The sequence below is a fragment of the Trachinotus anak genome, unplaced genomic scaffold, assembly GCF_046630095.1.
Source record: "Trachinotus anak isolate AG129_WGS33_773 ecotype Australia unplaced genomic scaffold, CSIRO_AGI_Tana_v1 ptg000021l, whole genome shotgun sequence".
NCBI classification, from domain to species: Eukaryota; Metazoa; Chordata; class Actinopteri; order Carangiformes; family Carangidae; genus Trachinotus; species Trachinotus anak.
The window spans coordinates 18532449-18676627 of record NW_027273872.1 but is presented as its reverse complement, the minus strand read 5'-3'; the positions used below and the strand labels follow the sequence as shown (position 1 = coordinate 18676627).

The following is a 144179-nucleotide window of genomic DNA, read 5'->3' as shown; positions in this document are numbered from 1 at the left end:
GTAGTTGGGACAAATTATTTATCAGAGGTGGAATATAATCTAATTTATAATAAGAGACATGAAAAGGATTGTTGAAAGAGGTATATTGTTTGAGTGTTTTTTGAAGTCCTTTTCCTATGTGTACAGTGTCTGCTGCCGTTAAAAAGGTTAATTACATTTTTGTTTTAAAAAAAGTGGTATCTATCATTTACCAAAACAGAGTCCTGCTTGGGGTTTTGGTGGCACTGGAAGAAATATTAAAGTTTTTACTATATAAACATTTGTTTTAACAAGACCAAAAGGTGTGTTCAGGCAGGAGATTTTCACTTTGTGTCATTCACACCAGTAATTCCAGTTCTTTCTCTCCAGTCTCTCTCCTGTCGTCACTGTACGTTCATGAGGTAGAGTCATAAAATCCTGGTATGAGGACTTTATACTCACTGAATTGGTGATATAATGTAGCTGATATGTTTAGGTGACTATATATATATATATATATATATATATATATATATATATATATATATATATATGTTTGTGTGTGTGTACATATATATAAATAAGGATTCACTGTTTTGCTGAGCAGGCATGTGTTTGGTTCTCTCAGTGTATTTTGTCTTTGAATGAGATGAAAGAAGAGTTCAGGAAACATCCATGCAGATTGGATTATGCCAGAAGAGACAGAAATCTATAGAGTGATAGAGGAGTGAGGCATTGTTTTCGTTTCTTGCTTTCATTGGTGACTGTGAAATTAACTGTCTTTGGATCCCTTCCCTCAAAGAATCCAAATGGTCATGCACGCAGAAGGTTGCTTTTAGCGCACACTCCATCAAATGCGATCAATCACAGTCTTCAAACATTCTGAGCAGGCAGGAAGGATGGAGTTTCAAAATGATGGGGTTGTGGCTGATCCACAGCAGATAAAAAATCCAATAGATTGGGATTTTAGGCTTCTAGCAGCTCAGTGTCCAGGCTTGTGTCACAGATTCTTTATCTGGCTACTGGCTATTGTGACTTTAGTATATGGCTTTTGTGCATCATACTGAAATGTCAGTCATGCATTTCAGCCCCTGGACTTGCCTGGATGTGCTTTTCAAGCTTATGTGGCAGGTAAGCATACCACTGCCAAGATGTTGCCTCTATAGCAACACCATGGCAATGGCATGTGGCCCTTATGCCAGAAGAAATGTTATAATTAGGGCATCCAGAAAAAAATGTGGATTCAGTAGCACCTGACATATGCCTAGCAGTGTTACCTGTTAGAGCGCTATAGAGCCTCGATAATGGACTCCCATCACTCCTGAAGCTGCCCTGCAAGCTGTCCCCTTCCTTTATTGGACTTTCTCCGGGCCAGTTTTTGTCATGCTAAAGCTTCTAAAATAGCACACGTCACTGGCTAAAATGCATACAGCACACATCATTGCAGCTTCGTACTCATTTGCAGTCAATCGTTAGAATATCCTTCCCGCTAATATGTAATATTACTAAGGCAAGTTTAGTCATTTAGATAGTACTAAATTTGAAAAATAAGGTCCTGGAGTGAATAGACAATGTGCGAAACGATGCCCTGTCAACCTGAGATGATCATTATCCTGCATTGTTTGATTGGTCCCTTAAAAATGGTATGTGAGAAAAAATATATATGGTCACAGCTGAGTTTTAGAGGCGCCTTAATAATCTGGTGTATGGGGCCCTGAGGATAACCCTTCTTCCTTAATGGTGTTGTTAGCAGTCTGTTGAAATCCACGGCCAATACTGGAGGTTGCAAGAGGCTAAGGTATGTGTAATTTAATGTAGGACATTTCTATTCTGATGCATGTGCAGCACCTTTACATAAGGTCTCTGGACATCCAGATTGACAGTCACAGCCTGCAACATCGCTCATGGGAATCATTGATTCTTTAAACCAGCCCAAAGATAACTGAAAATTAACATATCTAGTTAATTACCTTAATCATTCAGCACTCATTTATCAACCTAACGTCTAAATTACTTTTTGTCAAGGTAAATTAATTTTAATTGCACTTTGACCTTTAATGCTGCACAGTTTTCTTTCCAAGTCCCTAGTGCTCCACCTGAATTTAGCACAACATCTTATTTTGTTGTAAATGTATTCCATTTTGAGGCTGATTTAGCCGAAGTCTTACATTATGGGTATGGTTTCCTGTATTATACGTTCTCCTCGATCTAGGTTCTTCTTATACTTTTATACTCTGGGTTTATATGAGAGGATAATTACTTTTTAACAATGTGCTTTCAGTGTGTGTCTCCCCACATGCCCAGCGGCAGTCTTGCCCGGCTGTTTCTGGCTGCTTCTCCTCTGAGCTCTCATGCGCCAAACTCTGAAGATGGTCTGGAAGAAGACTAATTAGTCCATGAGTGGCACTGGTGGTCCAAGTGGATTTTAGTGTTTGGAAGAAATATTTACCCAATTTTAGATTGATTAGCCATGTATTGTCAATATTATATTAAAAACCATTAAAAACATTAGAGGTCTAACAGAATGAAATTATGTTCCCCAACCTTATTACCAGATAAAATGATTTCATCAGTCTTTTGAATCTATTGAATGATTTTTAGCTGAGGAACTGGACGAAGATCAATGTAACATGAAACACTGATGAGCTTTTCATGAGCAGATACATGCCAGTCACTCGACCAGAATGGCTCACAGCTATGAAATGCATATTGTGTGACCCACAGTACATCTGCTGTTCCAGGCCGGGCAAGAAATAAAGCTGTTATCTGACCATGAGAGTCGCTTCTCACAGGCATTAACACTTCCATGACACTTTTTCTCTTTTACATTCAAGGAACTGACTGAGATAGTACAAAAGAGAGTTATCTTTACACTCTTATGTGAGTACGTATGTGAAGAGGAATCATCTGATAAATAAATGTTTCCTTTCAGCTGATAGCTGCTGTTTAATATCTAACTTGCCCACTTGATTTATTCCAAAAATAAATCAACTGAAGTTGCCTTTTGCATGAGAACAGAACTTTGAGATAATTCAAGAATGAACATGGTCTTTTCTGCATTTGTTATTCTCACGAAGCCTTAATGGACGGTGCACAGGGTTATCACCAGAATTCAATGGGATCTATGCAGCTCAACAGATGAAAGATTTGGATTGTTGTTGAAAATGAACAGAATAATTCTATAAGTAATAAAAGATGAACTGTGAAGCAATTTGATTTAAAGGTCCCATTGTGAAAATGGGTTTTGATTGTGTTTTTTTTTTTTTTTTTTTTTAACTCAGAGGTGTAAAATAAAAGCTGTGAAAATATGAAGTCATTTACTACTGTCAACCCTGTAGCTCCCCCACAACAAGATCCCCCCCTAGCTTTACAAGGCAGTAAGAATTTGATCTGGTTTATACATCAAAACCTGACAACCATCAGTCTTTGAGCTGCGGCCGGCAGCTGAGTTGTCTGCGTGAGGGTAAGACAGTGTAAACAAACATTTGTTAGTAACTGAAAGCTAAGGACAGAAAGTCATGTTAGCAGTTGTATTGTAGAGGAAGGCCCATTTGAGTGGCCTGAACAGTTTTAGGTACAACTAGTATTTAAGCTGCAGCATACAGGCTAGTGAAATGAGTCACTGGGCAAATGACAGTGAGGGAGCAGAGGGGTGGCTGTTGTCAGGTGTGAACAGAGCTTTGCCGATTGGTGCACAGCTGGGTGAGCCGTATAAACTGTGAATGTAGCTGTGCATGTATATTATGATCCACATTTTGTGAGTAAAAATAAGTCATGCACTCCTTTGAGGAAAGCAGGATTCCTTAATTTTGTGTTGGTACATTTTGCTGGTAAGATCTTACAGATCCTGCAGCCATATTTACTGTAGTCCTCTGCCAAATCTGATCCCAGGCTGCCTTATGAGCAGATCTGTGCTCAGCCAATCAGAGCATTTGCTGATGAATAGTGGGTGGTTATTTTCACAAGTGGCAAAATCTGACCAGGAAAAAATGAGCCCCTCAGGAAAGCAACATTATTTTGTGACACAAATGAACAGTACAGATATAACTATACTGTAGATGTTAAAATATGGGACCTTTACATAGTACAGACTTGCATGTTATTAATTATTTGATATATAATTTCTATATTATTTAACATTAAGAAATTATTAACAGTACTATGTTTGACAGACACATATAGGCTGAACATAATACAACACATCACATGTTAAACTTTCATTATAAAATCATATATTATTGAGGAATCCCATAATAGCTGATACATGTGGATATTAGAACAGTGAAAACGAGGCCTTCCAAAGATGGACGTATGGGAAAAATCACCTGTCTAAATTTCATTTGATGGGAAATTGATTTTAAAAAGCTTTTCATGTTTAAACAATATCAGTTTTGACAAGCTTGTTCCCATCTAGGTTCTGCCCATGCAGGTTTAAATAATGAATGTGTTGTTCTCTGATGATGACAGCCTCATCAATGAAATGATTCAGTTCAGCAACATTTTGTTTTTGTCTTTAGAGTAGATATGCCAAAGTGTCACTACTCGGTGCAGACTTTAAGGTCGGGGAGATGTCTGAGTGCAGTGTAGAGGTGTTGGCACAAAGAGGGCAGAATCTTCCCTATTGACAAGGATTATTTCTGTCAAGAGCAGCACTCATGGGCATATCTAAAAGCTGTGCTAATAAATGTCCGTCACTGTGGCTATCCATCACCACTTCCCAGTAACAAAGTGCTTACTGCGCCATTGTTGAATTAAAGTAAACAGGCTTGCATGCATGTAAATGAGAGGCAATAGATAGGCAGGCAATAGTCTGTGCATAAAAAGGGATCTATTAGAAAAGGTGTTTGGAAACTCTAAGTGCCCTTCTCTCATACACACATAAAAAATACACACACAAAAATGTCTGTGCATGTCTGTGCGTGCACGATCATAGACTTTCATGTAAATTTGTAGAACTCACACAGTTATCATTACAGCTATTTTCTGTGAGCACTTTGATTGCGTTAATTATAGTTAATTGGCTGCCTCGCTCAGTCGATCCGTCATTACCGGTTATTTGTTTGTAACCAGACTCAAAGAGCTTTCTGAAGTTACTGTAGCTTGCCAGGGATTGTGCTCTCTCAGCAGGTTGTCTGAAAAGGCTTTGGAAAGTTTCAGCATTGTTCAGGGAGCAGAGTGGTTCCATGTAATCACAAATGGCTAGGTTATTGTTTTACTGACAGAAACGCTCAGATTTCCAGATTTGTGCATTAAACATGCAGCCTAATAAAATATTAAGGTGCACTGCAAATGGCATACTGTCTATCCTTGCTGTTTGCCTCAACACTGGCGTGAGCAATAAAAGTACCTTGTGGTTGGTTTTGTTTTCTTTTTATGTGGCTGAAATTTGTTAATATTTGTGAATATGTGGCCAGTGTCAGCTGTGCAAAATCTGACTGATGGTAGGTACTGCAATTGCTCTAACTGAGTACCATTCTTCCTCTGAGATATGTTAAGAGATAGACAGCTGGATACATTAGCAGAATGTACCCTCGAGTGACATCCCAGACAGAGTACCTTGCCCTATTTCACTCAATCAGTCAGCTAATACATTCCCTTGGCAGATCAGTGTACCTAACTATAAATCTGAACTCTAGCTTGCAGATTTGCACACATTTTGAAGCTACACAAGCACACAAGCGTCTATTTAAAAATCAACAGTTTGTGGTAGCAGCTTTGGGTTGCCTGTTCTGAGGAGGTGTGAATTTTTTTCTACAGTGGCAGTCACATTTTTGACACTAAGACAAAATGCAACACACATGCAACTCATCATGGGTTTTTCTTTGTATTGAGAATTCAGTTGCTGATTTCATAGGGGAGAATTGAACTTATTTTTGTCCACAGTGAGGTCAAGCATGAGTGCTGCGTTCTGTCCACCCAGATGAGCGTCAACGTGTACATTTATACCAGGTTTTCAGGAGCTCCTCTGCTGTTGTTGAAGGAGCAGATCTCCACCCGGTACAAGCCCCTCATTCTGGATGAATGATCTACGCTCCCCAACTGCCTGGCTCCCTCCATCAAACCTGGCCAACACTCATAATAAATGATAGTGGGGGACAATGCCCTATTTTCACAGCAGAGTCATCCGTCATGCCAGGCCAGACAAAGCCCCCAGAGTTTCATCATTTTCAACTATTGCTCATACCAAACAGAAAAGAAACTTTCATCTGCTCAGTAATGGCCGTGGGATACCTTGAAAACCTGCTTAAATGTATTTACTAAATCGAACACATTTTGTCTTTTGGGGTTTACCTCGAGTTAGATATATGTTCTGCTTTCATTATCAATCTCACAAAATGATTTTGATGCAACCGTAGGTACCTCTATTTATTCTAATGTGAGGCGCCACTTCTCTCTCTTCCTGGTCAACATCCCATTACACGGGTTCTACATTCAATTTCATGTGTTAAGTGCTTAATTAACCCCTAGATTATATTAGGTGGCAAGCCAAGGCCGACTCCTGATGCTTAATGTCAATTTGCAGGTTAATCAGGTCACCTTCTATCATCTGCCAAAGCAGCAGAGGCCCTGTGGTCTCGTCGTAATGGTTCACCAGAGACACCCTGAGATTGCTGCTCAAACCTATCTCAGCTCCAGCCATACAGCCTGAGTTATAGCTATATTCTTCTGATGGGATGTTAATAATGGATTGGACCAGAAAAAGTGGCAGCTCATCAAACTTCTTTTTCCCCCTCCAAATTTTTCCTAATATTCCAGTCAAAATCTGGTCCCGTATCATAAGGAAGATGTTTTGATTTTTAACATGAATGTATCTTTTTGAACCTGAGCAGTCTTATACTGAAGAATATCTTGCCTACTGAGACAAAGACACGTTCTCCAGTCTACTCCAAAATGCATTTTTTTAATTTGATGTCATCCCTTATGTTGATGTTATATGACTGTGATCATGCTGTCATTGTAAAAGAGCGCTTGTTCTCCATGGCTCAACCCTTTTAAGTGTTTTAGAGTCAGACCTTAAAATGCCATTAATCAGGGGATATATCTGGACCAACTTTTCACCTGCAGTGATTTCTAACTATCACCTGACATGCTGAAAATATCATTTACAGGTTTTGCAGGTTTATGTTTAAATGTTTTATTTTTATTTGGCTGAACAGAGCTGGGCGCAAAATCTGCAAACGTAAATTACACATGGTTCGCCGAGTAGCCTAATTAGGTATTGCAATGCTCCATCCTGAATGAGAGGAGTGATTGCAGAGTGGGATTTAATAGATGGATCACCTAGTGCAGAAGATGACCCTAACTTTACAACTTAATGTTCAAGAACAACACCTCCATTCCTTAAAATGGAAAAAAAGAAAAACAAGCCGAAACAGCAGCATGCGATGGATATTCCTTTTCAACCTCCAGTCAGCACTGTCAGCACATTTGGTAGAACTGGTGGGAGCACAAGTTGAAAAACAGGATCAAATGATTTTGTATAGTTTGCATTGTATTTTTCCCCATAACAAAGGTAGGGCGCTTTTTAGAAATAATGAAATTAAAGGAATTTTATGATGATTTATCTGCCTTTTTGTGTTGAAAATTGGCATCTATGGCAATAAATTCCACAAATGCCCGTAAATTAATGATATATTGCAGTTGTGGTCAGACAAGATGACTGAAAAGGCCTGTGGCAGCAGATATTGGATGTATTTAGCAAGCTGTTTTCCTTCTTGAGAAAATAAAGGATTTAATGGCTGACCAGTGTGGGGAGTGACAGAGGCTTAATGCATTTCACGGTCCATTTCGCCTGCATGAGTACATCCATTGACAACAGCAAAGCATTTTTTTTTTATCAATATGATATTTCACAATGAGTGTGACATTTGATCTCAGACAGAGGCGCCCCCACTCACACAGACACACACAAAGACACACACACACACACACACACACGTATTCTTTAAAAATAATTTTCACACTGCGTAATGCAAAACATGAATAATCACATCAGCTAACATTTGACAAACGTGTTTGTGCAAGCTTTATGTGCAATCTGACAGAAGTCTGGTGCTCCCCCTCTTTCAGCCCCATTCTCCCCCCACTCCACGCTTCAACCTGTTCTCCAGGTGATAGATACTATTTACATGGCAGAGGAAGCGCTGTGAATGCTATGAGTAAGGCACCTGGGCACTGGCAGGCAAAGACAGAGTGCCTTGAGATAGGAATGTAACAGCACTATCTATCTGGGTTATTAGAGTCCCCCCTCAGGATCCTTTTCAACAGAACACTGGCCATTATGTAGGCCACAGAGAAACAATGCAAGAAAAAAAGTCTGGCTGTGGGTAACACAGCAGAGGAATTAACTCTGGAGCCCTAAACCTTCTGCATCCCAACACCCCCGCCCTCACCAGATAGGGTAATGAGAGAACGTGCAAAGAGTAAGAGTGTTTGTTAGGGAGCAGGGCAAGAAGTGACAAATCACTGTATCAGCACCTTTTATACAGCTACACTGCAAGTCATTATCACACTGTCTTTCCCTGGTTAGATAAAGCAAGTAAAAATGATTGGGCTTAGTTTTCTGGAAAACCAAGGTAAACTTTGAATCTGTAGAGTTATTTATTCCTTGAGAAATAACACAAGGTTTGCAAGGTATGTTGCTGGCAAGCTAAGCAGGTAAAAGTTTTTCATGAAAAAGTATTCTAAGTGGTGCAGAATTATAACATGCTCAGAAAGCGTTTGGCACAAATTGAAAAGAGACAGCAGGAAAAAATTAGAAAAGCAGCATCAACAAAATGAATGTGTTTGTACCGATGTTTGTGTGACATAGTAGACTGAGACAGCAGCGGAAAGTCTGTAATTGATCATGTTGCAGCCTTGCTGGCTCTTGCTTTGAATGTTCAAAAGGATTAGTCTTCAGGTTGATGGATTAAAGCAAGGTGGGAGGGAAAGGAGGGGCCTGTGAGGAAAAGAAAGAAATGAAACATGGGCGCAGTAATCCTCAATTGGTTTGGTGGTGGTGCAGAATAATGGCACATAGCTAATGTAAGAGTGATTGTGTGCATGTACCCATGCTAGCCGATTTCGCCCCCAGCGTTTTTCTCTTTCCCCAGCTCCTTACTGTTTACTTTTGACTATTGAATTAGTGGGCTAAAAATCTCATTAAGTAGCCTCCCTCCACCCCACACTCCCAGGTTTGCACACCACCTTTTAATCAGATGGTTTTGGTAGTTCATATAAAGAGTCTCCACAGTGACTTCAGCAGCCTTAACTCATCTGCAATGCAATTACAACACATGCAGGTTAATGAAATAAGTGTAGAACAAGGAAGTCTGTGTGGCTGGGATTTTCACACACAAACTGATATAAATTGGCAAAGCACATAATCACACATCATAGTGTCATCATGCTGTAAATACACAGAACGCATTACATCTACCCAACTCCCACATGCACGCACACGCTCGTGCCCATAAAGCCTGTACCACTCCAAAGTTTGGTGTGGAGGCACAGGTGCACTCTCATGTATGTGCATGCACCAACAAGTCAGCAAAGCTGTGCTTAGACAGGAAAGTCATTAAGGGAGCATTTAATTAAGGCCAGGAATAAGGTCAATGTTGGAAGGACAAACATATTCTAATAAAGTGTGGGTGTGTGTTTCTTGAGGATCCCACAGCACTCTCATACATCAGGCCGGGCTGAGAATACCACAGCTCAATTTCGTAACCTGGCTATTTCTATGCAGATTAAAAGCTCATTCATCAATTCCCCTGCACTCTCCTTTTGATTATGTGTGTCTTCTCTTCTCTTCTCTTCTCTTCTCTTCTCTTCTCTTCTCTTCTCTTCTCTTCTCTTCTGTTATTTCCCCTCTCCTGCTCATATTCCTTTTGGGCTTTATGATACCACAGTAACAAATGTGCACCCATATCCTTAATTAAATCAATCTGTAGGGGGCCAGCAGGTGCATCCTCTCATCTTTGCAACGACTCACTCAGGTCAACGTACTCATACTGACCTTGATCATGCTAATCTGCTGCACCATACCTGCTGGACCGACAGACAGACACGTACGTGACTGGAGTCAGGTGTCAAGTTATGACAAAGAGGGTCACAGAAGATCCTCAATTTTTATTATGTTCACATGCTGTTTCAGTTTTTGGTAGAGGTGGACAAAGTACACAGCTCCATTATTGAATCAAGGTATAGATTCTCCTGCTCAAATATTACTCCAATACAAGAGGAAGTTCCATCCATCCAGCCATCCATTTTCTATACCGCTCACACACCTAGAGGCAATTTAGAGTCACCAATCAACCTAATGTGCATGTCTTTGGACTGTGGGAGGAAGCCAGAGTACCCACATACAGACTCCACACAGAAAGGCCCCAGGCCCAGGGTTTGAGCTCAGAACGGTCTTACAAGGGGACGATGTTAAATCAAATATTTTACTTGAGATAAAGTACATAAGTATTTGCTTTTAAAAATACTTAGGTATTCAAAAGTACATTTTTGTCAGTGCATTGTTGTAATGTTTAACAGTGCATTTGCAGCATCTGAAACACACATCTGAATGCACTAAATTACCTCATAGCACCTGTAGAATAAAAAGGTTGTAGAATATGCCACAAAGCCTATGGATATAGCTATAACAAAAGTACGGCCTTTGTTGTTTTCGTATTTCTTTTTTTAGGCAGTGATGAAGTTTGGTTGTGGTAAACACAGCAAACATTTAAAATGATTATTTCTGAAATTTCAATCATGGAATTAATATAAGGCCATGAGTGCTCTGGTAAAGAATCTTCTGCCTCATCTTTATCTAATGTTACCGTCATTAGGCCTCTGCCAAGTTCAAACTGAGCTGTTAATAATGCAGGAAGCACAACGTGACTGACAGCATAGGAGTTGGCTGTGAATGTTTTTTCTCCTGTGATGAACACAGTGCATGGTCAATTACACTTTAGAAAATAAGAGAAAATTCATTCCACCGACGAAAAGCTCTGCTTCAAAGTAACAAGTGCTTCATAATAATGTAGCAGATTCAAAAGTACAATATTTGTCTTTTAAGTGAGGTGGAGTAAAAGTTATATATTTAAAAAAATGCACAAATCCAAGTAAATTAGTACAGTACTCAAGAAAATGTACTTTGTTAGTGTCCAACCCTGGTTTTTGGTGACTTTTTTTTTGCCAGGACAGTTTACCACTTACCTTTGTGCCATTTAAGGTTATGCATTGAACTTGAACTGCTTCAATTTCAATAAAAAGTGTTGATGGTGGTGAAAACAAATAATTTGTCACTTGATATGAGCTCAGTCAGGTTTTGACTTTCTTGCATTGGTTAACTAGCAAGTTCTATACTTTAACAAAGCACCATAGCAATACTCCACCCAACATTTCCCCCCTTCAAAGGTGCAAAATGTTTAATTGTACAACAGTTAAATTTGTTAAGAAAAGTAAATTACAGTATAATATCTTTCTAAAAAGCCTCTAAGAGTTGAATTGAGGGCACTTGGACTTGGTTGTAGTTACCTGAAAATGTTTTCACCTTCTCTCATCCAAGAAGCTTCTTAAGTTCTGACTGACTGGTGAGGAGTACCAGGTATTCATCCTCTGTGGGGTCATTGTCAAGGTCATTGATGTCACTTTGGGTTGATAGTGCTCCTGGCTGTTGTAGGAGGGTCGTTGGAGTCACACGAGGCCAAGTGTGAATGGTTTTTAAATCTCCTTGGGAGGGATGAAAGAACAACATTGTAGATAGGCCTTCTCCACTCTGAAAGGAGTGTCCTTCATGCTTCAGGTTTTTTGAGTTTTTGAGTCTTGACCTGAGGTGTTGCCCTCCTGTGCTGAGCTATGCATTTATCCAATGTTTAGTTTCATCTCCATCACTGCGTTTGACTGCATAGACTAGATTGTTTTTCTTGTGTTTGGGTATGTGATATTTTGGATGGATGAGTTTTTGTCTTCGTCTGTTGCTGGGTTTGAAAAACACAGGGATGTAGTACTTTTTGAGTTAAGTTTCCCAGATACTCCAAACATACATGGGATGATGATGTTGTTGTGTTTATTATTCTTTTCTTCACCACTCGCACAGTCGGTGTTCCTCCTGTATCTTGTGTTTTCAGGTCCAGTTAGGGTGTCCACAAGCTGTAAGTACATCATCAGGTTTCTTTTGTCCCACCCCACAAGTTGATGGGATTGGTTTCTTAGGTTCATGACATATGAAACCCTGGCTGTCTCAATCCATGTTTTTGAGACTGTCATTGGTACACTCCAGTTCCAAGGTGAGAATAATGAGCCATGGTGTTGACTGCTTATTTCACTAATGATATGCCTGGTATCATATAAAACACCATATGGACATGTTAACAAGCTTAAAAACTGGATTTTTCATTGGAGAAGGTCTTTAATGATAGTTTAATGATGGGATCTTGCCTCAGTTTTTCATATGTAGTCTGCTGTGTTTAGGACCACTGTGCATCTTCTCTTATCTGCTGGTGGGATGGTGATATTTTGGTCCTATTTTCGGTCTTATGGCTTATTCTGTTGATCTTATGAAGTCAGCTATTGGTAACTGCTGTGGTGTGATGGCAAAGTTTAACCCTTTGTTTAGGACATCTTTCTCTGGTTTCCACCCTTTGTGCACTTATCTGTCTTTTGCCTCCAGCTACGTCCTTCTGTTTTCCTGGTGTTGCTGGCTTGTGACTATAAGGTTTGGAATTTCTGTGTCTGCCTTTTCTTACTCTTGGTGTGCTGAGATAGTTGCACCCTCTCTATGACCTCTGACATTCTCCAAGACTGAATTGGGCAAATACGATGCCTTTTCATTCAAACCATCAATGGTGAAATGGCGCTGTCTCACTCTCTCATTCAACAGCTGGATCTGCACCTTCTTCAGGATGATTTCATCTTTGTGGCCTTTCACTGTGGAACCTAGGTGCAGGCTGTTTGGTACGACTCTGTGTTGTCAGCATCTCAGGTTGAATCATAGGTGGTTTCTATAATCTGCAATTTTCCTGGCTGTCCTCACACTCTACAATACCATTCAGAGGGTGTCCATCCCACATGCTCAATAAGATGTCTGTCAAGATACTCAGTCATCTAGGTCATGGTTATCCAATGAGAACAGTTGAATGGGGGGCAACTAGACACCTACAAGTATCAACAACCAGGTCTAGCTGCCCTCAGTTCATCTCTTCTTGGATAACCATGACCTGGATGAATGAGAATCCTCAGACAATATACAAACATTTTCACAGTGGTCAAAAAACAAAACAAAACAAAATGTCTCAAGAATGTTGTACATTTTTTTTTAAATACAAAAAGCAAATTTGAGTAATACATACACAAGTTCTAAGGCTTATCAGATGGGAAAACAAATTTGAAAGCAGATTTTTTAATATTAAACTAAATTGCTGTTAAGTTGGACACTCTTTAATGGAGTCTTTGCTAAATGCAAGACAATGTCAAAAGTTACTAATACTTACTTATACTTTATAAGACACTTACCAATACTGCCACAGTTACCTCAAGCTGAAACTAAATAAATCATAGCCATGATGATTTGTCCTTGTGAACACGTACAGCTACATCTGACACCTTAGAGAAATGATACAGATTGAATTTTGCCAGTAAAATTTCACCACTATCTGTCACATTGTCTTTGTTTTACCTGAGTGTTCCCTGAATTTTACACTTCTCTGCTCATAAATAAGTGAAGAATCGCAATGAAACAAGGACCAAATTAGGTTTCAGTTTCTGTTCAGTTTCAATTTCCCATTCACCCATTTTATTTCTCTCTCTCTCCCCCTCTCTCTCATTCATCTCTTTTAAATGGAAAAATGCTCACTTGTGGGGGTTGGATGGATAGATGGAGAGAAAGAGAGATTACACCTGAACCAAAACATGCATGATTTTTTAAACATGTGCACTACTTTGCCTGCAAAACAAAGTGAATAATGTAATGTGCTATCCTGTGACATTACTGATGAGTTAATGTCATGACACTTCTCCTGCTATGAAATCAACATTTAAAGTGGCATTTGGCATTTGTCCATCCTTTAGTCCCTGGTTGGCAAGCATGGGACAGAAAAATGTACATTTTTACAGTGCGGATCTCTCCACTGTAAAGGCTCTTTCAAATCTATGGTTGATTACTGTGGTATTCTGTCTTTATATGCAGATTATCTGACCATGAGTTTATCATCATCTGTAGAAAACCGGCAGGCTATAGCATAAGAGACACTAGTGTATTGGCTAGTACATACTGTAAGTTGAACAGACAGATCCAATTCATACAGTATGAGTTCTGTGTGTAGTCTTGAAGGACTGCTTTCACAGAGAATCTCAAAGTAGGATGAATCTATCTTCGGGTCTTTTCTTTAAAGACCCACACAGCTACCATGAGAGATATTATGAAACAGGTGTTATGAAACCTCATTTTTTGTTTGTTAATGTTTTAGTTTTGCACACAAAACACATGCATTTACATTTACTCATTTATCAAACACTATCATCCAAAGTGACTCACAAGTGAGGGACAGCACTAAAGCTTCAGTGCTATTGGAGACCTTGAAGTAAGTACGATTTACTAAATCTGTTCAATAAGGTGAAGTGCAAGTGAAGTGCAACACAGCTACTCAGTAATGCTACCATTTCTTAAGGTCTCTAGTACTGCACTTGTATTGATTTGGTTCTTTGGTCCATAGAGTTTAGTTGATCTGGCTCTCAACAGCACCCTCACGTAGAAAAACAACTGCAAGCTCAGACAGAGCAGGGCAAGCAGACGTGTGATTGGCTGTGACACCTGTCTGTTACACAAGCATCACTCTCTTTAAGCCTCCATAACTGTGTAATGCACCAAGGATTCTCAAAGTCACTACCAAAATACACAAAGGTGAAGTGAAATAAACTTCTGACATTCTAATTCATTAGAAATAAGAAACTGGAGGATTTGTCCAGTCAGTTCGATTCAGCAGAATTTTAATGGAGTGTGAGATGAAGAGATAAGAAAGGAAGTAAACCTAAGTCAAAACAACAAGTCCCCTGTGCTGTGTTAATATTGTTTTTAGATAGCTGACACATTGTTCCTTCAGTGCATACAGTGTAGGCCTAATAATTAAATCTTGAAGGTGTGGCTATGCGACGTCTGTCACTGTCTTATTCACTTTTTATTTTTTTCTGAATTTTGTCAGGTCAAACCTTCAGACTTCTTATTGAGAGTGCTTTAGCTTCCGGTTATTGTGTCAAGTCTCAAAGCAGTCAGCTCCATCCATATCAAACTCAAGCCCTCTTTTTTGTGACTCAAAATACGTTTGACTCAAGTGCAAATCTCAACACACCAGTCTAGAGCTCTCGAGATATTTAACTCAAAACCAGGGGGATGGAGAGGGAATAAATATCAATCCATGACTTTTGACTTGGGCTGGCCCACCAAAACCCCTGTAGAGAGGCATGGTCACATACGATCTGTGTCACACTTTACAGGAACCATGTTGTAAAACAAAGGATAAATTCATTATGATGACTTGTAGAACAATACATGAAACAGAGCAACCAAACTGTAGTTCTTTTTCACTTTCCTCTATAAGTTAGCAGACTATGGAGAGTGTGTGATTAGAATTCAGACTGGACAGGACAGTAGTAAATACAACACCAGACATTTTAATCTTTTCTCCCTTCATTGGATCTTTCTGTAATAAAAGATCTGAGCTAATCAGACTGAGTACATTAATTAGCGTATTAGATTTTCTGATGAAACCAGGGCAGAAAATGAAGCTATAGAGCAGTATTAAACGACTAGATAAACTCAGACTAGATTGCCTGTTGTCTTATATGTAAAACTGGACCTACTGGGGACTGTACTGGGAGCTGTGGTCCTGAGCTCACTCCGCTGCTCTGCTTTCTGGATTTTAACTTCTTATGTAAGGCAAGTAAGCAACAGTCGACTGCTGCCACCCTGTTTTTTTTGTTTTTGTTTTTTTAACAATGTCTTTATTGAATTTTCATTGCATAGACATTAGCATTGTTATGCAATATTACATAGTATATACCTCACAAAAAAACAAAAATACAAACTTGTTCTCTCTCTTCCTTGTGTTTAAGACCAAAATCAGCACATTAGTCATGCAGTTCAATGGTACCTCTAACAAAGTAAACATAAACATAAACATAAACATCCACAATACATGCCTTCTGCCTTTTCTGGGGTTTACCATTATTTGAAAAGTATCTCAAATTTAATTCTCCTCACGCAGAAGCTCTTCTATATCCTCATTCTATATAAAGTCATTAAATGGTTTCCACTTTTTCTCATAAGCATCAAATTAGTTTTTCAATATATATGTTATTCTCTCCATTGACATCCACTGCACCATATTCTTAATCCAAGCGCCAATTGTAGGTGCAACTGTTTTCTTCCAGTTTAAGGCTGTCACTCGTTTTGCCTGCAATATACCAAAATCAAGAACTGCCTCCCTGTTTAAACAATGATTAATGATACAAACACATAAACAGTACACAGGTGGATGGAGCCGCAGGACAGAACCAAACATAGTTTGCTTGAGAGCCACAAGAGGGGGAGATGACAGAACTGCAGTGGGCCGTACAGCCTGCTCCGCTGGACTGATCACCACAACACTGCATGATCGATCTCTCTTCTTCTTGCTCTCTCTCGCTCTCTTTCTTTCTTTCTTTCTTTCTTTCTTTTTTTCACATTAAGCCACCAATAGCCAATAGCCTACTGCTAAAAGCTGTCGTGTAAAGCTGATGTTGAATTAAAGTCATAAACTTACTTGCAGTAGTCATCAGAGTTTATTTAAATTACCTAATGTGATAGCCCTGCGGCCCAACAACCAGCCCAGCACACCAGGCATCTTCCCATGCCTCCCAATTAACCACTCCGTGCCACTCAAACCATAAAGGTTAACCTGATGGTGGTCCCAGAAGAAAAGTCAGGGAATCACAATAGCCATTGGGATACGTTATCCAGGGATCTTTAATATATGTACTAAATTTTATGGCAATCATGTTGTTGAGACATTTCAATCTGGATTAAGGTCAACCAACTGACCAACATTGCCATCCCTAAAACAATGTGGTTAAAAACTGTTACTAGTAAATGCAGTTTGTCATATTGCTAAAAAGTTACAGACCATTTATCTTACATGACATAAGTAGAGGAGCTTCCAGACGCAACACATCATGCACAGACACACACTAAAATCTGATGTTAAATGATGTCAACTGTTAATATGAAAATACATTTTCCTCTGCTAGTTTGGTTCAGTTATTGAAAGACTGTACTGTCTGATTTCGGGGGAAAAAAAACCTTTAGAAAGTCAGTCTCTTTTTTAAGTCTGACTTTAAAATTTTGTTAAAGTTCAAAAGTTCAACATTTTAATGAAATAAGTACACAAGGTGAATGCCATGCCATTTTCATTACAGTAAAAAGTATCTGAACATCCAATCTGGAGTAAAATTAAAACTGGATGCTCAAAATATTTAAATGAACTCCTGCTGTATTTGGGTTCTGTACTTTTTTTCCCCCCTATCTTCTTATAATACTACATAACCCCGCTGCCTTTATGTGACTGCAGTGATGTTTTTTGAAAAGCCTGTGAATGTCCCTGACAAATACAACCGCTATTCCACAACCACTGTCTCTCTAAGAAAATTCTCCGAACAATGATGAGAAGCCGAGCTGTAGAGAGAACTCATAACACATTTTAAAAAAAGCACACTCCAGGCTTCTTAAGAAAGTGATCTTTTCATATTAGTAACAACATGCTTTTGGTTTCCCATCACAGTTTTTTCTTACTTGCTGCTCAAATCAACCAAATATGTGACAGCCAACTGGAAAATATTATAAGCAACCTGTCCAATTACTGGATATAATCTTGAATCAGTGCAGATCTTGCACAGTTTAACAACCTGTTTTTGAATTTCAGAATTTCTGGGAGAACACTGATCACAACGTACAGTGCAGGATTGGATTTGTTCATCCCATAAGTTCTAGTGTGTTTACAGTACAGCGAAATCACATTATTACAACCATGGCGGGCTGCACATACAGTATGTGTTGTTTGATTTGTTTCTGGCCTGTTAGTGTTTACTACTGAGTGTCTTATACTCCCTGTGATGTTTCTCTGATAAGAAATTCCCCAGACTGGAATTAATCACGTTCTACTTACTAATCAAATAAATCCTTGAATACACATGAAGTGTATCTGCACATCCCTCGAGCATACATTACACAAACACTCATGAGTCAGTGTGTCTGCCTGGCACACTACAGATTCTAACCTATACAAGGATTTCATTAGAATTTCACTTGGGTATGTGGCTCTGCTTATTTATCTGATGCAGGGTTTTATGTGGCTCACGTTTCTACAGTTCCACATCCACAGGTTGAGCTCTCAGCCAGCTGGATTTCAAGGTTATCATTGCATAAGGACTTTCAGATGAGCTACTTAATGTAGGCTAGGGACGCTACATCTGGACAGTTTATCCAATGAAAGGGTTTGCACTTACAAGGATCACATATGACACCAGTGGTGGGAGTCATGAAACCCCTCTCTTTAATAAATGAATAAATCGAAGCCTTCCTGATCTGTGGTGCTCATAAAGCATTCAGCATCAACGATCTCTCTGTCTCTATTCCTTATTCTTCTCACTTCCTGTTCGAAAATCATAGCAAAATTTCCCACAGCCCACTCCCTGAAAATAATTTAAAAAAAAGAAATCTTGTTGTTCAAAAACAAATAGAATCTGTTTGTAGTGCTGGTGAGACTTCACGGCTTGGTTGAGTGTGTGGTGGTGTTCGCCTGCAGAGAGTGTGCGGGATGTGAATGGCCTAGCAGGAGCCTGGACAAAAGACACACCATTACAGTTAATATGCACCCTCCACCGCCGCCGCCGCCGCTTGAAAAGAGACATTTGGAAAACTGCAGACCGCTGTGATAAGGGTGGATATGACAGTTCTTTCTCTCTTGCCTTCCTTTCCTCCTTTGCTTCAATCCCTCCAGCTCGCTCAGTGTCTGTTAGTTCTCTCTCTCTGTGTCTCTTTCAACACCCCTCCTCTGTTTTTTCACTTCTTCTATCCCCCACCCCTCTCACCCGCTCTGCCTCCTCTCCTGGTGATGGCTGTCCTCGACACCCCTGTTCAGTCAGCCAAATGTCACATAACAGAAACTGAAATATCAACTTGAAATGATGGGGAGGGGGAAGGTGCTCCTGTCTTGTTGTCCTCAAAGGTGCTGTGAGTGTTACCGAGTATTGGACTCAGTGGCAACTGGTGACAGGAAACCAGCTGGGGGAAACAGGCAAATAGAGCCCCTTTAACTAATCATTGTAGTGTAGCTTTTTAGTGGTGAGTCTCTTGCTTTGTTTTGGTGTAATAGAGCAACATGTACCAGCTACTAACTGACGATAATGTTCTGATCTCCAGGTTGAGTCCTAAGGGACTGTACAAAATGATTACAGGGGAAGGGGAGGTCAGAAAAGGGGGAGAGTTACGTTGAAAGGAGGGAAGTCTGAATTTTTTGGTGGAACAAGAGAAAAAAAGGACAGACAGTCTCTGTTTGCTTCTGAGATTATTTTTTCCATCCCAGTCAACTGATAGAACCTACTGTATGTGCAACCAAATACCAATAGCAATCTACATTATGTTGATAGGCACAGGTAACATGCTGTGAACATCTGAAAATTTTCAGTAATAATTTGGTGTAATCCAGGACCTTTCATGATGCAGGTGTACCAAAATGCAAACAAATAGGCTACAGGTTAAAAATACAGAGATGTACTTAGGTTAAATATTCAAATATTCTGCAATGCTCATCCTCAATAAGTTTTAGTCAGTTTCCATTATTTGTTGTTTAGTGTGGAATAAAACGTGATGTTTTTTGTTTTTTTTTCAACAATTTCCTCACTTTTTACATGATAGATACCTCAGACAAAGTTTACTGTCATCTGGGTCTCCAACCATCCAGGTGTTAAAGAAAATCTGGAAATATTACCAATAAAGTTACTTCCTCTAACCTCCCTTCTACTTTCTCTATTAACCTCCACCCACATCATTAACAGCTTTGAGGCTCAGTTTAGACTTTGAAGGTGAGAAATTATGCTTTATTATTTAATCAATTCAGGTACATAGTTTAAAGTGAAGTGCATTCACAAGCTATTCAGACACCTTCATTTTTTCCACATTTCATTATGTTGCAGCCTTATGCTAAAACTGTTTCAAATTTTTTTCCCCTCATCAATAGACACTCAGCACCACATGATGACAAAGTCAAAAGCAGTTTAGAAATGTTTGCGAATTTATTTAAAAAGAAAAACTCACACATGCATGTATATGTATGAAGAGTGTAAATGGAAGTAGAACACAAGTTAATGCAGAACATTAAACTGATAAGTGAATTTCCAACCATTTTGGTGTATGCCATAACCACTGCTGGTATTATCTAAATACAGATACATATACAGATACATTTGTAACATACACCAGTACAGGTATAGCTGCTAGCTTTGTGTTTCAACTGTAATAAAACCAAACTGTAAGAAATGAAACAAACAAATACATTAACTCATGCTGATATTGTTATTAGCATCATCTCTGCCATCTCCATCTCCATCTAAGTGTTTCCTCCATCACTTTGGCTATTAATGTTGGACCAACTGTTTTGAGATATTACTGTGGGGAAAGGATGTTGCAGATTTTTTCCAAGAAAAGTAGAGGGTCCAAAGACAATATCAATAACAATGAGAAGGATCTTGCTTTTTCAAAAAGTGAATTTCTATGCTTCGACTGCAATAATTTTTGTAAATTATTAATCACTGTGTGACTAATCAGCTCCACGACATCCATACTTTACATCATTAATATTAATCTAAAAGTAGATCCCATCATATTTTCTCAGAGTGTACAAATGTTTAATATTAAGTGATGGAAAATGAATTATTTCCTACCCTCCCAGGAATTGAGGAACATCCTACTGTCATTCAAAGTGTAGTGTTGTGGTTTTAATTTTCGCATACGACTCATCCTCGTTTTTCCATACTTTCTAGTTCAGAAAAATTATGCCCGCCAGTATTATATGCAATACTGTTACAGATTTATATAATAAAAAATAAAAAAAAGAAGAAACATAAAAATCCTTGGCTTCTGCAGAATACTTCACACTTATAGTTTGACGGTGGGAGCTCACCCAAGAGCTTGACAACAAGACAGGGCCAAATCAATACTGAGAAAAATCATTAATAATAATCAGAGCATTTATTGGCATCCTTACGTGAGCTATTAAGAAGTCCTGCTTTTTTTCACACCATCTTCATTTGAGGATCCAATTTGCTCTGACCTTTAATGACACAGCATGTAACTGCTCACTCTGGAGAGAGACATTAATAGACATGAAAAAACTATTACCAGCCTGCTCTACCTAACTGTTAATAGCGGCGAACACAGAAAAACTCCCTGGCACCATGTCAGACTGTAGCAGCTCCTTTCCTTCTGTTACACTGTCACTCCTGTGCTTATTATCTACATATTTCGGTTTTGCTGTATCTGAAATGCTTTTACTGTCATTTTATGAAGCTTTATGAAGAGACTGTGGACATCTAAGATCTTTCCATGCAGGAAATTGGAAGCAGCCTTCTCATAGTAGTAATTTAGACTGGGTTGTGTTACAGGATGAATTATTGCAACCATACCTAGTCCATTATGAGACATTATGAGACATTATGAATATCCTTGTAAATATCAAATGGTCACGAGAAATGCACAGAGTCCATTTATAGTTGAAGCATTCATCAACCTGTATGGATTTAGAGCCAGTGTAATCTGATGTGAAGAGTTTCGATTGTAAGAATTAAACACAGCGCTTTGATTTCATGCCAGACTAAAGGTTTGTTTGTCCTGACTTCTATCAGAGGCTTTGTCCACCACAAGATCCCCTACATGCTAATTATGGCCAAGTTGTTTGTCGTGGAGCAGCTCTTTCTCTTGTTTACTAATGAATACCATTTGTGTTGCTGCTGTAGCCTTGATTAGAATGGATTAGGTGACCTCTGCTTGCATCCATGAGGAGAGGCCCAAATGCTCATCCATTCTAGCTATCAGGCGGTCACACCTTTACAGTGTATCTCTGCCACATCCAATGGGATCTGGCTTTTTCATCTGCTGTACACAGTGGCTCTTTTTACCTGCCGAGATGCATCTGTAATCACTGGGAGCCTGCAGGTCTGATCAGGGACAAACCTGCCTCCTAAAAATTACATTCCTATAAAACAAAACTGCAAGTACATTTTATAGGAAACATAATTGTAACCAGATTACATTTTCTAAATGAGGAAATATGACTGCAATCTTGTAGTATAATATCTGCTTGTAGTGACTCCAGCATTGTTAAACTTTTTTATGGTTATGTTTAGACACTAACAGCACTTGGTTACAATTAGAGAAAGATCGAGATCTGGTTTAATACAGAAAAAATTCACAGTGTTATCAGACACAACATGTTTATTTAGATTTAACCAAAACAATCATCTTTCCCTGACCTTAACCCTAAGTGTTTTTCTTGCCTGAAACTAACCACGGGCAGGAATGAGGATGAAAACCTGAACCTCTCCTGTGACAGTTCTGCACTTAATACGGCCACCCTCCTGATGCTTCTGCGGCTGTTAATAGATGTCACTTAATTCATTTAAATAAGATGTTACCTCTAAACATTATCCAGCCAGCGAATTCATTTCCTACAAAATATATTTGTTGTTGCAGTTTACTTGTATAGAAACTTAATTTCTAGGAGACGGTGTTGTCAGGGAGGTGGAGAGTGGCCAAAGAGGATCAAGCCTCTGTAAAGTGCCCCTCAGTGGGATACCTAAAGGGAGTATGTGACCTCCAGGGTCCTCCAATCCATGCACTATTGTTTTGTTCTGCTAATTAAGAAGCAGCGTTCAGGCTGATTGGTTTCCAGTGTGTAATTACTAAACCGTCTGCTGAGAGTGCTTTCCATCTGAGTGCCAGCCTCTCTCCCTCGACCATGAGGAAACGGTGTGAGAGCTTGGTGATGCAGAAAGCCAGGGTCATGAACCTCATTTATCCAAAACAGACCCAAGGAATCTAAACAAAGATGAAGGACAAGGAGAGGCAATGGCTACTTGCAAGGTGAGACAGTGGTGCAAGAGCCCTTGCATCTTCTGTTGCTCGTTGCCTCAAACAGCCCTTTTTTTTTTTTTATATGAGGGAGAAATATGACAACAACAGTGCTCCCTCTAAAGGAGGCTTTGACCACTGAATCCAGCACACCCAAGGGGTGTAAAAATATGGAATAAGGCTTTATCTGCTGCTATCTGGAAGTTATTCAAAACTCAGAAGAAACCAAGACAGAATGACTCAGCAGTCAGGCCCAGAATATCATATTAGAGGATGCCAAAGAAACAAGAAGAACTGCTGGGGAGACTCTTATAATAGTAGCACATTTACAGTGATGACAGATTAAATAAAGAAGTTCTCTTTCACATCCAAATGTAAATGTGAACATAACTATTACAAAATGTCTAACTACAGTAAATAGCTCATGGCAGATTTTCATTTCAATAAACATTTACCCCGACTATCACTGCATAGTAATAATGACACAATTGCAGGTGTCAAAGTGTCAACCACACTCTCCACCACGCACGCATGAACCCCACGTTTGCTCTGTTTGATCTTTGCAGTGCCGTTCAGTATTCATGAACCTGCTAAGCGGAGCAGAATATCTTTTCTGAGGATGCTTGCCTTGAGCTCCTTCCACAATATCACTGCTCAGAGGGACAAGCCAGCAAAGTCTGCCTTCCAAATGAACAGCGAACAAAGGAATGCTTCATTTCCAACTCTGGGTTTTAAACCCACACAAGAGACAGAAAAAGGGAAAAGTGAAAGATGCATTTATCAGTCCTCAGGAATAATGAACATAATAAATGATAAAGCTGCAATGAAGAGCAACCTATAAGAATAACTGTTATGCGGTGAAGAAAATGAACAATTCAAGACAGATGAATTGGTGTTTAATCTTCAAAGGACATATGCTCTAATTTACAGTTTCAAAATCATGGAATAGCAGTGTCTGAACAGCTCTTACATCATTAGCAAAAAGAAAGAAAAACTATGTTTGTTATCCAAAACTAATTGATTTTTTTTCTCCAGCATTTTTAGAAAGGTTATATTAAAGAAACACCCATTTTAAAAGAGACTAAGTCCTTAGAGAGAGGTTTGCAATCCTAAAAAACAAAACTAATTGCAAGCTATTGTTTTGAGAAAATATCCTTTGGAAGAAACTTGCCATTGAATTCAAAACAGACCAACACAATGAGATGTAAAAACAGGGGTAAGGTACCAATGTCTTTCTCACAGCTGGTTGTTCAAATGTGTACACCTCTGAGATTGAAAACGCTTTGTACAGTTCAAATATAAAATGACACAGCTGAGCATAATGTTTATCCTCCAGCACTGTTATATCATTGCCCATGGAGGAAAAATGATATAGGTCTGACCAAAAGAAAAGCTTTGAAATCGAGAAAATTATATCTGCCGAATAACATCTTCAAGTCTGAATTGCTGTCTGTAAATGAAAGTCTCCGGCACTTTCAGTAAGAGTTGGGAAGGAGCCCCAACCAGATCCTCCACTCACATGCTTGAATGATTATGTCATCACCTGCCATCATCAGCTGTGGTGTGAACCATCTTGAAAATGAGGTGGAAATATGGATGGCCTGCAGTACTGGCTATACAGTACATGCTGGGATGCATGGAGTATATCAGCAAGCAGTGCCAGATGCAAAATGAGTCAACATGAGGCTGTTAGAGATATGTCTCGCACAACAGTGCAGCCTATGAGTTTGTGTGTGTGTGTGTGTCTGTGTGTGTGTGTGAAGGAGAAAGTGTGAGAGGATGGTGATGTTGTCAAAATGAATTTGTCATCCACTGCGACAGAAATGAACAGAACTGTTTGGACTTAGATGTGAGTTATATTCTACATAAATGTCGCACAAACCTGTGCTAAGTGATATTCAAAGAGCTCCTGACACATTAGTTTATTTTCTTATTTATGAGATGACGACTTCAAAGTTTGTCTCAAGCTATGACCAAGTCAACTTTTCAAGAGGCTTTTTGTATTGTAGGACAGCAACCACAAATGTGCCCCATAATTCCAGCTACACTGCAGCCACTGCAGCAGATGGCCACTCACCGTATATTGTCTCATGCTGGAAATGGATGATGGTGATAATTGACCGAAGCAAGGCCTATATGACAGGTTTATCTAATGATGAATGCGAGAGAAGGCAGCAGGTGGACAGCATAGTTTGATATCTCGTTTCTCCCCTTTTATCACAGCGTGAGTCCCCAGCACAACATCCCTCCAGTGCTCAAGGGAATGGAAAAGAAGGAAATCTTCTCTGTCTGTCACCGCAGTCTCTTCCCCTCTATCCTCCCTTTGAGTGTGCGTGTTTGTGTGTGTGTGTAAAATCAACACGACTGTTCCATTTCATCAGGTTTTAGTCCCTGCTACCCATTAAAAAAAAAAAAAAAAAAAAAAAAAAAAAAGCTCAAAACAGGATTTTGGCTACCATTGTCCAGGAGACACACTGTGTTGACAGCAGACATTTTTCATGCGAGCTGCTCAAAAGCTTGGGATGCAATCTACAGTGCAACAGGAGAAGAGCAGACAAATCAGTCTGCTATGAAAACAACAAGAGTAAGAGCATTCAGAAATGAAATAAGCAGCTCCAATTTCAGGATGTGTTGCAGCACTAATGCGCGCAGCATTGTGTGTCATCTACATTTCACCAATTACTCTCACTTCAGTCATGCCACAATGCTCCCAGAGCCATCTGTAATTCAAATGAAACATTTTCAACACTATCACCCTAAACATGAAAATCTCACTATTTACTCCCAAGATTCCCAAGCCAGTATATCATGCCTAATTCAGACCTCAGTGCTTGAGGAAATCCCCTCAGGCAAAGTCTAGAGAGTTTAAAGAGGCAGTAAAATGTAAATATGAAGCAGGATTATTATTACACATTGCTGGGAAAAATTTGTGTATCTAACGATCTGTAATTGCCATTCATTCCATGAAAGTGACTGGGATCTAAATTATGGCAGACTATAAATCCCGGTGTCCCTGAGCTGATCTATAGAATTGGATCAATATTAGTCTGCATCAAACCAACTAACAGTGACAGCGCAGAAATGTGAAGGAGCTGGGACAAGAGAGATTTAAATTTGATTTGGACAGAAAGAAAAGAGAGAGTAAGGGAGTTAAAAAAAAAAAAAGCTTTACCCACCCAGTCCTTCTTAATGTACATGTCTTATTGATGTCTAAATGACAGGACAATAGTTATCTATCATGTTTTGCAAAAAAATGTAAATGTTATTTTCAAAATTATGTTGATATTTTTTTATTTAAAGGAAGTAAAAAAAAGTGTTTTGGGTGAGGTGACCAGATTTCTGGAGCAGAGACATTTCAGTGCTCATGACCACTCAACTGGAAATGACAATAGCCTATGTTTAATCTATGAAATAAAAAAGTGGGACAGTGCTGGTGTCATGTATTTTGACCATGGTAACTGTTGTACTGTAATAACAGCATTGTAAACCAGCAACTCCCTACCTTTGAAGTGGTTGTGAAGTTTGATTGTCCGACTATTCAATGATTATTGATATTCCTTTAGTCTGTAAGTGTCCACATATCAAATGAATCAAAAGGGTATTTCAGTATTCCAAATTGTCACACAACTTCTTCTTCACTTCTTCCAATAAGAAAACTATTTTTTCAAGTTCCGGCTGTGGAGCAATGGTTATGTTTGTTTTTTGTTAGATTACTGCCTGCTCATGAACTCCTAACAAATGAGTGACCCAGCTAATCTTTTTGCTGCCTAGAGACCACAGCAACAACAAAATAGAAAATTCTAGTTGGATAATTCCACTTTGATACTTCAGCTTCTTTTCTGAAGCTACTATAGCCAGCAGCCGGCCCACTGTGTTGACCAACACAAATGCAACGCTAGACGTCTGCCTGCCTGCTCTGCTGCCCTGCTTCCTGTCTTGTCTCCAGTCTGTTTCTCAGTCACAGTTAAAAATTAGGTTTTTTCCAGACACAGCTTCAGCCAAAGACAGGCAACCAAAAATGGGGAATGTCGCTGGAAAACAGGAACATCTGGTCACCCTAGTTTGGGGATTCATCAGGAATGCTCATTTAGCCTGCTTTATCATTCACACACTCTTTCGTTAGCAGTGGTATTGAAGAATAACTACGACAGCATTTAACATCTTAACTATCCAATGTTGACATTGGCAGGTATGTTTTAACACTTGTGCATCCTTTTAAAAACTTTCAATGAGATCTTTCAAGGACAAAATGTCAGGATCAAAAAACTGCAAAAGAATGCATTCCACTTTCACGGAATACATTTTTTTTATACATACACCACTGTTGTTTGAATCATTTTCCTTACACTAAATGCTGGGATTTTTTTTTTGTTTTGAAAAAATATATACATGAAAAATATAAAAAATGAAAAGGAAAGAAATGTCCCTAAACATGCACAAAAGTTAAACTACTTAATGTGCTGCAGCTAACTAGCATATAGCCTAAAAATGCGTGCTAGCAGTGTAGTTTTCCTTGGTGGATGTTTCTTTGGTGATAACCTTTTCTCTGGCAGCTCATTCAGACCTATGTCTTTATAGGTACAAAATTTACCTACGTTAGCTGGACAGCTAATGGAAGTTGTGGCTCAAAGTATGTTTTTGTGTTGTGTTTAAGGCTGTGCCTGGTTTTTATAGTGAGATTATTGCCTTTGCAAATATGGTTTGAAAGGAAATTCAAAGACTTTCTTTATCTACAGAGAACCACCAGCATTTTTGACTGGCTAATGTAGTTATTGCAGGAGGTGCCATGAAAAAAAAAATTAATATAGTTCTCCATTTACTGATTTATTCCTTTAGGGAGCTGTTAAGAAAACACTGCAGATCAGTTTGGTGCAGAAAGAAAAAATGATTTGAGTTGGATTTTCAGCTGAACAGAAAATAAAAAGGTAGAGACATAATGTACAGAATGATTGAGTAATGGAGAGAGAGGGATAGAGGGCAAGGCAGACATAAAAAAAAGAGAAAAGGACAGAGAGAGAAGCCAACTGGTTGCTCCCTGACTTTTTCAGATGTAGCTGCAGTAGCTGTCATTTTTCCATCAGGAGGGAACAAAGTCACCTTGGCCTGTGTGAGGACAGGTGACAGGAGGAGTGGGAAGCTGCGGCGCTCGGGCCAGCCCCTGCTGACGAGGGCCAGTGTTAGCAGAGGTGACAGGAGCAAGGAGCTGCTCACCGGGGGCCCCTGACACCACACAGCACCTGCCCCGGGAGATGCAGCGTCAGCACATCTTTCCACAGGAAGTAGGAATGGAAAAACAGGGAGAGTAAGAAGTTATCTGCCTTCTTCCTCTCTCACTGTTCTGTTACCTTAGTTTGTTATTTCACTAACCCCCATGTGGAAGACGGACAGTGGCATAAAATATTGATACGACCCAGTGTGTTTCGTATTGCATTTTGCTGTAAGGAGTGATGGAGTGTAAGTGCCAGGGAGCTTTCATCGATAGCCTTTGGAGATACAAGATAGAAGTTCTGGACTTGTAGAGGTGTACTTTTGATCTCTTGTAGAAAGTGATCTTATCACTGTGTGTGTGTGTATGTGCGTGTGTGTGTGTGCATGTGCGTGTGTGTTGGTGTGAGTGTGTGTGCGTGTGTGTATATTATTCAAAAACTACGCCCAAAAATCTGATGTCTACCGTTGGTTCTTGCTCATTTCCTGTGTCCTCTCCTCTCCTCTCCTCTCTCCTTCCCATTCTCTTCTTCCTCCCAGGTCGGCATCCATCACCATGCGGGAGGCCACCTCTCCTCTGACAGCTTTGTCAATGTAAATTACTGCAGTCTGTCTGGAGTGGTCTCAGCCCAGGGAGAACAGTACCTGCAGGGCTGCCCATTGCCTGCTCAGGAGAACCCAGAATAACCGACCTGTAGGTCTGCTCTGTTTGGACTCCCCCATCTCTCCTCGATCTCCACTCTTGAATCTCTCTCACCCTTACTTCTCGGATACTCCTGGTCTCTTCGTTTCTTCCAAACATGCAAGCTTAACTCTTTCTTCTCGTACCTAGACTGATCTCCACTAAGGAGTATGTTGTTATTTTATCGATCTTAATCTCCCCTTTTAACTCCGCAAAAAAACAGTGTTACATGTGTTTCGAAGACAAGGGGGAGAGTTGTTGCCTGGTTAACTCTCTGTCTAACCAAAAATTGCGAGCGCTCATCCTCTGAGTAAACAAGGTTGTGTGGTGCTTTGATTTCCTCCATTACATGACTGATTTGGTTACACATTTCCCCTATGGAACTTTGTTCACATGGTGGTTTCTCCACTTAGAAATGTGGCCTATTTCCTGCTTCAAATGAGCTCCCTTGGGATTTATTTACTAAATTGCAAAGGACGAGAGATAATTCATATCTCAGTAATTAGGCATGCAAGAAATACATCACAGAACCCAATACGCCTTGTTATTGAAAAAGAAAAAGCTACGGTTTGATATTATGTAGATTTAAAAGCCCTCCCTGAGGGTTTTTATTCATTAATTATTTCAGCATTTTTTTATTCTTTATTTTATCTGTGAAAAGAACACTAGTGTGAGCTGGTTTACACCTACAATGCTCAGTAAATTAAGAACAAAGATGACAGAGGAAAGAGGTGAATCCACTGTTCCTCTCATCCATGTTCCTTTGAAGAAATACAATGCTCAAGGACTCATTTGTACAGTATTAGCACATATCAAAAGGAGAATGGGTACGTGCCTGTTAACAGCCTGAGATGACCTGGTAAGGAGGATGATAGTGATGAAACATTTCACATGTAGTGTGCTTTATTCCTCCTTGGGGGCTGGATCTCCCCGAGAGTCTGGAAAAACCTCAGCAACCTGGATGCAGAGTCAGACTCCTGTTCCTGTCTGACTGGCTGGAAAAAATATGAGAGTCACTGTTTAAGCTGTGTGTGTATGTGTGTGTGTGTGTGTGTGTGTTTATGTTTGTGTGTGGCTGTAGGTATGTGGTTGTCTCTGTCTGTGAGTTTGCCTTAATACACACCGGTGTGCATTCGTATCTGTGATGTTTCAGTGATGTGCAGCTCCATAGAGATGAATTCCAAACGATGGAAAACATGTCTGTGACAGTTTTCAGAATAATTTTCCTGGGAACGGAGCACATTTTCTGCTTTGAAAGTTATAGCACTATCAATATAAAACTCACTTAGATGTGAAACTTCAGGCAAACATTGTATGAGTACACAATGTCAGTCTCCTATTCATGGTCAATGAAGCAGCTCCAAGCTGTATATCAGCATGTCATCACAGATTAGAGTCTCACTTCTTTGGTTTTCGAGCTTTGGAGGAGAATTGCTCATGACTACACTGTGGAAGACTTTCCATATTACAACTTGTATGTGCTTTCATATATTAGCAAGTAGTGCTGATCAAATTTCAGAGGCTCCACAGGAACAGACACATCATGTAATTACAAAAAAGAAATAAACACATAAATAAACAAAATGCCCGGAAGTGCAGCATCAGTGTCACTTATACTTGAATGAAAAACTGTCCTGAGTTTACATGGCACATATGATTGCATTTTTATTAAATCAAGTTTGCAAATTAGAACACTCACATGCATATATTGAAACATCTCAAATGTCCAGTGAGATTGAAATATAGCCCTTCATATCTGGCTATAAATAAGTGATGATGTTGTGAGATGTTTCCAGATCATAGCGGAGGAAGGGGGCACGCAAGAGAATGGTAGGAGTCGGGGACTGGATTGAGCAGACTGGCTCTCCTTCAGGCTTGGGAGCACAGCCACCTGTCACTCCTCTTCAGCTCCAGCAAGAAATCATCCAATTTCATCCGCACACTAGCAGAAGGTCAGTGGGATGGTGGTCCATACTTTGAGAGAGCAGAGAGAATCGCTCTTACTTAGAGCTCCATCTCCCGGGACCCTTGTTCCTCTCAATCACTTCCCAGACACACTGAGCCACTTGGCTGAGACTCTGGCCATTACATGTCCTCAGTGCATCAGTCGTTGACAAAAACCCAGTCTGAACCCTGATCTGATTTTACACCTTAGACTTTCTTTTAAGTTCTTTTGAAGTTAAAGATGGCCCACTGTATCTTTAGAGGCAGTTTTCCTGAAATTTGTTTTTTTTTTTCACATCCTCTGAGGCAGAAAGCTTCACTCCAGTAGCACTTACACCAAACTTTTCAGTTTCATTCCCAGCTATATTCTGAAGGTTTTTACAGAGGTGTTTGTTCATGTATGATTCATAGCCAGATTTATATAACATAGTAGTCGTTAAAAAGCATAGCTTTTATGACTGTTGACTGTATTTTCTGGTGACCAAAAATAAAGATCCTAAAAGTACCTCTTTGAAGCCTGTGACTCTAACAAACTCAACAAAATGAAACAAGATTTTTGAACCTATATCCAAAGTTCAGATTTCTGTTCAGGAAATGTATGCAAATTGGTGCATATTTAATTAGATCGTGCATAATTTGCATATTACACCAAACTGTCTTAATGAAAGTAATCAACTGAGGATATTTTACTGTGATATCGATCTGTTAAAATTTGTACCCTACTCACCTGTGGTGTGTTGCCTTGAAACCAGTTTTCCAATCATAAGCATGTAAAGTCCCTTCTGTTGACACATTTACAATATCAACATAATCAAGCACAGAAATAATGGATGACAAACAGTGGTGTACAAACTAGCAGAAGCAAGCCATAACATTTGAAAATTTTATTAATTTGAGCACCCTGAAAGGTTTGGATATAACCGATCGACCAACAGACATCCCTGGAGCCATGCCGCTAGCGTGGCTAAAAGCCAAATAAATTACACTTAAATTAAAGGACTTCAGTGTTTAGTACAGCAAAATCAACTGGTTGATTTGGGAAAGAAAATATCTTTCCTCCAAATACCCGTACATTCTCATGGCAGCACTAACACATACAGACACACTAATGACAAATATTTCTCCGATATAACTCTACATACAGAAACTACTTAAATCACTCAGTTTTGTTTCACTTTGTCTACTTTGCGTTGTACATTTTATTGTGTCCATGTTTGTTCAATTTGTGCCACTTCTTTTGCTGTAACATTGCACTCAAATAAATAAATAAATAAATTTGGTGGGTTGCGTTCCATTGGGGAAACTTGGCTACAACCATGTACAACAGCTTTTGCACAGGCAACAATGGATTTGTCACAGTCCAAATATGAGCATGAGCACTGTTAAATTTGATTTATACATTTACTGCGCACAAAACATCTGCGGGGTTTATCTTTAATCCCAATACAGACATCAGTAAATCTATTTTTACTTGTTTCAAAACATGAAATTTTAGAACCGAACACCTTTTTAGTCATTTGTCAGCGCTGCAGACAAATGTATAAACCCTGTTTGAAAGTCTTTTCTCTTGCAAATAAAAAATGCAAACTATTTTATGTTCAAAGAGTTATTTTCGCAGCTCTGCTGTCACTTAAATCCTCCTGTCTGACTCTCAGTCTGACAAAACAGCTTTGTGAGAACAGCTTGCCTTACAATGCATGGCTTAATTTGCCTGTGTGGAATCCCTCATGTCTGTTGGTCCGTTGACTGGTGTTGCAAATCAGAGTTTGTGTCCCAGTGTCAGCATGAGAGCACTGGCTGGTCCCTCTTCAGAGTGACACACAGCACGAGGCACGCTTATAAATACATTAATGGCATCCACGCAGCACCTTGAATTTTAAGGAGTCATCATACAGATAAGCAGAACAAGGTGAATCTAAGTTCTGGAGAAAACTCTGGTTTGAAACACATGTTGCTGTGTGCTTTGATCTAACCTGACAGAGGAGGAGAGCTGCAGAAGGCAGGCAAGGCCGACAGTGATCAAAGTCAACACCAACATACCTCTGCTTTTAATATTTCATCGAGCAGCACTGGATTACTAAAACATGTCATCATAAAATATCTGAGTTCTTTTGATTGATATTTGTTGAATAGGTGTCATCCAAAGCTCCTGTGTGCTTTTGAATCTTTGAAACCACATCTACACAAAATGGGTTTTTTTTTTTCAGTGCTCATCTCGCAGAAAAACTGAAGAGAGGGTGATGAGAAATCATGTTTGCTCTCACTGCAAAGTGATGCAATGAACTCCATGATCAGTATTTTACAGCAGAGTGAACACTCCACCTCAGTGTTTTATTTATCGCTGCTGTTTCACCTGCCAGACAAAGCAGCAGTGACAGATGCACAGAACAAAATGCCGAATGCCCGAATCACAGAGAATCCGACACAATGACACAAGGGCGCAAAAGACAAGACACTTTTCCCTTTGCAGTGTTTTACAATGAATTGTCATTGCTTCATACAAACCCAGAACCAGCAGTATCACAACCATGATATCGCAGAAATCCAAATTAATTAAAAACTCTGAAAATTAGCATATTAATGATATTAAAACACATGCACAGAATCACAATTTTTACCTAAAATATCTCCAAATCTATTGGAGGCATTACCATACGTTTTTGTACAGACACTGATGGTGCCCAGGGGATGAATCCCTCTTATCTTGCTGATCCCCTGATCTTGTCCCTGGCATCACCATGAGCTTGACAGTGTGAAAGCAGCAGTGTACCAGAACCAGAACATTAAGCTAATTTCATGGCAGATGTACTATACTGTATATGTACTGTAGATGTACTTTTCCAACTAGTAAATTAGAAAAGAAAACATTGGCTGCCAAGTAATTTCCCTCCTCTCTGTCTATCTGCTCAACTTTTGTGCTTTAGCTGTGGTGCATTTATTAAGTAATACCTGCACTGTAAAGATTCCACCTGGCCGGGCAAACTTGTGTCTGAATTATCATTATTATTATTATTTTTTTTTTACCTGACAGGACCTGTTTTCATCTAACTTTCCCAGTCATGATACAGATGAAGGAGGATTTAATAAATTCATCCAATAGAGACTTTCACTTTCCACTGGACTTCATCTGTTTATTTCAAACACTATTGCTGTGTCAGTCAGTACATGTAGTAGTTACACAGTATAGACAGGGTAGTGTTGTCCCAAATGAAACACTACTGTTGTGCGCTCACCTGAAATGAGGATCGCAGCATTTGACCATGATTGTAGCCCGCCTACCATCAGCTGCTTTGCTCTTTTGACTTAAAAATGAATGTTTTGCCCTGTGCGTGCCTCCTGCGTCATGCAACATCGAAATTGGGCTGGCATCAGCACCAACAGCGTGTCCTCCTTCCTTGGTCGCTGTTTTCACAAGTTTGATAATACATCCGTCGTCCTGTCCCTTCCACTACGGAGTCAAGATGGCGACTGTTGAGGGTAAGAAGTGTCCATTGTTTTACACTCAATTTTTTGCCAGTTTTTCGTGCACCATCTGGGTACTTATATATTCAAGACACAGACACAGAAAAGACTTGTGCTTTGTTTTCTAAATGTAATGTTTGTATGTGTGTGAATCCAAACTCCAGATACCATATTTTTGGTGCTTTTTACTGCAATCTGTTGTAATTCATACCAAATATTGAATTTGATTGTAAATACAGCGAGACTAAACACCACAACCATTTCTCAGATCATGAATATCACAAATTTACACCTTGTTTTACAGGAATTCAATGCACTTTATTGATAGTTATTTGCAGTTTTTTTTTTTTTCATCCGTGAAATGGTTGCATAATGTGATCCCATTAAAATAAAAGTAGATGATAAGCAAAAACAGCCAGCAAAACATTTTTGCAGTCTATGCAATACCACAGGGCATTAGTTGTTAAAAGTTCCTCTAATTAACAGCAAAACAAAAGGTCATACTCTTCTTTCAGAGCACAACAGTTGTAGTCATTTACTAACAAATGATTTAGATTCACATCACAATTTCTCCAAATTAACTTTCTTCTATTTACCCATCTGAGATTTAACTTTGGTACTGTACAGACAATCAGCGAGGCGGTGAAATCTAATTTTACAACATCCACAATCTGTATTAGATTCAAATATAATAATTTTTATAGGTTTTAAATGCCAATCTCAGACTTGATTCACAATGTCACAAACACCTAAATTATCCTCCACATGTCTGGTACAACAGCAATACGCCATAAAAAATCTCATAATGTGAGACAATGGTGTCCTGTTGTCATCATAACCACCCCAAGTATCTTCTCATCACTCACCTTCCATCTTGATTTACGGAGTCATGATGACGCTCACCAAAGGTCAAGTGAGGAACATGGCAGAGTCCACATCGGCAGTTTGTCACATGTAACCGCTATAATCTGCCCATTATCTTAATGACACTGTCAGTGGCCCCTAATGACCTGGCTCAGACATCGCCTGCTGCACTGTATTAATTTGAGCAGGCCCCACACTGGGAAGGTTATTTTTTATTGTGTCTGTCAGAGTCTGATAAACCCCCTGCACGTCATCCATCCTTCGGAGAGAGAGAGAGAGAGAGGGAGGACGGAGAGACAGAAGCATGTTTCGGTTCTCCTCTTCCCACTGTGATTTCTTCCTTCTCTCTGTCTCGTGCCCTGTATTTAATCTCTTTGTCTTCATTCCTTATTTCTCTGCCTGCCTGTCATCAGCTTACCTCCCTTTTCACCCACCTCACACGAACACCCATCGCATTTTCTTTTTTTTCTCTGCTCCACATGGAGGCCCTAATATTTTCCCGCGGGGCGCCCACTTCTCTCAAACGGTGATGAATGGCTCTGGCTCCAATATCGATTTCCAAACTGAAACAATTTAGGGACAAAACAAGTAGCAGTTTATCATATTGATTTTCTTCTGAATTCAGTTTCTCCCTTTAAGGTGACACTGTGCATCTGAATGAATACATGAGTAAAAGCGTAGATGAATGCTTAACACTTCCTCGCTGAGCAGTGTCACACACGCCTGCATGACTGAGTCTTCTTAAAGGGCTTTTTAAGTGAGAAGTCAATGTGGCAGCAGGAATATGTATGAAGACAGGTTGCCAAATCAGGAGTGAAGCCTCCCTTGAAGATGTATCGTTGACTGAGGCATTTATATTGTTCAATACGAAGGGGAGGTGTTGGCATGTGCTGAGTTTTATTAATTTTATTATTATTCATTTTATTCACACTCAAACAACAGTGGAAATCAGACAACAACACAGAGCATGCTCACTGCACTGGGGTGCAGAGGATCATTATTGACTCCATTAAAAAAGGCTAAATTTAGTTTTATAAGGTGACCACAGGCAGGAAGACTTGTCTACAATCACATTATATACACTAACTTTCCCTGTTTTCTTTTTGATGGAGTCAAGTGTCAAGATCGTCTTTTAATACCAGATTGGATTTGATTACAATCTGCTGACGCCGCAGCCGAGGACACACCTGAAAAAGCATGTAGCTCTGCCCTGAATGCATTAGTGCTGACAGTGGAGACACCGGCGGGAGGACGTGCCCTTGGCCACTGCGATCTTAGCCTCGCTCCGACCAGTGACCAGCAGCGACAGCACCACTGAGCTCGGAAATTGCCCGGGAATGAAAAGGCCCATTAGAAAACTTAGAACAAACAAAGCAAACAACGATGAGACACAACGAATGACAGCTTGGTATTGCAAGCACATCATCTGTTTAACCTTATGTCCTTTCCTCATGCTGGTTCTTCCTCTCCAGCTGCTTAAATTAGCTTGACTCCTAGGATGCCTGAAATAGAAATGGCTTTTACATGGAACATCTGCAGGATGGCGACAACAGCAGGGAGCATGCACGTTCAGTTGGACATGTAGCTAATGAAAATCTATTTTTTCAAGAAACAGAACTAATGGCAAAGCACATTACCGCCCTTATGATAGAAATCACTGTGAAATCAATATCAAGGAAATGGGAAGAGGATATTGCTAAAATAGGAACTCTCACTGTGGTATGTAATTCCCAATAGAATATGCATTTTGTCCACAATGATTCATATATTGTACAATGGGATAAATTAAAAATACACCCACACCCATTTAAAAATATATAATGTGATATGTACTGACTGGAAAAAATAAGAGCAAAATAACTTACAGCATTTTAAGTTCTACCAAGTTTAATCTCTGTTCTTTTTTTCCCTTTTTACTTCTAGCAAATGTGCTAAAAGGATGTTTGTTTGACCTTTAACACACAAATGAATCTCAAGCAGGTATAATGGCAGTAATCCTTTGCCCAGAGATGCTCTCTTAATAATTAAAAATAGTAAACCCATTTCTTTTATCAATAGGAGCATCATTTTCTCAGTGCAGCCTTCCAAAAGTTCAGCAGTGGGTGATAAAACAGGAATGGAGCCACTGCACTTAAACAGAGTTCCGTGTTATAACAGACCAGTAGACCAGTAGACATTCACTTCCCTGTACTTACTAATATTGTTCATGTTTATTTGTGCAATATTTTGATGCAGAACAAAAATGTTCCAATATCAGACTGAAAAGTAATTCTGTACAGATATTCATAGTTTCCACAGGATGATCCCTGGCTGTCTTTGGCATTTAATCTAGTTCAGTCTGGATTGTCATTAAATTTACTGTGGAAAGTCAGGGAACCCAGTTGAGTAGGACTATAGCTGCTAACGTCAGTATGTTACCTGTTATATCAAACACATTCATAATGTGCCAACAGTGCCGCCTCAAATTGTCAGTAATAAAGCTGTACACTTTTAGTCTATTAGACACAACAAATATAAATCTGGAAAAAAAAAGTGCATTTGTACAGTGTCTCAGCTGTGCCCACCCTTACCTATGCATTGAAAGGCGTGGCTCCTGCCACCCAAAAACCTTGATAACGTAGTTTTTTTTCACAAACCCGTGAAGTTTTAAGACCAGTGGTTCTAACAGTTGTACCGTTAGCTAGGTTAACTAACCTGAAACCCTACATTTAAAAATGCAGTCCTCAGACTTTCCATATTATTTTCATTACCACTGCGTCTTGGGATAGAAAAAGGTCCCTTACCCTGTGAATGTATCTCTTCATTGCCCCACATTATAAATAGAAGTCACGATGAAGATTTTCTCCTCTTTGTCTGCAAACCGTCTTCACCTTGAGTTCTGGTGGGTGTTTGCCGTGTGTCTTTTGATTTATCTTCAATGTATGTAGTATTTTCTTTATCTGTCTTAGTTGGGATTTGGAAGTTGATTGATATAATTTAATCTATTTTCTGTTCTATTTGTTAATTATTAAATGGGGATAGTTAATATTTGAAATATTTATGATATTATGTAATTATGACTTAAAGGCCAGATTGACATCGTTGGGTGAATATTATAATGCCTTTTTCTTGGTCTAGAATCATGGCAAGGATCCCGGGAACCAACACACCCACTGAATAAACTGAATAAATGGAAAGATTAATCGCGGCCCTTGTTTCCTGGTAGTTTGTGGCTCCAGTTAGAACCTGAAGTACCCAACAGCCACTTTTCTTGGCCACATTTGAAGGAGCCTTCGAAATGGGAAGCTTTTTTGTGCTGCTGTGAGGCAATCAGTCTTCAAATTCAGCCTCCGAAGGATGCGTCCCCCAATATGGACACAGCTATGGTCTGATCTGTCGGGGGTATTGTTACTACTACAACAGGTGTTCTTTGCTGTTGAAGACAGTAATTTATGAGCATTTCATTTATTGTGCACCATCAGCATTAAATCAACCGTACAGGCACAGAGTGAAGCATCATTTCCTCAGAAGGTCTGCATATCTTGTGGTCCATTAGAAATGTCATGCAGGCATTACGCTACAGTATGTCATAGTTAGAGCTGTGCCCTATAGGTGGAAAGCTCATTCGCAAAGGACCCTGTGCTCCTTTTACAGCACTGGACATTATTAATCTGTAATGTTCACAGCTTTACAGTGGTTGTAATTTACTTTTTTGTTGTCACTTTTTTCTCCCAACATGACATCTGCATTAACTACAGGTAACCTTGGTATATTTCTCAGAATGCATTGTGGCAACTCCCGGTGTCCTTGCTGTATGTCTGTATGCAGCTGAGAGAGGAACAGGAATAGCTGAGTGGGTTAGGGAGAAAGAATAAAGCTAAAATGTTGAGCCCTGTTGGAGTAGAAAAAAAACAAACAAAGATGGAAGCAGTAGCTGCAATGTATTCTGATGTGGCTACTGATGGAGGTAAAATTGATATCTCCTACAGTGGAGTTCTGGATCTCTCCCTGTGTGATTGTTGAACACAACTGCGAGAGTGAATGCTGAAAAAAACCCTTGGCTTAAGAGTGACGTCAAAACTGGAAATATAGAGAGTTTAGAAAAGAAAAACATAGAATAGAATAAAATGCAACCCTTGAAAACCAACTGCAGCAGCACTGAAAATATGTGGCCTCACTGGTTTGGTTTGATATTGATGGAAGTAACAAAAAATACAGCAGCAAAGCAAGTTTTGAAGTAAAAAATGACATGAATGGAGAATCATGACGGGGATGGTAATAACAATATAGGTGGCTTTAAAGCAAAAAGCAAAAAAAAAGGGCAACATCATGCGTCAGTTTATGGGCACAGTGCTGGAGTCTGATGGGTGCGCGGTCAGGCCGTGGTGACCTTTAGAGCAGTGCCTGCAGCTGTGCCCACAGGCAGTTGTCAGGCTGCTGCTGTTGGCCTGGTGTGACCTCTCAGCGCTCAGTGGCACCTTCCCACACCAATATCTCTGGGCCGTCATACCTTTGCAAGTCAAAGACCCGAACTAGATATTACTGTCATCGAGAGATCGAACAGCACAGCATGCATGAGGCATGCAAGGGAAGTAAAATGGACCAGCCAGTGCACTTACAGGTGTACTTTGAATGGTGAATAGTGCCTTTTGAACAGGAGCTCAATTAAGTGCTTCTTTCCAGGCGAATGCTTCTTATTTTTTCAAAGCTGCTGAATGTCGCTGAGGTAGCCTGTCATTGTCTCTGGCTCAGCATTTTCAATCATTACACAAAAACTGGAAATGAGTGAATGAACAGGCAGGTGGGAAGACTACCTGTTTTAAAGTGAAAAAGTAAAAAAAAAAAAAACTTTTGGTACAAAAGGACAAATAATACACTGCAAATGAAAGCTGTACTGATTGATTGATCAAAGACTGTTATTATGTTCAAATGAGACTGCCTGATTATAAAAAGATTGAAATTTGCCGAACAGATGAAGAATCAGCATGCAAATCAGGCCAAAGAGGCTCCCAACTGCTTCCAGAGAACAATTGCGTTGGGTTGGTGGGTTCAAATTTGGTGTAGCCCTCCTGCCTCTCTGAAAACATACAACATACAGCGCGTAACATGTCTGTTACTGGTCTGACAAACTTGTTTTGATCAACCTGTTGTGTTTCAAGTGCTTTATGAAGCCATTTGACTCTGCCCTTTCCTCTGTTTATGGCTTAAGTTTGATGTTGTAAAGTGACAGCAGAACAAAAATGAACCTCAGAAGTTGATATTTAAATAAAAAAACATGCTGTATGTCTTCAAGAGTATAAACAAGACAAGTCCAGTGTGTGGCTGGTGCAGCTAGAGGTATAATGATCTCAGGCTATGCTTCGTTGTCTAACTAGCTGCTCCACTGGTTTACTTAATGTCGGTCCATGGAGCAGCTGGAATCGATCTGGAGTGTAACCCAGCTAGAAACAGACTTTTGTTTTTCTTTTCTTGGGTTTTCTCGCATGCCCACCTCTCGACTATTAACACAGACGTCCGTCATGGGTCCTAAACTACTATGAACTTTCTGAAATAGGCAATCAATAGTCATTCATACACACAACCCAACCACACTGGCAGCAAAGGTTCACATGATTGAAATGTATTTGCTGTGATTTGATTAGATGGATTCCCTCACAAAACATGTGCATGAAGCAAAACAGACTTCTTCAGACCATCTTCAGACATGTTTCCATAAAATACCAGACTTTAATTATAGAGTGTTTCCAGCGTAATATTTCTTGAAACTTAACAGTTTTTCTCCAGTGTACTGCCAGGCTTTGTTGAATTTTTAATAACTATAACATGTTGTTGTATGTTTGGCACGTGAGTTTAGTCCTGGGGAACCTTCTGATACACCAACATGCAAAAATAAAATTCTCATCCAACCAAACAAGATACCTGAGGGAACATTTAAAGCTACAATCATGAAAAACAAAACACTGCAGCAGACGGAGAAATGATGCATTTAAATGCTTCTGTTAAACAGTTTTCAATTTCGATCCACACTCCAACATCCCCAGACAGCATGGAGGAGAGAATTACTTTGCATTTAACTCTTAATACATTTATCTGAGGATTTACTGACCGAATTTGTCCCTCTTCACCTGTTTGTCTGAAGTGCAGGTAGCTCATATTCTGCGGTTTCTTCAAAATTTATGATACAGCATATATATACCTCACAAAGACAAAGATGGATTCCCTGTGTTGCAGAGCTCAACCCTTGTGTGTCAGCCACTGCTCAGCACCCCCCTCCCCCCGCACACTCCCCGCAGGCAGCACATACATCCTGCTGGCCTCTGTGGCCATGGGTCTGAGGTGCGGCACCGAGCTTTAAACTGAAACAATAGATTATTGTCACCTCCGCCATGTTAGAGCCAACAGTGAAGAGAGCCTTCTGAAAAGGACAATAGGGTATGAATTGATTTACGAGGGTTCAGGGGGCCATAATGTGCAGTAGTAACAAGGAATCAATGGGCTAGAAAAATGCTAACAGCAGCCCTTTATGTCCTAAGCCTTTGTCTCATCCAGAATTTAATTAATTTCACTCCTTTTTGGGAGCAGGTGGAGTGGTGATGGAGAGGTGCATCAGTCTCCCCTCATACTGCTGCTTCATTGCAGTTTATAAACTAGCTCAAGCCGGCCCCATGAAGAGTGAATATGACAGATGTGATGGCACTCATTTGAAAATAGCTCATCCCATAAGGACCAAATAGATTTCTTTTTAACTGAGAAGACAAAGTATAAAGGTGAGAAAGACTTCAGCAGGATTTTTTTTTCTTCTTCTTCTTCTTCTTCAACCAGTTGTTAACATGACCTGAGGGACTATGCGGGAAAATCTTCCTCCAGATGCTACTGCCTTCCAATTTATAGGTTCCTTATCTGAAATGGTATTTCACCTTACCTGACTTCTTTTATTTTTAATGAAGGACACTAATCAATGTGTCAATATGATGAGCCTCATTTAAGTTTTAGCACATACTGGAGGGGGAAAAAGTGCACTCAACTGAAATTGGATATGCAACAGTCTTTCTCTGTCTATCAAGTAGCTTTTGACAGCCAATATTCAAAACTTGTAATATACATGTTAAATTTTTAAAAGAATGATTAACAACAGGATGAGACATAGAAATATGTTTTTTTTTGGGTTTTGTTTTGTTTTGTCTTTTGGTCATGACTGCATTATAGAATAAATTCAGCTATCATTTCTCAAACATATGTATGAGGCCTACACTTTAGCAGCAGATTATATTTTCACCCAAAAGCTAAGGAGGAAACCAATAAATTAAAATTGAGAAATGTCATCATCACAGCACTGGTGCAGTTACTTTCAGACTTTTATACAATTATATGATATAACATGAGAAAATGAAATACCACACATAATACGCTATAGCAACCAACTGAAACTGATAATTTATTCTAATTACCCCTGTCCCTTCGTTGCTGTGCGTTTAGCTTAATTGGCACATAGGCTATGTGACAGCCACTCTTACACATGGCAAAATAAAACTCAGGCCTCACACTTCACACAAACCTCTGGTTGATGTATTGGCTTTCTGTCTGGAAGTGTTAGAGTGAGGATGATGTGCTGTACATTAGATGATGTCCTGTATATCGAATCAGTCACTGAGCTGTCTTTGAATATTACATTCAAACACATTATGGTTAAGCCCCTGGGAAGCGGCGTGATTCTGTCGGCAGTGATTGTTTGATCACTGTTTCGAGACCAGTTAAAGGTGGAAATGGAAGTCGAGGGTGTGGAGCAGGCTTCTGCTCTAAGTGCCTGCGGTGTAACAGCTAATAACTGAGTTGAACACACTGTCATGGCGACTTCATAACATGGTCATCATGTCGGGATGTCCAATAATCCTCAGCCCAGCATCAAGACACAAAAGATCACACAGTAAGAATTCACTTTCACACATTTGAACTTTTTTTTTTCTGTGTGCCCCATTGTTTAGCCTCATCCCTCTTGTTATCACTTTGCTCCCTTTTCTGGCTGATGGTGTCAGTAACGTCTGGTCAAGGCATACCAATTTTAGCTGTGTCCACAACTATACATCTAATTTAGAGCAGGTTTACTTTATGTAGTCATTCATGCACATTTAAGCTTCCTAAAAATATACTCAAAAGACTACATTTTTGATTGTGCTGTAGAGCTCTTTTAATAATTTTGCCAAAATGCAGTGCAACTGGTGCAGTTACTCAAAGCCACAAAACATAAGACATATTGTGCATGGTGGTGAGACAGCTCAAGGAAAAAAACTACAAAAAAAAAAAAATCTTTTGAAAGCAATTTTGTTTTCTCTATTCAAGTGAAATTGGCAGTGGTACTCCGATGGACAAGTCTGGATACTAACTGTGTACAGTGTACTATAACCATTTTGTGTGCGTGTGTGCGCACATACTTAACTATTTGGAAATTTTCTGTTCTTTTGTCTGACTTTTTGGCCGAAGCACAAGAAATCAGAAGCCTCTGGTATTCTGGATGATTACCAGTAGGCTTCAGCTGTGTATCATGACACACACAAATGTAAACAGCGTGCTTTGGGATGATCAGATCACAGTCCTGTAACAGCGCAGGGTTAAAGACAATAGGATCTGTAGTAAATACCCCAAAAACTGAAGCCAAGAAAACTGATAATCCTACATCAAATGAATTCTCCAGTGATACTTTCTTTGCCACCCCCATGTTTGTGTTAAAAACATAAAATAAAAAACATAAAAATACAGATGCTTTTATTTTCATTATTTCATTATTTTCATGTTCTGGCTCATCCTGTATGATTTATTCTCATGATAAATTATTAGCGGCTTTCAAGTACAAGATTTTCACACATATTGATACTAAAGTCATTGAATGCAGACTTTAAAAGTCAGTACTGTTGTTCCAACATGTTGAAGAAAATATGTGACAGTATAAATACATCTCTGGTTTAGTTGCCAAAATCTAGTAATTACAGATATTGTGAGAATCTAGTGCAGGACATGCCTGGACTGAATTCATGGCAATGCCTATTTTTAGACACATAAATAGTACAAATTTATTTGGGGGGGATAGTTGTGTTTGCTCTTTTTATAGCTGTACATATGAACATCGTCAAACGTCATATCCCATATACAATAAAACCTTCTTTAGTATAACAACCTCCGGTTGTGATATGGTGTTTCTACAGCCTGATAATGACACTGTCAATGCACTTTAACACATCTACTTTTTTTTGCTGTATTGCAGCAAGTTCAGTTTCCATGGAAATATTTAGTGTAGTGTATGTATTTGGAGGATATGAGAAGGCATACAGACAGCATCTTTCACCTAAATCAGACCCTGAATATATGAGTTCATATTTGGAATATATGCAAATGCATTCAATTTTGGCACAGGCTTTAAATCAACAAGAAATGATGAATTGGATGTCCCCACATTAAAGATTAAAGCAGAGATTTTTTTTCCATGTTCAATTTCCATCTAACTCATGGATGCCAGTAAAAGCATCAAATTATCAAATGACCAAGTATCGTCATTTTGCATTTCATCTGTTTATATAGATAGATATCTTTATTTTGGATTAATGTGCATCACTCACATCTCACCATGTGTTAGTTTATACAATCACTGCCTGCCAACACTTTGTCAGCACACAGTTGAGGTGACAAATGGGATGAATGAAAAGGTCGATGAGCGTTCAGAGAGGGTACATTTTGCAATTAAGATATGGAAAATAAACATCAACAATAACTACCCTTTTACCTGCTATCCTCAAGAAGCCTCTCAATATGAATCAGCCGTGATTTGTAGAAAATGATTCTCTCAGGAGAGCAATGAACCAGGATGAAATGCAGCAGTACCATGAAGTATTTGACACTTAACTGAGTGGTCTGAATTGAAAATATAGTGACTGCTTGCTGTCTGATAGCCAGTATGTCAGTATGTGTATCCAGGTGGTTATATGAACATCGATTGGCTGGCTGCTTGTGTGTGCTGATGCGCACCACCTGGCCTCAGTGTTGCCAAGAGCAATACCCACCAATAGTTTCTAGATGTCTGTGGAAGACTGTCTGTGGTACTATGACTCTCCCATATAACTATTGTATTGGGGAGCTATTATTGTACCAGCCAATGTAATGATAGCTGTAGTTTAATGAGGCAAACAACTGGAAGGGCCCCATGGTAGAATTGAATTTACTAATTTAATCAGTTTAATGATTTCAGATACGTTTCAGAGTGTGATCTGTCTCAGTTCCCTGTCACATGACTGAAACACTGCTTTTAAATCAATAATTAAACACATTGTTATCAGTGACAATTTGACATGACATGGAACAGACCCAGCACAAACTAGCCCTAAACAGAGGTGCTGAATGACAACAGCAAACTGAGAGTACTGGATGAATTCAAAAACCATGCTGGCTATTATCCAGCTAAACTGATAGCAAATGCATGAGAGCGTCTAACAAGCCCGGATTTGTTGTGGCAGGGAGGCATGAGGCAGAGCGAGTGCCCTGACTTTCTCTTTAGCTCCCCCGTGGTCGCCCTACCTGGGGGAAATCCCACTAGGCTTCCTCAAATCACAACATGTGTAGGTTTACAACATAACCAAGCCTTGTTTTCAGATGACACTGAGATCAGCCCCAGTTTTCTACTCATAAACACACACGCCCAGGCACACACACACATAGCGACTTTAACCCTGTGCTCTAGGTACAAGGTAACCCTGTGCCAGCCAGCTATAGCCAGCTAAATCAGCCAGGCGTGTGCAGAGAGAAGTGGTGCAGTGAGACTGAAGATATTTCCCCTCTATTTTAGGCAGCTTCCTAACAAGCGTCCTCAGCCAGGGCTGTAGGGGAGCAGGGTAACTGCTGAGCCTGGCACCACTCAAAGCCCAAAACAGAGCAGCCAGCGGGGCTAACAACCATCAGCAGCCCAACCAGCTGCTGCTGAGTGCCCCAGTCCAGGCACCAACACCCGTGGGAGGACAGAGATCAATAAAACCCACAGCCCTGGAAGATATGCGGGAAGAAATGTGTTGAGGCAAAACAGGCTCATTTAAAGCTAAACTGTCCTATCAGTGGGGTTGGAGGAGCATGCTGAATATCTCTCCAGAGAGCAGCGAAGGAGGGGATGCTATATTCACTGTAAGAGGCTTTTGGATGGTCTGCACTTTGGAAGGTCAGAGTAATTGGCCAAATGAGGGTTCGCTCTAAACCCAGAGTGGGTCCACATGTGTGTCTGTATCAGAGGAAGAGAACGATGCGGAGAAAGAGAGGCAGAGAAGGAAAAGCACTGAAGAACTGAAGTAGGTGAAAACATCTGTTCAGTCACACGGGTAATCTGATAGTGAGAATGATAAGTCTCACTCCCTGATGCCAACACATGTGGGGGATTTTTAAATGTTTCAACATGAATTAGCCATTTAATGAGCAGACTTTAATGTTTCGCCCAAAACCCTTTTCTTTATTCATCTACTGTTTTTCCAAACATGAGTAGCCAAGCAGCCTTTGTGTATAAAGCTCTAACCCACCACAACTGTATATAATTTCTCCCCCAAAATGTGTTCTTTTGCTTCAGCTCTGCAATGATTGGCTTTCTGAAATGTTTTTTTTATCATAGCTTTACAATGTGATTTAAAATGTTTGGGACTTGAAATGCCATTTCACCAATTCTTAAAGGACCAGTTATAGAAGAACACAATTTTTCACTCACCCAAGTTTGTGTCTACTCATGCAGATAGCATCAATATCTGAGATTACCACAACACAATGGAGGTGGAAGGAATGAAACAGATGGAAACCACATTGAAAATTTCTACTATTATAACATAAACCTGAAGACAATCAGAAAGCTTGAGGATTCAGCAACATTTAAAAACAAGAGATGTTATGTCATGTAAAATGAAGAAGAAATGTTTAAGATTCTGCACTGTCTCTAGGTCAGCAATTAAATCTAAGCAAATATGGAGCATTGACCAACTTACAAAAGGTACAAAAGGTCAGATTTCCTTGAGTTGTATCCCTTCCAATGAAACGTGTTCAGGTGGCACTCAGGTGGATTTGATCTAGTCATCAGAGGCTCATTCAAGTTACTAAACTTGCACCCAGTGTTCACATGTTATAAATAAAGTTGTGCCTCAAGTTTTCAGCAGATCATCACTTGGTCAGTAGCACTAGGATACAGGAAAATGGCATCAGAACTAAGTGAACGTGTCAAAAGTCACTGACTTTCTCAGTGCCAGACTAAAGGTTTCAAAGGGGGCAGAGCATAGAGCTGTAAAATGCTTTGCAGAAACTGGATCAATTGTATCCTAAGCACGATCCAACAGACCAAAAGTTGTCCACACCATCAGAAGATCAATACATCAAGCTTAGTTCCCTGAGAGATAGAAAAGCAACTTCATAACAGATACAGAATTTACTAAATAAGGAACGCAAAAGTCCAACGAGCAAAAGTGCTGTCAAAAGAAAGCCGTCTTGTAATGGTCTCAGAGGACAAGTAGCAGTTTTGAAACCCCTTCTCAGGAGGGGAAACAAGGCCCAATGCTCTCGGTGAGCTAAGAAATACCAATATGACTGGAAAAGGTCTGATTTACTGGTGAATCCAAGTTTGAGGTTTAGAGCAGAAACAGAGTGGTGTATGTAAGGAGACAAACAGGATGAGACCACAGTCTATATAACCGACAGTGAAACGTGGTGGAAATATTCAAGTCTGGGGGTGTTTTGCCTACTCTGAACTGACTACACCCTGACCAAGGGGAAGTAGCCTACCACTCCATTCCTAAGGGACATGCTGTGCCCTCTGGTTTCCATCTTTGTGAAGACGGATTCATACTGCAGCAGGATAATGACCCCAAACACACCTCAAAGTTTTGCAAGAACTCCCTGAGGACCAAGGAGTCCTGACTGTCGCGCACTTTCCTCCTCCACAGTCAAACGACCTCAACCGCACTGAACATTTATAGGGACATTGAAGACTGATGAAACCAAGCACATCACAAGAAGCTCTTTGGAACGTTGTCAAATCACGCTGGGATATCAAGGGTCATCGGGTTTTGCACAAACTTGTGGAGTCCATGCCAGCTCGAGCACCTGCTGTCATTAAAGCAAAATGAACACAAGATGAAACTTTTACTTAAATGACTTTAAAAAAAATAGCATAACATTAAAAAACAAATACAAAATAGAAGCATATCGGCTCATCACTTTTGGATATTTATTTGATTATAATTTCATGGAATACTTTCTACAAAGAAATTCCTATATATACACCTGTTGACAGTATGTTTGTGGAAGTATATTTTCAGTTGTTTAAGCAGCCAATTCTATTACCACATAAAAATGTCCTGCATCTACCGACTCCTGGATCACATTAAGTGATTTTTTTTTTTTTTTTTAACAAGAAATCCTCGCTTTCTACAATATCTACGCAAGGCAATCTTCAGTCTCCTGCATGAGGGTCATATTTGATTTAAGCGTCTTTTCTCTTTGTGTCATTACATGAAGCCTCCCCACCCCAGACACACACACACACACACACACACACACACACACACCTTTTATTCCCCAACCAACCTTCTATTTTGACACATAGATACTTCTCAGTGTCCATGAAGAAAACTTGCGCATCCTGTTGGAACAAAGCCAGAGGAGTCAGCCATCCCTTGTGTTATGAGTATAATAAGAGGACACATACGGTTCACTTTGGCTGAAATCGGTATGTTTGTGAGTGTGTGCAGAGACTCTGAGTGTGTGTGCATGCGTGCAAGATGCGATGCACTCATGGCACGTCTGGCAGACCACAGACCTTGTGCTGTCATCCTCTGTTGAGGAGGCGCGACTGAGGTGACATTCACGTCCCCAGTAATTATCAGGACCATGATGTGGGAACATTAATGATGTATGAGGGCCCAGTGAGGGGTGAGAGCCGCTGCTTCACAGGGCCTCATTACAGAGAGATACCACCAGCGAGCGAGACTGCACTGCCACACCCAGTGCGGACTCAACTGAGCATTCTCCCGCACTTCACTCTCAGTTTTGCTTGGATTTTTTTTTTTCCACTTTTGTCACTGTTGTTGTCACACAATGAATTAACTTCCAGACTCTGGCATCAACACGATTCTGTGAATACATCCCACTTCTTGCTTTCGAGGAGTAATCATGTATAGTTTGTCAATACTGACTTATCTGCTCTGTACAGGGAAAAAGATCTTGGATTAACAATGTTGTCAAATTAAAGAAATTGGAGTCAGAATGTCAAATTGAGAACTCTGATCCCGGCAGACCTCGATTTTGCCCTCTTGTAACTGGAATGGACAAGATGTCTGATTATCTCTAATTAAAAATGATTAAGCACCTACTTGCTGCAGTCAATGACCATTGATTGAGGGGAATGCTGATGTGGTGAATGTGGCCCTGTTTTGGGCTAATTCCAACAGGCCTTCAAATTTCTCATTTCAAATCAGAGAAGGTGCTCATTGACAAGATTTAAATCATTAAAGCCATCCACTTCTCTCCTGTAGGGGGATTATGGATCTCTGGGCTCCCTGTGCTGTCCGCTTCATGCATGCTGAGCAGAGGGAATAGGAAATGGAGCCAGTGAATGTGAAAAGCGAATAAAGAATTTAAAAAGAGAATAAAGACAGAGGACAGAGGGGGAAAAAGTCGATTACATCTCTAGATTGTCAAACATTTGATCATGAACCGAAGTCGGAGATCAGCAGGAAAAAATGAAAAGTCAACATTGCCGTGCACCACTGGGTGGTTGAGAGAATTAAACAGGATAATAGGCGATTACATGTTTGCAGGCTGATAAACAGAAACTGTTGTGTTGGTTTTCTTGTTGTTTTTCCGAGGAGTGGGTGCAGGTTCTTGGAGAGATGTCATCCGGCTCGTCTTGCTGTCACAATCCACAGGGCACGTGCATGACTTCATGTCTAATCAGGTGTGGTATCCATGGAAACTGAGGTAGCGGAATGTCATGTACAGCATCTTGTGTCATAACAGTCTTGGCAAACAGCGAGGCTGTGGGACCGGTGGCCCACATAGAGCATGTTAGCTATGTTCAGAACAACACATCCCATCACAAACATGCCAACAGACCCAGCTTCTCATAAAATCCTACAGGCTTCCAACTATGAATCTCTAACATTTGGTGGCACATCTATCTATCTATCTATCTATCTATCTATCTATCTATCTAATATGCACAAATCCCAATGATGGGAATGTCATTAGTTTTGAAGGTATTTGGTCACAAACCAAAATATCAGATGACTTGAAATTTTGATCTTATGACCAAAGTCATTAGAATTCATTTTCAGGGGACCAAATTTTGGGCCAGTGCTTACTTGATGTTGACATACTAATAGTACTACAGGAAAAGTCAGGAGATCAGCAAAGTCAGTGGGATTCATCATCTGGAGAACACGAATGTCTAGAAATCTGTGGCAATCCATCCAATAGTTGTTGAGATGTTGCAGTCTAAACCACAGTGGTGGACCAGCTGTTAGACTTATATTGCCATCCTCACATCCATGCCGCTGAAACTTTAACAATTAATAGACTGGTCAAATATGAAAACTTGTATTATGTGGTCAAATTTTTCATAAGGGGTTAAGGGGTGTGACTGCTGCTCACAAAATATTGTAAACAAAGCAGTGCTGTGTATGAAAATGAAAAGCCATCATCCTACAAGATGAACCTGGAAGTAGTTAGGGAAATATGGATGAAATAGAAGATTGAGATACAAACTTCTCACAACAATCAAAATCCATATGACTGCTTTTGATAGTTGGGTAAGGACTGGACTGCTGAAAACCTTTAGTTCCACAAACTCACAAACATGGAATCTTCCTGCTTTTAGAAAGCAGCCAAAAAATACAATAAAATTGGTTCTTTGGATATTAATTTGTGAAAAACACACATTATAGAAGTGATATCACTTTGGTAGAGCAGCTTTAATCTGAATGCGAACAATGCCCACAGCAAATTTACTCCCAGCAAGGTCCAATTGTTTCACTCACAGCTGAGTACAATTGCTTTCTGATTGTTCATATGTGCCCAAATGAGCCAAACTAAGGAAACCACTGCAGGGTTTCTTTCATAAATAAACAAATTCACTCTAAACACATACTGCTAACAATTAAGTACCATTTTACTAACAAAAAGACTGAAAGAGAGAATGATTGAACATAAGGTTGTAGACAAGGTTATAATCATCTTACTTTCTGTTGACGCACATGATGAAATATGAAACACTAACTTCTTGCTGAACACAATCTAGGACACATAAAAGTTAAAGAACATCGAATAAAGCTTTTTGTGTCAGCTGTCCATGTACTAAGGATGGAAGTGTACACTAATTTCCTCATAGTCACCTTTTTTTTTTTTTTTTTTAATTTTCATCAGAAATAGATCTCTGATTTGCAAATATACAGAAGAAGTCTCCATCCTGTTACTCATGCCCAAATGATGAGAAGAAAAAGTTAATTCAAATGCACTGCATGCTGGGAAGTACGCCAGTGAGCATAATTAAGATGTTCTTTCAACTTACAAGTTAAACTCATAGGAGTTCTGAAGCTGATAACCGGCAAGGGAAAACTGACAAAAGCATGAATAGGAAGCGAGTCACTGATTAAAGATGAATCATTTTCTCTATTGTTTGAGCAGCACATGTTCAGTCTTGGGCACTAAGACATAGTCATGTGTCGGTATCGTGATTACTTTTTCACACAATGCTTATTACGCTAAAGCATTTTTGCTTGACTGATGATCTGAAAGTTTTTGACTTTGTTGAAGCCCCTTTCACAGCAGACACTTTGACTCATCATAGCAAGTAAAGCTCAGGTGTTACTGATAACGTTAGGATGGCTTGGTAATGCCACGCTCATGTCATATCGTTCGAACCATAATTACAAGCAGCGAGGAAAAACCACCCATGTCATCCTCTGCTGTCTAATTCCAAGTCAGAGATATCTGACTGCGATGTTTCTGACAGCGGCGATATCCAACATGAAACATGAAAATAACTACAGACATGTCAACTAACTGTTGACACACCGCTGGCAGTTATATCAAAATAAAATACAGGCTCTATACACTTGGCTTGTATTTGAGTTCACTTGGTAATGAACTGCTACAAAAAACAGAAGAAAAAAAAGTTAATTTATGCAGATTATCTGGTGTGACTACACCATCTTGAAACAATGCGTAAACACATTGGAGTTTAAATAGAGGATGTGTTTCCTGTTCTCCCTGTTCAGCTGACATTGTGTGCAGCATAAGCTTCGACGGTGTGACAGTGAGCCAGCAGGCATGATACCAGGACCCTGAAATTGAAGCAGCTAAATGGATTTTAGCTTTCATTAATTGTATTATATTTTTATATTGTGACATGTCAAAATATCGTCTGTGAAAAAGGGCTGATATTTAAGTGTCATTTGAATTTATCTGTTATTAGGTGTTATTTGCTCCTGTCATACAGTGTAGTGCTTTACAGGTGACTGAGAAGTATGACCAGAAAAATATGAACAAACGTGTCAATCATGTAATCTCATCTGCTGTAGCTGAAACATGTTTTTCTAGTCACTCTTTCCTAAGCGGACATATCAGATATGAACCAACTGAGCAATGCTGATTTCCCATTCAAATTATTTTCCCTTAACACTTAAATGATTATGCTGGCAGTCCTCTTTCCTTCAGAGGAATCTGCTGTTGTCTCTGATCTGCTGATTGTAGTGTGGCTCTTTCCCCTGCATCTCCTCCTCTCCCCTCCTCTCTCTGCGAGTAAGGATTTTGTGGTTAAATGTCCTGCACCGGAGCTTCCCAGTATTAAATGTAAATTTCCGAGACATAACCGTGGAGAGAAAGGAAGATTGAACCAAATGAGTTTTAGCCCACATCTTCTCTTAATTGTATCTGTGTGGACAGTATATAAAGCCTGCGGCTGGTAATGTGCCCAGAGCTAATATCAATTAGCATGCAATATCAATTAGCTACCAATCTCACAGCACATTAGTAGGGATAATGGGTTGACCCCTAATATCACCCGTCCACTTTACTTCAGTGGGCCTTTCTAGACCACTCTTTATAAACACCGAATGCTTGAAAAGCTAGGACTGTTTGCAAAAACAATGCAGGAAAGGACATTAATTATTTAAATCATCTCCTCCTGAGGTCTGAATTTTAAAATTCAGGTATCACAGAGCAGCACCACAACGAGGAATATTGCTATTCTTTTATCCCCTGCTCACTGCAGGAGCTGGCCTCGGCCTGTATAGCGACTGAAGGGTCTATAAATGTTCTATGCTCTGCGTCCCGTGAGTTACAATGCTCAGGGCAGGCAATAACTCACACCATTAAACATAACGAGGGCTTAGACAGGGCTTAGGCATCAGCAACAACGAAAAAATAATGTCTAATCCTACAATGATGTGGTAAAATATTCCTTTCTGTAGTGTTGTCAACCAGCAACAAGTACAGACAAACCCAGAAGCTGGTTGTGTCATGCAGGGACTGACAGCTACCCTGCTGGGAAGATCCATCCTGCGAGATCAATTAATCAGATTTGTATTGAAAACAAATACTATTATCTGAAGTGACCTGCATTAGCTTATCACCATATGGTGATGGGCCTTACATTCTTGAAACAAGTGAAAATGCATCACAAAAACCAACAACAAAAAAGTGGCTTTTCTGATTTAAAAGATAAGAAAAAAAAAAGATTTAAAAGTTAGTCAGCCTTAGTGATGTGATTTAGACAGAGACAATCCTTGGAAACCAGACAGTCTTGAGAAAAATCAACTGCTGTGATGTCCAGAGCTACAGTAAGAAATTGAGCTCAACTTGAAAATAACAGAAACTCTAACAGAAATAGTTCAAACTCTCTCAGATGGAAAAAAAAAAGTGAAGTTCAGTTGTAGATAGCCATATAACACAGGCATGTCTTCAAAAGTCCTAAAGGTCACATTCTTTGATGTATTGCAACATGCAGTATGATTGTGTTTTTTTAATCTCTGAGTCATATTTTAGAGTGGGCGCTTTAAATCCCACTAGCTCTGGGATATGGGAGCTGGTTTAAATTTAACATCATGAGATGAGGATGATGCAGTTCATTGACATATACAGTACATGCAGAGTATTTGTTCAGCTAGAGGGAGTCCATCTATTATTTTTACTCATCCATGATATGTAGATTTATGTCATTACATACCTCTGTGATTAAAATTTCTTCACTCTGACACCATTGTGCCACAGCAGACTGCTGTGAGCAAGAGATAGTGATCTGTTATCTATCTGTTAACGCTATACTTTCTCCTCAACATTCATCTGTTACAGCACGACAATCAAAATTCAGCAATTAACCTGCTCTGTCACCCCACACTGAGAGGGACTGCTGGACTGAAGCTGAACTTCAGAGGTGGCAAATGAATTTAAAAGGGATGAGGGGGCGGCGGGTAAGCTTGCAAATGAAAGCTGACATGCTGTGCTCAACAGATACCGTACATATTTTATCAGTAAGTAGAAGATATTTCGAAGATGCTGTTAGATAACAAACATCGCTTTTGTTTCTTATGCAAAACACTCGCTGCATGTGTCAGTATTGAACATAATATTAATTATCATTGGCAAACGAGGCATTTTTTGATTACTAGATATTTAATTTCATGGGATCAGTCTGTTTTATTAATAGGGTAAAGTTGGTGCAAGTGTTACAGAAACAAAAAGCAGAAAGAGAATCTTATGATGATGCAGTTTTGAATATTTTTTGGCTTCCCATTACCACTATATACAGCATTTATGGTGAACACCTCAGCAAACAGTTTCCTATTTATACATTCAAAACACACAGAGCAACATTTGCATTTGTATTTGCACTTATCTGGCGCCGTTTTTTTAAACCTCAAGTTCGTTCTCTCTGTTTTGGGCTCCACCAACTCCTCAGGGAAACATCTGGTTTTTAGCTGACAAATGTGGCACTACTGTATATTCACCAGCTAATAGCTTACAAGCGGTTTATCAGGGCGTTTTCACTGAAAACAACAAGGTTGTTGAGAGCAGTGCAGGCCATTCAACCAAAATCAGTGACCTGAAAGACAGTAAAATTCTTAGTAGAGCTAAAACAAACTTTGATGGTTGGCAATTATCTGTAGGTCCATCGCTACTACACAGTCATTTGATCTTTGATTTAAATGAACATTTGATAAGTGCAGCTTTATGTTTGATGGTCACTTAAGCATATATCCTCATACAAGTGCAGCAGTTAAACCTTTGTCTCTATCTGTTTCCAACAACACAGCATGTAGCTGTGATGTTAACGCAGTGGATCAGCCTGTGTCTCTGTCACAGCGGGGTATTGTTGCGGCCTCTTCATAACCCTGCAGGGTGGAGAGCAGTCAAGGAGGAACCTGAGACTCCAGCTTGTTCTCCAAGCAGCGTTTGAATTACATAATGTGGGTGAAATCCAATTGTCTCCAGTCATCTCAGGCTCCCATGTTATCCATCATTTTTATTAGTGCAGCAGTGAGATAAGACTTTGTTATGTTTCTTGGGGAATCCATTTTCACATGACAAAGAATGGCGATTAAATATGTTTTAAGTGTGAGGTTGCTTGAATCACAAAGCTACGTACCGTACTCTGTCCAGGTTTGTACTTCTTAAGCAGAGAAATATATCAAACAGAGAAGATAATAGTGCTGATTTCACAAAGTTTGTATATTCAAGTAACAAATCTTCCTGCACATGAGAAGCTGGGATGACTTAAAGTGTAGAGCAGGCCTGGCAAAGAAGCTGTTGTACAGCACAGGGATTTATGAAATTGAATTTCAATGGCACATTGAGCAGTTCATTGAGAGCGTGCCAAAAGTGAGAATCCTATGACGGATTGAGACAAATCACTGCCCAAATGAGCTGACAACAAGATGCCTGAGGCATTGCTTTACTATTCAATTAGCATTTAAGAGGGCTTTGGGGAGAATTGTTTTGTTCTATTTTGCAGATAAAATATGAGCATCTCCCACAGATTTCTCATTAGGGCCACTTTGAGGGTAACTCTCACCCCATTTATCTTCTCCAGTGTGGACCCCTGGTGAATTGCAAGCTTCAGATGGAGAAGAGAGGAGACACACTATTGAGTTATGCTCATTGAGCTGCAGTGTGATGAGTAGTTAACTACCTTCCCTTCAGTTCCTGTCTAGATTGGTTGATGTTGAATGTGTCCTGTACGTCTGTAAACATGATTGTAGTGATAAAAACATCCTTCCATATTCAATTTGTTTAGGTTTTGATGAGTAATCACACTGGTGTCTCACGTCTCTTAGTCTGCACTGAAACTTTCTTTGACATCCCAGGCTCCATCATACCATCACTTTCAATTTAGACCACTATCTATCGTCTGTTATTTCATGACATAGTTTTCTCACACTACTGTGTGGCTTTGAAAGAAGGACCTCCAAACTGCAAAAACACTCACTTTAACATCATAAATCCAGCCTTATCTCAGTCATCAGCTTATGATTTAAGTTTTTTATAAATCTGTTATGAAGACTAATATGCGTGAGAAACCTTTTCTTCAGTCTCATGGCGCATTAATCACTTGAGCTCTAATGCTTTTGTTCTGATTATGGCAGCGGCCAGCCCAGAGCTGATAAACACCTATGACGTCTGGTTAGTGTCCCTCCTGGGCTTCTGTGCGACAAGAAGCCAAATAACATCAACACAGAAAAGGCCAGTTAAAGCCCACTTCACAAACAAGGCTACAAAGAACACACAGCTCTATTCAATCTCTACCTACATGCACTTTTTTTCCCCCACAATCAATTTGATTTTCTCTTTTTAATTATGGCAGGGTGATGATGTATGCTGCACTAATAAGACATGAATGGGAAATGAAAGGTCGGTGAGACCTAGATAAATGACTCCCATTATTTCACCAATCGGATAGAAGGCCCTCTATATGTTCTAATTTGAATGATAATAAAATTCTGAATTTCTTTGTCCTAGCAGGCCACTTTCTCCATGATAAGCAGCCTGGCAAGGTAACCTTGTCCTGTAACCCAGGCTCCCATCGCTTTCTCAGACCTGTAATTGTTTTAAATTAATGCACAGAAAACACATACAGTTCAAGGGGACATCTGATCCGAAGATTGTATAAAATACTTTTTTGATTTTTCATTTTTGTATCAAACTGTAACAAAATGAAAGTTTTATGCAAAGATATACATTTTCCTTCAAGCAAGAAGGAGAATAGATCAGCAGCTCTCAATCAATGGTAAGACACAATTGGTTTAGTCTATTATTAAATAATATATATCCACTGTACTTCAAAGCACATTATGACTTAGACAACAATGTCAGACTGAATAAAGCATAAAAGCATCCATTATATGTGCTTAGAAGTCCTAAATGAATTGTTTATTTTTAGCCTGCCCATTGGCGGAGAAGGATAAGGTGGCTTTGGGAGTATAAATAATAAATCACATTGTCCTTGTCTTGGAATACGTTTGAAAAGCAATGAAATGTGATAAAGTGTCTCATCCGGGTTGTCTGATATTTGTGGCAGTCACTTGTGAGTTGACATGCGGTGCTGTATAGGTTACTGATGGCACAGCAGAGCAAGTCTCAGCGGGTCTATAGCACAGGAAAGGCGAAGGCAAAACAAGTCGATCTCAGTCTGTAACTGTGGCACAGAGCTACAGCAGCTGCAGATGTCCGGATTTAACACATCAAATGCCAAGTAACACACTTCATATTTATACCATGACTACTTTTACTACTACTACCAACAATAATAGTAATAATAATAAAACTGTGTAATGCATTACCAATTAGGATATAAACACAATAAAGCCTAATTGGCTAATGGATACTTTTCTGACTCTGACTGCTCAGCGTTGTTTGTTTTTCATTGTCCAAAATGAAGCTAAGGTGCGAATAGATTTTGAGGTATACTTGTACTTTACTTCATTACTATTTCTATTATATTAAACAATTCTAATTCACCACATTTGTGATGTAAATATAACATTTTTACTTACCTACATTCATTGTGTACTGTATGAAAATAATTGGGGTGGGGAGGGGAAACTGAATGTTATGCATTGTATCCAAATACCCTTTCATCAGAAGAACGAATGTCCATCAGAAACTCCACTATAGGGTGAGAAGCAGATTTATGTTTTACACATGAAATATGATGTATTGATGTAGATTAAAGTACTCAGAAATGTATAAAGTTGTTTAAATGAGTTGTTCCTTGACCAGCGACATTAAACTGCTGCACATGGATGCGTAAGTAATCATAATGATATTTTATTTTTGATCCATTAAGTACATTCTTACTTTCATCAAAGTTTTATTTTAATTGCAGGACATTTGCCTCTAATGTAGTGGAGTATTTTAAATTGTGGTGTTATTGTGGTGTATGATATTCACCTCCTGTATGTTACCTTAGAGACAGTATAAGGGACTATAACGACTTTGCCTCAGTTCTAACAAATACAGTGAGTCACTGTAATTACTATGTCACTTCACACAAATTACCCATAATGCTATGTAAATTACAGCACTGTCAAAGTGTTTAACAATAAGACTGGTCATCTTGGCAGAATTTATAGCAACTATGTACATGCTGCTTTTGATAAAGGCCTATACAAGTAAATGAACTTGAACATAACTTAGTCAGCATGACATCCAACTTTATAGCATCGAATGTACGGCACAAGTGGAGCCGGATTTGCGTCATCCCTGTTTAACTTGCTGTAAAAGCAGCTTGGCTGTGATATGTCTGAGCCAATTGAAGAGCTAAGTTGAGCATAACTGGGTATGTCTTTTAATTAACTGGGAATAACAGGTCAGCTCATGGATATTGGAAAGCATCGTACCAAATTGGAGAAATGTATTTTTGTAATAAATAGCAATGATGTGGTTTTGTGGATTCATTTATTTTGATTAGGTCCAGTATTGTTCCACTTTATGAAATTAATTGAATTCCTCATGCGTTTGAGTAAACGGACAAACAAATTTATCAAGAACTGGCAAATGGGTCTCCATTCAGCTGTGCTAGGAATTTTGCCACTGTGTGTGTGTGTGTGTGTGTGTGTGTGTGTGTGTGTGTGTGTGTGTGTGTGTGTCTGTGTGTGTGTGTGTGTGTGTGTGAAAGTGCATAATGCATCATGTGTATCTGTGTATGTGTGTGTGTGTGTGTGTGTTGTGGAGCATGTATGGCTCTGTGATGATGTGCTTTGGTGCCTGACCCTGTCTGAAAACTTGAAGAGCTGGAATGAGTTCAGTGACAGTAGCATCAGGAAGATTATCCCACAGCAAAAACTGCTCTTATTTCACACATATGATTTGTGCAAAAGCTTTCTGTGAGCTTTCTACCAGCACACATTTACTGTTAACTGTCTCTCATCGCCCCCATTTTCATAACTGTAATTTCAGCACTCATTACTATTGGACAGAACACAGGACTCAACACAGAAAATTAGACAAAACACAAACACATGAAGAAAACCTTCAACCTCAAAATCTTCAGCAATATGACAGAACAGATATGCAGAAAATACATAGAACAACCAAATGCAGAAAATAGAACCAGATCCTGAAAAACAAATACAAAAAAGAAACAAAGAAAAATTAAAAACTAATGAACTCTCCTGAATATTGAGTTTTTGCCATTTAATAACTCCATGATTGCTCATGGAGTTATTATGGATAAAGGCTATATTAGCCGGTACGCTACTGTATACACTCTATAAACATTTGCAATGCAGTGGGTGTAAAGCAAATATCTGCAATAATGTATGAATCATGCAAGCAGAATGTTAAATCTGAAGTAAACCAAAAAATAAGTAAAAACTAAAGGATAAAAACAATCTTTCAAACATTTGAACTACATCATTGTCTTTTTAAAAAGGTTTAGCCTAATTGTTTTGTGTGTCTAGCCTTGTACATTTTTATGTGCTTTGACTGGTCTATTCCCAGAGAGATTTTGAGGGTTCATCCATAGCTTCTCACTATTCAGATATGCTACTTGTTGGTCAGTCCCAGTTTTTTTTTTTTTATTTTGTAATCTGGACAACTTTCCTCCCAGATTAACATAATGGCCAAAATTAGCAGTCTGATGGTTTACGTTAACAGGGTGGCCTCGGATGGAGTCAAATTCCAAATTGTTTCTATCCCTGTCTGCATTTGTTTATGTTTTCTGAGTTTTGCAGTACATTTCTGTATTCACATCAGGTCCTAGTTGTGTTTGTGTTGTCTTTGCTGTGCAGTTCTGTGCCTGGTTTCATTGTCTGTGCTTGTCGTGGTGCATATTTATGCTGCATATTGTGTTTATCAGATGTTTCTTAATTTGTTTTCTTTGCAGCGTTTTATTTTCCATGTCCTGTGCATGTGTCGTCAAATTAGTTTAGCCATTTGTTCATCTGCTTGTGTTTCGTCTATTTGAACGTGTCTTCTTCTGTCGCCATGAGTTGAACTCTCAGGATCCCTGTGCTGGTGTTTGATTGTGAACCTGCCAGAATTTTGCACTCACCACAATTTACAACAACTCAGAAGAAATCAGGAGCTTAAAACTTCCTTATCTGTATTTTGTGTAATGGCCAAAAGACTCAGTGAATTAATGACATCTAATTTAAATAACAATTTGCAACAAAATTAGCAACAAATAAAGTTTTACAGCTAGATTTTAAAGTGAAAGTAAAAATTCCTTCCCCTCCGGTCATTACAGGGGAAAGGAAACAAGGCGAGAGAGCGCTGTCAGAGACATCAATGGATTTTTTAAGACATATCAAAGCACAGTTGCTCTGAGGACATGATAGGGTGGTATACCTGTTTTTATCTCCGAATGCTGCCCTGATGTTTTCTGAAGCCTGCCTACCCCTGACACAGCCTTCAGACTATTATCTCTCTGCTTCCTTCCTCCTCACCCTCCTCACCCTTCTCCTCTCCCCCCAAACATAAAAACACTCTCTGCAAGTCCCTGTCTCAGCAGAAAATATTGTGAGATATAATGATGATGCGACACGGGGAGCGCAAAGAAAAAAAAAAAAACACTTTGTACTCCAACTGCATGCAATTTGTTAAAAAAAAAAAAAAAAAAAAAGTGATTTAAAGAAAAATGGTTTTTAACTGTTATTCTAATACAAACACATATATGAGACAATATTACCATTTCAGCTAAAGTGGAGAGGATGAGAGGTATGTTTTAATGGAGCTAAATTTAATCTGAGTAAAGTAGCGATTATGTAAATTCCTCCACACAACAATGGGATCATCAATAAGAGTGGGATGTTCATTAAGCTCAGCAAGCTTTAATATATGGATGTTTTGGCTAATACACAGAGCAGATTGGTAAGCAAGCTCGCTCATGCATGATTTCTCTGTTAATCACTTGACTCTGTATTCCAGTGTGTCAGCCGCAATGGGATGTTACATTGTATGTTCTTCTTACAAATCATATTAGCAGCAGCCACAGCTTACAGAACCAGCAAATGCAGTCACTGCAAAATGTATCTGTGGAACCTCTTTCTGCCCATAAAGCCCAATATTAAAGATAAGTGTTCATGCTTATGGAGAAAATGAAAGACAGAAACTGTTCATCTATTTGTGGAGGAAAGAAAGCACTGTGACGTTCACAAAAGTGGTGTCACAGTTCGTTGATGAATGCATGATGAGACCAAAGTTATTAAGAGATCAATGAACGTTCAAATTGAAGAAACATATTTGAACTTCATGTTTGGTTCGGGTTTTGTACCTCAAGGGATTTTTTTTTTTTTTTGTCGGCTTCCTTCTTTCCTCACTGGATGTTTACACAAATTCGCACAAATACACACACACAGTGAGGTCAAATGGATGTAATAAATATAATAGATATCAGAGTCGGGGTTTTGGAAGGAAATAAAAGTGAATTTCCTGCATTTGTTTGCACTTAAATCTATCTATCAATCTCGCAAATAAGAGATTATAGCTAAACTGGGTGTTTTTATGATAATAAAAAGTAGAATGGATTCACTACATTCACTACAGTCTTCTTCAGGATAAGAGAAACAGTCAACTGACTGACATTTATACTAACTACAACAGGTGTTACAGCTGTTTATGATAACAACAAAAAATCTGAAATTCTATGGAACTTCCTGCATATTGTAAATAAAAACATAAAAAGCATAATTGTGAAAAACATGCAGAACAGTCGCTGCAGTATTCCTCTCAAGAGGCATATAGCTCCAACAACCTCCACCGCTAAGTTTGCGTGCACTGTGTGCAGTCTGAGAGGTGAAATCTGGGGTTATCAAGCACTCACTGCTCCTCTCTTCTCTCATCTTGATCTTGGACGGTCAGAGGACACTGTTTAGAGATATTTGTTATGAGCAAATCAATCAAACTGAGACAGTAAAACGGCATTTTGAAAAGTGAGGCTGATACTGAATGTTCCCCTCATCCCTGGAGGAAATTACACCCTTGAGTCAGTGTAATAAGAACTTCAATAAAATGTTAATGTCATCCTTTTTTTTTTTTCCACAGTGATAATTGATCCCTATAGGAAAATTTTACTGCTAGCAGCCAACAGCATCTTAATAAATCACACAATATATTTGTAACGTGTTACCAAGAACCGCCTGCATAGTATTGATCCCACCAGACAAAAACCAAAAACAACACATCCTCCCTCTCAAAACCTGCAATTTTAAACTTGCGACTTAATGGATAAATACAGTAGCTCTGGTGTTAATGTTAAAGATGAAATCTCCCCTGTAAAACTGCAGCACAGTGACATGATTTTAGGGTTTATCTGTCTACACCATCATTCGATTTATTGCCTTCTTCACAAGCTCAGAGCTGAAAATAAAGAAGTCGATGGCTTTTCTCTGTCAGAAGTCATTGTAGAGGCAGAAGTAAATGAGGAAGGCTGAAGGGAAGTGGGTAGACCACAAAGGCAAATTACAACACTTCGGATATGTTGCTGTGACAGTGTCTGAGCAGGGTGTTTGCTCTGATGTCTTGGCTTTACCACCAAGTCAGTGACTTTTTTTTTTTTTTTTGAAGTGTTAAGTCTGTGCATTTCAGAAGTGGATGAGTTTTAGCCTCGGATACACTCTGCACTCATGTAGCTGTGTTTTGTAGAGGAGTCGGCCAGTTGTTCATGTATGATGAAAGCATGATTCCGATTCCGATTCCGATTCAGACAACTTTATTAATCCCAAGAAGGGAAATTCCTTTGCAGCTTATCCAGTCCATACACACAACTTCAAAACTCACAGACAAACTATAGATATGTCAGAGGCAACAGATGTGTCAATGCAAGGGAGTGATGAGTAGTAAATAAAATAATTTAGTTATTTGTTTATTCTTTAAATAGATTAAAATAACACATTTGCTACAATTCATGAAGCTGCTATATAATTCAATGCAGTTTGTTGCTGATGTTGTCCAAGCAGACCTAAAATTCCCTTAGTTAAAGGAGTCTCAGTGAGCACCGTCAACAGCAACTTATCAGACATCATCCATTCTCATCCTGACTTTACACTTCAGCCCAGTCACACTAACTACTGTCTAATGAGACAGCTGACCTCGCTGGCCTGAGGCAGCCCACCCAGCAGAGCACAAACAGTAATTCAGAACTCAGACAGTAATCGGTTAATGGAAAAAAAAAAAATCAATATGGACAATTTAGAAGGCTTTAAGAAACAAGAGTATGAAGAAAACATATTTTTCCTTCTTGAGAGTCTCTAAGTTTGATTGCATTTTGCTACAGGGAATGTTTTATTTTTCACTGGTGAAATGATCAGCAGTGTCATTGCAGAATTACCCCTCTGCACTGCCTCACACCCTCCAGCTCCTGACCTCCCTTTCTATTATCAGTGCTCGCCGGCGCAGGCTGCAGCTCATCTGTTTATTTATTGTCACAAACGGCAACAGATCCCTGTCCAGCAGGACTTTAGATGCATCTCTTAGGGAAAAAGGGGGATAAAAGAGACAAGTGAATTCATCCAAAGGCCCACAGCATCCGGCCGTGCTGCTGCTGCTGCTCTCTCACTTCTGCCTGGCGTCTGACGGCCGTGTGTGCAAATAAGCACCAAGGAAAAGAGAAGTACAGCAAAGGGTTGTGAACTTTCTCTCTCTGTTTTTGAGTGGCAGAATGTTCCCCCTCCCATGAATACCAAGGGCAACCTGCTTCCATTATTCATAACCCAGCTGTTCTAAGGTGCCCATATTTACACTTATATTGCAGAAGCAGCAAGTGGCTCTCCCTTCTTAATATTGTGGCTGCCAGCCCTCTCTGACTTCTGCAGCTGAAGGACCAGCCAGAGTTGCTCTGGGGCAAAAAGTGTGCACTGATGGGTGGCAGGCTGGCGAATTTATAAACAATTCCTGGTAATATCATATTTGCTCTGTGAATTATTGAACAGAGTTTTATGATGCTTCATAAACTCATGAGAATTTGATTATAATTTGATTATAAGCCAGCTATAGTTCCTGAGGATGTCGACTTGATTAGGTTATTCATACGGTTTAAACCGCAGCGCTGCGCCTCGCTTAGGGATGTCTGAGGAATAATGAACTGCCGAATTTACCAGGGCGAAAATCTCAATCCAGTATACAACTGCAGTGATCAACAGTCATTACATGGCCAGCGGCCAGCAGCTCAGGCAAATGAATAACGCATGAATCCCTGTTGATGAAACATTGGAGGGTAGTTACCAGTACCCAGCTGTCTCATTGAGATAGTATTCATTGCCAAGTGGAGCAGATCTGGTCAGAATACAAGCCAAGCAGGTGGTATGTAAGCCTCATGACACCATGGGGGCGACTGCTAACAGGTTTGAAAATGACCTGGTCCGGCAACCACAGGCAGATTGTTTCAGTGTCTCTATTTCCCTAATAATCCCTCACAAAGACAGCGGCAGTTTGCTGGTGTCTCTTACACAGCCTGAGCCGGCCAACACAGATATGAGTCAGATACGCTCTCACTAGACGGCTCTCACCAGAAGATATTGCTGCTGTTGCTGTCCCTGATGGCTAAAAAAAAAAAAATCTATGGCCTCTGCAGTTTGAGCTGGTCTATCCACTGCAACGTTCAGCCTACCCGTGATTTTGGATTATACTCCCCAATCCTGTTCCACCCCCCTGGGATCCAAGATGAGAACATGGTCGAGAGCAGAGACAGGAGGAAGTTACTGAACGAGACACATTTCTTATTTATTGTGTGTGGTCAGACTGCACGGGAGGTCTGGGGCTTAGCTGGAAATAGCCATTTGTTGCTGTTGTTTTTCATCATTTTCCACCAGGGACACCTTCAGCTGACACCATCTGAGACAGTGTAAACACATTTTGATGTGAATTATACACCTACATGAAAGGGTGTCTGAACATCATATACCCGTTTTTCTCTTGTTATATATATTACAACGTACGTTGAAACACCTTTTTGCAGCACAAAATAAAAGTGAGTTGCATGCAGGGCCTGTTTTCTAATCAGGTTTATGAGTTGTAACTAAAGGATTTACAAATAGTTAATCTACTGCTTTAAAGATCTGACCTCTGCTATTTTTACAGTATATATCAGTTATGTATTATACGATTGTGAACACTCCCTTTGACTGGTTAAATCTACATTTATAGAAAACAAGTTTAGACCACTATTCATTTATTAACATCATCTTAACATTTATAACTGCAGACTTGATGAGTTATTAAAAAGTGAGCTACCCATGTGCATTTATTGGTGGATTTCGTCACTGCCCTGTGAAAACTACATATCAGCAAAACATTAATTTTTTCATTTTTCATTTAATTTGTTTATTCATTATTTATTCAGTTAGCTGGAGATATTTCTCAGCCCATGAAGTAAAATTTCCAGGAAACCTTAAATTTTTCTGAATTATTTAAATCACCAAATTTAGAGATACTTGGCTTAGCTATAACGGCAGTAATACATTATAGGATGAACATCTACCATAGGGAGCTTTCATAATATGGCAACCCCAAATTTTTCTTTATTAGTGGCTTATAAAGCATTTGTATATCGCTTATCAACAACTACATAGAGTCATTATTTACAAGCCTAAAAGTGATTATATAATGTAATTTTCATATCAAAAACATACTCAGAAATTCATATTCTCCTAAACAATCTCAAAATTTCTTCTGGGAGTTACTGCAGAGCTAATGGAGTTCCTGTGTGAGACTCAGAGGAGTAGACGGCTGTGCATCAACATGTCTGCACAGGTAAAACCAAGATGTTGATACATCAGAGGTAAATGGGTCACGACTGCTCAGGGGGAGATGGAGAAGAAGACAAAGATGCAGAGGTGGAGAACGCTGAGGATAGAGGGGGAGGAGGCCTTAGAAAGGTGCAGTGCATCATTTGCATGGCGGCAGCTTAAGTTTTGTTGCTGTAATTGTTGTTGTCAGTGTTGTTGGGTCACAGGAGAGTGGCGGGCGGAGGTGATGATGTCACGGAGACTGCCTGGCATGTAGGGCAGCAGCTGCCTCATTTCTGAGCCGTTCCACATTTTTGCGCATCGTTGTGAAGGAGATGTCATCTGAGCAGAAACCTATCTGACAGCTGAGAGTGAAATGAGGTGAGAAATCAAAGTCACATTCTATTTGGGAACGTCTCCGTGGTGCCTATCTGCAGACTGAGATCACCAACAGCCTCCCTGCTGCCCCCCCACACCCCACACCCCCCTCTCCTTCACCCTCTTCCACTCTTTTCCTGTGGTTCCATGCAGGTTGGGCCCCAGTCCCTGCTCTCTGAAATAAGAGGTTATTACTGAGCGTGAAGGAGCACACATAAATATCCAACATGTACATACACGTAGGCGCTTACAGCTAGATTCTGTGTGGGAATGCATCAATTTTCCAATACCTGGTGAAATTGTTTTGCTAGTTGCTGTGCTGAAAATGCAAGAAAAAACAATGTCATCTGTGTTTAAAAACACCGCAGGACACTGTGCAGCTACAGGGCATCACTTCCTCCTCCTCAGGCTGTCTGCTACAATATGTTCAAAAGATAATAAACCCCATATTTAACACTGGCTGTGATCTATGTATATTTAGGTGACATTAATTGTTAAAGAAGCCTCATGTTGAGCTTGTTTACCTTTAGCATGACTTCCCCCCAGAGAAACTTGCATGTAAGTACGATAGCTTCACCTCACCACCAACAGGAAAGTAACCAGTTATTGGGCGGAGAAACTAGCAGGATGGATGGCTCCTTTCACAGTCTGTCTATTAGTTTTCATTAGGCGGCCCAGGGAAACCTGGAGATTTATAGTGCACATTTGCTTTAAATTCAGCCCTGCAGGGTTTCACCTGATTGGTGCATGGGACAGACAATGATCAGCTCCCATCCGTCTCAACACTATGCTTCCATTTTCATAAATTCTCCCTGTCTGTGAGAACAGGAGCCTGTCATAGTCTACAATGTCACATCGAAGACATCCACCCCAGCTGGACTTCTAGTTGCTCCAATCCCCAGCTTATTCTGCCAGGGCTTAGCGTGGATCACTGCTGACAGATCCGCACCTCGAGTTGTTCGCGTCTGAAGACATGTCAATCACAACTGTTCAGGGACACTTCCTTGTGAAACAAAAAATGCCTTTTTTTCTTTCTCTCTCTCTCTTTCCTTTAGTTGAGGCAAATTTTCCAGCATGGATGTTGCAAACCATTGATTTGCTGGATGACCCAGCGGAGCCGGCAGGTCAATCAAAGATGTTTGTCACAGAGGGAAAAGGGTCATTTTCTCAGAATGAAAATAATCAAGCCCCTCATTGCATTCACTGGAGCACATTACACATTATTCCAGCCACCACTAACACAGACCGGCCATTATTCATCAGACAAATAGTGAGATGAGACAGAGGCGAGAAACTTTTGAAATAATTTGATTGGATTTCTCTTCTTTGAAGTGACCAGCTAAAACATTTTCATTTATATTTGTTGCACTTGTTTTCTAGCTTTGAGTAATAATTCCCTCATCATTATTCCAAACTTCTCTCAGACAGGGTGTGATTGCTGCGGTTATGCAAAGAAATGTCATACAGCATGTCCAGTGATTAATCTGAACTGGCATGGTGATATAGGATTTCCTCCCCACAGTGGGATCAATAGCTTCTTCCTCAGCTGGGTAAAGGCTGAGATGTCATTAACCCATTTAGAAAGAGTTGACCATCTTTTGTGAGTTATTAGGAAAGGGTAAGAAGGCCAAACGCATTCTTTAGCCAAGATGACGTCCTTTCAGGCTGGCATTTTTTTCCTCATTGGCTGTTAGCCTGCAGAATAGAAATGATGATGATGATTTATGTGCATTTCAGTCAATGACAGAGAAATCCCTGTGTTTAACCAATCAATAATGCTGTGATCCATCAATTGTATTTCACTATTCCTGTCAGAGACGCTCTCCTCCTTTAAACAATATTTTGTATTCACTGCACTGGTCATGAATAAATGTTTTGCTTAGAAATTCCAAACCTCCCATTTGGTTGGCAGCCATGTTACTTCAGACTTCCTCCATGTTTTATTCATATTTCTTCCGTCCAGGCGGCCAAACTTAAAAGCAGCAGACCTGATGTATTTGATCCCTCTGATGTTTTGATGAGATCACTCACACTCCGAAGCATGTTTTCCACCTCTCTGTCTACTGTTTCATTCAACCCTGATGACTGAGCTCCATCTTTTTCCACAACATTAGGCTACAACACATTAGCATCGGAGGGGTCTATCTGTTCGAGCCAAGCAGCCTGGTGTGGCTGTGAAAAGAGGCAAGCTGCAGCCATCTTCATGTGCGTCTGAATGGCCTCGTCTGTGAGTCATTCCGCCCAGTGAGCTGCTTCTTACTGCCTGTTCTCGAGATGAACAGCTCTCCTTCTCTGTCTGATTGTTGCTCCTGTGGAGCTGAACCGCCTGCTGTTACCAGGCCTGAGGGACAGCCTGCCTCATCCACAAAAAAAAAAAAAAAAAAAAGGACAGGAGGAGTGAAAATCAATTTCTCATTAAACAAATTTGTAAAAGCTGCATCAAAAGGTGTTCAACATTTGCTTTGGCACAGCTGTCACTTTGATGCGACCTTGAGGATGTGATGCGTTGCCTGACAAATAGCATGCATGCCTGTTGAGGAAGAAGGCGATGCTTTTGTCTTACTCTTGATTGATAGTTGGGTCATCGCTCCCCTCACTATCTAACATGGAGAAACAACAGCTCAGTGACTCACAATCTAAAGGCAAGTCAATAGGAGGGTGCGTGTCCATGTGTGTGTGTCACTGTCTGGTTGTCTGGGGCTAAAGCCTGGATATTTGCGAGTGTGAATTAAACCCAGAGAGCAAATAAGAACGAGGAAGTGAAGGAAAGAAAAAGCCAGAAGAAACTCGAAGTCCCGTCACAGGCCAGAGGAGGGAATGTCATCTTCTCCACGTCCTCTCTTGGCAGAGGAGTGGAATTACCCATCCTTATGTGCTCATACATCTTTTCTTTTACAGATGACCAGCTTTCCCCTTTGGAATTGACACCCACAATTTATACTCATTTCACTTCTCTCCACAGGCCACACAAGGGCTCCTTGCTGAGGTGTACCTGCCACGGCTATCAATAGAGTGAGTCGTCATGGGCTAGCTAATGCAACCCACTCCCACTGAGGTAATCCTTCAGAGGCGTCCCGCGGCCTGAGAGAAATGTCAGAGCGCTGCTGCGAGGATCAGTCTATCCTTGCATACAGAGATGGAGATATATCTTATTTAAGCCTGATTTAATTTGGGCTGCTTGGCACTGGCAAGGGGAAGTGTTGTGTGTAGAACAGAGGGTGGGAGCTGGGGATGCAAAAAGTCTGTCTTTATTTAGAGAAACTGGCTTCAGTACAACACAGGCCAGATGCACCGCAAACTGAACTGACAGATGTAGTGGTCACAGATATTTCTCTGCTCAGATTACCACCTGTACAGCCATATGAATATTTACTGAATACTGGACCATCTGATGTAATGCGGCTTCCACAACTGACTGTATTCTGCCATATTGTAGTGTATATAGGGAATGCTGCCAGTGTTTGATAGTGTTACATTGATAATTCATTATGCTCAGTGGGGGACTGGCTCAAAACTTATGAATAAAACTTTGTGAAACATCTAGTTTCACCAGGTTTTCACCTGTATTTTCAGTTCCCTGTAATGAAGTGGTCCCACTGGGACCTAAAGAGGGTTCACATTAAAGTCTTCCCTTGGTCGCACAGGCTAACAAACTCCTGGTGGAAAACACAAATGATACCTAAGGTTTTTCATGTTTTACCTTATTGACCACACATTGAAAGCCACAACAGCGGGGCCAGCCCTATAATCTGGAATGTCCCTGACTGACTGACTGAGTGACTGAGTGATGATATTTCCAACATTGGTCAGCCAAGTGCCTTGTCACTGAATCGGAGTTTCTGGTGCAAAGAGGGGTGTTTACTGTCTGCAGTGTTGCCAACTGAGTGCATTGTCACTTCATTAAGAGACTCAAACAAGACTTGTTATAAACCTGGTACATGGCTTGTATGGATGCTGACTGGAGACTTTGGGCAACACCTCTTGTCACGGGCAGTCTACTGAGCGGCTCTGGTTACCTGGCTGCCTAGGAACTGCAGGGAAGCAGAAGAGTGTCTCCAATAATAAAGTCTACTACATTCTGGAGTTGGAAGTAAATAAAGGTTAAACTATAGTGGGTCCCAGACAGCAGCTGTGCTCTGTGTTAGAGACCAAATAAGAAATAAACCGGCCCGTTGGCTCACCTGGTGGAGCATGTGTCATTTGGGCTTAGCCCTTGCCACAATATTTTGTCAGATGATGACGTGGTTATAAAATCACAATTTCACCATAGGCAGTCCAGCCACATGCTAGGTTTTGACCCAGTCTTGTTTACCAATAGCCAGCCATTTGGTTTCCATTTATTTCCGCTTACTTTGAAAATGGACCTGCAGTAGGCTATGCTATCATAGTGTCTCACCTTAACATTTTTGTTAAAGTTATGTTACTTCATGTGGTACTAAAGAGGTAAGCTGGAACCATTTCTGAAAACTTTTCTTGGTGATGTTTCAAGGAAGAATACAAATCAATGATCGCCTGCCAAGAAGTGCAGAGTTGTCAGTAAATCAAATCCATACAAGCAACAAGCAAACATGGACATAGTAAATAAGATCATGTAAATTTGGCTGTTACCACAGTAGAGGTTACAACTCAGCAGCTGGCTCACTAATCTCAGATGTTGTAGGATCTTACAGTAAATGCATCAAGAGGGAGATTAACAATTAAAGTCTCTCCTCACAACTACATGACAACTTTGAGCTTGAGGGATAAAAAAAAAAAAGAAAAACGGTATGGTCGATAATACATAAACAAAGCTCTTGTTTTAAGTCATTTAAAAACACACTAGAATGAACTGAAAACAGTGGATCTCCTCCTGGTAGTCCTCCAACCTAAACAACCATATAGGTAATTCCTCCCTACCTTCAGAGATGTAGGTAGGAGTGTACCAGAGGCAGGCATATGGGCCTTTGTTGTCATGGTAACAATTAAAATGCAAAATGTGGTTTGGTTAATTTTACCAACAAAACTACTTGGTTAGGTTCAGGAAAATATTGTGGATTAAAATAAGTTCTCTCTTAAGGCTGGAAGACCTTGTTGTCCTGGTCACAATGATAAACATGCAGTCCTGTGTTTTGTCTTTGACTTTGACTTTGTTGCTCTATATACTATATCACCCGACTTCCTCCTTGGATCCTGTCACAATTACTATGACCACTACAATGTAACTATGGGTCATAATACGCTGTCTGCACAATGGCATGGTAGAACATGTCTTTAGTATGGCAGAATGATTAACACTTTTTTGTTATGGCAAGAAAAATCAGCCAGTTTTTCATTTCAAAATAAAACTTTTATTTAAAGCAGTGCCAAGCATCTGGCACTCCTTAAAGTATTTTTACACTGAGAGATTTTTTTAAATATTTTTTTTATGTGCTTTTTACTTCCTCTGCTTTTATGAGATGCTGGCAAAGTTTGAAGATTTTATAAGAAATGAGAAAGCATGACAATATAACATGCTTAAATAGACATATAAATTTTAAACTTAATAAACATTGCTTTAATCTACTTAACAGCACATCTTGTTCCATTTGGACGGGTAACATTAAAATACCAGTTAAATATGACACATCCAGAACATATCTAAAATCTAATCTAAAGATCTAAAAAAATCTAAATTAATAAATTAATCTAAAATCTAAAACAGAGTGAATATAATCACTCTGTTTTTCAATTAAGGACCCCATTCGCTGAAAAACAAGTTTTTAACCTTGTTAACATGTCCATATGGTGTTTTTCATATAAGACATATCAACAAGCAGTCAACGCCATGACTGCATATTTCAACCTTGCAACTGCAGGGAACCAATGATAGTCTCATAAAAACAGATTCAGACAGTCTGATATTCACACGTCATATACCTAAGGAACCGATCCCATCAACTTATAGGGATGGGGGTTGGGCAAAATAAACCCAGGACCTTGTCAGTACAGAGAGGGAGAGTTTGCATTAACACAACCACCAACAGTGTATAAGCCACTGCCAGCTGCGAGCTAACAAACAACTGTTCTGATCTGTCTGCTTGTCACTGATTTTGGTGCACAACAGACTCCTCATGTGAATCTGGGTCTGACTGGGGCCTAAATGTGTGGCTGAGTCTCTCCAATGTTTCCTCGAACACTAACCATCTGGATATGTGCTGCTCTTTCACCAGTCACCAGCCCCATGTTTTTCACTTTTTTTTTCACACAGAATATTAATCATAGCAGAGTTTTTACATAGGTTAAAACATGTCTGGAGAGAAACTTTAAACATTCTTCTTGAATAGTTTTAGTTTTAATACACTATGTGTTTAATCCCCTACTTTTTATATTAATATAAACCTTTTTGAGTATTTTTATTTTGTCATTTTTATTTATTTTTCATTATACCTTCAGGGTAGACAAATCAGGTTCAAATATTTGTCTTGCAACAACTCTCTAATCCTGTGTAATGGAGACCTTCAAACACAGTGAGCCTCTGAATTCCCTTATCAATGCACACCTTAGCTGTCATCAAATATGTATAACTGATATCGGAAATAATTTTTTATCCATTGTATACATAGCTGCAGATATATCATGTGTTTTAATCGGTACTGGGAGGTGTTGTTCTGTTTCTGAAGTTTTCCAGAAGACTTCTCTCTAATCCATACTGACAGAGGAAGCTCTACAGGAAGGCAGTACAACAGAGGCTGAGCTTCCACAAGTCTGCTCTCTGCTGGGAGAGCAAGGTTCCCCCTGTATTTATTATGCCTCAATAAAGAATATTGTTATTTCTTGCTGAATGAATAGATCAGTTAAATGAATTCTGTTGACAGAGGAAACATTTCCTCAATGATGTGAAGGTTTTTCTGTCCCAATGTGAATATCCCCATCCATTTCTTGTGTGTCTTATTTATGCTTTGGGAAATGTAGTGTTAATGCTCAGAGGTCACTAAGAGCTTGATCCATCTGTGTCTCATGTCCTCTTAATGAGGGTGCAAAGGCATTCACCCTCTCTACTGAGCTCTCTGTCTGGCACACAAGTCTGCTGAGAGGAGAGATGATGCCTCGATGCAAACAACGCTCACAATCAGCCATCTAATAGCTTTTTTTTTTTTTCTTCATTGAGTCAGCCATAGTAACAATCCTTTGTAATAACTACTGATACAGTAGAGTGAGCAAGTGGGGATGAAGAAATTTTCAGCAAAACAAAGAAACCCTGTCGGCTGATGCAGTCATCTACAGGAGTGAGGATGGGTCAATAACAGACGGAGGGATGAATTGTTGGCCCTGTTAGCAGTGAGTGGATCTGAGATGGGGATGAGCATTATCAGCGAGGGTAACACATCCCAGGCCATATCTAGCAAAAATACCATTTGTTTCACACAGAGAGTATTGTTTTGGTGATGAAAATAATCCAGCTGGAATGCTCTGGCATGTTCCTCCTCTTGGAAAGGATAACGGTTAACAGTTTAGAGCAAGAAGCAGAGCCTTGACTAAACAGAAAATCCTATTATTCTATTTCATCTCCATCGCTGAAGACTGTGAGTGTGTGTAATATATGTACAGAGCAGTAAATAGATCAATCAACACATGCAGTCGTGGTCTCGAAGAAGGAAATTCAACAGGAAAAAAAAAACCATACACATACGTACAAACTCTCCCTCCTTTTCTCTCACCTCATTGCTCACATACACACACTGAGATATTTGCGGTACTTTCAGACCTGTTGTCTGGGAGACCATTCCTTGTTTAGATGTGTTGTCAAGGAAACAAAGATGGAAGAAAAAAAGAAAAAAAGAAAAAGCTGTTTGTCGAAATTTTTAGAAAATCCATCTGCTAGGTTGGAACAAGAAAAAAGTAACGCTGTATCCTAGTTGGATGAGTGCTTCCAATAAAATATATCTTCCAAAGGGGAAAGGGTTTTATCGATTTTGCCACTGTGTTATTAATATAAAAATGGAGCCTGGTTGTTGTAAATAAGCCCGGTGGATTCCTTTTATTGCGGTCCAGCTGAACCTTTTACCTATTGAGCTGAAAATTGTGTGGGACAAAAATCTACCATATAAGTCAGGTAACCCTCTGCAGGATAATTACCGCCTTAGTGGCCACCCCTCTCTATAATTCTCAATAACAGGTCCAAATGCTCATAATCACCTATGATTACTGGTGAAAGGTTAAGCTGATTCAATCCCTCATCCCAGTTTGCTACAAAATCCATGAAAATACTACAAAGACTGGGGGATTTGTGAGTCTGCTCGTTAGGGACGCTGAATGATCAGAGCGTTGCTTTGGGAGAATAATAGCATGTTCTGCATAAGGAGTCACAGCATCATTTCATTGCAGTCGTGTTACCCAGGAGAACAGCAGCAGCTGGACATCTGAGGTAGCAGACATGCTGCATATTGTGCAAGCGATTAAAAAAAACCCAGTGTGGCCTAAATATCTTCCCACAGCCTGGTTTCCTCCCTTTTCACACATCCCCTGATTCTGTCACATCTTCACTGTTCTACTCCACTGCCTCCCCTCCCTTGCTCCATATCTCCCTGTTTCACATTGTATGTTCAGAAATGTATGATGCAGTCATTCAATAATCATATCCTCCTGTTACCCACGTGCTGATAAACCTTGCAAACATCATTTCCCATCTTCCTCTGACAATCACAAGTTTTTACAGAGGATGAATCATTTATTCAGCATGAGGATTGCCTCTGAATTGGCCTGGCTGCAAGGTTCAGGCACTTGCATGCTTCAGAATCAGGTTCTGCCATGTCCCCTGGTGTCCCCTGGTGTTGATCTGTGGCAATCAGGACTGACAGCGGCAATCAGAAGGGGGGACAACCTGCACACCAAGGACTTTAGACTTAACCCCAGTGCTCTGCCACAAACACATCACAGCTTATCAACACTGCAGCAATAATTGTTCAGGTATTCTTTGAGGAGCCTCCTGGCTTTTTTGTGTGTGTGTTGTTTTCTTTCCACATGAGGCACTCCTGCGGTTCCTGTTAAGAGCAGAGGCTGAGGTGCCATCACATGCCGTGATGCTTCTGCACAGCCCGGGACACATCAGCTTCCTTCTGGTTGCATTCGAGTGAGAAAACCCTGTCAACACGCCCAACACAAGGGGCTCGTCTTAGAGGGAGCGGAGGGAGACAGAGGAGAGAGGTGGAGGATGACAGAGAGGAGGAGGAGGAGGCGGGAGAGGGGAGGCAGGAAGCAGGAGAAGTCCAGGTCATTGTGGGATATGACAGTGGAGGGCAATGCCAAGGCTCATTTAGAATTCACTCCCTGAGAAGCAGCTGTTACATCTTTTATTGCAGGAACAAAAGAATGGCGTGCTACGTTTGTACGAGAGCAATTTTCTTAAGAGTAGCATCTAAAGGGATAAAAAGGAAACAGGAGAGTCTGTGGGAAAAAACAAAATTCTTCTTTCAGGAACACAAAGGCAGCCAACATGCAGCTCATTACTGGCTGCTTGCTGCTCGCTGCTTGTTGTCTCCAATGCAGGTTCTCACCCTGTCATTGTTTGGGTCAAAAGCCACCCCAGATGGATAGCCAGGAGACTTGTCTCCAACACTTACAGACAAATCAATACCTGAGATCCTATTTTATTTCTGCAGTTGCCCTCTTTCCCTGAAAATACACTTTTGGCACACTTGTTCAGTGTGAGTTTCATTTCATTAAAACAAGGAATTGCTCAAGCATAAAGTCTAATTACTGTAAAACAATATGTTAGATGCACACACACACACACACACACACAAAAAGACCACACTGCATATTAGCGTATGGCAGAGAAAGCATCACTCTCTCTCTAGTCTTGGAAAATGAAAATGGAAATTGGAGTTGCAGCCTCCCACTTTTGGTCAACAACCGTGATTCAAAAACTCATTATGATTTCCTTTGCTTGGCATTTTAATGCACTGTGGGGGTAAATAACAAGATGGTCCACTGCTGTTTGGAAGGCTAGTGGGCAAATTCATGTTTTTAAACGTTGGACAGACACACAGAAAATGAAGCTTTCAAACAAGTGAGCAGAGGAAAGCAAATCATGGGGCTGTCTGTCTCTATATCTAGCAATAAGCTGTAAAAAAAAAAAAAAAAAAAAACTACACTGATGTCAGTAATGCTGCAGTTACCAGCTGAAAAAAGTTAAATTAACCAAAAACTGGCCAGTCTTGTGGCCCAGTTCTGTAACATGTTTATACGTTATATTGTCCTTCTGTGAATGAGCCATTTAATAGAGGCTTTTTAATCTTGTTTACTGTGTCTTGGCACGACACTTTTCTTGGCTCACATCTGTTGGTTAAACAGTCAATGTTTCATCCCTCACCAAAGAGCACTTAAGTGATTACACACAGCACTGCTTGCTACACATGTTTTTATTATTTAAAAACTGTACTTCACACCTGTCTCCTTCATTTTCCTTCATTTCATGTGTGAGAAATGTAAGAATGGTTTGCTAACTCAGGGCAAGTACCACTATGACTGATTTGGCGTTACAGTGCTTTAACATTGTTGCACTCACAATTGACCTTTCTCTTATAAATGATCAGAATTGATGCAGCGGAACCACAGATATCTTCTTTTCATTCCAAACTTTTTTGTTCCTTAACAAATCCTAGAAACTGTATCACCCACAATGCAACTTGACCACTGACAGCTTGGTGGGAGATTTGGGTATACTATGAGCCTTTAGCCTCAAGCACAAGCGGGCTACAGAGGCCTGGTAACCTCACTTCTTTCTAACTTCACACCTTCCTGAGTTTTTTCTCAGCCCCAGCAGACGCTGACTCAAGTGACATAACTTGAGGCAAGTTATCAGATTTTGTTCAGTCATACTCCAAAAGACCTGTTAACAAACGATTACTGATTTACATTGATAGAGTGAGTCAGTGAACAGTTCAGCAATGGTTTGGGTCAAACAGAGAGAGCTGCCACACCCCGATGGAGAGGTGAGTGGTGGCATGTTGGAGTCAGAAGATGGGGTTCTGAGTAGGCCTATACAGAAATGTAATATATATGTACATATACTGAGTTTATATAAAATATATTTACATATAAAATAAAAACATATATTAAAAAAAAAAGAAACCTATTAGAAAGTGGAACAATTTCATATATTGACATACAGTATATTTCTAGCCCATACAAATATGTAAGTTTATCTATGCTTATATTTTACACATATGTTATATATATATCCATCAAAAAGCCTGTCAATATACTGTATGTTGATTAGCTTATATACAGGAGGGTCTGAGACCACTTTCCCAGAATGAGAAGATGTGTGTTTAAACTTAATTATTCATAATTAACTATTAATAATAGAAATATACATAAGAATATAGAATGTTAAGCTTGCATATATAAATTAAATATATATCCTTAACATATATGATCACAGCAGGTTATACCATATAAACATTTATTTCTAATTCTATTTATATTTTAATATATTTACTTGCACAAATTTTGCTATGGGTATTTCATATATGTTATAAACTTACATCTTCATATATTTATATATGTGATAGTAATAGGTCCCCTTATAGGTGATATATATGGCAACACCACTTTTAAAATAGGCACATAAACAGTGTGTCATATATTACATTTCTATTTGGGGGGTGTGGAGTAGGTTTTTTTAGCTGTAGCTGGGGAACAGAGAGAGAGAGGAAGCCAATACACAGGCTAAAAGTGAATAAAATGTGTTAGCTGCCAGTTCTGCAGCAGGGTAGTCACTGACAGGATGGACCCAGACACTTACACAGAGGGGCTCAGACCTCGGTTCCCTACAGCTAGCCAGCTCCAGTGCTAAAAACAAACCCAGGTGAACTAGCAGTGACCAGCTGACAGGAGGTTGCTTGCAGTTTAAAATCCAAAGTCCACTGACTAAAATCAGCTTCTTTGATAACATGTAGAGGAAAAACAGCTAGGATGGATAGCATGAAGAAGAGGCTTAAAAGTAGATAAAATCTGAAATGTATAACTTCTTCTGATGGTTTGATGGCTGTTTTCACTGGTTAAAGAAACAACTGACCAATCAGAGGGTATTTCATTAATTTACACATTTAGAATAAGTATTACATTTACATTTTTGCCAAAAAAAAAAAAAGAACTGAAAAGAAACTGACCTCTGAACCTTCCCTCTGAACTGACAATGTCTTGATTTGATTTGATTTCATGGGCAAGCACGGTTAGCCCTAACTGCAGTGACTATTTTATTGCATTTGATTGTTTCAAATTAAGAGCCACTCGCATTTTTCACCACCTGAGCACTTTTAATATGAAAAATGTATGCAGCAGGAAACATTCAGTTTGCATTTGCAATAATTTAACACAGCTCTGATGTGGCATCAGGAGAGTAAACAGAGAGGCTGGTATCGGTGAGATAGAACAGTAATTCTGGATTAGATGCATGTATCGTTTCCTGAGAGTGCCTCATGCATAGGTCGGTAATTTGAATCCTACAGTTGCAGTTGGTTATAAAGGTGTACTCTGCAATTAACAAAGAAAACTACGAGGCAGTAATAGCATGTAAATACTTTGAATGCCTATTGCAGAAAAAAATCAACAATGGAGTTTGATTTCATGTAAATCTTAAGTATTATAACTTTAAAGTCAGGATATTTAACTGCATTGATTTTCACTATTGTTTTTAAACTGTCTCTTGAAACTTATCCAATTTTATGCAGTACCCCTTCATTGCCCATTTCGCAATGAGCAATGAAAAATAAACATTAAGTGTTTCACAACTTTTTTTTTTTTTTTTTTTTTTTTTACTGACAGTAACAAGCTTAACAGTATCTATGTCTGGTATGCTACGTAGCAAAACACAAAACACACACACATTTAATGAGGTGTTTTCTTGTCAGCTCAGTCTTTACTGAAAGGCAAAGCCTGTGAATGTCCACGGGTTCAAAGGCAAAGCTAGTTAGCCTTTCTCATCTGACGCTCTCAGTAGGATGGGCAAGATCAATCGGAAGTAATCTGAGAAATGTCAGCCTTCTATTTTGTTTTGCCCCAACAAAGGCTAAACAGAGAGGAGAGGACTCATCACTGTTAATTATGAAGCCCATTAAATTTTGATCTGTGTGAAAAGCCCTGTCATTAGAAAGGTGCCATCCTCACCCACCCATAGCCTGTTTGCCTGAATTAATTTCTTGGAATCTGTTGTCAAATATCATAATACCCAGTGAATAACAGCCACGGTGATTTTCACATTGCAGGGTTGTCGCAGCGCATATGGCAGAAAAATAAACAAATATTAAAGGACATTCAGCAGACACTTTAGACCACTGTCTCTGTTTGTGCTGTGGCTGATAATAGAATAGAAATGTCTGCTTGTCACGCTGTGTGATTACATTGGACTATGGGTAAGAACATTTTCCCAGGGCATATTTCAGACATGTTTCATGTTTCATTTCAACAGCAAATCATAATTTAGTGGTAAGCAGCAACACAGGTATCATATAGTTTTCTTCAGTTGCGCTGAAGGATGAAGTACGTTCCTGAAAATGGAACAGAAACAAAATTATTCACAGAAAATGAAAATCGAGTGTTAATGTGATAATATTTCTCTGCCTTTCACAGCTAAAAGACACAGCAATAAATCATCCTCATCCGCACAGCACCTTGAATCTTCTGCCAGGTCAGAAAAATAGAGAAGAGAGTGATGATTTTCTTTGTTTGTGAGGCAGACGAAGCGAGATTTACATTTGTCATCTAGCATGATAACAAGATTATGTTTCGTGATTAGATTTTTCTCAAGTGGTGTCAACTGCCTTCATGGTCACGATGAAAAACAAATGTATTAACACATCCGGACTCTGGAGGAGGGTGGCGAGTTGGCCGAGACTTAAAGAGGCCACCCAAATAACAGTGTTGTCGGTTTGATCCATGCCATTCGAAGCTGGGCGCGTTCCAGCTGCATGCTGGTTACTGGAGGTTAGCTGGAGTCAAATCTGTAGCTACAGTGCACTCACCCCATCACGACTCCGGAGCGGTCCTTGAGCAAAGCACCACATCAATCTCCTGAGTTTCTAAGGCAGAGTAAATGTTGCCTGGTAACTTTAAATACATCGGAGGTAAACAAGACTATAACTGTAATGACTTCAAGAAAAAAACACTTAGATGGCAATTTATTAGGTACATCTAGGTCAAAGTAATTCAGTCTAATACAACAGTCCTGCAGTAAATCCTCCCATCATCCAGGTTATAACGTTCAGTTTTCACAAAACATGTTTTTCAAGGTGTTGATTAAACTCTGTGATTATTTTGAGGATGTAGTTTGTGGTGCTGTTAAACTGTATCGTATCATACAGAGATGAGATTCTGTTATTTAGCCTGATCTCATTAATATAAATGAGGGTTTATCAAGAATAACCATACCAAAGCCACCTGTCTGTGTTGTCACTTAGCTACCACATGTACACATAATTTGCACCTGTGTGACTCTCAGGCTTTTTTTTTGTTTGTTTGTTTGTTTGTTTGTTTTTTTCACTGGAACAATGCCTGAACTGTGACAGTAAACCTTAAGAGGCCCTTCAGATGCAGGATGTCTTGTTATCTCTTTGGTGTTACCAACAAAACTAATGACTTCATTTTTGGGAACAATTTTTTATTGCATCATGTTGACAAAACAAACAACAATGGAAAAAAGAGCATGCGTACAAACACACATATGCCTCTGAAATAAATAAACATAAAATTCATTCATGAATATATACTTAACTACTATGCAAATAAAAACAATATGCGGGCATGGATACTATATACTTAACTCGAGATGTCTGCACGGGTCAACCTGCATCTTCCTAATTCATATACATTCCCAGGTGCATAAACACCCAAGTGCATATGCAAACTAAATGCCAACAATTAGCAATAATCATCCTTCATTTCCCTCCCTAGAGAGTGATCTACCGCCCCTGCCACCCAGCCCGAACCCAGTTCTCCCCCATCGAGACTCTTAGTCTTGTTTGTCAGTGTGCTTTGGTTTGTTTTCCTTTGGTTACACACAACTGATACTTCCTGAGAACCTATGTTTTTCTTGTGTGTGTTAACTAAGCATCAATTTACAACTGTAATTATTCATAAACTTAGTCAACAAGTGTTTGCTGAGAGCTGTCACACTCTTTGTGATAAAAAATGTATTTCAATCAAAAAAATGTTTATTGTTTACAGCTGCTGTTAATGGCATGATAAATTATTCTGGGCACCAGTAAACATGATTCAAAACTCTAGTGCTGAGTACTGAGTGAACAAAGCCTAGTCACAATTTTTCTGATAATTGTTGCCTTTCACTAAAAAGCCATAAGCTCATAAGCACGTAACAACACATGGCAGAGCTTCATTTTTGTTTAAAGCCTGTTGTTGAAGGTCTTTCTCACACCTGAATGCTCAGTCTCATCCCAAATGAGCAGACAGCAACATCTGGAGTCTTACAGAGAGGAAAAGCTCTGAGGACAAAGAAAAAGGTAGAACAAACCCACCTCCACACACACACACACACATACACACCTATGCTCACACATACACATAAGTAAAACGTGTCTGAGGTCATGAAAAGGTAAACCCCCTCTGTCTGAAATAATGTACACATCACAGCACATCCCTGTCACTGTCCAGTGAGCAAGTTTTTTGCTGCTCCCATATCAAACTGATAATCAGTGCTCGGAACAAAAGTGAAATCCTTTAAAACGAATCACTTTCAGACAGACAGGATATTATACTGCATGACTACTCAGACTGTATTACGCAAAGGCAGAGGGTCAGGATGACACTCCATTACTCTTTCAGTCTGAGCGAACTGTTGAGAAACACAAATGTTGTTTATGGTTCAAAGCACAGGCAAATAGAAAGGGAGACAGAGCTCTTTGTCTTTTAAGTGCATTACAATTGGAATTCAAAGCTGCTCAAATGAAAGGGTCTCTAAAAGGTTATCTTCTCATTGTGCTGTACACAGACTGTGTTTATCTTATGTGCCATATCTATCTAGACTGCATTTCCCCTGTGAGTAATATGTTTCTTATGTTAAGTTATGTGATTATGATGTCTCATGTTAGAGAAGAAAAGTTAATGGAATAGTTCAACATTTTGTAATTAGGAGTTGTAAATACAAAAGAAAAACAAAAAAACACAGCTAATTCATGCAAGTTTTTTGGTGTGATGGCAAGGCTATAGCATGTTGGAGGAACGAGCCTGTAATAATGAGTGAATGTTCATTATACACAAGTTAGAAATAACGGGAAGTTTTGCTGTCCCTCTCCCTCTGCCAACAATGTACAAGAGCTGATTAGCTTAGCTTAGCATGAAGACTGGAAACACCTCTGAATCTCACTAATTAACACTTTGCATTTGTATTTATATTTATTCATTTTATATTTATATTCAGCTAAACTGGACAAGTAAAATGTTCACAGACAACATTTTTGTTTCCTACCACAATATACAATATCCACTACAGCATCATTAAACTTGTTTATGAGTATATTTAGGCACTCACAGCTCTTGTTTAAGGTTAAGAAGAGATTGTTGTCTGGTTTATACAGAAAAAGTTCACAGTGAATTCAGATACAACATTATTTACATTTAACAAAAACCCTGGTCTCTAGTATGACAGACGTGCACTTTGTACATGCACCATCCACCCTAGCCTGTTAGTGACTCTGCTGCCCTTAGTAAATATAGAATAGAATAGAATAGAATAATAGACTAGAATAGAATAGGATAGCCTTTATTTGCATTGTATAACCAGTATACAACGAAATTAGGAGAGCCTCCTCAGTTCAGTGCATTCATAGGAGTGTATCATAAAAAAGTGCATCATAGATAGAATAAATAAATAACAATTACAACAGAGCTCATGGCGCCGGCATGTATGTAGTCTATCTAATGCAGATATAGCGTGGCCTCTGCATATAATGCAACCTGCGAACACACTTCCTGCGATTGCAAAACTAATTTGCTGTTGCAACTTGCGTGGTGTTCAAAAGTGACGTACACACAAAAAAACCTGATCCAGGTAGCAATTACATTTCTACAGGCAAAACACAGTAGTAATATAGAAACATAAATATCCAACTTCCATTGTATATCTCATCTGGCCTGGGAACACCTCAGGATCCCCCAGGGAAGACCTGGAAAATGTTGCTGGGAAGAGGGACGTCTGGACTACTTTGTTGGACCTGCTGCCACTGTGACCCAATCTCAGATAACCAGATGAAAATAGATGGATGGACATATAAACTTAGGAGATAATGGATCATCTAATGTCTTTAAACGTCCTATAGCTGCGCTGCTACTCTATAGTTCTGGTAATGTTCTTTTCAGGGAGGTGGTCCATATGTTTGATGGGGAGCCCAAAGTACGAACATGCCACTGAATGTTGGGCACAAAGTGTTTATGGTTGCCTGTCACTTAAATGCCACATTGACTCGGTTTATTTATATCTTGATCATTCCATGCATGTGTGTGTGTGTGTGTGTGACAGAGAGAGAGAGTGAGAGCTAACATGATGACAGCCAATTAATTCAGCTCTTGGGGACTTGGTGAGGAGAAACAGTGACTCGCGGGCTGCATTAGTCATGCAGTATGGCAGCACTGGCATCAGGGAGCTCTCATACACACTTTAAAGGTGACTCTGTGTGTGTGTGTGTGTGTGTGTGCCCACATTAGCTGTTTGCCTCTTCTGCTATCCTGTCATCCCTCCCTCACCCAAGGGGGCCCAGCATGAAACAGCCTCATGACTTAAGGATACCGTTGGCGGCAGCGAATGCAGCCTGAGAAGCTGAGTGTCAAACTTCCAACAAAGCATTTAACAAGCACAACAGTGCACAGCGCTAACGGCTCGTTCAAAGACTATCGCAGAGTTTACCCCCTACAAGCACACAAACAAACAACTTTATTATGGTTGATGTAATGCTGAGTCCAAAGGGATGTGAGGGAAGTTTTAAAAAACAGAGGTGCTCTGCAGAAAGCAACAGCACAGTGATATAATTATCACCGTGAAGTGGGTCACGGAGCTGTGTACAAGTAATTAAAGGCTCAACTGTATGCTCGCTGTTATTGAATCTGACCACAGGACTAAGCAGAACAGCAAGGACGTTCAGGAAGGAATTTGTTTGAGACAACACACACACACACACGCACATACACACACATACACAGGTGTGCAAATGTGAAGGATGTACACATACACACACGTTACACTGCTCATTGAATACATTTTATACTCATTATCCATAAATGCTGACCATGAACAGCCTGTGTAACAGCTTGAAATATTTTAAAGCCACAACCAATCACAGATTATACATTAGCCATTCAGTTCATTTTCCAAACCCCAGTCTGTGACAGTCACCAAACTGTGTGGCATTAGAGCATCTGCTTTACCTTCAGAAGTCAGGAGTGAAGGCATTGATGGTCATCTGAGTTCCCTGCCATCCAAATATGTAACAATTGTTGAAGTGAACTGTTGCACAAAATACATACATATTTGTTTGTGTTTGTTTATGTTCATTATAATTAAGCTAGAATCGAGTTTAAGCTGCAACATTTAAAATAGGAGAATACAGTTTGTAACAATTTGTATTGTACACAATACATCTTGGTTTACTTTAATTTCTTGGTTTACCTTGCTCATTTATGTTGTGTAATAAAGTTGCTGTGGTAAATTATACTTGTTTAAACTGGGTAATTCTGCCATATTATTCAAACTGTTTGTTTGAGTTGCGTTTTATCATTGTTACTCTATCGTCTACGATTTAATCATGATGTACAGTGTTGAGATTTAACATCTTAGTTTTTTAAGATCAGAGTCATTTTGATGTTTTACGAGGGGCAGTGTGATGTGACCCTTGAGAACCTGAGGTTGGGTGTGTTTACTGTCTTGCTGTCTCTGCATATTAGCCAGAGTGATGGGAGAACATTACCCATCAAGGATTCAGGGTTTCATAAGGAAGCCTAACTTTATAAATGGTTTATAAGCTGTGACTGGTTATTTTATCCATATTTAAAACATGTAACAAGCCTTGTATATAGTCAACTTTTGGGTTGCGAGGTTGTCAGGAAATATCCATTTGGCTAGTTATCCTCCTGCTTTTTTATGTAGCTCTTCAATTCATCAGGAGAACCCCTTCATTAGATAATTACCCTCTAGGAAAGAGCTGCAGTGCATCCGGACCAACATTTATCTATTAACAACTTGACAATATCTAGAACTGCAAACGTTTTAGCTTATTAGAAAGTGAGAATCTAATAAGCCTTTAATTTATGACTTACTGACATGACTGCAGGGTTGATGTCTTATTTTAAAAGGGAAGTATTTAATATAGATGAATATGTGTCTGCAGTTATAAATGGTATCATGTCATTAATAAAGAGTTGTTCCATCATAACAATATATCAAGTTTGGAGTTGTTATTTTAATAAATTGTTAACAAATTGACTGTGGTCCATGCTTTATTGTCTTTTATGCAAGGTGAGTCAAAATGTCCTTATTAGTGACTCAATACTGGTCTACTGTGTAAACCATGATAAAATAATTCATCAACCATCAATAAAGCCAACATCTAAACCTTGCAAAATGTTGTACCAAGTAGAGGCGAGTATACAATGAGTACAAGTCATTATAATTTTGGTGGTGTAAACCTGTGGTCTCCCTGCCTGTGGTTTGATGATCCTCTGTTCTGCTGGTTGGATGTCACTGTGAGAAACAAATGATGAGGAGGACCAGTAGGTGGCTGGTGCGCTGCCTGTGCCAGTGCTCTGCTTACAAAGGGCCATTAGCCAAGGTCTGTAGCTGCCAGATGAAGGCCCCCTAATGGTGCAGGATCATGCTGTGATTTACAATATTTATATTTAACCAGAGAGAGATTAATTATCGCCGCCAAATTGACAGGTCCAAGGAGGTGAGGGAGGTTTCTGACTGACACTGCTATTCCTCACAGCGCTTCCTGCCAGAGGGCATTGCTCCTGACCTTGGGATGCCAGCCGTGTTGGGTGCCCCTAGCCCCCCCCCCCCTCCTTTACAGCAACACCTTCCTGGTCTTTTTTCTTTAATGACCATCCTTTATTCTTTGCAGGGATGCCACTCACCCTGAACGAACTTACAGCTTGACAGCGATTGTCAAAGTAAAGCAAAAATTCACTGTCACACAGAGTTCACCTCTGTTTTTGATCGTGGACGCTTTTTTGTGGACTTTTGTTCAAGCATGTGTGTGCGAAAGCGGAGTGAGTTTTGCCCAAAGCGAGAAAACAAAAGAACCATGATTCCTCTCTGTGTTTTTCCACCCTCCTGGTTTACTGATGCCCTGCAGATGTCCTCGGCCACTTTTTATATCTAAAGTATTGTATCTTGTGTGAGGTGTTTTGTCATGTCTTGCGCTGTGTTTGGGTTGCTATCTAGTGTGTGATCCTTCATGCAGGTGACAGGCTTGGCCCCATGATATCTTTGTGGTGTACTTTTAACAATAGGATGCAAAATCAATTTTCCACTGTGGGGACAATAAAAACCCATAATATGATGTGTTTAGGCTGTAAAGTAATAAAAGCCCAAACAGTCGGCACTGAAATTGTAAAAGCCTTCATCTTTCCCCGTGCACTGCTACAGTTAAACTGTTTTTTTTGTTTGTTTGTTTTTTTTATGTCTGACTAAAATGTAACAATAGCCATCTATCTCCTCTAAAGCTCACTAAATAGCATGTTAAATTAGAATTGTTAAATCATTATAAAGACAAAAGTGTAAAACTGACACAGTGTTGTTTTACAGTTTTACCTTTTGACATTAAAAAAAAAAAGCTGTTTCCCTTCCCGTTTCCATTCTTCATGCTAAATTGAAGCTAACAGGCTGCAAGTTCCAGCTGCACAGTTAGCATACAAACAAGTACTGATCTTCTCATCTGGCTAACTTTGGGCAAATAAAGCAAACATATGTGTGCATGCACTGATTTTACTGCATTTTCAACATTTGGTTTGTTTTTAACCGGGGTGGCAGAGAGCAGAATTTCCAGGAAATCTTGTGTGATTTCTGTCAGCAAGTTCAATCCACTCACAGGCATGTTAGTCAGCACGTAGTACCAGTGTTGCCTGTCTGTCACTTTGCTTTCTATCTCCAACTGAATAGATCATATAAACATTATTTGGCTTCTTATCTACCACAAATGTAGATGCAGCAGGACTCTGACACATTTGAAGATGAATTAAAAAAAAAAAAAAAACTTTGTGGGAAGGGTCATGTTTGCAAATGAACAAGGTATCACAGGAAGAACACATCCTTTACACCTCTCGTCCTTCACAACATCTTCCACCTCCCGAACCAACAGGCTCCAACTCCTACCAGAATCTTCACCTTCCTTCTTTCTCACCTGTGACCTTTCGCCTTTCTGATCTCATCCATCTCTGTTCACGGCTTCTCATAGCCAAGAAGCTCACCTTATGGCACTCTCCCTTACCACCCTCACCCTCCAGACTGAGGATCACAATGAAGGACAAGGTGCTAATGATTTCTATTCACTTTAGCCCCGAGGCTCAAGAATATATGTCCTGGATAAACCCCAAAATTTATGACATCAACATTGTATCTTCTTCCACGACAGAGAAGAGGGCCTGCGAGGATGGACAGAGAGTGCTGCGCAGGAACCTTTGCTAATCCTTTGGCACCCATACCATCTGAAATTACAGATGGAAATCACTGACCGATTATAAAAGCAATTTAAGATGCAGTCTCACCTCTCTTCATTTCTCTCTCCTTACCACCCTTGCATCACACCCCCCTCTATCTACAGTTAGAGCTTTAAAAGGAGAGATCACACCAATCCAGAGTGTCAGCATGGGAACAATTAGCAGCCAGGTGCAGAAAATTGCTCTTTTCATAATGAAGGTTATTTATACATGCCCCCTCACAGAGCTGGACATGCTGCCTCATTGTCACCTGGTAAACACGGAAAGCTCTTTCACATTCTGTCGCTCACTTTCTTTCTTTGTCTTGTTCCGCACACACACACACACACTACAAATGCTCAAAGACACCCATAATTCAAAGCCACAAATATAAAGGGGGAGCCTGTTGCTGCCAAATCTGACATCAGCTCAGATGTCAGTACAGACTGAGACATCAGTGATTCTCAATCCAATTATATTAATCGACCATAGAAAATCCATACTGAAGGTTGATGAACAATCCCTACTGCCAAATTACAGGGACGGCACGATTATAATTGAAGCTGGTTGTGGCTGTCAGTATCCTCTTTATGAAATAATCTTGTTGAACTAACCCTCTGACCGTGATCATGACAGACGCAATTATCTTATTTTTTTTCAAAATATTGTGCTTTATTTTCAGATAATCCTGACAGCATGGCGATTGCCAGTGAAATGTGGGAAACTCACTTAGACTCAAAACATTTTTGCGTATAATCGACAGGGCGAGAGATCAAGTCAAAGAGGATGACAGGAGGAAGATGTGAGTGGTCCACCGTGATTTCCAAGTCAGTTCACTGACTTCCCAGGCACTAAAGACCTTGAAGGTCATGCACTTTCAGAGGATCGCTTACTGAAAACCGGCCTCGCATGATTCGTCCACATGACTTCATAACAGCTCTCACTTTGTGCAGCACATTTAATTCAGTCCGCAAGGTCAAAGAGGTCAGTGGATAAAGTGTTGCTCATCTTATCTGACTAACAGCCGCATGCTGCTCCACATGCAGCTCGCCTCCAAACACAGAGTGCTACTGCTCTCTACTGACAGCTGCGTGACACTGGCCAGCTGAAACGATGCTCTCATATCCAAGTTTACCAACGAAAATGACGGGAAATGACTGATGAGGCCATGATTCCTTCCTGTGTTTCACACTGGAGGAAGTTTTCGGAAAGATCGTCTATTTTTTTTTTTTTTCCAAGAGAGAAGGTTTAGAGCAGCAGCCACTGTGCTGAGGATAGGATCACATCTTGTAATTGTCCGTATCATGAGGGATGTAATCCCCACTGAACTGAGCAGGGCCTTATTACGATAAGATACACATCATCCTCACAGTAAATAGCTTTCTGATTGTTGACCAGGGCTGAAGCCTCGAGAGATATCCCCTTCTCAGACAAGTGTCCATCTCCAGCAGGATCCATGTCTGGTAGATGGTTTATAAATACCTATCAGCTATTAAAGGATCACTTACCTTATGGAGTATGTTATTGCATTTTCAGAATCATTACCTTATTTTTTTTTTTTTTTTTGTCTGATTGAAGAATGAAGCCGCCCTTAATATTTCAGGAACACCATGACTGGCAGGTATGTTGTGTTGACTCCATCTGTTGGTTACTGGTGGTATTACATGATGTTATTTTATTTATGTGGCCTTTTTTATGTCAGTTTGGTCTGGTACATACTCATAAATTCTTCATATTTATATCTCTACATATAACATTTGCTTTACTACTTAACTGGGCACCTAAAGTTTAAAGTTTTTAGTTATCTGTTCATATCTGCGGCCAGATAACAGAAAGCCAAATTCAGGGGGAAAAAATCACTCAAATAAATCCCATAAAATAAACAAAACAAGCAGTGGAGACATCTGTTATCACAAAGGCTACTCTCTTTTAAAATGTACAATTAAATCAGATAAATGTCAAATATTCCAAGAACTGTATGATGAAAAATTCAAGTTTATGAGTGCCCTGAAAAATAAAAACATCTTTGTGATGTAATGGAATGAAATACAAGGGTTATAAAGAACAGATATATAATAAATAAATATAATAATTATTTATTTATATAATAAAAGTGTGTGTGTATTAAACAACCAATAATACATTACTTAAAAAATGAAGTCTTTGTTAAAGAAGCACAACTTCATTTGTTGATGTGTTGACTCAGTGCAATTGGATGCTGTAGTTTCTAACGCTGTTGTGTTAAACATCAAATGTGTTTGGTTTACAGTCCTTTCTCATCTTGTGTATTCATCATCTATCCAAGACAGCAACACCAAAAATTATAGCTCCAAAACATCCCACTGATCATCATCATCATCATCATTCAAGTACCAACACAAAATAGAAATGAAAAAAGTTATATTTAATATATTAAACAAAGTGTATTATATGTTAAATACCCAGTATATACATAAAAATGGATTGTGAGGGTAGAGATCTTTAATTCACATGTATGCGATTTTCTCTGCACCAAAACATCATGTAAAGATGTTACTGCAACACAATAGCCTGAGCATCCATTACACATTGTGAGTATTTATCCACTGCTGACAGCTCTCAGAGGCCCTGATGCTCATGTGTCTGGAAGCCTTTATTCTTCTTTTGATGGACTGGGTCTCTACAGCCTACTCCACTATCTGCCATATGGTGTGCTGGTACAAGAAAGCAGCACTCTCAAAGCTGCATTTTTATCAGCTGTCATACATGGAGGAAACCCTTGGATGGCCCATTAAAACCATCCACTTCTCATTCTGAATTGATTAAGCACTCAAGGTTTATACATGGCTGCTCCACTGATGAGCAATAAACTAATTTTACAAAAATAGAAAAGTTTGGTTGTGCAGAAGGGATACTGTAGCCCATATACTGTGCTGGAAGGAATATTTAGATTCTTTAGTTGAGGAAAAATCAGTATGAATTTACTCTGTTAGTAAAACTCCTGCATTCAAAACATAAAAGTATTTAAGTGTTATCAATATATTTTACTTAAAGTATCAAAAGTAATAGTAAGTTGTATTTTATATTATTTACATAAAATAGATAAGATACAATCAAATACATTTCAGATCATACATGAAGCTGTAAAAAAAAAAAAAAAAAAACTGCACGTAGGCCTACCTCAAAATGTATTACTTTCCACCACTGCCTCTATCAGCCTCATAAAATATAGTTGAAAAATAATCATCTACATCTACAATCTAATTAGTATTACTAATGTGTTGCTCACACAGTAGCATAATTAGGACACAAACTCTCAAATTTCATATTGAAAATGTAAATAGGCCAATACATTTTTTAAAAAATGAATAAAATATTACTTGAAGCACATAATTACTCATATGACTGAAATCAAAGTTCATGTTTGCAGATTAAGCTGTTTTTCTATAAATTCAGCACGACGCGTGTCTCAGAAACAGTGCGTCTACAGTAGGTGTCCGGTAGCGCCTGTGATCAGTGGTGCGGCTCTGAATCCAAGACGCGCTTTATTGTCCCCTTCATGCTGTGATCCCCCCCCCTCCCCCCACCCTCGCATCATGCGTTTAAGAGCGGCGCCCTGCCGAGACTTGATTCCAAGCATCGCGACATTTCGTTCCACTTCAGTGGAGCGCTGTGCAGCTATTCGCGCAGTGAGATGCTATGTTTACAGTAAGAAGCGTTGTGAACATGTGCAAGACTTAGGTCGTATTTTTTTTTTTTTTTGGTCCAGCACAGTGCTGCTGTAAGGAAGTCATTGTCGCTCCCCAGGACTTCATCAATTAGCTTGCTATCACAGATAACATTGACTTAATGAACCGTTACTTTAACTAGAATATTACTTCCCTTTTCCCAAATTAATGAGGCCTCTAATTGTCCTAATTTGCGTCTGAAACCCCGGCATTAAGATTTGTCTCTTTGCTCTCTGGACCCACCTCCGTAGCTTCGGGTGTGTGGGGATAATTACAGAGTAGGCTGCTCCCGACATCAAGAGCTTCACTGTTCCTGGTGCACGACTGTGTGACAAAAAACATGGAAACGCTCTATTGTTGGGAAATGAAGGAGCCTTTAATTAAAACACCAGAGAAACGGTGGCTCACTGTTTCCTCACTACTGGGGAGGTGAGGAAGGCAATCTCACTCCAAGTGTCATGGTGTCATGTTGAGCTGTGTGTACATTGTATGGCCCACAGTATTTACACATGATAAAAAACCATCTAAAGGTGTACTCAAGGTTGGATGGACAGGCTACAGGGGATGCACACCTGGGACGTACATACATATTTGAAGTTATAATGTGGGGGTATAGAAGAATATATAGGCTATTATTCTTGTTATATTATGTTGTATTATATATTGTACATAATATATAAGCCATACTATTTATGTAAAGCACACTGTGTGGCCCATAATAACTCCCAGAGAGAACATACTACTATTAATATATATATATAGTCCCAATATACTGTATGAGAGTATTTCCAAGAAATTAAGTCCAACAAACGTGGCGGCACAGCAGGTCAGGTGAACAAAACAAATGCCAGATGTGTTCAGAGGCAAACACACAATTCAAACTTTAAATGGAGCATTTCTTTTGAGAAAATTTCTATTTTCCTCATTGTCAGTACTGATTACCATGTCCTTTCAAGGAAACTTCCTATAAAATTATATAACAATATTATATTAATATATATACAAAATTAGAGACCCATACAATGAAGTGTTACCATGCTTTTTTTGCAGCCATATGTGGCATGTATGGATGTGTTATTCCAGTGAGGTGTTACAATGTCTTGAACAGGTGGACAATGAAACAGAGACACAATACTTCAAAGTAAGGCCTTTAAAAATAGCGTTGAATTAATTATAGATTGCTTGAGGCCATGGTTCCCCAACTGTGGTTCCCCAGGGATAATTGAGGAGGTTTTAAGGCATCCCCAGTGAAAAGAGGGCTGGTTTAATTTCACTATTAGGTCTGCTTCATTTACTAGAAATTAGAACAATGACACAGTGTATTATTATTGGAACTACTCTCTCTCCTCTCTATTCTCCGGCCCACGAGTACAGAGAGAGAGGGATCAGAGAAACCCTGCCAAAATAAGGGTATTTTACAATGTTCAGCTACAACCACACAGCATGATTGGTGGAGAGCCATTTCTACTTTCCAGTTATAACCACCTACAGTGTGGAGTGGAACAACTCAGATGGTTATTAACAGTTTGAACAGCAGCCACAGAGGTTGTGTTGACACAAGTAGTCGCTGCTGTGGTTGGCTGGTCGGGTTTAGGGTTTGAATGGTTAAGGGTCATGATAAGCAAATGAGCAGTTGGGACAATTGCTAACGTCATGTGGCAGCTGCAATAATATCTACAGCTCTCTGCTTTCCAACTCAAGAGACATGTTGTGAAACCACCGACGTTAAAGTGAGTTGAGAAATTGTTGTGGCATTTTGTGCACACAACTGTTTAGATGGTGACAGTGTTGCAACATGTAGCTACTGTCATGCTGGTAATGTACCATATGGTAAAGTGTCATCGCAAGACCTGATGAGGCCAATTTGTTCTTACTACTGGACGATGCTCAGTCCATAGCTGCAGGTGGTGACGCGCTGGAGAAACTAAGAGGGAGGCTAAATTTGAGGAGCTGTTTGGTTGCGGGTTATTAAAACAGCTGGGATCCAGCAGCTGACATGCTGTTTACAGATGTGAAGCTGTTTTTTTTTGGGTTTTTTTTTGTTTTTTTATTGGCTAATTGCAGTTACTGAGCAGATTACCATCCTCACTTTTTTTCTTCCAGTGATTTAGCTGTAGCTGATAGTTGTTTTGCATATTTTCACATTGCAAAGTTCACAACTGTCTCACACTGGTCTTGGGGAAAACAACAATTAAAAAATCCACGTTTGCTGTGTTGTTACTTGTCAGTGCACTTTTGATTATCATTTATCCACAGTAAAGGAGGGTAACAATAGGTGTATTTACTAAAATACCACACTTTTAATAGTATTTGTACTTGATTTGAGTTGTTCCATATGTAAATGTTTATTCTCCTACTCTACCACATTTCTACCAAATACTGCACTTTGTATGCCACTACATTTATTTGTAAGACAATAGCTATAAGATACTTTGCCGACTTCACATAGGCTACAAACTACAGGATTCAGCAATATTTAAAGCAGTTCAGATTAGCGCCACCTCCACCAACCACAACAGTAACATGCTGTGTACAAATCAATGCATGAGCATTAGCCACCAAATAATGTAAAATATTATAATAGTGCAACAATCAAGGGTGCTTTTAGATTTCATGGCTGATGATATTTTCACTTAAGTAAGATTTTAAATTCTAACTTGCTCCTATTATCATACTACATTCATTTAAGTAGGCTGAATACTTCCACCACTGCCCAGTCGACTCTTCCATTTGTACTGGGGAGAGGGAATTTTGCATATATGACCCCCCAACAAGGTTTGGACCAGCACTGAAAGTTGCCATAATAACTCGCCAGTTGACAGCCCCCCCCCCCGGCTCCTGGCTGCTCGGCGGGACACATCAGTCTCCCTCTTGCAGCAGGTCAGTAGAAGTTGACCTCAGAAATGTTCCTCACACCTCCTCGGCCTCCGCTGCCACTCCCCCGCTCACGCCCCGCACCAGATGGGAAGTGTAGCCGAATTTTTTTGAAGGCTGCTCGCAGGGTTACAGGCTGTTGCGCTGGCAGTGGGGCTGAAGGAATGAAATATTCATGCAGGCCCAAAAATGAATGGACTCCCCGGGACGGAGAGCGTGCCGGTTTATTCAACTAAGACCAGGCCTCGTTAAACTGCTGGCGGCGAGGCAGGTCACGGTGATTTTCTTTACCAGTGCTCGACCCCGACTGTCACACACACACACACACACACACACAGAGGGAGAGAGAGAGAGAGAGTGAGGGGCACTGAATGCAGAATTTGTCCAAGTCGCCATCACTGCCACATCTCAGGGCTCCCTCCGGACGGGCCCGCGCTGGGGCTGGAGAGGTCCCTCTCCTGTAATTGATGACCTGATGAGTGATTAGCTTCAGTGTCAGAGCAGCGAGTGTCAGTGTGGAAGCTGAGCTGTCGCTGTGCGCAGCATATGGGAGACGTGGGTGACACTGGCTGTGACAGAGGTGTGTAGCTTGTGTGGGGTGCCAGGGGACACCAGCTGATAGGCACAGGGCAAGGGCCATGTGACTATAACCAAAATTTGTGGCCTAATTTATCTTCCTTGGTTTGGCCTCATTTAAGAGATAAAATCTTAATCCTATAGGCTATTACTACTACTACAACTGCTACAACCGATACTACTGCTACTGCTACTACTACTACTACTAATAATAATAATAATAATAATAATAATAATAATAATGGATGGTTGAACGCTTTCCATCATGGCTCATGCATGTTCTGATCCTTGTGTCTTGCTAAATGATCCATAAATTGCCTTCAGACATCTTATCAGTTATCATGGTTCTGCTGCAGACAGGTGTGTCTCAGGCCTTGTCTCACACCTGTTGGTTTTATTGTTCTGCAAATAAGATTGTCCACATTTTACTGTTTGTTTGAGAACAAACCTCAGCCCTGCCAGATCCTTTAGACCCAATTAAGGAGTCAGTTCCTTTGCTCATGAGAAAGATGTCCAAATTCATTTTCCATGGACTCGGCGGATAGGCGGTGGTCCATGGAGGAGGATGATGATGATGGTGGTGGTGATGATGATGATGATGATAGACCGTTGAATGATAGTGGGTGATAAGAAAACTTCTCAAGCTCAAGCTCAAAAGTTGTTTGACTCCCCAATAAACGTCTGAACATTTCTGGCACCGTGCGCACTTATTATATTTATTCTGGAAAACTTTAACGGTCACGCCAACAGACGCGAAGTCTAGACTTAGCTGAACAAGTTCATTAGATCATCTCTTCACGTTAGAAACATATAAGCCACGCTCTTAAATGATTAATACTCTGGGATCCCCTCTGTGTGGGGATAATAACGAGGTCGTGATTGAGTTACAATGCACAATAGGAGAAAAAAAGTCGAGCTTTGTCTAATTGTTCTTTGACAGGGTCAGAGGGGATTGTGCGATTGGCTGCTGCCTCCTGAGGCTGCAGCGCTGTCAGAGCTGTCTGAGGACTGGGAGTGACACCAAGGTGACTGAGGGGAGGCTGCAGAAGTATAAATTGCTGGTGCAGTGCAACCCATTCCAGAGACGAGGGCATCAGCCAGAGTCTTCTGTGTGACCTTTCCCTGCCGCGCACGACCACAGGCCATTACAGTGATGACTGCAAAAGCAGAGCTTTCAAGCTGGCCAGAGTACACAGAGGATTTCACCGCGCTGCAGCAGCGCAGCCTGGCCCACATCAACTCCAAAAGTTGGATTACTTCAAATTCAATCCGTGCGTTCTCACGGAGGGACGCGCACGGAGCTCCAGACGCAGGCATCTCGCTGGAGAAACTTGTGCCAACGAGCAAACTGCCTGAGTGCGTGTCCGCTGCAGGCATCACGGAGACAGACTGCGAGAAGGCAGCTGACGGGGGCAGTCCGGGCCACTTTGGCCCCCAGAGACACAGGCGCGTCGCAGCCAACGCCAGGGAAAGGAGAAGGATGCACGGCCTGAACAAAGCGTTTGACGAGCTGAGGAGCGTCATCCCCTCCCTGGAAAACGAGAAGAAGTTGTCTAAATATGACACCCTCCAAATGGCGCAGATTTACATCACCGAGCTGTCGGAGCTCCTAGCCGGCGTGGTGCAGTCGGAGTGCATGGGTCCAGCAGACAAGACCTCCAGGAGGAGTCTAATCCACTCTCTCTCTAAGGACCAGCTGAGCGGAGAGCAGCGGGATCACCTTATCATACTTGGACCTGCATCTGACCTGGGGACAAATAAATCCACAGCCTCTTCCCACAGCAGTGATGGGGAATCTTCACATCTCAGCGACATGGAGGAAAGTCAGAATGGGAGACAGTAACAGAGAACACTGACCACTGACTTTACACTCCTAACACCGCAGTGTCTGTTGTAGGAAGTATACCAGGAGAACCAAATATTACAGCTTGTAGAAATGTTGATCATATGCTAGTCCTACATATAGGCTAGTCTCCTGTCATGATTAATAGCTTAGATGTTGCACTGCCAAATGAAAAAAAAAAAAACAGTACAAGAAAAACTTCTAAGACCTTCAATGTTTTTACTTCCTAAGGCCATGATGAGCTCCCATAGGCTTTTTTATGCACTTTATCTGCCCTGAACATCACTAATGGCGTTTCCAGTGCCATTAGTGACATTTGTCTAAATTAAAAACAATTATTTTGATATTTATGTTATGGGATATTTTATGAGGATTGTTTTTGCTACAATAAAGATATAGATAAGAAACGAGTGCATTTTAAGTTGTTTTTGAATATTTCATACTTTTCTCTGCGACACAGTGTTGTATACTGGGAAAATTACATTTCACTATTTCTACCATGAGCAGACTGAAGCGTCCATGTACAAAAAGCAATATTCACACTTGGGTCCTTCATCTTTCTATATTGTTGCAAAACTCTTTGATTTACATGTGACATCCATCTTAATTCTCTTTAAGAAAAAAGAAAAGAGAAGGATAAACACAACACAGAGGAAGCGAGTCCTGAAGAAGTTATGCGACTCACTGACTGTTACAAAGAAACATGACTTTTTTTTCCAAAGCTGTTCTCATAATTAAACAGTCAAACAATCAGGTGTTCTTTCACCTTAGCAACTAACGGCAGTCAGATTACATATACACAATAACATCCCAGCAGCGACGAACAACACTAACTGAATCATTTTCTCCCAAAGAATAAAATGACAGACTACACAGATAAACATGAACATCTGCAAGTCAAAAATCTGAGGCCTAATATTTCCGGTGGAGGAGATTTTAAAGAAATAAAGAAACTAATTATGCCGGGTGACAATCTATCATGGTTAAAACTGCTCCTTCTAGTCTGTCTGTTAACTAATAGCCTACTGAGAAAATGTGGGGCTGCCCGCTCCAGAGGGAAGGGGTGGCTGGAACTTTGCCAGGTCCTTAGAAATGATTTCTGCCAGCCTGTGTTTAAAACTGCCAGGGGCCTCTGTGGGGGTGACATGGGTAGAGGAGCTGATGGCCTCCTCCATCTCCTTCATGTCATCCGCTGCCTGTGCCTGAGTATTGAACTCTGGCTGGATGAAGTTAATCACAGGGGGCTGACGCTGGTATCTTGGCCTGGGTAGGATGTAAGGAATAGACTGGGGAAGGGGGCAAGGAGGAGGCTGGGGAACAGGTTGAGGGAGGGGTGAGGAGAAAGGCTGCAGCTGGGAGTTTGAGGGAGAATCAGATGTTTTCACATCCGAATAGATGCACTCTGAATTGTCAGTCTCAGGTTTCAAATGGTCTTTTCTGACCACAGGAGGAGTGGATTTCCTCAAGTTGTAATAAATGTCGTCCATGTCACCATCCAGGCTTAGGGCCTCCAGGGAATGACACCGTTCATCCTCATCCTCATGTTCATCCTTACCTTCCTCTCCCACAGCCTCCTTGCTGTTAGAAAGGTGAGTTTTGACTAACAATAGCGGCTTAAAGGGGTAATCAATAGTAGAATAATGGTCGTCAGACTCGTCCTCTGTGTCCGCAGAAACATCTGCAGGATTGGAGACAGGAGGAGCAGCAGGACGGTTGGTTGGAGTCGGGAGGAAAACAGGAGACTGGTTACATAATGATCTTCTTTTGTTGACGAGAGGCTTGGCAGGCGAGCTCTTCTGCACAGAGCACTGCTGTAATATAGACTGGAAGATCTGGGAGCCATGCCTGGTCAGGAGGATGAACACTCCTTCTCCTGACTGACAGCGACGTCCTGCTTCAAAGCTGAACCCCCCCTGAAATCACAGCCATTAGTACACATCTTAAAGAAATTGTTTAATATTTTAAGAAATAGAAAGTCAAAAAGCATATCCTTTCCAATTGTGAGGGAAGTGCTTTACCTCAACCTGTCCAAATTTGCGTAAGAGTCTGTACGGCCATCGAAAGATGGTGTGACCAGTATTGCAGTTCAGCAATATCAAAGCTTCTTCATCTGGGGAGACCAGATACTCCCCGGCCAGCTTGCACCTCGTGGATGCTTCTGTGCTGTAGATGGTCACTTGGTACCGGTTTGGAGGAAGGGTCAGATCTAAACATGAGAATATATTAAAATATTAGCCACTTCAACATCACAGCAGACTGAGACCAGTGCAGCATGACAACACATGAAAGCTTTAGATTATCCATGAAGTCTGAGCAGCAATGCATCAGCCAAAGGATGAAATGTACAGCGCATATATTCTCATACAGAAAACAGCTGCTTTAAAGTTGTTTGCGTTCTACTAATCGCTCCATGTCACTGGGCTGCCTGGATTTCTCAGCAGAAGTTTAATCCATTAGGAAATAAAAAGAAATACATTTTGTATAAGCCAGAGCTTGCTGACGCTAATACTGATGGTTTGTCAAAATCACGTCTGATTGTCTGACAGCTTGTGTATCTTCCCCTGTGTGGCTTCTTTATCGGGACTGTACAAAAATTATTGGTGTGGTGAGGGAGGAAAAACCTCATTTGTCACTTTGTAAAAAACCAAGGCCCTCCCCGGAGTTATTACTGTTTTCTTTTAACTGCAAAAAAACTGCAAACCCGTCCCACAATATGTCAAAATAATATAATAGTGTCAAATTGTTACAACATATTTACACATGTACTTTAATTCAAATATTTTAATGTGCACAACTAATGTACACAATAAAAAAAAAACAGGCTGAATATGAGAAAGAATTTAAGGCAATAATTAGTGAGTGCGGTGTTTGTTATTGCTCATACAAAGGCTTAGAAAAGCTACAGAGTAAGACTCAGGTTCTCAAAAATGATAATAATGCTTTAACTTAACCACCTGGTAGGAGAGATTATACATCATGCTGTTTCATGGTGTTTCTTCCCTTTTAACTTAACACTTTTTCTGAACTGTTAATTTTGATTGCTTGTTGAGTGATCAGCTGTCCGTGTTACCAGTTTTCCAAGATGAGTAAATATCATTGTCCTCCATGGTCAAACCATTTCCTTTCTCCAAATCTCCTTTGTCTGATCCTCCAGGATCCTTCTGTAAACACAGTGACATGGTAAATATTACACAGAGTGTAAACTAACCTCTTATCACTGTTTTATGACTTCAAAGTGGTAAGATGCAAGAAACAGCATAGCTTGTGCAAGCATAAGAATTAGAGAAGTGAAATGACAGAAGTTGCAGATACTGTATTAACTTCCTCATTGTGCTATCTGTCTCCAATTGTGGATACAGTTTATCTCCACCCTTCCCAAATTATAACACTGCCCCTGATATGAAAAGGAAAAAGGGAAACTTGTACTGGTAAAGAGGAGAGATACCTGGAAGGCCAGGAGACAGAGGGCACTTAGCCAGTCCTGGCTTGCTGTAGAGGCCAGGGTGTAGGTGCACTGTGTGGTGTTTAAGTAGAAGGCCGTGCACCCTTGAGGGCAAGACTCCTTTGGAGCAGGGGTGATACTGAGGCAATCACTTAGACGCACCACTTTCCTCTCTGGCGTTTTCTGCCGAGCAGCCTTCTTCTGGTCAGTAACGGCATTGCTGTCAAGTACATTGTAAATCTCCAACCGGCCAACCCCCGTGGAACTGGGTTTGAAGAGCACCATCCACATTTTCCTCCATGTTCTCTGTCATACATGATGGTGTAGGGTGAAAAAGTGACTGTTAGTAAGTGGGTTCTCTGTCACAGTTTTTAACTGGTTTACATCTCACATAACAAGCAGAGACTTGATTTTGGTTCTGTTTAGAGAGTTTGTGGTGTGCCCCATGGTTCTATCTTTGGTCCCATTCTTTTTCTGTCTGCACATGCTATCATGAGGTCTCATTATCAGCAAGTGTGGCATCTGTTTTTGTCGTTACACAGATGAGGCAAAGCTCTACATTTACATACACATGATGACCTGAACCTAGTTGATGACTCAGTTCTTATCTTTCTGCCTATTCTCTGAGCACTGGATTTCTGGTTAAGAAACTGGGGGTAATTTTAGATTGAACTTTGTTATTCACATTTAAAGCACCACTACATCCTCCACCACTTAAAACGCCTTCAAGATCACAGGACATTTGGTGAAAAACATGTTTGTGCTTTAGTTTACACACATCTTGATTATTGCAATGTATTACAATAATTCATTTCCTGCATGCAAGTGAAAATAGTTTCAAAATGCTTCTTTACTATAAATTACATTTTTTTTGGTCTAACTTGCCTACAGGAATATTCAATGTATGCTTCCTATGCTACAGTTTTGTTTTTATTGTATGATTTGCTTTTGTTTTTCTGTGTGTTTCACATGTTTGTGAAGCACATGGTTTCAACTCTGTTTGAAATGTGCCATATACAAAGTTAGGTCTTCTGACTACAATACAATAGTTATTTAATTAATATTTTTCTGAACAAATCCAGTCCTCTGCACATTGTCATACTGCTACTGCTGTATCTTGTAAAACGTTTGACAATGACAGATCATTTGAGCCAAATTATTCTCATTGGTGCTTGAAAAAATGTCCCTGCACCAAACTTATTCATCTGTGTGTGCAGTTACTTTGGATATGATATGCTCCGTGTCAAGGCTGACTCCGAAAAACAATTACATCTCCAACCGTGTCTTTCCTTATTCAAACTAAGCAGCTCGCGAAAACAAAGCAAGCCACTCTGTTGCTATACTTAACTAAATAACACTGAATATGAGAGTAACATCAGCTACAAAACTCTCACAAATGTGCTTAATGTGAAATTGATATAAAACTTACTTTTCCAAACTTGACTCCCTGAAGGTACAGCATTCCTTCCTTAAAGATGACATCCATGCTTGCAAGCTTTGTCTGTATGTCTTTCACTGTAGTACAACAGCTGTTGCTTGGGCGTTCAAAGAGGTTAAAATTAGGTTTCCTATACCACAAAAATAATTGTTTCCTTTACATCACTTGTGTGCGCCTGTCAGGGGTAAAAGTCAAGATGTCTCTGATCTGCAATGTAGCTGTTGCAAAAGAAAGGATACACAAGTTGTGTGTTGCTGTTTTCTTGAGTCAAACTTCCCTTTACATTATTCGGCTTGTTTTAGCAACTTCCTCACCAGACAAAACTGGTACCACACCTTTCTATTTTTCCAGATAAGAACAGTAAAGTTCAACAGATACATTACATGGTGGTTTTATTTACAATCAGAGTATCAAAAATCTATGTTACAAAGTCTACACATACAGAACAAGTATGAGAAAAACTGGGGGAGAAGGTGCAAGGAACCAATCATTTTATCTAACAGACCTGCAAATAATGGCAGCTGATGATAAAAATACACTTCCTTCATTCAGTGGCATGACACGTAAGTGTACAATTTCCTCAGAAATATTTCTCAGTTCCGTTTGGCTTTGGAGAATCTTCTCTCTTATGAAAACCTCTTAGAAGTCCATCGAGCTATGAGCCAGGTAGTCTTTCCGCCCGATGTTGGTGACCTGCTTGGTCTGCATGGCCTCCAACTTGGGACAGTCTGTAATACGATGGCCAAGACCACCGCAGAATGTGCAGCCCCTCTCTCCTGTGAGAACACAAAGATCAGGTTTGTTAGAAAGCGTTTGCCAATACTCCAAACCTGCTCCTGTGAATTTGAGATGACATTAACAGATCAGAGAGGAACATTTTAAAGTTCTCATAGAATAGCTCATTAGCTAAGAGCAGGTGGACCCTGAAAAAAGAAGTGGGAACTAGAGTTGGTGTGAAAGTCTCACCTCCGATGTCCAGCATTGTCTCGTCTCCCGTCTGAAGCACCTGGAGGACAGGCGGGACCTTCTGCTTGGCTTCAACTAGCAGGGCTTTCAGGTCCATCAATACTGACTCATCTATGGGGGAGGAAAGATGTATATTTACTGTTAACTTTGCCACCAACTAAATTCACTATAATACACTGAAAATATCTGGAAAATCACTACTCCTGTACAGAAACGAATGTGACTGATTTTCCTCACCACAGCCCTTATTGATGAACGTAGTGGCGATACCAGTCTTGCCGGATCTACCAGTTCTTCCAATTCTGTGGACTGAAGCAAGAGCATTTCAACAAAACCAGCTTTACCAAAAATACTTAGATAGTGTACTCATTTTCAGGGGGCCAGGTCATAGACATATCCTCTTACCATAGTTTTCTATTTCCTCAGGCATGTCGTAGTTCACCACATGCTGTATAGCTGGGAAATCCAAACCTTTGGAAGCAACATCTGTGGCAACTAAAACATCTTTCTTTCCCTCTTTAAATGCCTCTATGGCTTTTGTTCTTTCCTCTTGATCTGAAAATAAATCACCAAATATAACATGAACAAAACAGTATTTTACAAGACAAGACAGGTGGAGAATGTGAGGGAATTGTCTGCAGTGCTTTCTCTGCCTTGGAAATGTTAACCACTCTTCAGATTTGTGACATATGCGAGTAGGATGGCATCTGGTGGTAATGATGAGCAACTACATCAAAGCTGAGGAGCAAGTCTGAGCTAAACTTGATGCTGAGTTGGATAAACCTCTACATACAGTAATCATCTGCATGCACTGTTACCATGTACTGACTGTTGTGTATGTTAATGATTAGAACAGAGTTCATGTGTACCTTTTCCTCCATGGATGGCCACCGCCTCCACTCCTTTTAGCAGCAGGTACTCGTGGATGGCATCTACATCAGCCTTCTTCTCAGCAAATATCAGCACCTGTCGTATGAAGGCAGAATATTTAGTGAAGTCCGACATGTTTGAGTTATGTATTTAAGGTATTTGTGTTATCATATGTGGAAGTACGTACTGGAGGTGGTGTTTTCTGCAGGCACTCTAGCAGGTACACCATCTTGGCCTCCTCTTTGACGTATTCCACTTCCTGCACACACACACACACACACACAAAAAATGAAAGTCCAGTTCACATGAGTGGGTTGGGTCAGATGAACCCCCCCTGACTCTGACAGCACAAACCTTGTTACAGGGAAAAACGAACATACCTGGATGACATCCAAGCTAGCAGCACCAGCCCTGCCCACATTAATAGTGATGGGTTTGACAAGTGCACTCTTAGCAAAGTTCTGGATCTTCTTGGGCATAGTGGCACTGAAAAGCAGGGTTTGCCTTTGTCCCTAGATAAAGAAATAACACATTTTAAGTCTACTGCCTAGGGAACTCACAAAGTCAGGGTACATCTCCCAGACTCAGTTTTCATGGTAAGATTCTGGTTTTGTGACATTTTCTAAATCTTCTGCATTGATGAAAGTGGTTGTTGTCATTAAGGAGGACCTCACCTTGAAATAGGAGAAGATGGTCCTGATGTCTTCTTCAAAGCCCATGTCAATCATCCTATCAGCCTCATCCAGAGCCAGGTAGCGGCAGATGTCCAGACTCACCATCTTCTTCTGCAGCAAGTCCATCAGTCTTCCAGGGGTGGCGACCATCATGTGGACACCACTGAAACCAAGAGGACACACAGATGTAGAGGGACAATAAACCATAAACACTATTTACTGCTTGAGCTTTTTAAAATACAACATTATTAATATCTGGGTCTTCAGGTGGTCATGCTAAATGTTTTGTACTGTGCAAAACATCAGGACTGCAACATTCATTCTTTGGCCAATATTGTCCCTCTCTAATAATTAAATGCAGCAGAATCATGCTTGTTTTTGTTTGACACCAGTTTAAACTGGAAATTCTGAATAAATCACAGGCACCAAAGTTTTCACACAAACCTTCCCTCTTACTTACTGTTTTACTACCTCCATCTGCTCCTTGACAGACATTCCTCCAATGCAGAGGGCAGAGCGCAGCTGAGGAGCTCCCTCCTCCTCCAGCAGTCTGCAGTAATACTCAATGATGCCATGAGTCTGCCTTGCCAACTCTCGCTGGAGGAATGGGAAAGGTATTAAAATCAGATTTGCTTGGTTACAGAAAAAAATATGGTTGCTCACAGTAAATGTCATCTGTCTACAGCACAAACAGCAGGAAATACTGTATAATTATTTGGGCCTTTGAAGGGCACCCGCAATGTTAACTCGCACTGTGTTTTAATCTTATTACATTTAAATACAATCTGAAGCTCCAAACATTTTGTCTCCACAATAAGCTTCTGTACCAATGCACACATGTACGACAACATTTAAAATCACCTATTATAATCCTAACACTGTATTTTTTGTAAGCGCAAATCACACTGCATAATGTATTTCAAGCTGCGGTATCAATGAAATGTTTTTCGTCCTGCATGTCTTACTGAAGGACAGATGATAAGTCCGTATGGTCCCTCTCTCTTAAAGAACGGCAGCCTTTTTTCCTGTTCCAGGGAAAACATGATGATGGGCAGAGTGAAAACCAAAGTCTTTCCTGATCCAGTGAACGCGATGCCAATCATGTCCCGACCTGACAGACTACGGAAAGGCAAAGGTCAATTCATGAAGCATTTACATGGATTTAACCAAACATAAAATTGCTAATTTTACAGTGTTTGCACTCCAGAGTTCCACACACTCTACTTACACTGTGGGGATTCCTTGGATTTGAATTGGTGTGGGATGCACGATACCCTTCTTTTTCAAACCTTTGAGAATTGCTGCAAACACAATAAACAGAAATTTGTTGCCAATTGTTAATCGTCAAAACACACAAAGAGTGTTTTTCATGTGTGGAAGAGGGAGTGTGTTGTAACCTGGCGGAAACTTCATCTCCCTGAAGCTTTTGATTGGAGCTGGGATACCGTCTCCATCAACGAGGATATGAAACTTCTTCCTGACGCGCTCATGCCGGGTGTCTGGCATATTCAGGATGTAGCGGGGTGCGTTCCAGCTAAACAGAATATCCAGGTAAAATGGAAAGTTTAAAAAAAATCTACATGCACACACACACACACACACACACACAATACTGCTTTACAGAACTCACTGATGAAAAACTCACCTTGTTTTTATTGGATCATCATAAATAATACCTTTGGCCATTTCCTTCACAGACATCAGAGCTGACAGAGGAGAGGTGAAAGTTCATTGAATTAGTTTTGCAAGTTTAAAACATTTTGAACTAACATTTTTATCAAAGTCAGTTTGGTTAATAATTCACCACAGCTTCAGAGGAACGTTTTTAGCCTTTTCATTTTACCTCTGCCCTCTGCAACGCTCTCAAGAATCTTCTCCTCCTCTTTCAGCTGCTTCTCCTTGGCTGACTCCTTTCGGGCTGCAAGTACAAAAACACATCACAGAACCAATATAATCATGGTAAATAGAAAGAAAAGAATTTAAAGAGGCAACTCTTAAAATCCAGATTGTGCCTTGTTTGAACAGGATACCTTCTGCTTTTTCCTTGAGGTGCTGATGCTGATCAAGGAGACTGATATTGGAGCGGGGACCAAGACCCTCGTCCTCGTCCCTCTGCTCCCCTCCACTGTCCTTCTGCTCCTCGTCCACCGCCTTTCCTCTCAGACGTAACATCTTCTGCAGCTGTGACGTAAACATGTTTAAAAAATGCATTAAATCTGAATATGTGGTAACTGTGTGTGATTTTGGTATACAGGGCCGGACAAAGGTTTGGACATATTTTCACATCGGGAAAGTGCGTACAAACTTTTGACTGGTATTGTACATAAAGAAAATAAAAATACAATTGTATGTCAAAAATTATACAACTTTCACCATGCCGTGGCTGAATGAGATACCAAATTTTTATATTAACATTTACAAAGAAACTGTATTTAATACCGAATGATTGATCCCTAATCCACTTGGTTCAGTGTCAGGGCCTTACCCTGACACTGAACCAGCATATTGGAGCAGGTCAGTCCATCCCTATTAATTTCTAAAATGTCAAACAGGACAGTGCACAAGGACTTACCATTTGTTGTTTTCTTATTTTGACTGGAACGTATGGAACATAATCATCATCCTCTGATCCTTCTGAGCCAGACTGTTCATCCTCCCCAAGGGGTCTCTGCACAAACACATTATCATTATTTACTGTATAACCTCTTAGGTGCAGCAAGTCCTTTGAAGAGAACTTGGCCATACAGTTTATCACAAAACAAACAGCAGCTGGTGCAAAAGCAGATACAGTGAAATTTATTAGATGCGATTGATCTGTGTATCCTAGAGTCATATGCTGGTATGCTGACATATGAAACACTGTTTTTTATTTTATATACACTACTATAAGAGCTTGTTCAACTGTAAACCTTTAATTCAGCTGAAAGGAGTGCACTACATCATCTCTGGCATTGTACTTTGACTGGCTGTATTTTAAGGATTTCTTTAATCAAAGGCTTTGACAATGGATACCATACACTTCTCCATTTAAAGTGCATATTTTTTTCGACTCTCGCATTTTTAGGCTGCTGACTGCCATGTGCAGGACTTTTCTGTGTCCAGAAAAACTGTACAAAATTCCATTTCATTAATTTGACCTGCATGTTTTACAGTAAGATGTAAGCATTTTATGATGTAATTGGTAGTTACTATTATTCCTCGTTTAGAAATATGGCCCTTTTTCTTTTTAAAAACAAAGTTACCCACTGGAAATCTCTGTTTTGAGAAGCTGTCCATGTGAACAGTTTTCTTATCATGAAAATACTAAGTGACCTAGAGTTATACAGGACTCCCTCCAGTCACCACACTTACATAATGCCGTTAGATGATCAACAAAATCCTCATTAAATCGCTTGATGTTGTGTGGAAACAACATCAATGGCCCTTGTTCGGCTGTTCCGGCATCATCTTATAACTTACATTTATGAACTGATTGCCAGCTTAAGTAGACTTATATTTAACACATATACAAAAACAGTTTATTGAATTTCGAGCTGAGTTTTTTTTTTTTTAATAAGCGTTGCGCATTGACCGTGGATGTGGACCGTGGCACTGCATAATGGCTAATTCGTCGTGGACCGAGTTTTATCCACTCAGATCGATTCAAACCCCCATGTTATTCAAACACTTTTATTAAACGTTATTCAACGGCCTGCTCTAATGCTTTTCAATGTGTAATGGATAATGTAGCCTGGTATGTGCTCTCACACTAGCTAGCTAACTTTAGCTAGCGTTAGCTAGTGTAACATCTTCGTAATGCGAACGACAGCATATGCTGAACTTACCTTTTTGGGTCGATTTTCGGTCTCCATTTTAGTATTTAAAACAGTAACGTTCTCTATCAACTTAAGACACAGAGTTATTGACCAGTTACTCTTTACACAGTTCAATTAATACACTTGATCCACATGTTTACACAACACAGGAAGAAGCTTGCAGGCTGTACGGAACGCTGGAAGGGTCAAACCTTATCGAGAGGATGCGTCCAAACACGTCAGTGCGACTTGCTGTGTTGTTGGAGGAGCAGATCATGCAGATGCAGTGTCATGGAAACCAAACCAAAAATATAAACTTAGAAAGCAAACACCACACTTTATTTTTGTCAAAACTGTATTGTTTTTAATCTTTCTGAACGAAAGATTTTCACAGTATCAAAAGTGAATTTTAAAAAAAGAAACAAGCCAACATACACTTGGCTATTATTGGTATAATATAAATCTACATTCGAAACATTAAGATAATCTTCTCTAATTGAATATAACCTGAAAAGCATCAGAGATGTTATATGAAAACAAAATCTCAGCACAGAAAATCATCCATCTCATTGAAAGCCATCAGCTAAAACATGGTTACTGATGTAAATCCCGAGGCCCTTGTCCCAAAGGTATCAAATCTTCTGTGATTTCTCATCAAAAGATAATCAAGACTTGGACTTCAGATGGGCTAGCTGAGGTGGAGGGTGCCACCAAGGTCACAGTACAGGGGGGAAAAAAAAAAAAAAAAAAAGAATAGTATGGTTGAAAATATATCTCATACACACAACCGCCAGAAACGAATGACAAAGGCTCAAAAGGGCCCAAAATAATCACTCAATATGTACAAGCATTGAAATTAACTGCGTCAAACAAGGTGTGATGGTTCCAACGTTAAAATGAATACTGCACACTGGTGTACCTGTCACTGCTGGGATTATAGGCATTTAAATAACAGTTTAAGAGTGAGAAAACTGTGGAAAAGGACTTCTTTCTACAGATGGCAGAGTGTATACTGGACATCACTATAAAAGAGATAATTGTTCAGAAGGATTGATATTGAAGCAACAGACCCATTGGACTTTGCCCAATACAGTATTTTGATTTTTTCTGTTCTAAATGTCATGCATGGGTACCTAATTGGATTTATGTTTTTAAGATGCATCCTGTGAGCCAAATGCCATACATAGTAAAATGATATTTTCCCACAAGGTTATATTAGTGTTTTTGGTGCACTGAAAACTGTCAAACATTCATGTTTTTTTAAACATAATTTCATTATTTCATACAAAAAGAACAGTGTAGCAGGTAGGTCATCGTGTGTTTGTCAGTTCATTTTTCTGTAACTGATTCCCCAATAATTTGATCGTCGCAATTAAAATTTCAGAAAAATATTCCAATTGAAAACGATCAACAACCACCAAATGCACTGCAGTTTGCTTGTGAGTAAAATCAATGCAATGGTTACAATCTTTGCTCCCTGCAGAAAAGAAGTGTTTCTCCCTAAAATTAGGTGTTGTCTTGTGCTCCTTTTTGTCAGTTGTACAGTATAAGACAAATGGTCTCTAGTGTCTACAGACTGGTGTAGTAGGTGATAAACTAGTAATGTAGAATGTAATGGATGATGAGCACCAAATTGAACTGACTGGAATTCAGAAGTTTAACAACGTTAAAATGTCTCAGATTTGTGATAAAAACATTTATTTCATGTAAGGTAATTGTTTACATACTACATACGTAAGCACATGGATGCAGTGGATTCAGACTTTTTCCATTTTTGCATCTCTCATTTAGTCAACATTGCAATAATAGCAAAGGGTAGAGTTGGCCTTGAGAATGATCCCTGGCTTGTTAGCCACAAGTTATGTTTCAGTCTTCTGAATGGAGAGTATGATTTTGAACCAGGGTCCCTTGGCTTAGTAAGGAAGAGAAGAAAACAGGGAATGAGAGAAGGCCTCAGGCCAAATAGGGCTCCACTGAAAGAGTTTGTGGTGTGAAGTTTTCTTTTCTGGCACTCATCCAAGTTATTGAGCTGCATTGGAAGGAACCTTTTTGAGGCTGAAGTTGGACCAATTCACTGCTACCTTCTGGCGAGTTTGTTTTGCAGAATCAAGGCAAAACCTACAGGGAACAAAAACAGACAAAGAAGAGGAGGAAATAACACTGTTTTAGTGATGCATTTAATGTTCATCAACATAACAGTTTAGCTCACAGTTTTTTTAAGCATTCTGATACAATGCTGTATTGAGCTTACCTTTTGAAGTATTCCACTTCCCGATCAATCTCGTCCATTTCTGTTGGATCCACGTCTTTAGGAAGAAACACATCGTCTGAAGAAAGAAAATGAAGATTAAAAATTAGATGGAAAAAATTACAATCATAATCACACACAGTGTTGTAAACAGATTTTCTCGTGTACCGATAGCACTGCTGGATTTTTCACCCTTGTTCTTGTTCTTCTTATTTTTCCCCTTGGATTGCTGCTGTTGCTGCCCATTTGCTGGAATAGTGGGATGAGCTTTGCTTTCTGCATCCTGCTCAGATCGACCTCCCCGTGTCTCTGTGTCACCTTTCCCCCTTTGTGCATTTGAGAAGCCACCATTTGCTCCATTTGCTGCATGTTTGGACAATCTGCCCTCCTCGACTTTCTTAGGCATGTTTCTCTGGTTGTCTGCAGAGTGCTGCGGCTGTTTGTTTGCAGCTTTTGAGCCGTTAGATGCCATTTCTTTAGACTCATTGGTTTTCTGTATTTCGTTCCCAGAGGCAGCTTTGGTTGGTTTGCTGGAATTTTGCTCTGACACAGATTGCTCCTGTTTTTGCTGCTGTTTTTTATTCTTCTTTGACTTTGCACCACCATTCCCAACTGCTGTGTTCTTGAGATCAGGGGTTTCCTCCTTTGATTTAGCTGTCGACTGGGCTGGCACCTGTGGCAAATTGTCAGATCCAGTAGAAGTGCATCTTTCTGGGGAGCGTACCCTTATGAGCTTTGAGAGACTGGGTGTAGTGTGCAACCGCTGGATGTCCTTTGACCCAGCAGTGATTCCTGATGCTGTGGTGGTGGTATTAGGGGATGAGACTGTGGTTGTGTCCTCCCATCCATTAACCAAATCAAGGTGGCTCTTAAAGGATCCCAGTGAAAGAGGGGCAAGGTCGAGATCTATCTGCTGCAGCTCAGAGGAACCATTGAGATGGGACAGTAAATGGTTGCCCTCCAACGTGGCTGCCTTCTTTGGGAAGTCATTGACATCCAGATTGAGGTCGTACATGCTAAATGAGGCCCGGATTGAGTCTTTGATGGTGTTCTTAATCTCTTCGAGCCGACTGGTGAGAAAACTGTTGACGCGTTCAAGCTCCAGCTGAGGCCAGTCCAACAACCTGCTGGCCTCAGAACCATCAGGGATGGGCTCGTCGACAGGCTCAGATGAATTGGAGTGGGGGTCACTGCCTGCAGCACCCATGTTGCCCTGCTGAGCTTTTTCCTGAAACAGACATGGTGCAGGTATGAGAGTGAGGACAAGCGAAAACACACAAAATGTAATGTTACTGAGACAATACATTAATAGGGCTATGTATTATAATTTTTTAGTATTGACCAAAATCTGTCTTGGCTCTGAGTAAAAAAAAAAGTACTGAAAGTTGGCATCAAATCTTTCCTGATCTTGTTTACTTATTCTTTTATTAATTAGTCTTAGTTTAAATCTATAATCCTTAAATCCATGACATGCAATCCCTTTTTTTTTAGCAATAGTGATTTAATAAATTCATATTATGTTATCACCTTTTTATATTGTAGTTTTCAATGTTAGTGGGAGAGTCTGTCATTTACACTCAGGATTCACATCGCCTATCTACACACAAGGGGCTCAGACGAGACAATGCATGCATGTAATCCAGGGTACCCGTTTATAATTTCTAACTGGGATTCTAACTCAAACTTTTTTGTTTGTTTAGGCAAAGTACTTGTAGAGGTGGTTGTGTTAAGACAACATTTACTATTACTGAAGGGTTTTGTAGAATATACATATTTTTTCAAAAAAGTACTGTTGGGACCAAAACACTACACAGCTGAACTCTGGGCTGCATAGCCACGTAACGTCCTCGTCTTGTATCAAAATCATTAATCTTATCAGATCTATAAATTCACTGTTAGATACTCAAATTGAAACTGGGAAAAAAAAACACTTTCTAAAGTTATCATACCTTTTTCTTTTGTTTGTGTCGTGCCCTTTTGGCAGCCTTGGCACTGTTAACAGGTTTGGGCTCAGAACTGTTTATGAAGTCTAGCAGCTCGTCCACATCTCGGTTGTCGATAGCACCAGCCACTGTCAGTTCTGAATCTTGACGCTGAGGCAGCTCCTCTTTACGTCGGGTCAGACGTGAGCGGAGTTTCTCTCGGATCTCAGCATAATTTCGGCTAGTTGGTGCAGCTGGAGGCTGTGACCAAATAATGTATTACAATATTGATATCTTGTCATGTCAGCTTTTATAAATGTCTAACAGGCATGTAATGGCAAAGGGAACTCAACAAAGTTTCAAAGTACCGCATTATGTCCAAAGAACTCGCAGTAGCAGCAGTCACAGTACTTCCCGTCCTTCTGGTTGGTGGAAGAGGAGGCGCAGGAGCTCCTCTCAGAGCTGCTGTCTTCATCTTCCCCCTCCTCCAACTCAGACGAAGGATGACACAACGTCCCATTCGTCATTTTGTGCCCCTTACATGCCTGGTCCCTACAAACAAGAAATCATTGACATAATGACATTAACAATCAAAAAGACAAAGCCAATTTTTCAGTTTTACATACTCAAAAAAGAATCGTTCAAATATCAGTACTAACCTGCAGGCCCCAGCTGTCAGATGACCTACATTAGAAGAGGCCACTGTTCCTGGACTGTGTCCGTTACAGGAGTGGCTACAGCCTGTGAGAGACGTGCCCAGTTTGCTGTGTTGTGTGTTCACGGCAGGAATGTGGGAGTTTTTGCATGGGCTGGGCTTATGTACAGATGTTGGGCTATCTGGACTGGGAGAATTGAGTTTGGCTGTGGGGCCGTGGAGATTTGGTACCAGTGGGGAGAAGGGAGCGTGGGCTGCCACACCAGTGCCAGACGAGGACGTTACGTGACCGTGCTGCCCAGAGTTTGGCTTTGGGGGCAGGAGTGAGGAATGCTGGGATGACAGGCCGGTGGGGCTGTTGGGGGGTACCGACAAGTCCGTGTGTTGATGGTGGTCACTGGGGTGGAAGGCTTCACCTGGACAACATAAACAAGCAATAGAAATTACTTATAGATCAAAAACACTGCATCATCTTTTCACCCGTTGCATTAGTCTGTAACCTGTTCCACACAGCTTATTTTACTGGATTTCTTATTAAATGCATATGTCTACAAAGACAACTACTACTCCACATTAGCAGGCCAATTACCAATAATGACTTAAATATAAATTAAATTGGTCCAACTTTTGAGTTCAAAGTAAAATATTAACTCTGGCTTGTCAATTTTGTTCAGTAAGAAAAATGACTTGAGGTTCCTCTATCTAAAAACAAAGGTTAGTGAATGTAATACATTTTGTTTAAAGAATGTGCTCCATTAGAGTGAGAGGACTCTTTTAATAAAAATTATACAGTTAACATAAAATGTACATCCCAGAGTAGACTACACTTGTTACTGAAATTTTTCATATGCTATTTAATTCAAAATTGTGTATCTTGAGCTCCTTATCATACATTATATCATAAAACTTAAACAGTGTAGCTTCAATAAAACATTTTAAACAATTTGATGAGGATGCTCTTGTCCAATTTCTAAAATTCTATTGAAGAGTCAAAGGAAAATCACCTGGTGGCGTTGGTCGACGGCACATGGTCTTGAAGTGCTTGGGAGTGGTTTTACAAAGGTCTGCTGAGGTAGACAGGGGGTTCCCAGCAGAAGATCCACTGGAGTTCTGGGATGACGGGTGACTGTAGGGACAGACTTTGGTCCCTGACGTTTTAGCAGATTTCCCAGGCGCTTCATGAAGTCCTCTTTTTTCATGACAGGCTGATCCTGGAGTTACGCCTGAAGATGGAGAAAAATCAACGACTGTATCAGGGCAGTGATGATTCATTTATCAGTGTGGTTACAATAAAGAGAAATACTCAATTTTGATTACAGCCATCATTTTCACAAAACTGAAGGGGCACAGTGGTAACAATTTTATTTGTTAACATAGGTTTCAAGATTTAGAGGAGCAATAGTTAAGATTTTTACTGGCCATGACACAAAATCACAGTGTCTGCAGTAGTTTTACTGTTTCCATCAATTCCTGTGACCCAACTCTATCAAGGTTTTGAGACTTTGCTAATTCACGCTCATTTTTTGGACTGTAATTTATGTTTTGTAAAATTAATTTCCTGCTTTTCAGAGGCATTTTTAGGTAAGCCCCTATTTGCTTAGCAAATTAGAAATGACAAAGTGGTGCTACAATATCTAAATTATTTAACACAACAACCACCCATGATTGCCAGCAGAAGCTGATACAAGTTACTGTAATGTCCACTTAAACATTTACTATGGTATGTAATGAAGTATATTGAGTAGCTCAGCTCCCATCCAAAATAAGACAAACATTTGTTTGATATTATTTCTAGCTGAAAAACAAAACATTGTTCACCAGCATAATTCACAGCTAAACATCCACTGTTTCAGTCAGCACCAAAATACATTTTACATATTAAAAATCAAATTAAACTAGAAATCCAACCACACATATGCACCTGGTAACCTCTACCAAGTGGTTTGATAAGATCCAAGAAATAGGAAAAAAATAGATCAAAGCAGAGACAACAGCCATCTCATCTTATAAATAACTGCATTCTCCTGGCCAACAACAAATGTCTCACTTTCACATTCAATTCTCCACTTATGACGCTTCTGTCAGGTATTCTCTCTGGTATGGCTGCACACATTTTCTAGCTGGGTTTGCAACCTGTTGAACCACCGAACAGTCAGAGGACAGAGCAATAAATGAATTAAAAAGGCAGACTTTTTCAAATTTTCAGTTCATCTGTTAACTGTAAGGTCTTAACATGCTATGATTTAATTACAACACCATTCTTGGTGCAATGTAATGCATCTTAATTTCTGAGTTCCAGTTTGTCTTTCTGTATGAAAAACAGTCCTAAGTGGATGATTAATAACATACATCATGAAAAAGTCAGGATTTTGCTCCCATTTTCATTTCTGAACTGTATTTCTGTATCATGGGTATTACTGTTCCAGCAAAGTGTGACCATGACAGTATGTTTTAGCTTGTCCCAAATATGTGCAACTTTTAGCAAAAAGCCAGGCTAACTAACAGGTGCAGATCATTTGTTATAAAACTTGCAACTGACAGTGATGTTCCTTCAGCTCCCGCTTACCCTGTTCTCAACATATAACACATGTCTTTATTGTGGCTTTTTAATGAGAGAGAGCAACAGGAAGTTTGTATTAAAATCCTCCCTATTTTCCTCTACGTACAGTATCCTAAGCGTTCGCATGGTGAACTTTTTATTGTTGGGTATTATTCACATTTCACTGATTAAGCTGTTGTTTGCACCATGTTGCTTGTTTTCTTCATCTTCAACACAGTCGTTATTCCTTCATCATAAAAGACAGTTCAATTTAAAGAGATTTTTTGCTGAACATCTCAAGAAATATTCACAACGTATGTGAAAGATGATTACATTTCACCAGCCCTATGAAAGACAAGTTTCTGAGGGTCACTTTTTGAGTCTTCATTATACTGGAAAGCTGCAAGTCTGGGCAGGTGAATTTAATAGGTGAACAGTCCAGGAATAGGTTGATTAAATGATGATCCAAGCCATAATCTCTGATTCAGTTAAAACACTTTCATTTGAAATTTTGTTATCTTTATCTCCACAATCCCTGTGCACTTGACAGTTGTGACAACAAACTTAAATCATTATTCCACCTTTCATAATGCTGAGCTCTGAGAAAGCCTTAGAAAGTAGAGCATTTTAAGATTTCACTAGACGCCTCTTTGGTCTTCTAGGACCTAGTAGACTTACACCTGAACAATGAAGCCAAAAATGTATCACATATTTAATACACTAACAAGCCAGTCAAAGGGCTGTGGTCCTAACCAAATTTGTACCCATTTCACAAAACTGAAACTCACAACTCAGCCTGAAATTTAGGTTTGTGTTGTTTTCAGTGATTTCTGTCACTGTCATTAAATGTTTTCTGGAGCTGTCTTTTACCCTGTGATGACAGACCTTGTTGTGAGTGTGAAGAAGTGTTGTGGTTGCAGTGTTCCCCTCCGTTGGTGTGGGCAGAGTTCCAGAGACCCGACAGTTTGTGGGCTGACAGGAAGGAACTGGGGTCCCAGTCCACAGTACTTTGCTCCGGGTAACCGTTCCCACAGCTCTGGGACTTACAGGAGGAAGAGTGTGACAATGGTACCTGAAAGACAAAAAACCCCCACAAACATCCAATTAGTTAATCATCTGGTTGTCTATACAGGCTTTTGTTTTAGCACTTGCATTGCCCAACAGCAGCTTCTAGTCTTGGTAGCACAATAATGGAGTGGAACAAGACATGGGAAAACATCTTAGAGATGCACTAATCTATATTAAGTGATAAACAAACAAACAAACATTAATAATGTTTAAAATAAACACTTGCCTCTGTTTCTTTTTATTTTATTATATATTTTTTTTGCTGTTCTTTTTAAGTTTAAGCCAAATACCTGCAAAACATCTTGGACACCATGGTGACCTGCAGTCACCTGCATTTGCATTTCATGGAAAGTATTTTTGTAAAAACAGAAAGCAAACGTAATTGCTGTTGCTGCCTTACATATGCCACAGAAACACAAATACAAAATTAAGTTACCTCTGAAGAGACAACAAGTAAAATGCGTGTTGAAATTTATTGAATCTAAGATTACATTTAGACTGACAGATTTATTTATTTAGTGAGTAAGCACATGCAAATGAAAAGCTCTGCATGATGAATAAAGATGAGTTTACATTAAACAAACAGAGATTAACTAGAAAGTAGAGAAGAAGAGGAAGAAGAAGTAGTGAGTAGGACCCAGACATATGACCCAAATCAGTCCCCTTTTATTTACCGGAGTCGGCTGCTCCTGAGTGCTCCGCCTCTCCTCCTCTTCCACACTCTTGCAGCAGCTTTGACAGATCCACAGAGGCACCTCACCCAGCAGGGACTGAGACAGCGACGGCACAGCATCAGCAAGCTTACGCCCCGGTGCCTCCCGCAATAAGGCCTGGGAGAGTGCAGGCACGGCATCAGCCAGCTTGGTCCCATGTCCCCCAGGGAGCCCGTTCACAGAGCTTGCTCCCCAGTCCTTAAATTCACGGTGGCACAGCAGGCAGCAGGTGTGCATAGGCTGGGAGGAGAAAAAGATTACAAAGAGGCCACATGTTACGATTACCAGTCAAACTGTGATCTGTGACACGTAATTTTGCTGGTTTATTAACACTATATAAAAGACCTGCTAGGTCAGGCGTCTCTCAGAGTAATTCAAGATGATTACTTGATATAAACATTAATACAATACTGACTGAATACACAAACAGGTGATTTTTATGGGTGTAATAATTACATGTGCGTATTGACAGTCAGCTGCCAGTTCATTATATAGACTAGATATAATGAATGCAGTTTAAGACAAAAGTGATGCAAAACATCTTGCAATTTAATAAGTTTACTCAGCTTGTATAACAAATACTTAACACTATTGCCTTTGAAGGTGTGATCTATTGTATGGCTGCTGCATCGTTTTAAAGTAACTTAATGAACCAAGTAAACTGACATAGATCAATAGATATTAGTTTCCCAGTATTTTCTTGGTACAATGTTATAATGTAGCAATGCATACATTTTAAACGATAAACGGGTTATTCAGAATTAATTATAACACATTTCTGCTCAGAAATTAAATATTTTATTTTTTGACTGTTATCCTACACATGTGGTATGAGATGCAATTACTCAATCCAAGCAGCACTCATGCAGGTTATAAGTTAAGGCTCAGAGGTCAGTTGTAAGGTTAGCTATGGTTCAGCCTGCAGCGGACCATCTTCACTTTTTGAGGTCAGTGGTCACCGTCAACTTATATAGCTAATGTTACTAACTCCGATTTAGTCCACGATAGGCATCATTAGCTGGTGTTAGCTGCATTGCCATGCATTGAAACTTTTGACTTAGCTCCTGTCAGACTCCAACAGCAGACCGGGGTGCAACAACAAAAAAAAAAAAAAAAACCCAAGACAAAACAGCATGACGGAGTCGATTGAACAACTCAAACCATGTCTGAGAGTCAGCTATCCTAATTACGAACCCATCATCTCTTTTGACTGACTGGCTGATTAGCTAGTAGCTGGCTAGCCCCTGTCGGCTGAGTGGTTCCTGTGGAGGGGTTCAAGTGTGGCTCGGCAGCAAGCACGTTTGCAGCACGCTAGCTGGAGATGATAGCCCGCCTAGCCTCCTGGCTAACGCTAGCAGGGCGGATGAAGAGTGGTAAACGCTGGAAATGGGACGACCTGTCCGAGGCACAATGTCACCTGTCCGGCACAAGAGATGGGCGACGCCAGCCATACTGTCTCAAAGCCGCCTGGCGGGGACGATTCTGCTCGCTAAGTTCATTTAATTATTTAATTACATATCAAACGACGTAAAGCTCTACATCAAAGACTACCACGTTAAGACTAAAATAGCTTTCCACCAAGCAGCGGATGTGTATAACTTCACCTCTGCAGGATCTAGCGACATAAAATAAAAGCACAATGGAGGATGCTTTGATTAGCAGAGAGGTGCTAGCACAGAGGCTAGCTAGCCTGTTTTAAAAGCAGCGATTGGCTTGTTGCTAGCTACCTGGTTCGCCCTGGTAGTGGCCAGCCTATCCAGCCCAGCATCTCCACCGCCACCGCCAGCTGCATCGCCGGGAGAGACTGGGCTCTTCGGTACGGTCTGCTGTCCAGGCACAAGCTCCTTCTGGGCGACCCCTTGCTGCTTGCTTTTCTTCCTTGCCATTACGACGGTGTTTATAATACGCTTTGGCCAAGTTTGCACCAGTTTCGATGAATTTAGGAGCACACTTTCGTTTCTTCTCGGACCTCAAAATGTTCTCTATCTCCTCCAGTCAAGACAACAGTCAATATGGCGGAGGACTGGCACACTCAGGAGTTCATAGGTTAAAGATACTGCTGGCGAAGTGGCTTCACTCCCATATGGAGAACACAACTGAAACCGTACACAGGCAGTGAAGCCAGACGCCGCCATATTTAGTAAGGGCAGGCCTCTCCTCCCACTTTCTTCTATATCTGAAGACAATTGAACAGCTCCACCTGCTCTCAGTGGCTATTCAAACGATTGTTTCAGGATTTTCAGTACATTGATTGAGCATACCATACTAATACTAGATTAACTGTATTCCTGCAGTAACCATTTACACTGTGCTGATCTCTGTACACAGATATAATATAATATAATATAATATATGCGCAACTTTATACAACTTCCTTAGAGACGACCATCTTATTCTGTATTGTTTTAGGTTTTGATTTAATAGAGGCAAATATGCATTAGCAGGTCAATATCATTGTTGACCAATATCATGGGCTAACAGAGCATTTTTGGCTAAATGTTTGAAAAATAAAGGTGCCTCGGAGGGGAAGGGAGCTTAACAATGACGTATTACGTCGTCTAGACGCCTTCAAATGCATCCGTAAATGTTGTTAACGAAACGTAACTTTAGTACTGTAATAGTGTTTACTGTAATACTGTTTATGACATTGTGTTTAATAAAAAAATGCTAATTTAATACATTAGTATTAGTAGTAGTATATGTTTGCCATTTCACATAAAAAGTAGGTATTGCAACGACGACGGGGTATTTGTCACACATTTACTGACAACAGTTGTTGAAATATATCACCCATAAAAGTACTCGTTTTAATTAAACTAAACCAAAAGACTCCAATACTTTATATGGCCAGTTTTGTTGTTACACTCGACAAACCTGGCGCCCGCCGGGTTGTAAATGCGATCATACTTTCAAATGTCCGAGCTTACGTGGAGCAGTGAAGGCAGCGTCAGTGCTGGGGCATTGTGGATTGAGGACGTTGCACAGACTCAGCTTCAGCTACTTCAGACCTCGGACCGCAGCAGACTGTTTGACCCGCGTCTGTTTTATTTGATCAAAAACAACAATGGAGGGAAACTTTTGCAACATCCAGGTGCTTCTTCGGGCGGCGGAGTTTCTGGAGAGAAGAGAGCGAGGTGGGCCTATGTGTTTTATGACAACTGTCAGTCTGCAGGAGAGGAAGTTGCTTATTGTTAAAACAACAAAATGCACAATGAAACGACACTAGCCATGCACGCAAAATACAACGCAGAGACATAAGAAATTGCAAATTTTTCGAGATTTCATCCAGAGGATCACTGAAGGCGCTCTCAGGGTTTGACTCAGTGACCTACATATCGGTCGCATCATTGTACTCGAAGGCGCCAATCTGCTCCAGTTCAAAAATGAACCCGAGCGCTCATTGCGGTGAATGAAAGTGAGGCAGGAGAAGACGATGCTCCGGGTTTCGTTCATTGTTTTAGGCTCTGTAGAGACTGTATTAGCTGTTTAAATCGGCGAGGCTGTGAACCCGTTTTTACAATAGCGAGTATGTGATGTGTGATGGCGCCAAAACCAAAAACAAACCGTCTAGCAGATGATGCTGATGACAGCGGCAGAGTGCCTTTGTCCTCCACAGGTCACCTCAACCTCGATGTCGATGATATTGACGATATCGGATATTGAGATATTGATTATGGGAAATCTTTATATTTAACCCTGTTCTGCCTGTTCTGGACTTCGAGGCTGCCGGTTTATCCCCAGACTGTTTTCTGACACAGCTGTGATGTGTTTTTTTCCTGCACAGAGGCAGAACACGGATATGCTTCACTCCTGCCTCTAAGTCCAGGTCACTCTGATAAGAGAAGCAAACAGAAGAGCAAGAAGATATCTGCCGGTGGCAATAGGTGAATACACTACATAACTAACAACTGACAGGAGGGTGTGGTTGTAAAGTCTGACTTTCAGTTTTGATAAAGCATCCTTCCAGACATGAATACCTCACACACTGTCATTGCTGAAGCTGCAGTAATTGTCACGAATGTGTTTGAGGACTAAACAATCCGTCTCTTCCTGTAATTGCAGGTCAGTTCACAATGAGCTGGAAAAAAACAGGTAAGTCGTGTTTTGTCACAACAATGAATAACATCACACGGCGATCAAGGTCAGTCTTATCACAGTCTCTAACACCCTGCTTGCAAGTGCATGGAATAACGTCATCGATTGCTGCATCCTGTTGTGTTGTGTAGACGAGCTCAACTGAGGCACTGCCTGGAGCAACTCAAGAAACAAGTTCCTCTCTCATCTGACTCCATGAGGAACACCACCCTGAACTTGCTGAGACGAGCCCAGCTTCACATAAAGGTAGACACAACACCCCTGCACTGTACTGATGAGCAGAGACGGGACAGGGACAGGGACAGTGAAATTAAGCCTCATACTGTTGTTTGCCTCATAACACTGTACTTTTGATGTCAACCAATAAGCTTTACCATATTTAGTGACCTGTTACTGTGCATCTGCTGACAGTGGTTAGTGTCTCCAGATGCTTATTCCGACTTGGCTGTGTTAAGGTCTAAGGTTTGGTCCACAGCTCATGTGTTTCTCTCTCTGCCTTCTCATTTCAGAAGCTGCAGGAGCAGGATGAGCGTGCAGAGCAGCTGAAGGGCCGCCTGCGCTGGGAGCAGAGAGAGCTGCGGGTTCGGCTCGAGCAGCTGCAGAGAGGAACAGAGAGGATGAGGAACAATAGTCAGGGCTCAACCATGTCATCCGAGAGGTCGGACTCCGACAGAGGTATGACTCTCAGACACGAGGCAGTTTCACATTTTTTCAAGTCTGTGCAAGGGGGCAAATAAATATTAAGACAGGTATTGTTTACTGTAATTATTCTTTCTTCCTAATGTGCTTTAAATTTACATCATTTACACTGATCAGGTTGCAGCTGAGCTATAATTCATAATTGTCATTTAGCATATTGTGATGATCTTAACACGTTAGAATATATCAAATTCTGTTGTCTAAATAAATAAATCAAAGCAAAATGTAACCATAATATTGTATTTTATCCTCTTGAACAGTTTTTCTGTGATGTATAATATTTGAATACCAATTGGATTCTTTTATTCAGCATCTTCTGTGCATTTGCCACAATGTGTTCAACATATATTGTTGTGGATTAATGCATATTCAATAATAAGAATCAGCCCTAGTTTAACCTACCATGGACGGGTGAATTTCTTCATATTTCCCTCTGCTAATGAATTTGATCTTTGGTTTCATTACAGAGGACGTGGAGGTTGATGTGGAGAGCATCGTGTTTGACTGTGTGGACTCTGACGGACTGAACATTACGCACACTGATGCAGACCACAGTTACTCCAGCATGGACAAAGCCTGGCTATGACAGCAGTAACTCACTTAATGCCACCAGGTGGAGAGGAAGAGGAGAAAACATTCCAAAAACAAGCAAATGGAGGATGAGAGACAATAGAAAAAATGTTACTGAGCAACTGAACACTTGTTTTTTTTTGTTTTGTTTTTTTTCCCTAATGGAAGGAGTAAGTTTTGATGTTCTCCTTTCAAATTATGTCAGACTACAAGCTAAACAATAATGAATGAGCTGTGTCCATTTGCACTGAATAGCAGTTAAAATCACTGGGCTGGGATGGATGTAACATTACGCATATATATATGTATTTTGGCATCAACCATTAACCGCATTTTTTTTTTTCCAAAGCCACGAGGTGTCTGGAACCTACAATGATTCAAACAGTTTATTCATCTTTAAGGGCTTTTCTAAATCCAAATAAGGGCTTTTTATTCAAAACTCTTAACTTATTCTTTACTACAGTATGTCTATACTGAATTCTGCCTTAAATCAGATTTGGTCTAGTAATCTATACAGCTTCTCTTTAGCACTAAGTTTATATTTCAGTAATGTCACGTGTAGCATGCACTTAAACAATAATCTGTGCTATGTTTTGTGTTATTGTCCTATTATGTAAGTTCAGCCATGTGTTTTGTTCTTTTTCTTCTGTTGCACAAAACAGCCACACATTGCACTTGTTGTATCTCAAAAAGATTGTGGGTATATCAAAATGATAACAGTGAAATTAACTGGTCACATTTGCACATTGATATCTGGCAATTGCATAACCATGCCAAATATTAATTTAGTATATTAGTACACAATTCAGTCTGTGGTTATGTGCAAGAATTTTTAAATGCCTGTGTGAAAGATAAATTGTGAGCATTAAGGGGGCTCCTTGCACAGATCTAATGAGTTTAACTCACTGCTCATATTCTTAGCAGTGTCCATTATCACAACTGTACACTTCGCTGCTTGAAGCATTTGTCAAGTAAAATGTTAATTACCCATGCACCAAATTCACCACAGTCAAGCAGGTAATGTCTACTTGTAATGATTATGCAATTAATGCTGTATTACAAGTGTCTATTCTATTCATTGCTATATATTTAATAACTGAAGGTGGCTTTTTCCCTTCACTTTTGTATATGCAAGATGCCTTATTACCTTTTTTAATAGTATGTATGCATTCATCTGTCTCTCCGCCCAGTAATATTATGTAGCATTTTGTACTGGTGTAATCTTTTTTTTTTATATATAAATAAATATTTTCTATATTTATGTGTTTTTTATGGTCATTTTACAAGACCTCTTGCTTTGAAACTCAGGTTCTTCTTCCCATCCTGTTTCCTCAAATTTATCCTGCAACCCTATTGCAGGTGTCCCGTTCCCCAGGTTGGGAACCACTGACGTAACTATACAGTCATCACAGCATGATGGTTACAAATAAATTGTCCATTTATTGACAAGCTGATATTTAATTAATACAGTAAGAGCACATTGTTGCATGGGTTGTACTGGTAGATCTAAGCTGAATGTACAATACAAGGTCATCTTAGCCTCTGTACACACATTCTAAATGTAAGTGAAGACACTGAAATCCATTGCAACCAGATTGTAACACAATAAGTGCCAAGTGAGTATTTCTTCTCAAGCTTTGACCGCCAATAATATGGACCCATCTTCAGTCAAGGAACTTCAACCTGAAGCAGTCAGTCTTGGTTGGACGATTAAGGTGTGGGTGGGTGAACTAAAACATAACATGATTGCAACTAAACAACAATTTAAGTTAATCACACATGAATTTGCATTAATAAGATATCCTGTATGTTAATCTTAGCTTCTTGACAAAAGCTGAAAATAATACAATGCTATTACAAAACAACATGACATACTCGTCAAGGAACAGAGTACAAAGCAAACAATGTTGATGGGCACAAAGGTTGAGCATAGGTCTGAGGAACAGTATCAAGGTTGGCAAAGTGCTATTATCATTTTATGGCACCCAGAGCCAAATTTGACTATTCCTCTCTAAGATCCCTATCTCTGGTGAATACTGAGATGATCTGGTATTAAAGGTACAGTAAATTCAGTGTGACACGGACAAGGAGCCTGGAACAGGCTCTTGAACCCGGCTCAGGCCTTTTATGGTCCACCCACCATTTCACTTGGATGCTACCTCACAGAGGTGTCTACCCATGACTGGGATCAGTTTGTCTTACCCTGATGCCTGACTGAACAATGAGAGGGGGTAAAGATAAATCTGTCCTAGTGTCCAGTGATTCATGTAGCTCCTCACACATATTGTTTCTTCTGGGCGTGTGAGGCGAGGTCTTTGGCTTTCTCCTTAGCTGCCAGTGCCGTCTCTCTTGCTCGCTCCGTAGCTGTTTCTGCTAAGGTTCTTGATGGAGTTTCACCTGCAGAAGAAATTAAATATCAATTCGGCTGATCTATGTATTTATGTAGGTCCATATACCAGTGCTATTCCCTAATAGTTTTGAATTGTCTCATAAAAACAAACACTTAAGTCTGTCACCACGGTTTCAACACAATACGGGTGGGGGTGGGTACAGATGGATATACCTAAAATAATATGATCATGTATTTTTCATTTGTATTCAATGCCTAAGTTAAGTTCAATAAGTTTATTTTGATAATCTGAATGTTAGCAGCCTAGCTAGCAACAAAGCACTTGTGCTTCTTTATTATTCCCTTTTCATGGCATCATTCCAGGAATTAATGCAATGCACTGCACTAATTTTTGGTGTTAGTAGTTAAACCCCTTCCATTTAGAAACCACTTGTAGACATGTTTTAATTACATCAGATATAAAACCAAGTGTAAATACAGATGAATAAGGAATGAGTAATTTAATGATGATTTACCTTGCATTTTGGCCAGAACATACTCAAACCCTTTCACGGTCTTTGTAACACTGGTCTTGAACCTAGCGAGGCCAAATTCCTGGAAAGAGACGACAGACAGTCAATCCAGACAGAAAATGCCTCTCAGAGAATAATGTGTCAGCAACCTATAACTTATATCATCACATATTTACTTACATACGCTCTCAGAAGGTGACAATAATAAATAAATAAAATCACAACTAATGTCATAAATCACTCAGTAACTTGGCAGACGGCTTTAAGCCCTCAGCTGCTGCATCTTAACACTGTGTATTATGTTAGGAATTACAGAATGACAGATAGGCGGGTGAGCCTCTCTTTCAAATGCCCCACACAATTTCCCTGTGCTCTTACGTAGTGTGGTGCTCCACTTCGCTCTACTGACCTGAATAGCTCTAGAGAGCCCGTAGACATTGGAGGAGATCCAAGCTTCTCTTTTCATCTCTGTCCAGCTGCCATTCTCAGGGTTAATTCGGTACTCACACCGCTCTTCTACAGACTGGGACAGAGAGCACAAAACAAACAAAAGCTACGTGAGGCCATATCATTACTCTATGCAATGCCTTGTGCATACAGATGTTAATGCTATGGTACCATGAGCCGAGCGTGGCTGATGTTCCATGTGAATGTCGTCATGGTCCGTTTCTGAGGGTCCACAATGGAGTCCTCAATAATGTACGCTGAGCTGGCCATGTGCTTTGGAAGGTACCGCTCCATCCAGCGAGGTGCTCGGCTGGTTTTGGTCAACAGACGTCTGGAAATGAGGCAGTTGGTTGGAGTAACCTCTCGGAAAATTATGTCCTCCGTCAAAACATGGTTACTGTGGGAGAGAAGGGAATGCTATAGATCAAGACCTGATATAAAACCTCTGTGTAGAGCTGCAACTAGTGATTATTTTCATGCCACATGAATGTGTTTATTATTTTACCAATTAATGTAGTCAACATAATGTGTCAAAACAGGAAGAAAAGTCAGTTTTGTGTTGCAAAAGCCTAAAATGTAAGTGTTAAAATTGATTGCTTTGTCGAATCAGTCAAAAACCTGATGAACATACAACTGAGAAAAACATACAAAATTGCTTGTTCTGTCCAACTACCAGTCCAAAACCCAAAGAAACTCTGTTTACTATCATTTATTCACTTAACTATTGTATCACCAAGAAAGTCAGCAAATGTTCACAGCTGAGAAGCTGGAACCAGTGAATTATCAACATTTTTGCTTACAAACAGATTTAACAATTAATGGTATCTAACTAACTGTTGTTGGTTTATCAACTGAGTAGTTATTTCAGCTGCTGCACTGTAAGATGTCTGCCATGTCACTGCTGTCTGGAGAAATACCCAACTTAACCTCACCGGTGGAAGTAGTATCTAAATCTTTTATTGAGTAAAAGTAGCAGTACTGTACTATAGAAGTGCTCAATTACAGCTTAGTTGCTGCATTCCTAAGTTTACTTTAGTAGTATAAAACAAATGTATAAAAATATAAGCATTAAATATAGGTAAATGTAGTTTTAAAAGTAAAAGAGCTCATTTGGTGGTATAACAGACCCTGTCATGATTATTAATGTATTATTGTACTGTTATTACTCATGCATTAAGGTGTAAGCAGCATTTTAATGTTTTAGCTGATTGAGGTGAAACCTATTGGAAGTACTTTATATGGGCTACTGTTCAATAGTTTTGTCTGTAACAGTGTCACATCATATCTGTTCATGTTGCGTATGTAAAACTGTTATTTTCAACTAGCTGACAAATAAATATAATGTATTAAAAAGCACAACATTTGCATCTGATTTACAGTGGTATTACTAAGGTACAGCATAAAACGGAAATAAGCAAAGCAACTGCTTAGCCTTCTTAGTATATACATGTTAAGTCATAACCCCACTTCCTTTTGTACAAAGACGCTCAGCAACGATCAGAGGTGAAAAGTGTAAGAAAACATCCATTCCTCTTCTTGTGCTCACCTGTAGGGGTTGGGATACCGTTGCCAGAAAGCAATACAGACTTGGTCCCAGGTGCTTTTGAGTAAATCTGCGCAGCAGAAATATTTCACCATCGTTCCCTCAGTTTTGGCAATATCCTGTGCAGACCAGGACAAACAAAAGAAGGTGTTAATCTGCCACGTTTATTCAGCTCGTTTCCAAACTATCCAGCTCAACGCTACACGACAACTGTCAGTCAAATAAATACTCAAAAAGAAATGTAATTACTCCATGAATAGCACACCGAGCCTCCTGTGCCACTGGCAGCCTGTGGCTAACACCAGGAGCACAGACTGATGGATATTTAGACATAGTTAGTAATATCAGCTATAACGTTACTGTCACAGTTGCGCATTTGTCACGTCCGCACTACTTAGCTTCCTCCTTAGCATGAGCTAGCCTAGCATGGAGCAAACGCCATGAATGAATGGCACAACACGACCGAGACATTTCTCTGACCGACATTCAACAAGCAGACTAATTTCAAGGGCACAGACATTTACCTGTATGGCGACGGTATTCAAAATGTGACTATTTGCATTTTCTACTGCCGTCGGGACGAACTTCACCGGTCGACCACCCACAATTCATCTCAACCGTGGCTGGGACCAGAGGGAAGGTCAAGCATCGCGACATTTCCGGTGGGCGGTGCAGGTGTGAGCCTCACTTTGAACACTAGAGGGCGGGAGGCGACTATAAAACCCCGCACAGCGCGATACATCCACGGTTTAACAGCGCCGCTTTTCTAAAGCGTGAATTTCCATAAGAATTTGGGTCAAACGTCGTCCAATGTGCTCAAAAATAAATAACAATTGTTTGTAAGGTTCCTTAAAAGTGCACCACCCAGAAAACCTAAAAAAAAATCTCTTCAACTCAAAGGTTAAAAATATATGTAAGTATGTATAATTAAGTGTATAAACATTGTTGATCTGACCTTGTCTTGCTATTTTTGCAGATACATCCCCTTAAGCGCACTACTGTGGAGGAGGATAGATGAATAATTTATTTCACATAGCTAAAATCAAGCCTGAAAACAAGTAACAAAATCTTCACACATTAGCGGTAAGGCCTAATGGGTGTAATGCCATGGGTCTACACTTAATGGTTGTCTACTGGTGGTACTGTTAAAGGCTTAGAGCTTCTATAATAATCTACAGCTTATAAAGGAATATAGGCTAAGCCATGAAATCAGTGATGTGGGTGTCAAGAAGAACCAGCAATACAAATGCAATAGGTATTTTCTTTGCTGTAAAATGAATCACATTGCATACTCTGTATTTGGCAGATTGTTCATAAAATGCTTTATTGGATGTTATTTGGACCCTCTGGTTTTTGTTCAAGGTCAAGTCTGAAAGTTTATGTGCATGACTTTTTAACCACACTTTTGCACACACACAAAAAAAAAATGCTTCGATCGCTTCTATTCTCCCTCTGTTTAGACTGTCTTCACATCTATAGATGGATTTTCCAGCTGTCAGGTTCAGGGAGTTTACATTTATTTTTTCTGGATTACTCTAAGTAACCAACGCAGAGTACATGAACCACGGCACATGCACTAAGTACTACACCCATAGGTTTTGAGTAGTCTATGTATTCAAGCAATGTCTCATTATTTGAGATGGTGGCACAAAACCTAATTTCTCCTGAATGTAAAATGAACTCTGGAAGTTATGTGTATAGTAGGGGCTCAGTTTGTATGCCCAGAGGTCCAGTCATTAATCATTCAATTAATCAATGTTCCTGTTTCCCTTATTGAAAGACCACCAACAAAGGACACTTTATCAGCTAAATGTAATCAATATAAAACAGAATGAGGTCTTCTAAATCCCTTTTTTTTTTTTTTTTTACATATCCTCAAAGCAGCTGCTCCCATTCTGTGATGAAGATATCAGTAACTTGTTGTTCTCACTTCACACAGTTCAGTGGTTTTCAATCCCATTCCTTTGGACACACAGTCCTGCTGGTCCATCCGATCAGGAACAGCTGGTTGCCAGGTGAACACAATTAACTTCCTGGTTGGACAGAAAATCAGCCGTAGCCTCCCCTGGATTCCTTGGACGACTAAATGTAATTAATCCAAAAACATATCATTTGGACTAATTAGGTGAAAATCATCCCAATATTTTGAAAAGCCAAAAAAAAAAAAAAAAAACAGACAAAAAAAACAAGTGTGACAAATTACACTTGTTCTCACAGTTGCAATAATCACCAGCTTCTCTTCAGTAAGTATGAACACATCAAAAGCCTCAGAGAGGCAATGCATGTGTGGAGCGCATAATTAATTAGACATTGCTTACCAACAAGAGCTCTGCATCAACAGGAAACACGTTATACATTGTACCAAGTTACTTAACACCTTAGTAAACATCTTAAACACATATTTGAATATGTTCAACAAATGTATTTTCACTAGTACCATTCACAAAGGAAAGAAAAGCCTCACATAAAGCAATTTACATGCAAAGCTTTGAGCCCTCTCCAGTGACATAGACACTCAAGATCAGACCATTATAGTCAAAAGGCTACTTTTGAACCACAAGCACCGCAAACCAGAGGTGCGTTCATTGTGTTCAATCATATTCTACAGGCTTTTTCAATTCTGTTAATCTCACACAGCAGTGGGAGGATGTCCACCATTACGACCATTCAGAGTCAACCCTCTTATGGAGCGTGTCCTGAACGAGCCCTCAGGGTGGAAAGAATCTGGCTTATCCTCGCAACGGAAGACCATAAGGAAGCCATTCCGGTAGTTTTTATTCATCCACCCATACAGGAGAGGGTTGGTAAAAGTCGAACACATAGCCACAATATGGAACACTGTGTATATCAGTTTGTACTCCTTAAACCTGAGCACCAGGTCCAGATCACTGGCCAGCTGAAACACATGGAACGGAAGCCAGCAGATAGCAAACACCACCACCACCAGTGCCAACATCTTGGTGGTTTTTTTGCGGCGGTTGATGCTGTCGTTGCGGCTGGATGGGCTGATGTGATTCTTCAGTTTGACCCAGATGCAGATGTAGGCATAGCTAATGATAGCTAAAGGAATAATGTACTGTAGGAGCAGCATTGAGAGGCTGTAGATGACTCCGTCCCTGCTGGTCCCGTGAGGCCACTTCTCAGAGCAGACAGCGATGCGCAGGTTGATGGAAGGTATCTCTTCATTGCGATACTCCCTGAAGATGGCCAGGGGTGCTGCCAAGACAGCAGACATAGTCCAGGTGAAAGCCATGATGAGGAAGCTGGAGTGCCACGTGAGGCGCCGACCAAGGTGGAAGACGATACAGCGGTAACGTTCTAGAGCAATGACAGTCATGGTAAAGATGGACACATGCACACTCAGGGCCTGGGCAAAGGGCACCATGTGGCACAATATAGCCCCAAACTTCCACTCATCTAGCAGAGTGTAGACCAGAGTGAAGGGCAAGCACAGAGTGTTTACCAGGAGGTCTGCCAGGGCCAGGTTAGCTATGAAGAAGTTGGTCACTGTTCGCATGTTCCTGTAGCGAATAATCATGTATATGACAAGAGCATTCCCCAGCAGCCCCAGCAGAATGATTAGGGAATAAGCCGTTATCAGGGTGATCTGGACTCCAAGGTGCTTGGTGATGTCAGTGTGGAAACCAGGTGGGTGTAAGCCCATGCTATCATTAAACAAAGGATCGATTTCACCAGCCGCCCCTTCTTCTGTGCTGTTGGATTTGTCTGGTGGGCTCATTTTATCGGAAGATGCCAGATCGAGGCTGTGCAGACACCTGAGGAGAGAAAACACATAAAATAAAGTCATTGTTTGAGACAGGCCAGGCAGAATATTATTCATACAAGCTATGAAAAGAAAATGACAAAGGAAAAAAAAATACAATTCACTGTGAAAAACACACACACTGGAGCCTCAGGTGTTTATTCATTTCCCCCTTTTCTCTCCAATTTGGAATTTACAACACCCCTGATCTGCATTTCTTGTCACTGCCAACTCCACTGTGGCATTCACATGGTGTCACCAGTCGCTTGTCTTCACCAGATGGCTAAAAATGGTTTGAATAACAGCCCCCATCTAAATATGTATCCAAACCAACCAATGAGAGTTACCAGTGCAATCAAGAGGACATGATCCCTTGTGGCTTCCCATTGCCAAAGATTGCCAGTCATGTTTGAAACGTGTATCTCGTTTTACCCCTGCTGAGGGCATTTATTTAGTTTAATACCTTCTCTTTTGTACTGTACAATATCGTGTGACACCCAGAGAAATAAGCTGTCAACATGTTAAGATAAGTGGCATTATTAGCATTTTACTTAAAACCCTGTAATTTATTTTCAGGGTCGTTTTTCCTCATCAACACTGAATGTACTGCGAGAGCTTTGACTAAATCCAACTTCTAAAAAAATCGGACTGAACAGAACCGATACACAACTATTTCATTTCATTTCTCTTCGTATTACCTGAAAAGAGTGCTTTGGATTGAAAATATCATACTGTCATAAAGGCATCTAGTATGTAACTTGACAGTAATGTCAGTGTGACGATAGGAGAGTTCTCTAATGGGTACATCTTAATTATTACAACAATTGCCCAAGATTGCATCGGGGAGTAGGATGTTCTGAAAAGCTAAGAAAATGAAATATGCATTTCAGTAAGATGATAATCAATAGAAAATCAGCTCTCTTGTTCCAAACCTTCCCAAAAAACAGAAGAAATTTCTGCCTCTCACTATCCATATTGAAAATTCCCTTGCCAGTGGCCTAGGTACAAGTATTCATTTGGTTACATGCATGCGGTGTTTCCAAGGAACATGAACACCTGTGCTATTATAAAGGCTAAAGGAAAATGATAGAGGAAGCAATGTGATCAGCCAGTTCAAAGCTACATCATTAGAGCCACAGACTGCTCTCATACGCAGTCTGCATCTCATAAAGGGTTGGCTATATTGTGTGGTAAGCCTATTTTCTGACAGAGAGACTGGTGCTGGCCCATTTTACACAACTGTATTTCAGTAAAAAAGAAAATAATAATAATAGTAATCCTGTCATTTCTGTGGTTCATTATCTTGTCATTTCTGTCAATTTCCTGTGAGAGGCTGAGAGCTCTTGCTGAATACAGAGAACATTTTGTTATGACATGCATAAAACTACTGTCAGTGTCACTGTCAATGACTCTTATTCTCATTTAGCAGATGAACGCTAATTACGTTAAGTGACATTAGACTCAGCAATTGGTTTTCGACAAATTCAGAATACTCTGGTTTTAAAGGATTTCATGTGTTATAAGTGTTAAAACTGGATACGTTTGTAGTTTTTTGCATTTGTCTGCACATTTTTCATGGCTAACACTTAATTCCTAACATTTTCATTACGTATCTACTGAGACAAACAGAGCATTTCGTGAGAGGACATCTCTTTGGTGACAGACACTCTGTGGTTGCTTTGGACTGCTTTTTGACAGAGATTGAACAGACTTCAGTTTACTCTTTGCTTTTTCATCGCTTTACAATGAAAGTTATGAATATTTCAAAATATGGAGTAAGTGATATTTTGTGGCATTGTTGTCTTGCTTTATTGTTATCTACCAAGGGTGACCTCGCTGCAGCTGAGTTTAAGCAACAAAAGGTCTAGACAACAAATGTGCGTATGTGTGCGCGTGATGTGTCTCTCTTCCTGGAAATGAAATCCATTCAATCAGGCTCTGAGCTCCTTAAGATTTAAGTGCACAGTATATAAAATGTTCAGGTGTGAGGGCAGCTTCAGTGTTGCACTGCCCATAAACCGAAAAGCATGCACAGCCTGTCTCTACCCTCTGTCACCAGAGCACACAGCCTCACAGTGCCACACAGCAGGGATTTATCAGGTAGGCTGCAGGCGACATGTGCACTTTACAAAGCATCAGTCATTTGTCAAAGCCCCCGTTTTTGAACAGCGATGGTAATCCTTGATTTGAGGCAAGCTTGTGCCCCTGATGAAATCTGTTCCTTTACACCTGCTGGAGCAGACAGCCGCAATACAACCGGATTCTAATGAACTCCATGCACTGCCATCAGATTATGATGAGGTACCTCATTCCCAATCAAACGTGCATTGATGCTCAGTTCGTGCGTAATTTGTCGCCATTTGTTTAAGTTACTGAATAGTGCGCATTCAAATATCTCCAAGTGATCTCTCTGAGCTTAATCAGCTGACTAGACAGGTGCACCAATAACACTAATTGTCTCGTAATTTGGACAGTTTTTCATCCTTCTTCTCAAAGGTTTCTCTCATATCCAAATTACGCACATACAGTGTAGTAGTTCAGTAACTACAGGTTGCTGTCACAAAAGAGCAGAGAATTTAATACCTTGCGCCTCAGGTTTTTGTCACCAAACTAGCCTCGCAATATCCATCCAAAGTCTAAATGAACGCCATCTACATATTAATGGACTCACCTTTCCCCCTATATCTCCTTTTGCAAACCGGTCCTCACTCGAGAGTGGCGTGAAACAAGGGGGGAAAATCCCGAAGCTCCTCCCAAGCTGTAGCGTCTAGTGCGCATCTTGTGGCTGGACTGTGCGTCCCTGTGGCAGGTCTACAGGATTCAGTGTGAGCGTCCACATCAGCGCTGCGAGAGCTGCGCAGGGACTGCGCTTCGTGGACCACATTTAAAGGGGGGCATCCATGTTATTTAACTTCCACTGCATTTCTCAGCAAAGAAATGTAGGCTAATTAAATATCATGTGTTTTGATGTGCCAACGCAGCGTTAAGTCACTGAGTTTATTACACTGTGTAGTTTTATCATTCACTATATTTCCAATAAGGCTTTCCACTTTATTACTTAAAGCCTCATTCTTGTTGACGATTTTGAATGAACTTTGGAACAATTGTGTGTTGTAAAACAAATCCTCTTCTAGGCCTATTGCTTTATGTCACTGTCACAACTGATCTAATTTCTGTAATCAGGGCAACAGTATAATATCAGCATGTGACACAGTGTCATATTGTGGTGCAACAAGCCATTGTTAGTTACCTGTGAAGCCGCTGTCAGATTGAGTTGATTCCCTGTGAAGACAATGAAGATATAAATCTCTCACAAGCTCATGTGAGCGCTCATGATTTCCTAACATAGAATAAAGTTCTTGAATGGATCGTTGTTTTCAGTTTGATAGACACTGAATCCTACTGTAGCTAGTGAATTCTAGTATTGATATCATACAGAGTGTGTCATTTACCTGAATGATTTAAATTCTTATGGGGTTTAAATGAATGAAGTTATATTGTAGTGTGCCTGGAGCCATTTTCATTCATACATTGCAGCAAAAACTTGGAGCAGTTTGTGAAAAGACTGTTGAGGAACCTTTTCCCTCTTTTTGATAAAGCTGTAGGGCTGCAAAGTAGGACATCTCCAGTGGAAAGTTTAAGGTAAAATAAAACTAATTACTAGGCATACTTACAAGTTCAAAAGAGAGTTACCATAAAATAAATGGGATTTAGAGTGTTGAAAAATACTGAAGCAATAAGAATTTATACACCTGCAGCTCTCATGACTCTGTTTGAAATGAATTCACCTTATCAGACCTGTAGCACAGAGATGTGAAGGGTATGACATCAGATAATTGAGGTAAGGACCACACACTGTCGCTTGAAATTAGATATAAACAAAGGAGCTTTAGTCTGGTGGAAAACCATTTCCACCCTCTAGGAGAATGTTTTGTGAACTTGATAACAGAACAGGAGATCATGTTTCCCTTGAGCCTCGTTTCTGCACTTCCCCAGAGCTGCTAAGAGCTGCCTTTCACTGTCATCATTCAAGGAGCAGCACTGGATGAAATCCCTGAATCATCTTTGTGGGATTTTATTTGATGAAGCAATAATTGGTGCGATAATTGACTCAGCCACATAGATTACCCTTATTGATTGGGGCAGGCTGCCTCTCCACCTCAATTTATTATTTCAATTATGAAGGCCACTCCCCTACCTGCACGTGCACTGGTTCACTGGACAGTCAAGGTTGACAGCTCTCTCATACTTGCATGTTTTACAGAGAAAGAATTTCTGTCCTTGCCACAAACTTGCTTATCTCCAACAGATTCTGGAGAGAGAGCTGTGAAGGTTTTACATTTGTGGTCTTGCAGAAAATTCTCATTCTCTTCAATCTCTAAGTTTAACCTTGCAGAAAATTCTCGTTCTCTTCCATCTCTCTAAGTTTAACATTGCAAAAAATGCTTGTTAAGAGGCAGGTTTCTGCAGCATCATTCATTTTCCCGGGCTCATATCAATCTACGTGCACCTACTTCGTGAGCTCTCTCCACATGGCTGGGGATCCTGTATTTACAGCCCACTGCCCTCGATCTGATCGCTGTTTCTGTCCAGCTCCTCTGAGAGCACTGGTGCCAGTGATCTGATCAGAGACCATGGCGTCCTCACGTGGCACAGCATACATTGGGCCTGTTGTTCCTGACTCTCTCTGTCTGTATGTCTGTCTGTGTGTGGGCTGCGTGAAAAGACTGAATGTAGGAATCAAGTAGAGACCAAGGGAGAAATCCCCTTCATGCCTCCCTTTTCCTTTCTCAAGGAGGTCAAATTTGACAGGTGGAGACTGTAGCCAACTGCAGATAACAGCCCTTAATTTCTCAGTGATTAAAAATATTGATTTAAAAGGATGGACACTCTGTGAAGTCTGCAAATTGGATTCCCTGGGTAAACATTTGTGTGGAACGCTCCAATTATTGGCTGCCTGGTGTGCTTTTCTTTTATTCTAAGACAAAGACAATACATCCAGGAAAGTAAAAATGATATAGGCCTGATATGTCTCCGATCAAGTTGTGTGTCCATATACACATGTAAAATATAGCACCATGGACAGTCATATTAGACGTCCCATTAAAATGTATTGTATGTTTGATAGCTATGCCTCGTAAGCGGTAGCTACTAATGATGACACAGAGGCCCTTGATATTGTTTCTGGTAAAACTGCAGGTTTTAATAACGTGAAATTATAGATAGTGGATATCAGGTAAGTTATTTAATTACAGGGTCAATTTATCAATTTTACACATGGGCTTCAGTTAACTTGACACAGAATAGCTCCCAGCCTGTGAAAGCAGTTGCATAGAGCCTTTTAAAGTAGCCTATGAAAAAAGCTACTTTTTCTTCCTTCTCACAGCTTGGGCTTAGAGGTGACAAAAGTGTAGCGGAAAGCTTGTCTTACAAACTGGGCATGTTTGTAAGACATGAGCCACTGAGGATATAATGAAAGTCATCACCGAGCAGCACGATGGGAAATGTAGCATTCAGTGTTTTTGAGGGCTTAACCTGCACTCGGGACTAAAACTCATGGATGTCTCTGTCTCTCCTCCTTCGATTTTAACGTTTCTTTTAAAAACATGGCTCTTGTAAGTCTGTTAACTTTACTGAAGCGCAGCACTAAATTGCTGGGGTGGCCCTTTGAATCCAACTATCAGGAAATAAATCAGCATTTCTCCACCAGAATTATATCCTTGAAACATATAATTTGTGGAGATACTCATGAAATTATATTTATATAATCATGTAAGGATAACATTTACAGAAAAAAGGGGATAGTTATAGGGGAAATGGGATTTCTAAAACCCTGGCTGTTGCCCTGCTTGTGGTGAGGCACAATGAAGGAAGTGAAAAATGCTTAATCACAGTGCCATTCCGACTGTTCCGCAAATTTGCAGCAGTAAGGAAATGTTGCTTTTGTTTTTGATGCAGCCCCTGGGTAAAGCGACACAGGAGATGAGTGAAGTCTAGAGGAGATGGAGCAGCTGGCTGCGTGAAGGCTCATTCTGCTGTTTACTGTGTGGGGCGGATGGACCAATCAGAAGTGGGGTTGTAGTTGGCACATGCGCAGTCACTGGTGGACGGCTTGTTCCTGAACATCAGGCGAGAGGACCAGCGCGCAGCAGAGGAGGCATTTTCCCCGAGCAGCAGATAACGTAAGTTCATTAAAGTGTTAAATAAACGTCGAATATAGTCCCCATGTCAAGTCTTTAATGTCATTTCGCTTTATGTTGCTGGAAAAAAAGCTGTTTTCTGGTTGCTATATGTAGCTAAACAGTATCAATGCAAAACCAAACAAACCATCCGACCAAACATTGCTTTCACAATACAAATCACAAGCTAGCTTACGGGGTCCCGTGATATATCACCTGGTTCCTAACGTTTTCATTTGAAGCTGGTGCTTGGTTTACTCCACGGAGCAAGAGGAGAGTTATTTACACCAATTTCTTCTCTGTTGGACTTCAGACTTCAGAAGATCCAGTGTTAGACAATGATTAACTTGATGAACAACAGGAAGCTATTACTGTATAAGTGAACTTCATGTCAGATTTATTTAATTGCAGCTGACTTAAACAAACATGTTGCCCTGTAAATTGTCTTCACAAAGGGAAGGGAGTGTTCATCTCCTCTTTCTCTCTTCCTCCAGGCTTTTGCTTTCATTTCCTCAGTGTGGACAGCAGAGGAAAGCTCCTGTCACCATGGCTGCTGCTGCTGCTGCTGCTGCAAATGTTTCATCTACCAAAGGCACCCTGAGAGAGGATCTGACATGTGCCATCTGCTGTGACTTGTTTCGGGAGCCTGTCATGTTGGGCTGCATGCACCACTTCTGCAAGCAGTGCATCTCCAGGTACTGGAGAGGAACACAGGGGCCTGTAACCTGCCCTCAGTGCCGAAAGGAGTTCAGCTGCAGGCAGTTTCAGACCAACTACCTAGTCGCAGCTATGGTAGAGAAGGTCAGGGCCACCACCTCCGACGCTTACATCCAGAACCTCGAGGTGAGTTCACTGCATTTCGTCTCACCGCAAGTTTGACCATGATCCTGTTGGCTTCCTTCCATGACTTTTTTCTTGGCCATCTGGAAAGTGATGTTAACTGTTGTGCAATCTTGAACAAATAATTGTTTGCCCCAAAGTAAACAGATCAATTAAAAATGAGCGTTCTGTAACCTTTGAGCTATACAAGTTGAATACATTTATATCCTCTATTTGAGTTCACATATGCTTGTCACTTTAGTTACACCCTGAACTTATCTCACTGGAATTGCAGGGCAGAGGTCACTCTTCACTCCCTTTTTATATTACTTTGAATGACAAGATATATGACTTAACCGCAGCTGGGGAACGTAAATACTCAGAATAATAAAACCACCTGTGCATTTGCATCTATATGGTGGAATTAAATTCAAACTTTCTGTAATAAATCCTATCTTTGTCATTCTTGTCATATTTAAACATTTATATACTATGTAAGAGAGGACTGTGTTCATCTTTACTTGTATTTTTTTTTACATATTGGGAAATATGGTCACTAATTTTTTGCAGAGAGTTACATGAGAAGATACAATAGGGTCCATTTGAATGGAAAAGTGGTGTTCAGTTGCCGTAGCTGGTCCAGCAGCTGATTAACTTATCTTAGCAAAAACCTGTAAAGAGTGGAAACACGGCGAAACAGCTAGCCTGGCTCTGACCAAATGTAATAAAATCCAACTACAAGTACCTCCAAGATTTAATAATTAACATATTATATCTTGTTTGACTTATCAAAAACATAAGTGTAAAAAATAACAAGTAGCAGTTTTACGGGGCCTTATGTGGCGGACCATTTCTTGTTCAGGCACAGTCACTTCCTGTCGCCTCCACGGGATGTTGGGTAACCTCATTGTGATGACAAGGCAGCAAGAAAGCAAGAGTGCGTCCATATTAAAATGTTAAACTATTAACACCTGTCAATACAATGCAGTTTAATTCAACACCACCACAAAGTTCCTCCTCTGAAGCTACCATAGTGCTGATTCAACACACTAAGAATGGAATGGCTGCTCATTTTTGAGTTCATATTTTTATTTCAGGAGTCTATTAGAAAATGTTAACATGCTTTAATGTTCATAAAACACATTTTTCTCACTGTCTATTTCTAAAGTATCTTTTGTCGCCCTCTGTATGAAACAGTCCTGTGTCCTCAAGACTCCCCTCTAACAAAGCCTAGCTCTGCTCTGACTGGTCAGCTTCCAAAGCTCTGAGCAGGAATTCAAAAATGCACAAACTAGCAAACACATCTGCCGCTACAGTTGATCAATAAAACAGTTCTTCATGTGCAGAGTGATCATAATAAACAACAAAGAAAAAATATTTCCATGACATACTCACAGTCAGGGTCTTTGAATTGACACACTGGCCGGATAAAATTGGAGCTGCTCGTCCTTCAGTAGCAGTGTAGCCGACACTCTCAGCCCAGCAGGTGGGCTGTGGCTGTTGAACCAGGTTGCCTTGGTCAAAAGTCCAGATAGAAATGCAGGGGTTCAGTGGCTGTATGAGGTGGATGATATCCACTGGTGTCTAATATTGCCTTCCTTCCAACACAGCAACAACAAGGACACTTTCTTCCACACATTTTGATCACTTGCATTGCGATCCTCGCAGCCTGTGCTCCGTAGGCGTGCTACGGTGCTGGGGCTGCTGGGCCTGGAGCAGAGGCCCAGAGCGGAGGTCCGTTTGTGGACTTCCAATGCTCGTACATCTGAGTGTAAGCTTTAGTCTTACAGGAAGCAATTAACATACATTCACTATAGCTTTTGGAGCTTATGATGTTTAACATGGCCATCCAACAGTATATAAATGAGATAAATCACAAAAAGCATAATATATTCCCATTAAGACAGTATTTTACATTACCTATCAGATACTTTTATACTTATTTGTATATAGTTATTTGCGAGTTTCTGCAGACTCTCTGTCTCTCTGCCATTGTTTTGTCCCCACACTGATTTGTTTTGCATATTTTTGTACAGAAACAACTGAAAGAGACTTTCGAGAGCTATCGACTGAGGAGGGACGACTACAACAGCAGTATTGTCAGAGACAAAGACAAGATGGATGCCATAAAGGTACACTCCTCTAAGTCACTGGATGGCAGCACTTAACAGATAAGAATGCACATGTCCCTCTCTAATGGCTGTTTGCAATATGTCACTGTGCATATTTAGTGGTGTTTGCAGATGTGGTAAGTGACAGTTTGTGCTTTGATATGTAAAACATAATGGTCTCGCGCTTGGGTGCATAAATGCCTTTCTAACCTTTCACTTTGTTGTGTGTCAACTATGCAGAGGAAATCTTTACTTCTATACAGTCTAATTCTCACAGGATGATGATTCTGTCATATTTTCTTTAAACCAGTTAAACCAGTCACTTCACACACATCTTAAACAACTGGCGAGACTGTTACACAAACTGTGAACATATATAATGTCTCGTGTTTGAGACAGATGGAAGATAAGAGCTTGAGTTTAGTTGTGCATGCTGTGATGAGATGATGAACAGGAAATCCTCAAACAGCCTGTAGTTGTTTGACACTGAGATCTTTTAGAGAGATGTTTTATCCCTTATTTGTTTCTCACTAGAGATGTGTACCGGGGCACAAATAATTTAAAGCTTTAATGGAACAAGCCTCTCAGCATCTTAGCTAACTCTTTACAATGTCTAACTGATTGATGAAAAGTGTGGTACTGCCTAGAAAGTATCACATTATCCCCTCTAGCTGTAACAGTGGTGATTCCTCCCTTCAGAGGTTCGGAGCAGATCTGCAGGCTCGTGTCAAAGGTGAGTTCAGAGCTCTCCATCAGATCCTGGACGATGAGGAGACGTGCATGCTGGAGCAGCTAAGGAGGGAGCAGGAGGAGGAGCTGGAGAAGGTCGAGCGCCACCTGGAGGCCCTCAAGCTGGCTGTCAGGGAGCTGGAGGAGAATATGAGGACGCTCCAGCAGGCTAGCACTGCCACTGAGAACATAGTACTGACTGAGGTGAGGCCTTAGGAAGGATAAAAGGTTTAAATTAGAATCAAAGTTTTGTCTGTCTCAAAGTTGATGTCAGGCTATGAATATGTAGATTAAATCTGAACTTGAAATAAAAACATAGTGTCGTTTAATTTGACTTGTGACTTTGCATTGATTTGAACAGTTTTTGATGGAATATTTCTTCTTCATTATTTTCTGTAGCTTCCACCGCTGAGGTAAGCGTTCATTTCACTGTTATGACTGATTGATTGCTTTTAGCATTTTTGCACCTGTCATATGCTTATTTGATTTCTACCTCCATTTAGTGCCATTTGTGCTGAGAATAAATGACCCTAATCAAATTTATGTTTGCCTTTTTTTTCTGTCAACAGACCATGTGTGCAGGTGGATATTGCCCCAGAGTTTGATACACATGCTTTCAGCAACAAATACATGGCCCCATTACAGTACATCACATGGAGAAAAATGTTCAAGTCTTTGAAGCCAGGTAATTTCCTCTCTGATGTGCTTCTTTAGACACAAAACAGGTGTCAACTGAAAACTGGTTCCACCTAAAGAGTGGGAGTAATTATTGATAAATTACCTAAGTATTATTTAAAGATGTTGAAGTGTTATCAGAATGACAGTAATGAGACCGTTGATATTCTTTCAATTTTAAATGTGACACTCAGTTAAATTATTTTACTGTGAATATTATCACTGTCATCATTAAATGAATTTTTTCATCCCAAAGGTCCGTCCCCATTAACATTTGATGTTGACACAGCGCACCCGAGCATTAGAGTCTCCAGGGACAGAACCATGGCGGTCGAATGTGATGGTATGGTATTGTACACGGACCACAACAAGCGTTTTCTTCAGTGTGTTAACATTCTGGCTACCCAGGGCTTCCAGGCAGGCCGACACTACTGGGAGGTTGAAGTGGGCTCTAAGGCCAAGTGGGACCTGGGCGTGGCCTCAGAGGCCGTAGACAGGAACTCACGGATCAAGCTGAGTCCTGAAAGCGGATACTGGACTCTGCGGCTCCGCAACAGGAATGAGTACTCAGCCGGGACCCAGCCCTGGACGAGGCTGCAGCTCAGGTCTTCCCCTCAGAGGCTCGGTGTTTTCTTGGACTGCGAGGAGAGGAGGGTGTCCTTCTACAACGCAGATGATATGAGCCTGCTCTACTCATTTGCCAACGGGCCGAGGGGCAAGGTGTTCCCCTTCTTCAGCCCATGTATTAGTGGCAGCAGTCAGGAACCTCAGCCTATCAAACTCCTCCACTACCCACCTGTCGCCCTGTCTGACTAATATGGCTGCAATCAATAAAAGCTTGTCAGTATATAGGGGCAGGTTATTCACTTATTGACCAAGGGCTGTTATCACTCAGCTGTTAAAAAACAGTAATGCCATTGTTTGCATTACGGTGCCATTTCGCCATACAGTTCTCCTATTTTCCATTCTTTAATGACTGGATTTCACCACATGCTTCTATTTTCTTTCTGAAATTAGCCTTAAGGGCCTTGAAATGTTATGAAAATTGCCTCCTCACCATATTAAAATTTCCATTTTGCTGAAATCACTGCACTTAACCATTTTGGGTTAAATATAACAAAGCTCAGATGCATGTAATTACATTTTAGGACCTACTGGCTCTTTGCTGTTTAACCAAGTATCTGTAGATAGTTGACCTTTGAAGTGATTATCTGAATAATTACCTCTCACCAAGCCAGACTGTCTTGCTCGTAAAAGGTTTTTTTCATCACACTTGAGTTTAATTAGCATTAATTTTTTTTTTTTTTTTTTACTTTACTGTGAGATTTTATGTTTGATTAAATGGTTCTTCATGCTTTGTACATTTTAGATGTTTCTCTGATCACACAGATGCCACTTTATAGCACCTTATGAGTTCTGTAGCTGACTTCTAGCAGCTTCTGTTGATTTGTCATGTGTATGTTCATTTATATAAATTGTATGTACCTAAACTAGAACACGTAGTATAATGCACTTGATTGTAAATTTGTTATGGATGAAGGAAATATTAAAATGCAGTAAATTCTACATTGTTGTCAAGTCAGTTACATGTTCCACCATTTCCTGATTTAAATTCCAAAACAATTACTGTAAAAAATGCTGACGCAGGCAATCAATAAAATCACTTTTTCTTTCTCATATAAACACTGTCTTTGATTCTTTTCTGCAGCTGTGGCACTGCACACTTCCATGACCTCACTTGAAATAATCAAGGATGTTATTAAGCACCATCAAAGCAGAACACACAACTCCGGGCACTACAGTTGATGGGAATTCAAAGACATTTAACAAGAGCGACAGTGCAGGGTTGTTGACTTCTCTGCACCTGGACTGGAA

At 40.2% G+C, this 144179-nt stretch overlaps 8 protein-coding genes across 9 annotated transcripts; 3 read left to right on the top strand and 5 right to left on the bottom strand.

Moving 5' to 3' along the window:
- The first annotated feature begins 96726 nt into the window (after positions 1-96726).
- atoh1b (atonal bHLH transcription factor 1b) lies at positions 96727-97691 on the top strand. Its single transcript, XM_071458448.1, has one exon. It carries the CDS (start codon positions 96794-96796, stop codon positions 97481-97483), a length of 690 nt encoding a protein of 229 aa, XP_071314549.1. The 5' UTR covers positions 96727-96793; the 3' UTR covers positions 97484-97691.
- Positions 97692-97728: 37 nt separating this feature from the next.
- dok3 (docking protein 3) lies at positions 97729-102613 on the bottom strand. The gene is made up of 5 exons (XM_071458444.1): positions 102355-102613; positions 100929-101231; positions 100554-100644; positions 99502-99689; positions 97729-99396 (listed from the first exon to the last, which is right to left on the bottom strand). Exons 1-5 carry the CDS (start codon positions 102409-102411, stop codon positions 98506-98508), a joined length of 1530 nt encoding a protein of 509 aa, XP_071314545.1. The 5' UTR covers positions 102412-102613; the 3' UTR covers positions 97729-98505.
- A 125-nt stretch (positions 102614-102738) lies between these two features.
- LOC139606341 (probable ATP-dependent RNA helicase DDX41) lies at positions 102739-108881 on the bottom strand. The gene is made up of 17 exons (XM_071458443.1): positions 108698-108881; positions 107446-107541; positions 106904-107054; positions 106717-106791; positions 106519-106579; positions 106271-106407; positions 106102-106174; positions 105839-105992; positions 105334-105470; positions 104874-105036; positions 104580-104711; positions 104387-104458; positions 104199-104295; positions 103735-103884; positions 103567-103638; positions 103330-103440; positions 102739-103139 (listed from the first exon to the last, which is right to left on the bottom strand). Exons 1-17 carry the CDS (start codon positions 108722-108724, stop codon positions 103003-103005), a joined length of 1845 nt encoding a protein of 614 aa, XP_071314544.1. The 5' UTR covers positions 108725-108881; the 3' UTR covers positions 102739-103002.
- Positions 108882-110343: 1462 nt separating this feature from the next.
- Positions 110344-119967, bottom strand: fam193b (family with sequence similarity 193 member B). 2 transcript variants are annotated; one of them, XM_071458441.1, is made up of 10 exons: positions 119540-119967; positions 117774-118052; positions 116917-117103; positions 114497-114715; positions 113497-113908; positions 113206-113389; positions 112865-113098; positions 111108-112143; positions 110919-110994; positions 110344-110785 (listed from the first exon to the last, which is right to left on the bottom strand). In XM_071458441.1, exons 1-10 carry the CDS (start codon positions 119696-119698, stop codon positions 110689-110691), a joined length of 2883 nt encoding a protein of 960 aa, XP_071314542.1. In that variant the 5' UTR covers positions 119699-119967; the 3' UTR covers positions 110344-110688. The 2 variants fall into 2 exon arrangements, with proteins under 2 accessions (XP_071314542.1, XP_071314541.1); XM_071458440.1 differs by having other exon boundaries at positions 111084-112143; positions 119540-119963.
- Positions 119968-120585: 618 nt separating this feature from the next.
- On the top strand, positions 120586-124433 carry mxd3 (MAX dimerization protein 3). Its single transcript, XM_071458450.1, has 6 exons — positions 120586-120946; positions 121597-121696; positions 121875-121904; positions 122039-122153; positions 122417-122582; positions 123074-124433. Exons 1-6 carry the CDS (start codon positions 120877-120879, stop codon positions 123190-123192), a joined length of 600 nt encoding a protein of 199 aa, XP_071314551.1. The 5' UTR covers positions 120586-120876; the 3' UTR covers positions 123193-124433.
- Positions 124434-124596: 163 nt separating this feature from the next.
- On the bottom strand, positions 124597-128710 carry prelid1a (PRELI domain containing 1a). Its single transcript, XM_071458449.1, has 6 exons — positions 128553-128710; positions 128032-128147; positions 126657-126882; positions 126448-126561; positions 126042-126120; positions 124597-125573 (listed from the first exon to the last, which is right to left on the bottom strand). Exons 2-6 carry the CDS (start codon positions 128121-128123, stop codon positions 125452-125454), a joined length of 633 nt encoding a protein of 210 aa, XP_071314550.1. The 5' UTR covers positions 128124-128147; positions 128553-128710; the 3' UTR covers positions 124597-125451.
- A 614-nt stretch (positions 128711-129324) lies between these two features.
- On the bottom strand, positions 129325-134787 carry npy7r (neuropeptide Y receptor Y7). Its single transcript, XM_071458447.1, has 2 exons — positions 134463-134787; positions 129325-131804 (listed from the first exon to the last, which is right to left on the bottom strand). Exon 2 carries the CDS (start codon positions 131765-131767, stop codon positions 130658-130660), a length of 1110 nt encoding a protein of 369 aa, XP_071314548.1. The 5' UTR covers positions 131768-131804; positions 134463-134787; the 3' UTR covers positions 129325-130657.
- Positions 134788-137759: 2972 nt separating this feature from the next.
- Positions 137760-143870, top strand: trim105 (tripartite motif containing 105). The gene is made up of 7 exons (XM_071458445.1): positions 137760-137973; positions 138465-138813; positions 140826-140921; positions 141600-141833; positions 142029-142042; positions 142199-142314; positions 142561-143870. Exons 2-7 carry the CDS (start codon positions 138517-138519, stop codon positions 143118-143120), a joined length of 1317 nt encoding a protein of 438 aa, XP_071314546.1. The 5' UTR covers positions 137760-137973; positions 138465-138516; the 3' UTR covers positions 143121-143870.
- Positions 143871-144179: the final 309 nt, after the last annotated feature.

What these genes read in the sequence shown, in the direction of transcription:
- atoh1b (XM_071458448.1), top strand. Translation starts at nt 96,794, where the DNA reads ATGACTGCAAAAGCAGAGCTTTCAAGCTGGCCAGAGTACACAGAGGAT.
- dok3 (XM_071458444.1), bottom strand. Translation starts at nt 102,411, where the DNA reads ATGGATGTCATCTTTAAGGAAGGAATGCTGTACCTTCAGGGAGTCAAG. An exon ending in AGGGAGTCAAGTTTGGAAAA is followed by an intron (nt 101,232 to 102,354) that starts GTAAGTTTTATA and finishes CATGTATGACAG; the next exon opens with AGAACATGGAGGAAAATGTG. An exon ending in GCAAATTTGGACAGGTTGAG is followed by an intron (nt 99,397 to 99,501) that starts GTAAAGCACTTC and finishes CTGTGATTTCAG; the next exon opens with GGGGGGTTCAGCTTTGAAGC.
- LOC139606341 (XM_071458443.1), bottom strand. Translation starts at nt 108,724, where the DNA reads ATGGAGACCGAAAATCGACCCAAAAAG. An exon ending in CAGATGGAGGTAGTAAAACA is followed by an intron (nt 105,037 to 105,333) that starts GTAAGTAAGAGG and finishes TCTTGGTTTCAG; the next exon opens with TGGTGTCCACATGATGGTCG. An exon ending in CCATCTTCTCCTATTTCAAG is followed by an intron (nt 104,712 to 104,873) that starts GTGAGGTCCTCC and finishes TTCTTTATCTAG; the next exon opens with GGACAAAGGCAAACCCTGCT.
- fam193b (XM_071458440.1), bottom strand. Translation starts at nt 119,698, where the DNA reads ATGGCAAGGAAGAAAAGCAAGCAGCAAGGGGTCGCCCAGAAGGAGCTT. An exon ending in CTCAGGAGCAGCCGACTCCG is followed by an intron (nt 117,104 to 117,773) that starts GTAAATAAAAGG and finishes TTTGTCTTTCAG; the next exon opens with GTACCATTGTCACACTCTTC. An exon ending in TTCTTCACACTCACAACAAG is followed by an intron (nt 114,716 to 116,916) that starts GTCTGTCATCAC and finishes CTCCATCTTCAG; the next exon opens with GCGTAACTCCAGGATCAGCC.
- mxd3 (XM_071458450.1), top strand. Translation starts at nt 120,877, where the DNA reads ATGGAGGGAAACTTTTGCAACATCCAGGTGCTTCTTCGGGCGGCGGAG. An exon ending in TCTGGAGAGAAGAGAGCGAG is followed by an intron (nt 120,947 to 121,596) that starts GTGGGCCTATGT and finishes TTTCCTGCACAG; the next exon opens with AGGCAGAACACGGATATGCT. An exon ending in AATGAGCTGGAAAAAAACAG is followed by an intron (nt 121,905 to 122,038) that starts GTAAGTCGTGTT and finishes TGTGTTGTGTAG; the next exon opens with ACGAGCTCAACTGAGGCACT.
- prelid1a (XM_071458449.1), bottom strand. Translation starts at nt 128,123, where the DNA reads ATGGTGAAATATTTCTGCTGCGCAGATTTACTCAAAAGCACCTGGGAC. An exon ending in CGGTATCCCAACCCCTACAG is followed by an intron (nt 126,883 to 128,031) that starts GTGAGCACAAGA and finishes TCTCTCCCACAG; the next exon opens with TAACCATGTTTTGACGGAGG. An exon ending in TGTTCTGGCCAAAATGCAAG is followed by an intron (nt 125,574 to 126,041) that starts GTAAATCATCAT and finishes TTTCTTCTGCAG; the next exon opens with GTGAAACTCCATCAAGAACC.
- npy7r (XM_071458447.1), bottom strand. Translation starts at nt 131,767, where the DNA reads ATGAGCCCACCAGACAAATCCAACAGCACAGAAGAAGGGGCGGCTGGT.
- trim105 (XM_071458445.1), top strand. Translation starts at nt 138,517, where the DNA reads ATGGCTGCTGCTGCTGCTGCTGCTGCAAATGTTTCATCTACCAAAGGC. An exon ending in CTTACATCCAGAACCTCGAG is followed by an intron (nt 138,814 to 140,825) that starts GTGAGTTCACTG and finishes ATTTTTGTACAG; the next exon opens with AAACAACTGAAAGAGACTTT. An exon ending in GTTCAAGTCTTTGAAGCCAG is followed by an intron (nt 142,315 to 142,560) that starts GTAATTTCCTCT and finishes TTCATCCCAAAG; the next exon opens with GTCCGTCCCCATTAACATTT.